General features: G+C 37.4%; 9 protein-coding genes, 4 long non-coding RNA genes and 1 other non-coding gene across 19 annotated transcripts; 6 read left to right on the plus strand and 8 right to left on the minus strand.

The window, feature by feature from the left end:
* Positions 1–13987: 13987 nt before the first annotated feature.
* LOC137727769 (14-3-3-like protein 16R) lies at positions 13988–16792 on the plus strand. Its single transcript, XM_068466585.1, has 4 exons — positions 13988–14556; positions 15334–15456; positions 16202–16318; positions 16438–16792. The coding sequence occupies exons 1-4, from the start codon at positions 14071–14073 to the stop codon at positions 16495–16497; spliced, it is 786 nt and encodes a 261-aa protein (XP_068322686.1). The 5' UTR covers positions 13988–14070; the 3' UTR covers positions 16498–16792.
* A 1318-nt stretch (positions 16793–18110) lies between these two features.
* On the minus strand, positions 18111–18832 carry LOC137727770 (uncharacterized). Its single transcript, XR_011067850.1, has 3 exons — positions 18804–18832; positions 18398–18484; positions 18111–18314 (listed from the first exon to the last, which is right to left on the minus strand). It is a non-coding gene; the product is annotated as an uncharacterized lncRNA (long non-coding RNA).
* A 2849-nt stretch (positions 18833–21681) lies between these two features.
* LOC137727257 (uncharacterized) lies at positions 21682–22852 on the minus strand. Its single transcript, XR_011067774.1, has 3 exons — positions 22489–22852; positions 22118–22355; positions 21682–21810 (listed from the first exon to the last, which is right to left on the minus strand). It is a non-coding gene; the product is annotated as an uncharacterized lncRNA (long non-coding RNA).
* Positions 22853–40739: 17887 nt separating this feature from the next.
* Positions 40740–41739, minus strand: LOC137727316 (uncharacterized). The gene has a single exon (XM_068466182.1). The coding sequence runs from the start codon at positions 41708–41710 to the stop codon at positions 40979–40981; it is 732 nt and encodes a 243-aa protein (XP_068322283.1). The 5' UTR covers positions 41711–41739; the 3' UTR covers positions 40740–40978.
* An 8452-nt stretch (positions 41740–50191) lies between these two features.
* Positions 50192–56209, plus strand: LOC137729292 (pentatricopeptide repeat-containing protein At2g15980). Of its 6 annotated transcripts, none has more exons than XM_068468180.1 (7): positions 50192–50381; positions 50507–50617; positions 50715–50804; positions 51081–51470; positions 51999–52070; positions 52857–52946; positions 53852–56209. In XM_068468180.1, the coding sequence occupies exon 7, from the start codon at positions 53990–53992 to the stop codon at positions 55454–55456; it is 1467 nt and encodes a 488-aa protein (XP_068324281.1). In that variant the 5' UTR covers positions 50192–50381; positions 50507–50617; positions 50715–50804; positions 51081–51470; positions 51999–52070; positions 52857–52946; positions 53852–53989; the 3' UTR covers positions 55457–56209. The 6 variants fall into 6 exon arrangements, with proteins under 6 accessions (XP_068324281.1, XP_068324279.1, XP_068324284.1 ...); XM_068468178.1 differs by having other exon boundaries at positions 51297–51470; XM_068468183.1 differs by having other exon boundaries at positions 50507–50540.
* A 28-nt stretch (positions 56210–56237) lies between these two features.
* On the minus strand, positions 56238–58355 carry LOC137729293 (CASP-like protein 5C1). The gene is made up of 3 exons (XM_068468185.1): positions 57764–58355; positions 56633–56765; positions 56238–56561 (listed from the first exon to the last, which is right to left on the minus strand). Exons 1-3 carry the CDS (start codon positions 57910–57912, stop codon positions 56367–56369), a joined length of 477 nt encoding a protein of 158 aa, XP_068324286.1. The 5' UTR covers positions 57913–58355; the 3' UTR covers positions 56238–56366.
* An 11389-nt stretch (positions 58356–69744) lies between these two features.
* On the minus strand, positions 69745–72215 carry LOC137728914 (mitochondrial import receptor subunit TOM6 homolog). The gene is made up of 2 exons (XM_068467715.1): positions 71967–72215; positions 69745–70002 (listed from the first exon to the last, which is right to left on the minus strand). Exon 1 carries the CDS (start codon positions 72146–72148, stop codon positions 71987–71989), a length of 162 nt encoding a protein of 53 aa, XP_068323816.1. The 5' UTR covers positions 72149–72215; the 3' UTR covers positions 69745–70002; positions 71967–71986.
* A 2285-nt stretch (positions 72216–74500) lies between these two features.
* On the plus strand, positions 74501–77055 carry LOC137729647 (RING-H2 finger protein ATL65). The gene has a single exon (XM_068468640.1). The coding sequence runs from the start codon at positions 74879–74881 to the stop codon at positions 76067–76069; it is 1191 nt and encodes a 396-aa protein (XP_068324741.1). The 5' UTR covers positions 74501–74878; the 3' UTR covers positions 76070–77055.
* Positions 77056–85128: 8073 nt separating this feature from the next.
* On the plus strand, positions 85129–91202 carry LOC137728751 (probable CoA ligase CCL6). Its single transcript, XM_068467508.1, has 19 exons — positions 85129–85496; positions 85948–86011; positions 86150–86239; positions 86523–86579; positions 86755–86803; positions 86981–87057; positions 87328–87367; positions 87455–87549; positions 87655–87819; positions 88355–88465; positions 88562–88649; positions 88738–88804; positions 88883–88958; positions 89034–89151; positions 89482–89727; positions 89877–90016; positions 90190–90372; positions 90466–90585; positions 90751–91202. The coding sequence occupies exons 1-19, from the start codon at positions 85354–85356 to the stop codon at positions 90796–90798; spliced, it is 1977 nt and encodes a 658-aa protein (XP_068323609.1). The 5' UTR covers positions 85129–85353; the 3' UTR covers positions 90799–91202.
* On the minus strand, positions 85761–85834 carry TRNAI-AAU (transfer RNA isoleucine (anticodon AAU)). Its single transcript has one exon. It is a non-coding gene; the product is annotated as a tRNA-Ile (tRNA).
* A 2145-nt stretch (positions 91203–93347) lies between the features above and the next one.
* LOC137728015 (uncharacterized) lies at positions 93348–94403 on the plus strand. Its single transcript, XR_011067908.1, has 2 exons — positions 93348–93530; positions 93707–94403. It is a non-coding gene; the product is annotated as an uncharacterized lncRNA (long non-coding RNA).
* Positions 94404–104752: 10349 nt separating this feature from the next.
* On the plus strand, positions 104753–105446 carry LOC137728018 (uncharacterized). Its single transcript, XR_011067909.1, has 2 exons — positions 104753–104939; positions 105053–105446. It is a non-coding gene; the product is annotated as an uncharacterized lncRNA (long non-coding RNA).
* Positions 105447–105782: 336 nt separating this feature from the next.
* LOC137728017 (cold-regulated 413 plasma membrane protein 1-like) lies at positions 105783–107426 on the minus strand. The gene is made up of 4 exons (XM_068466895.1): positions 107170–107426; positions 106732–106839; positions 106566–106636; positions 105783–106283 (listed from the first exon to the last, which is right to left on the minus strand). The coding sequence occupies exons 1-4, from the start codon at positions 107346–107348 to the stop codon at positions 106030–106032; spliced, it is 612 nt and encodes a 203-aa protein (XP_068322996.1). The 5' UTR covers positions 107349–107426; the 3' UTR covers positions 105783–106029.
* Positions 107427–111540: 4114 nt separating this feature from the next.
* Positions 111541–112728, minus strand: LOC137728144 (zinc finger BED domain-containing protein RICESLEEPER 2-like). The gene has a single exon (XM_068467021.1). It carries the CDS (start codon positions 112726–112728, stop codon positions 111541–111543), a length of 1188 nt encoding a protein of 395 aa, XP_068323122.1.
* Between the last annotated feature and the right edge of the window lie 31451 nt (positions 112729–144179).

A 144179-nucleotide genomic window follows, 5' to 3' on the forward strand; every position in this document is an offset into this window, starting at 1 on the left:
GTTGCAACAAGAAGTGTCATCGACTACATAAAAGCATTTAAAACTAAGGAGGTAACTATTTTTAGTATATTATTAAACCCTTACAAATGGCCAAACTTTATTTGTTGTATTTTGTACTTTTGTTTGTCCTTCAATCATAATTACAGTTTTCCAGAGTCTCTAGTCTAATATAAACCTCACTGATTACACCATGCAAAACAAGGAAAATGATCGGTCTCTATTATGATATAAGCACTGATTCAAATACTTGAAGAAGACTCTCGCAATTAGTTTTTGGAATTTTATGTTGAGAGATTATATTCACACATCCCACATTACTTCCCCCACACCCTTTTAATTTTTCAATATTTTACTATCTAGTGTTAGTGGTGTGTAGGATACCTAAAAAATGTTAAAAAAAATAGAAAGATGTGAGAGAAGTAATTTGGGGTGTGTGAATATATTCTCTCTTTTCTTTTACGTTGAATTTCTCACACACAATATCATTTAATTTTTCCTTGAAAAGTTTCTTGATGGGTCCTAGAGAAATGATACAATGGTAGGAAATTCGGAAACCATGACGAACGGAACCCCATACATTCAAGGATTTGGACCGAAGAACGGACACGAGACATGGTCCCTCATCAACTATCCTCGAGACTCAACACGATGGCAGGAGAAGCCCCACTAGCACAGAACACCACAATCGTGGCTACCACACAGTAGCCACCACGTGGCCACCAGGCAGCAGCTTGTCTCACTGCCTTAGCAGCTGCAAGCCACGGGCAGAAGGCCCAACACCAGCAAACAGTAAGTCCATAGCAGGAGGCTTAAGTGTCAGCAGCAGCTGCTTTCAACCAGGCAGCCTGGCAAGCCTAAGGCCGAGCTGCCCACCAGCAAGCCACGCCGCAGTAGCCCAACGGCCAGAAGGGCCAACCTGTTACAGGCCCATGGTGAGCAAGCGCGAGCCCAGCGCGTGGTGCATGACCCAGCGATCAACCGGGCGGGTTAGCCCACCCCGCAACCTAGACCGGTTTCAAGCGACCCGGATTCAGGCTTTCGTAAAGGCATGGTGAACACATTCAATTATACGAGAGAGAAGGCGAATAGGGTGATCAGAAGGCTAGCTGGGAGTCTGGGTTTGGCGTCGGGGAAGATATTGGGGATGGATGCATGGGTTTGGCTTTTCTTCAGTTTTTTTATTTTTATTTTTTAAACATATGTATAATTCACATGACACCATATAATTGGCTTCTTAGGTCACACCATTATTCTTTTTTTCTAATGAAAAACTAAATTTATTTAAATAGGGAAATCTCGAATACAACCGCTTTGGGAGGACATTGCCAAGGTTACGGAGTCGAACAATGATCATATTCACTATATTACTTTTGTTTATGCTTATCCTCAAAGAAACCTGCAAGTTTCTCATCGGGAGGACATTTTAAGTCTTCAACCAGGTAATGCTCCTTGGTTTTTGATCGGAGAATTTAATAATATTATCTCCATAGATGAAAAGATTGGAGGAAATAGAAGTACCACGGTAGAAATGACAAATTTTATTAGCTTTACGAATGAAGGGAATTTGATCTTTCTTCCTGCATCGGCGGTACCTTTTACGTAGACTAATGGACACCGGGTAGTACTGTAATATTTGAAAGACTGGATAGAGCGTTAGTTAATCTTAACTGGCTATAAATACTTTTAAGGATGCAAAACTACATAACTACCCAAATTTTTGGGTCTGATCATAGCCCCAGTTTCCTTTCAAGTAATGGTGTTCTGAAGAACAAAAACATGGTCAGTTCAGGTTTGAAGCAATGTGGCTTCAACACCTTGACTTTAAGAATTTTGTTAAAGATAATTGGAAACGTGATTATGGGGTCTTACGGAGAGATCATTTCAGAATCTGTGCTGGAACGTTTAAATATTTAGTGTATCAATGGAATAAAAATACATTTGGCAATGTGAGTGATAAGAAGAAAGATCTTATGCTTAGGATTAGTGATAATCAAGAAGAGAATATGTGCAATTGTAATGCTGATTTGGAGTTGGAGATGAAGCTCAAAGATGTATTGCAGCAAGTTTTAAAGCAGGAAGAAATCATGTGGGCGCAAAAGGCAAAGGTTAATTGGCTCAAGTTAGGAGATCAAAATATATACAAAGTTCAAACAAGGGCTACCATTAGGAAAAAGAAAAATGAAAATTTCAAAATTAAAGATAATCATGGTCTCTGGTTGTTTGCTGGGGGAGGGCTTGAGCATAGTTTTTGTACACGATTTAAACTGCGCTTTTCTTGTAATAGTGATGAGTCGATATTATATTATATACTTTGCCATATTCTTAGTATTAATTTATTAGTTATTTTGTGAGAATTTTGATAATTTGATTTATATTTCTAATGTAGGATATTCGACTTCCTCTAGAGAAAAAAGTAATCAAACGAATGAATTTTGGAGTCATTCCAATTGAAAGATGTTTGTGAATCTCTCACCTTATCTGTATCAAAGTTTCAAGTTTTTCTACCAAGCGGATAATTTATGGTGAAGAAATAAAGGAGCAGCGTGCAGTGCTGTCAAAGTGACGTTTTGGGCTTATGTGGGCTTTTTTGGCGTCCAAGATGATGTATTTTGGGTTTGAGGCATTTTGTAATTATGTTCGGGATATCTCAAGCTGTAATTTTAGCCATTTTGGGCCTGTTTCGGAACCCTGAATATCCAGAAACGTGGGATTCTTTGTGGCTGGGCAGATTTCCCAAAGTTAGAATATGAATGTAGTTCTCAGTTATCTTATTTTATTACGTTTCCTAGTTTTTAGAAGACCTTTTCTAGGAAGGATTTTATTTTCTAGTATAAATAAGGCTTATTAGCCATTAGGGTTAGTGCAAAAAAGGGGAGAATGCACTACTTTGGAGAATTGAAGTTTATTTGTAAGGTGTTTTCTATCCATGTTTTTAATAATATTTTGTTTTATGATTGTGCGTAACTAATTCCGTTTCTTTTCAATTTGCTTATGATTTTATGCATGCAAGTTTTGAATTATTAATCATCATTTTTTGAAACTATCTAAGTGTTTTAGTGATTGGCCACCATTAGGATATTTAGAAAAGTAATCTGACGTGATTTTGGCAGAGGGCTATCCCTGGAATTGACTAAGACTTCTTGTGGTTAATATGTGTAACTTTATAGGATGGACGACACATCTTAAGGGTTATATGGTTTTTCAAAAGATTTTCACAAAACTTAATAAGTCTTGGATGTTCACATTTAATCTGGACACCACAGATGGGTTGCATGTTAGATATACGTTCTATGTTGGAGGTTCCAAGTAGAACATACTTTAGGAAAATCTAACCCTCAAAATATGCATGTGTAATTCATAAGTAATTGGAAGAGCTACGTAGGATTATTAAGGTGATGGCGGAACCTTAGTGCTTAAATAGATTTTCAAAACTATTTTCTTTACTTTCCCAATTTATTTAATTCTTTTTAATTAATTCGTTTTTTGTTGTAGGCCTAATTTACTGAATCATATAAAGGACAGAGAGGGGGTGCGGCACAATAGAGAGAAAGAGAGAGATGTGTAATTGTGAGGTGTGTATTATCTCATCCCATTGTGCCTTTATTTAGGGTAGTGCTATTCACACACCCCATTTTACCTCTCACACACTCTTGTTAAATTTTTGTCCATTAATCTTCTTCAATGCATTCAATCTGACGGCCAGAAATTGAGAAGGGTGTGTGAGAGGTAAAAATGGGTGTGTAGATAGCACCGTCCTTTATTTATAGTAGTAAGGAAGATTAAATCCTTACCCTAATAGGATAATATTTAGTCTAAAAGATATGATAGAATCCCACAAGGATATCCCAGATATGATAGGACTTACACAATCGCAATTCTAATCTAATAGGACTGCAACAACACCCTCTTGAGTGTGTAAATACTTAAACAAATGACGCATCAGGTCTTCAGCGATGAAGTAAGTACAGTTGATGAAGTCATTGGCACAATGAGCGAATGCGAGTCTCAAATCAATGGAAGAATGCATAAAAGGTCAAACTCACAAAATCTCGTTATGGTAACCCCAAGGTGGGTGAAAAGCCCATAAACTGCAGAGAAAAGTGAGAAATTGCATTAAGTCAAAACTAAACCTCTTTTAGATGCAAGTAGAAGAGCTCACAGGGGTATGATCAACCCAAGATGGGTGCCCCTTCAAAACCTAGTTAGGTAGCAAATACCCAGTGGGAAAAATTCTCCTAAGCATAGGGAAAATGAGTACATTAAGATCAAGTGAGTATACTTCTGGAAACTCCCCCTGAGTTTGACAGAACTTCCAAATGAGAACTACAAGCATTGCATATGAATAATTTGGCATACCAATTCCTCAGACAAGCTTCTGGAATGTTGACTTCAGTAATGATGTTGTGTAGAGGTTGGCAAGGTTGTATGGGATTGGCTTGCATGACTTCAATCTCTTAATGCTTTGCTGATATGATGTAGACACAATATGTCTTGGCTTAACTTCGTTCATGTATCATGTCTTGGTCCGGTTGATACATGCAGCATAGTCTTCATGGATTATCGTTGAGACTCAACGATGGATGAAAACAGCAAGTACTTTGAAAATACTCAACAAGAACTCCTAACCATGCCTCACGTGTGGCATAGTGAAGTAAGGTGAGTCTTGGAAGGATTCGAAGATTTTGCAACTAAGGTCATATTGTGGACCTCTAGGACATTGCGATATCTCTAACGGTATAGACATAATCATTCGGGGATGTGCGTTATGCAGGTTTGATAAGTAACCATTTTTAGCATAATAAACAAAGCAAACATCATTACGAGGATCAAGGGGGTTGGATCCGCTCAGGATATGTTGGGATTTGCCCAAATCCGTAGTACCTTCAGGGTGGTGGACAACATCTTTAATACTAATTCAGTGGTTACGTGAAGGCGCGATGCTGCATCTTTACCAATAGATCAACATCGAAGGAGATGTCCTATTTAATGCAATGACCTAAGTACAACAAAGCGTAAAGTTGAACTCAGATATGGAACTTTGGATTCCATAACCTCTTCAAGGGTCTCATTTGCATATAGCTTTGGAAGATCATAGGTATACTCGAAAGGTAACACCTTCGGGGTGTAGTTTGACTAGTAGACCAAAGTACCGTCAAAACAACACTTGAACTTTAGTTCAAGGTATAAACGAGTTTTTCCAAGATCTTTCATCTTAAATTCCATCTGCAGGTACAAGGCAGTTTTCTCAAACTCTTCTAAAGCCTTAATGAGATTCATATCAATGACATAAACTGTAACTCTAGCAATTTGGAATAACACTTCATAATTTAACATACAAGGGCGTAATTCATATCCCTGACTGATCAAATAATCACTTAGACGGGTATACCACATCCACCGGATTGCTTCAATTCGTAAATGACTGCCTCAAACAAGTTAAGAAGGTGTTCTGTGATTTGAAACTATTTGAACCAGTCCATGTAATTCTTCGGAAACTTACATGTAAATCTCCGTATCTATATCCCCATGGAGAAACACTAACTACATTTCATAATGCTGCAATCAATCACATGGCGTTTAAGAGAAACCTTGCATCGTAAGGCGTGCATCATATCACACTATTTCATTCATCTCATTACGCTTCATTTCTCTCTTGTAACACAACAAGGTTATCTTGGGCAGTGTAGGAACGATAGGTCCAAAACAAGCTTTGGTAAGGAATTTAAACCTAGATTGTGATTTCGGTTGTCCAATCAGTTCTACGTTGTCACTAATCAACGGAACACAGTTCGATATCATCACTTTTCATTTAAGTACCATATAAGTGAAAACATCATCGATGATAATCTCATTCCAATTCAATTATCTCATCTAAACTAGTATACTGGACCAAGAACTTCAAGTCTCAAGAGTAATCGACATTAATCTCATGAGATGGAAATGATTTAAGATAGCAATCGAGTATGGATTCATTGTATGTCGTCTTCTTCCTCTTCTAGGGAAGTGAATCTTATGAACCAGTGATATGTCGTGTGTCAGGCCGAGACAAATTGATTGGTTATCCGATGTACCAGGTCGTCCAACAAAGGCAACCAAACCGTCCTTTACGGGTGGCACACCCTTCAGGGATGTTGACTCAACGTCCATTAAGTATATGATCTCGTCACTTTAGCTAGATTAGAGGAATACGTCTGGAACAACATTCTAAAAGCTAGAATACATAGCAATTGCTTATCACACTTGTACGGTACGGGGATCGAGATGAGACATAGTAGGCAATGGCCACGTAAATTCGCGTCGTTCTACAGGAGCATGGACGTTCTTATCTCCCCCTAATGGCAGGAAGACTATCTCATTAAGCTCGACCCACTGGTTCGAACACCGCGCCTAAAGCGTCTGCAACGAATTCTAGCAGCCACAAAAGACACAAGAATCGTCATGGCCATGGCAATGGGCGGCAATCCCCAGCACGGGCCCCAGGTCAACAGAATCAAGGCCCACCCAAGGGAGGAAATGTGACCTAGAAGTGCCAACCCCTTGCCCCCAAGGCCCCAAACTTCAAGAACAAGGGAAAACTTATCGTTCAATTGATTTCCACTGAAATGGACATATGCTACCCCTGAGTAACAACCATTGGTCAAGCATATGCCGAGCTACCCCTGAGTCTATTGCCAAGTATCATTCCCGTTGTGAGTCTAACTTTGCACATGTGGAACATCCGGAAGATGTTACTACATCCATAGAGATATCAGATTTTCAAGGCATAAGCTCCAATAGACGAATAAATTTTAGACATGTTTTAGGGTGTTTTACCCTTAATGGCCGAACCCACTAGAAGTGGCCGGACCCCCTTATTTTTCTAGGTTTATGGTTTAATTTTGGACAATTTTTCTAAGTCTTTCGAATAATTTGTTTGGTTTTGGTTTGTTTTGAATTATGGATTGTTATTTTATGCATATTATTTCTCGAATTGATTAATTGAATGAATGGAATTATATTTATGCATGTGACCAATGCAATTAATTTATTTCTAGGTATATGTCTAGAAGGGAAGTTAATTGTATGGCTGATAGTGCTACCATGCACACCATATTGCGTGAGTGACACTATTTTACTAACTTTGTACGTAAGAAAGCACCTCTAGCAACTCTTTTAGGCCTATCCAACCTGATTGAAGGATACGAAAAGGCTTGTATCATGTTATCCAATGGTACTGTCTTAATCATTAAAGAGGCCATCTATTTTTCATGTTCCAGAAGAACATTGCTGAGTTTTAAAGATATTCAAGATAATCAATATCTTATTGAAACCACTAAAGATAATGGTTTTGAATTTCTTTGTATCACTTCGTACGAATATGGCCACAAGTGTATTCAATAGAAGTTGGAACGTCTCTCCCGAGTGGATTATTCATAACAACCATTCGTGGCATAGAAGCCCACCATGTGGCTGGCCCTGTGCCTGAGTTCCAGAGCACTTTGCTGTTTTGGCATTACTGTATGGCATATCCTGGACGTGATATGATGCGCCATATCCTCAAATCATCACATGGGCATTATTTACCTCCCTATGTTGGATTCCCGCCATGCAAAGCATGTTCTTTGGAGAAGTTGAATACTCAACCCTTGATTACAAAGATCATTCACAACCATTATAAATTTCTTTAGAGGATTCAAGGGGATATTTATGGACCTATCCAACCAACATACGGACCATTTAGATACTTTGTGGTGTTGGTTGATACATCGACACGATGGTCACATGTTTGCCTATTGTCTACACGCAAGCTGTATTTGCCAAACTCCTAGCATAAATTATTAAGCTAAGGGCTCACCACCTTGATTATCTGATCAAGTTGATCCAACTAGATAACGCTGGAGAGTTTACGTCACAGACTTTTGACATATTATTGCATGTCAATAAAGATTGATGTGGAACATCATGTACCCTATGTTCACACCCAAAACGGCCTGGCAGCAGCTTTCATAAAGCACATTCAATTGATAGCTCGAACTTCGGTTATTCGAACTAAATTGCCGGTATCTGCCTGAGGCTATGCAACATTGCATGCAGCTATGCCGGTCTACCTGAGGCCCACTGCTACCCAACCTCATTCATCGTTACAGTTGGTTACTGGATACAAGCCTGATGTCTTGCATTTACTTATGTTTGGGTGTGCAGTCTATGTGCTAATAGCGCCGCCACTATGTACTAAAAGGGATCCTCAGAAAAAAATGGGAATCTATGTCAATTATGATTCGCAATCAATTGTTCGCTATTTAGAACCTTTGACAAGAGATCTCTTTATCACACATTTTGTAGATTGTCACTTTGATGAGACAGTCTTCCTATTGTTAGGGGGAGATAAGTATGCTAACACTCCTGGAAAACGTCGCAAATTGTCGTGGTATTCTACCACTATGTCTTATTTAGATCCCTGCACTTCCCAGTTTGAAACTAAGGTGTGACGAATTATAGATCTTCAGAGCATTGCTCAGAGTATATCAGATGCTTTTACCAATCTAGCTAAGGTGATAAGATCACATATACCTCCTGCAAACGCACCTGCAAGGATGGATATACCCTATGAACATCACAATCCCGCCTGGGAAGGCTGCACCATCCTTGAAGGTAGGGAGGCCGTACTTTCCACACCGCCTGGTACATTGGCGGCTAGCCAATCATCTGCTCTGACCCTGAAGTGTAGCAGACTCATTGGTTCAAAGGATTCACAACCCCAGAAAAGGAAATCAGCATCAACTAATGACCCTAGTTTGAATCCGACCATCGCTCACTCATTTGTTCCAACGCATTAGGTTATTCTAGATTACGGTGATGTCTTATACGAAACAACCTAACCTCTCGAGAATCGTGAGATTTCGATCCACTACGTAGTATTGGATGAGGTTTGGAATCATAATAAAATGATTGTCGACGATGCATTTACGTACACAGTAGCTACTGACATCATGCTTAGCGGTGACATTGAACCACATTCCGTTCATGAATGCCGATATAGAACGGATTGGTCGAATTGGAAATAAGTAATCCAGGTCGAACTCGATTCGTTTGTGAAACGTAAGATGTTTGGACCTATAGCTCCTACTCCACCACATGTGAAGCTCGTTGGCTACAAGTGGGTTTTCGTGAGGAAGCGTAATGAGAAGAATGAAATAATACAGTTCAAAGCTTGCCTCATATTGTAAGGCCTCTCTTAGCACCCTGGGATTGATTACGAAGAGACGTATTCCCTCGTAATGGATGTTATAACATTCCACTACCTAATTAGTTGGTAGTTTCCGAAAAACTGAATATGCAACTTATGGACGTGGTAACCGCGTATCTTTATGGCGATCTAGATATGGAAATCTACATGAAAGTTCAAAAGGACTTCCATTGACTGGTTCAAATAGTTTTAGACCACGGAACACTCTTTCTATTAGATTGAAGAGATCACTTTAAGGATTGAAACAATCTGGGTGGATGTGGTATAACCGTCTAAGTGAATATTTAACAAGTCAGGGTTATGTGAACAACGAATTATGCCTATTCGTGTTCATAAAGAAGTCACATTTTGGATTTGCAATCATTGCAGTTTATGTCGATGACATGAACCTCATCGGAACTCTCATAAAGCTTGAGGAAATTGCCACTCACTTGAAATCAGAATTTGAGATGAAAGATCTTGAGAAAACTCGATATTGCCTAGGCCTGGAGATCGTGCATTGTTCGGATGGAATCCTAGTACATCAATCGAACTACACCCAAAATGTGTTGTGACGTTTTAATGAGGATAAAGTGAAGCCTTCGAGTACACATATGGTCTTTCGGACTCTAGATGCTAAACAAGATCCCTTCCATCCAAAGAAGGAAGAGGAAGACATTTTGGAACCCGAAGTTCCATACCGAAGTGCAATTAGGGCTTTATTGTACTTGGCTTAATGCACTAGACCTGACATCTCCTTCGCTGTTAATTTTTTGGCCAGATATAGCAATGCACCCACACGCAGACACTGGAATGGTGTTAAAGACATTTTCTGCTACCTCAAGGGTACAACGGATTTGGGCTTGTTCTATACGCGCGAATCTTCGAGTGTTGCCGCCTCCCTCGGTTCTCAGATTGATTCTCGCCTTATTAGTTACGCAGATGTTGGATATCTGTCTGACCCATATATGGCACATTCTCAAACGGACTATGTCTTTACTGTTGGAGACACTACTATATCTTTAAGGTCTACCAAGAAAACGCTAGTTGCCACTTCTTCGAACCATGCTGAAATTCGCCCTGCATGAAGCATCACGTGAATACTTTTGGTTGAGAGTAGTCATGTAACATATTCGAAACATTAGTGGTTTTACTTCCGTCGTTGACCTTCCTACGACGATATTTGAAGACAATGTAGCATGTATCGAGCAGGTAAGGAAATGATACATCAAGGAAGACAACACCAAGCACATAGCGTCGAAGTTCTTTTATTCTCATTAGTGACAACAACATCAAAACATTGAAGTTAAGCAAATCTATTCCCAGGACAACTTGGCCAATCTTTTCACCAAGTCATTGCCCAAGTCTACTTTTCAGAAACTCATTTAAGGAATCGGTATGCATAAATTATCTGAATTGAATCGCTTGTTGTTCTCTTATTTGGAAGTTATGTTTAACTCAAGGGGAGTATCCTTAAGCATACTCACTTGATCTTAATGTACTATTTTTCCTACCATTAGGAGCATTTTTCCCACTGGATTTTTACTACCTAACTAGGTTTTGATGATCATACACCGTTGAGTTCACTTTTCGTTCTGTTTGACATTTGTTTTAGACATTATGCATACTTCTCACTTTTCTCCTTAACCTATGGGTTTTTCTCCCACCTTGGGTTTTACCATAGCGAGGTTTTGTAAGTTTTACTACCAATGCATACTTTCTTAAATTTGAGACTCACATTGGCCTATTGTGTCACCGACTTCATCAATTGTTCTACCTTATCTGCTGAAGTTCTAATGCTAGTGTTGTAGTCATATTTGGAATAGAAATGTGATTGTAGAAATCCTAGTGTATCTAGGGATATCTTTTATATTCCTTTTAGTAGTCTAATTCCTATTAGAGTTGTAATCCTAAAAGGGTAAGGATTTTACCTATCCTACTACTATAAATAAAGGCATAATGGGGGTGATACAACACACACCTCACAATTAAATCTCTCTCTCTTCTCTCTCACTACCGCCGGCCTCCCTCTCTTTATTCCCTAGAATAGCTCAATTAAATTGCCCTATAGTAGTAATGAGATAGTTAAGAAAATTTGCAATATTGTTATCCCTCAAATTAATACAAATTATCGTTAAGTCGGGAGATTTTACAATTAAATCTTCCATGTGGATCCAAAAGAATAATCACTACCCCATTCTAGAAGAAGGGAAATTTTGATAACTAGCCACTTTTTGTACCACAAAATGAATTTTAGCCAACCTTTTACAATTATTACAAATATAATTTCCATGTGAAATTTCAAGAATACCCTTGAATTAAAACACTAATTACCCTCCTTCATCCCTTCCCTTCTCTTTAGCAGAAATGCCCCCAAACCAGAGAGACCCGAGACCACAAAATCAAGTGGAGGTGGACTCTCAATGTTAAAATTTTAACCTTGGGTCCCATACTGAATCATTATCAATGGAATGTGGAGGTTAAATATCCCTCGCAAGGTTAAAATTTTTACTTGGATGTTTATTCATGGAAGACTTCAAACTAAAGTTAGACTTGGTAAGTTTGTCGAGGATATTGATAACATGTGCCTCTTTGCAATAATGGTGATGAAACTCAAGCTCATCTTTTCTTCCAATGCAACTTTGCTAGATTAGCTTGGAATTTGTAAATGATAATTGATAAGTCCGTCCACATCACGAATAGTAACTTTGATTTGTTTCTGGATTGGATGGAAACCTTGTCGCATGTTGATAAAAGAGAGCTTAGTCAACTCAGTAGAGTGTTCATTCTTTAAACTGAACTTCGATGACTCGGTTAACCTTCATAAGGCGGCTGCTGGGTATGTGATTCGAAATCATGGTGGACAGGTCCTAGGTGCTGGCTCCTTCAATACAGACGGAGCTACTATTTCGGAGGTTGAGGCAAAGGCTTTGAAGGAAGGTTTGGCCTTTGCATCGAGGAAGGGTTGTTCTAAGCTTTTGGTGGAAGGGTGGTGCCTTGGAATTTGCTTACTACGGTGGAAGAAATTAGAAGACTTGCTCAAAAGTTTGATAACATTGGTTACACGGGAATCGATTTCTGTAATTCAAAATACCCTTCCTTCGAGATCTCTTTTGAAGATGCAAAATCTATTTGGAGATGCAAACTTTGCGCCGGATGCTTTTACCATAAATGAGTTTGAGATTGTTTCGAATCACATTTGGAATCATGTAACCCCTTCTTTCGCTTTAGGGCTCTTAATTTCGATTGTATTGGTATAGGTTGTTCTTGAGGTTTCTCGTTTTAATGAAGTTCTTTCGTTATCAAAAAAATAAAAAATAATACAACCGCTTTCAGTACAATCAAAGAGGAAAGCATTTCTAGAAATAAAGAGTAAATACATCCCAAATATAAGTATCATAAATGAAGTGCCCAATACAAATAATGATATCAGTTACAGAATTCGCCTATCAAAAGATATGAGACCAAGATAGATATATCTATATATATATATATATATCTATATATATATATATATATATATATATATATATATATATATATATATATATGTATATTTATAAGAACGAGCAACTAATCTTATGTCCGGAAGATAGTCTTCAATCACCACTCTAAACCATCATGATTCTACTTCAACACACTAACAGATTTTTTTAACAAAATTTAACGAAATTGATGACCGTACTAATAGATTTAGATTAAATTGATGGTTCGATTTGAAAATAATAATAATAATAATAATAATAATAATAATAATAATAATAATAATCATCAGTAGTTTGAAACAAAAAGATAGAACTGAAAAGTTGGTAAAACATTAAAAAACATTTGTGATAAAACCACCCTAAAAAAAGTATGAGTAAACTGTTATTTCACCCTTTGAATTATTACCCTAATTGAAATTAACCTCTTGAATTATTTTTTTGGTAAACTAGCCCCCTAAATTATTTGAAATTAGCCAATTAACCTCTTGTTAGTAGATTTCATCCATTATTTCGTCAAATTCAAGGGCAAATTAGGCTTGCTATCATTAATTCTTACTTATCAGCTATAACCACCAATAACTTTATGATATATGGACCCAAAATAATGTGCAATGATAATATGAAGTGGTCCTTGTGTAAATGTTTTGGTTTTTGTTTGTTTTATGATTATGCTATATGGTTTACACATTATTTTGTATTCATGTGTTATAATTTTATTAGTAGTTATTATTGACAAGTAAGAATTAATAAGACTATCTCCAATGGTTGGACTAAAAGCCAAATTTTTTAGCCTGAAAAATTTAGCTTTTAGCCCAGAAACAGCTTTTCTGCTCCAACTGTTCTAGCCTAAAATTTTAGCCCAGAATTATTAAAGAATGAATTTAGGCTATTTTTTTTGTTAAATTAAATTTTAAAAAAATAAATAAATATGTAGACTATCGTAAATTAATTTTATGAACATTTTAATTTAAAAATATTAAATTCCGATAAATATTAGGTAGAGTTCACTCCGATTTCTAGGCTAAATTTTAGGGAGAATTTGGCATTATTATCATTTAGCATTTAGCCCAAAATTTTCCCTTAGGTTGGAGTGGGCTTGGGGGAAAATTTTGAGTGGTAATTTAACTTTTAGCCCACCATTGAAGTTGATCTAATGAATTGATTAATTTGCTCTTAAATTTGATGGAACGGTGGACAGAATCTAACAACAATAGGTTAATCGACGGAACGGTGGACGGATTCTACGGTAATAGGTTAATCGGCTGATTTTATATATATCGATCCTCGTGTGCCTCTCTCTTTCTCTTTCATTTGAAATCCCCAAAATCCCAATTTCAGTCGATCCCCAATTTCCCTGATACCGATTTCCAATCCATCCCAATGGCGGCCTTATCCCCACGCGAAGAAAACGTCTACGTCGCCAAGCTCGCCGAGCAAGCCGAGCGCTACGAGGAGATGGTCGAGTTCATGGAGAAGGTCGTCTCCTCCCTCCCTGAAGGCGAGGAGCCCACCGTCGAAGAGCGCAACCTCCTCTCCGTCGCCTACAAGAACGTCATCGGCGCCCGCCGTGCCTCCTGGCGTATCGTCTCCTCCATCGAGCAGAAGGAGGAGAGCCGCGGCAACACCGACCACGTCGCCACCATCAAGGAGTACAGAGCTCGGATCGAGAGCGAGCTCTCCAACATCTGCGGTGGGATCCTGAAGGTTCTCGAATCGAAGCTCGTTCCGTCTGCGAAAGTCGGAGAGTCCAAGGTGTTTTATCTGAAGATGAAAGGGGATTACCATAGGTATTTGGCTGAGTTCAAAACTGGGGATGAGCGTAAAGAGGCGGCTGAGAACACCCTCAATGCCTATAAGGCAGCGCAGGTTTGGATTTGTTTCGATGGAAAGTTTTTCATTGTGGGGACTTTTTGGATTTGGATATTGTTGTGGATCTGATATGCATTGGAAAATGGTTGTTATTGGATTTCGAGATTTGGTGAATTTTGTTTAGGGATTTATGGATTTAGAAATGATCTGCAATGTTAGTGCTCCTGTATTTGCTTGTAGATGCATGCAACCATTTGTTTGATTTGTACCTGTGAATGCTTGGTTCGAATGTTCATCCTTTTTTTTGTTTGGGTGGACATTAGCAATTGAAAAATGGGTTCTTGAGGCTTGATTTAATTGATGATTTGATTACCGCTTGCGTGCCAGTGCAGGTTTGATTCAATTTCTGTTATGGTTGAGGAAAATCATTTCTGGAATCTTTGGATGTCCATGATTTGTCATTGATTATTTTTGTGTTAAATTGTTCTATATACAAAATTCAGTTCATATTTGGTAATGGTTTTTCGCTGTCAATCTGATCATGGTTCTTTTCATGATTACATGTAATATGCTTGCTGGCATATGTTCTTATATGATTACGTGTATGACATATTGGGAATGTGGAATATTTAGTGATAGTTTGAAATGGTATTAACGATGGCTGACTGTAGAAATCTGTTTCTTCCCGTTAATTTTGAATTACATAATTCTTGTTTGCAATTTGAGATATATGTTTCTGTGATATTCATGCTTTGAGGTTACTACATTTTTAATTGATTCTCTTCATTTGTTGATATGATATTTCCTGTGTTTGTTCTAATACTCTGTTCCCAGGATATTGCAACCTCTGAGTTGGCTCCAACTCATCCCATCCGTTTAGGATTGGCTTTGAACTTCTCTGTGTTTTACTACGAGATTCTAAATTCTCCTGACCGGGCTTGCAGCCTTGCAAAGCAGGTGAGGATATTTACTACGAAATGCCCATAATCCTACTTCTTAGTGATTTGTTTGACCCACTTGGTATATTTATATATCCCCCAATCAATTATGGTTGTATTAGATATTTGTAACAAAATGAAACTTGGCCTTGTTCTTTCAAAAAAGTAAATATCTGGCACAAAGGAGAAGTCACAATCTTTCCTTCCCAGAGCTCAAAAGTTTGCCGCTCTATATTCTTGCACGCACGCAACAAACTCAGAAATCTATATCGTTTGGCCTCACATCTTTTATACTTGCAGACAAACTTGTGATGCTGAGTGAAATACAATATTAGGGTAAACTTTAAAGATTGACAATGTAATTTTGTAATTTAGTAAAAAATCTCTTAAGTTTAAGATCATATTCCGGTAGAAATAGGTTATTAAACTCATACCAGCATGCTTACAATTAGTTGGATTATGTTCTTAATGTTTGTTGTACAGTAAGTACTAAGTAATGTTTGAAATCTCATGCTCATGGATAGATAAAAGGATTTAGGACTGCTTGATTTTTATGCCATTTTTTTTTATTATTCATCTTTATTGCCTGCTAATTAGTGCATCAGAGTTATTATGCTTCTTTATTGACTTTTCATGTTCAACATTTTATCGATTATATATGTTTTTCTTGTGGAACTATTGGTTATATATTCTGTCCTGTATATTTAATTATTTATCATCATGGTCCCTAATTAGTTTCTTGTTTTTGTCTCTGTTTCAACTAGGCTTTTGATGAAGCCATTGCAGAGCTGGATACACTGGGAGAGGATTCATACAAGGATAGCACTCTGATAATGCAACTTCTTCGTGATAATCTCACATTGTGGACTTCGGATATGCAGGTTCGTCCCTATCTATCAATCTGTCCACAACTATAGATGGATGCTTATGTACTTCATTTTTTTTTTTTTTTTTTTTTAATGGTGATTGTTTAGTAGTCATTTGGGTGCATGTGTTATAGGATGACGGAACAGATGAGATTAAAGAAGCATCCAAGCCTCAGGCTGAGCCACAGCAGTGAAGATAATTGTCCTCCGATTCTTCATCTGTTGTCGCTTAATTCTTGGCGGTTTGTTATTCAAAATAAAACGGGGTATCTGAGTCGTTCTGTTTTGCATTTTCTAGCTTGTATAATTGTCGGATGGCAAAATCAACGTATTTTAGCTATAATTATTTACATGTTGAAGTGTAGTACAATTAGTCTTTACTCATGGAGTGTGGGGCCAAAAATTGATCAAGGCACAAGCTTGTGTATTGTTTGAATGTTCTTACAAATTTGAGTAGGCTAATCCATGTGTTTGATATTTTGCTTTTGAGAGGTTGATTCGTTTAATCTTGGGATTCTCTCTTTAGTTCATCCTGTTTAGGTTAGTTGGTGATCTATGTACCTATTTACTCGCGTACCCGTCTTTGTCCCAATTACTTATATATCAAGTGGATGTGAGTTAGGCCAGTTGGACAGGTAAATTGGAGTAGTTTATCAGAAAATTGCCATAATCCCTAGTATGACCATCTAAGTTATGGTGTGATATTAACAAATTCAAGTCAAACAATAATATGGTAAGTATACTGTATATTAATTCAGACTGGAATTCAAAAGTCAGCAACGATTGCTTGAGGCCGGAGTGTATGCATTATGCTTACACTCCGGCCTAAGTTAAAGGGATGGTCGTTGTTCCATCCATCCCGTGGAGCATTAAGTTCTGAGAAGAAAAACGGACTTGGAAATGTAATGGAATTGATTTGCGAGAGTTATCCTGGAACGTGATTTAGTGCCGTAAGTAGACCGAAATTCACATTTTCACTTCCAAATCCAACTGGAGGTTGGTTTTGATGGACCAAATAGAACCACTTGGATTGCTTTAATTTTGGGATCGAGCTGGTTCTTGTGAGGTGGAGAGGATGATAAAAATGGACAAGGACTGTAGTATTTTGATTTGAACTTCCATCTCCTAATCGTTATAAGAAATGAAAATTCAAATAAGAAAAAATACATAAAATTCAAATGAACCCCTCTTTCTCTCGACCTCACCTTACCTAGATCACTCAGCCTCTCTAGGCACCTCCACCCAACTTTGAACCTCGGAACCCCGAAGCTCTCCTACTCCCCTATCTTGGTCGCCCAATTCGTGACTCCAACCATCCACATCACACGACAGTGTCCTCTACACCTATCTCTCTCTCTCTCTCTCTCTCTCTCTCTCTCGGTCACCGACGACCTCTCCTTAGAGCTCATCGTCGTCCTCCCTCTGGTTAGGATTCGCCTTGGTCACGCCTCCACCAACACGCAGATTTTGACCGTAACGTCCCCAGATAGCGGCGATTTTGGCATTAACCTTTCGAACCCGTACCAGCGTAGCATTATCCCACTAGGGTAAATTAGTCTCTATCTGTTTGGGGTGGACAGGTGTCGAGAATATAAGAGATGGAACACGAACAGAACACTATTTTTTAGGACAGTAAATTCGCAACGCACTTATAAGTTCTTCACTGTGGTTGAAATCCCTTCTAGTAAGTGAATGATGGAACGTATTCGGAGATTTGTGCCCCTAATCTGGCGTCGCTTAGTTATGAAGGTGTGGGTCAGTATAAAGGAGACATTGTTTTGAAGCATGTACCCTCTTTAGTTAATTTGTCTATGTCAGTAGTATACGATTATCTAGATCAAGGTTTTGGATTGGTTCGGAGTTATTTTCCACAGCTACTCACTCTCAATCTGCACTTGAATCTGGATGAGGTTAGAAAAGTAGATCAACCAAAGAGTTTGCCCTATACTGTTGCATGAAGCATCTGTCAGCTTTTACTTCAACTGATGCCCCTCTTGCCAATCTTTCAACTCTACATATATATAGTGATGAAAAGTAAGCAACTATACGATCGAGTTTTAAATACTAGGTGTGTAGGGACTGAGAGTTACTTACGAGGATGGATGTTGTTGTGGACAACTTTTTTCCTCCAAAAGTGGAAAATCAACAGCTTGCCCACATCCACTTTTCCACTTCTATCTTCTGCATGTTAAAATCAAATAAACATCAATAAATAAATCTGAAACAGATATGTAGCAGATTAAGCAAGCACAATTTGACTTGCCATGGTTTTGGCTTGATAGATATGTACCAGATTAAGCAAGCACAATTTGACTTGCCATGGTTTTGGCTTGATGATAAGAAAGCAGCTAGATTTTGTCAAGGTTATAGTCATGAATAGATGTAATCGCTGTCCACCTTTATTTTTCTGTTTTATGAACATCTATTGATAATTTTCATAAGAAATAAGAATTCTGACAGATTTAGTCAAGGTTATAATAATGAAGAGATAATGGCTTACCCATGCATAACCGCTCATAACAAATTGATCCATCTCTTAGCATGTCTTCAGTTAATAGCACCGCATACGAGTCAACAACCTGAGTTGCATTAGTTAATAAATCTGAAATCTTGTTATTAGCTCAGTGAATATGATTTTTTGACAAAGTGAAAGAACAGCAAGGAGAAGATGAAATTGAACAAATTTCAATCACAGAGATGGGTAATTCCACCAGCTATGCCTCAAATTTGCCTCCCTGTCATGGTTAGTCAATGGTGACTTTCCCCTGGGACCAAATTGGGAAGGTGATTTTGATGGTTTACTTTTCATTCAGATTGTGGTTAATCTTTCCCTCGTATAAATTCTGCTTTATTTAAAGACTTTCATTATTATCTTCTTGTTGTGTTTGCTTTTTATTCATTGACGAATATTAAGAAGTCATACAAGTCAGGAATTCGAGTTGCTGGAACAGACTAGCCGACTATACAGTGTGTTCTGCTTTCAATTTTATTGACTTTGCTCTCCTTTCTCTCTATGTTTTCTTTAGTTAAATGCAGGATCGGGGAGGGCATTACAGTTTCATTGCTACAAAATTGTATGGCTACCTCTGTCTCATGTTATCTCAATTATGTTTTGTATTAATATAGAGAAAATGGTTTGGATTCTATTACTAACTTATTTGAATAATATTATTCGTCAAGATAGTTTTGTTATGCACAAAGTTGAAACACCTATCAAATAGAAATTTGTGAGAAAGGAAAACAACTAACGCAACACATCTTCTGTGATAGGAGATGAAAAGTGTTGAAACTTACCCTGTTTGAGCTGCATCGGTCCAGTAGCCTTCAATAAGCCTTTGTTCTTCCAAACTCAGCTTTGACAAAACATTTCTATTAATGACAGTATTTCTTGATACTCCTTCTCAATGCATTTTTCAGGGACACACAAAGGGGCATGTTCTGCACGGTTCTCCTTATCAAGGCCTTGTTCAGGGGCACATTGAGAGGCATGTTCAGCATGGTTCTCCTTACCGATTTGCTTTTCAAGGTCACATAAAGAGGCATCTGCGAGGAGATTAAAGTTGTCAATATCCGAGGGCAAAAGCATACAATCTGGACATCTCCAATACCCATTATGCTTCATCGATGAATTCAGACCACAACATGCATTATTATACCAATGCTGACATTCGTCATACTGGATCATAGGCTCACTGTTATCATTGGTTGCTCCACAGCTACATTCAACCACCCATCCTCTCCCACCCTCCGCCATATAGCTATCACTGTTTTCTATTCCACTAATTCTCACCCACCCTCCTCCCTTCAAATCTTCTCAAATTTCAACTCTCCTAAAGGTAGGTGCCACATGATATATTTTGCTGACTTTGTCTCGAGTAAACCCTTTTACAATGGAATCCGGTGGATATAAAATAACAGGTATATCAATCATACCTTTCATATCATGGCCATCAATATCTTTCACTGAGAACTCCATAGCCATACCATCACGAGGAAAATTGTTGAAGGGATAGTCTTTTATAAACACTATGCTGTTTAAGATGTTTCGTTGTGGAAGCCTCCCTCCATCAGTATTTTTGTATATATTGTCCATAAGTGATCGTTGGCTACATGTTTTTTGCTCTGTCTGTCTTGAAGAAGACGACTCATCGAGCATTAGCCTAAGAAGATTTTTCAATTGTTTAACATGAGATCGAGTATCCAAATTCTATTACCATTTCATAATTCCCACTCTCATGTTAAAGAATTGAAAGATCTTCTTAGGATAGGATAATGCTCTGCGAGTCGTCTTCTTCAAGACGGAGCAAAAAACATGTAGCCAACGATCACTTATGGACAATATATACAAAAATACTGATGGAGGGAGGTTTCCAAACACGAAACATCTTAAGCAGCAAAGTGTTTATAAAAGACTATCCCTTCAACAATTTTCCTTGTGATGGTATGGTATGGTTGTGGAGTTCTCAATGAAAGATATTGATGGCCGTGATATGAAGGGTATGATTGATATACCTGTTATTTTATATCCATCGTATTCCATAGTAAAAGGGGAAGAGGGTGGGTGAGAATTAGTGGAATAGAAAATAATGAAAGCTATATGGCGGATGGTGGAAGAGGATGAGTGGTTGAATGTAGTTTTGGAGCAAACAATGATGACGGTGAGCCTATGATCCAATGTGATGAATGTCAGCATTGGTATCATAATGCATGTTGTGGTCTAAATTCATTGACGAAGCATAATGGGTATTGGAGATGTCTAGATTGTATGCTTTTGCCCTCAGATATTGACAACTTTAATCTCCTACTGGCAATGCCTCAGGCGCACATTGGTCACCTAGGCGAGTTTCCACCCACTCCTAGAAAACAGAGGCAAAATTGCTGCCGCCTAGGGGCGCCTCGAGGCGAGTTTTTTAAAACACTGATCAAAATCAAAATGAAAACATCAATACATAACTATAATATGGAAGAGCAAAAAAATTAAAATAAACATCAGTCCAGAAATTCAATAATTTGGTAGCAAAAAAAAAATCAATCCCCAATATAAACATCAATCAATTTACAGGTTGAATTAAAAAGGAACAAAATCAAGGCCGTTGAATACAGCCTACAATTTATGTTTGACAAGAAGCTAGAGAGAGGCTCATTATCTTCTACTGTGTTGGCTATATCTCAACTGGATAAATTAAAGTCATACTTCTACTCTCAAATTTGACGGTGGTTACATATCCGAGTAACGGTTGGTAATGGAAATCCCACCCACCATGAATATCAGATAAAATAACTATACAAGTAAAAGAAAAATGAAAATATAGACAAACTGAAACATACTCCAGCACATCTGCGTTAGTTGGCAATAGCAGTGTGCTGATTACCTGCCCCGGAGTTACGGACAAGCTTAACCATAGCTCCCCTTCTCTTTTATCAACTCTGTTAATGCTTATAGCATAGCTGCGCATCAGGTTGCTAAGTTTCTGGCCCTCCGAACTACAAAGACTACCTTCACCACTCTGTGAGCTCACTTAGTGGCAAGCAAACAGTATCAAATTAGTGATCGACCTCTATCTCAGTCTCCTCTGGGTTTTTATTTCGTTCAGTCATTTTCACAAAACATCACAATGGCGGCACAAGACTATGCAGTCACAATCCTAAACTCTAAACCCTTATTAAGTCTAATTTAAGTATGCATTACTGACAATTTTGAAGTTGCCAGTCTTTTCCATTAGTTGAAATTATACACAAGACTCGAAGAAAACAATATCCACCAATACAACTAGAACAGTAGAGCAATAGAAACAAACTTAAACATTTACACACCTGATGAGCTGCAGTAATTCCAAGAAGGATCAGTTTCGGATTGACCTTCCAAAACTGTGCAGGTCGTCATGTAGAGGGGAACTCGTCTTACACCTAGATTGTTCTTGTGTAAAATTTGCAGGTCGACACACCATCATGTATTTCATTGCAAAGATCTAAGAATCTCTCAGTATTTTCGTAAAACGACCCTTCAAAGGCTAATGGTAAATCTTCGATCAAAGCTCTGAAGCTGCAATTGCTGAAATCGATACAGACAGAACTTTCATGAGGAAGGAAGATTATAAAAATTATCAAAATTCAATAAATTGTAAAGAGAGCTGACTTGTTGGCCATACAAGTTCTTAAAATATTCAAACACGCACAATAATTACGTTGGGCTGAGGCTGAGGATCATCCAAGAATGTCATAAGCCTGTCGCCCACCTCAGGTTGTTCCATGATACTGAAATTTCACAAAAACCGAAAAGATTAAGGGTTCGAACCCATAATGAAATTAAAATTTGAACCCATTGCACAACATTATGTGCACTGATCTATTTGCCAAACAAACCAGAAAGAAAATGCAATTTGTTGTAAAATCGACAGTATGTGTGCAGAATAAATGAAACAAAACACAATATTTACGAGGTTCCTCTACAGTCAGTGTGACTAGAGTACGTCATCGAGACAAGATGTTTTTATTTATAATCTAGAATAATAAGAGTACAAAAATAACTCTCTCTATTCTCTCATCTCTTCTTCCTCTCTTTTTCCTCTATTTTATGTTGTTCTTCTCTTTGGCCATCCTTATATAGGCAAATGAATAGGCAACATATTAAATCAATACCTACCACACTCACTTAATGCCTTTACCTACTACACTCATTAAGTCTTCACCTACTGCACCAACTACATAGTGGACATCCATATTTAACATGCATTTTTACAACACTCTCCTTTGGATGGCCATATGTCAATATTGGTTGCCTCTTTAAAATCTTGATTTGTTTTGGATGCTCCTCCTGATAAGTATTTCCTCCTGATTTCAAAAATTCTTTAGGCTAATGCGTATCGATGCTATATTTGAACTTATGTGGGCTCATCATTGATCATTCTGCTTGAGGCTCTTGCATAGCAGAAGTGGTGTGCAACCTTTGCCTTTGAATGATCCTTCAAAACATCGCTTCTCAACGACTTATCCATACTTGGCAACTTCAATGTAAAGAGTCAACATCATATCAACTATTATGAGGTATTTGCTTAGGAAATCTGAGACAAAACAACAAATGAAGATGACTACTCTAGATTAATGCAAGGTAAGCAATCAGGGAAGGGGTTGCAGGCAATCAGTTCCAGATTGGAAGTTTGATTTCAAGTTCTAACTGATTTCTCTATTTCTTCTTATCTTGCATGTAAGCGCAATGACAAAGGAAAAGACAAGGAATAAGCATGATTTAAGATACTTTTACTTTTGACCCTAACGATATGAAAATAGTATAATGTTTTCATACTGATACAAAACTTCTCGATCAAAAATATTTTCTTGCTGAGGAAATGAGTTGAGCATTTTGAGTGACTTGGTTGAATAGGTATTCTCAGAGAGGAAGAAGACTGAGAATTTCAAGATGCTTCATTGAAAATTCACTCTCGGAGAGGAGGAAAAGTTAGGCATTCTTGCAGGTCTGCCTTGCCATAGATGACGGAGGTCGACATATATAGGGATTTAAGCAAGTAGTCGTGTTTTTCCTTTACTCTTATCGGCAATTATGGTGTAATTGGAACTACAAAATTCACGCATTGCAACATTGTTAGATATCTTTGAAAAAGTTGCCTGTGATATTCGAAAAGTGGAGATTGCGTCTAAAAAGTGCCTACGAACTTTATTCAGGAAAATCTGGTTTTTGAAATTTGGAAAGCGGTGCCTCTTTGATTTTTAAACAAGTGGCCATGTTGCCTCTTCTTTTATAAAGGCATCAATTGTGTTCAAAAGCACGCTCAGAAAGTTGCTGCCTGTAGAAATTTCCCCTTTTTGCACTTCTGAAATTTCAATTTATCTGACCTCCTTTTCCATTATCATTTATGAAAATGGCTAACCTATATGATCGTCGATTTAATTTGAATGTTGTGGGAGATGTAGACATGTCTCCTTAAGACAATATATGGCAACCATCCTTCTTATCCTGTAATTGTCCTCTTATGGTTGGGGCCTCTATGATGAAAAATGACATAAACGCTGCAGTGGTAGCTAGGAATCTTCTCACTCCTAAGGATAACAGGATACTTTCAAGACAGTCCGATGAATTGACTGTTTAAGACTCTCTAGCTTTCAGTGTTCAGTGTGCGAGCTTTGTTTCCAATATGGGCCAACGTCTACTTGCTCGAACTCACCAAGTTGACTCATTAATGATGAGGTGGTAAGTCTTAGACATGAGGTTAGAGGGCTCAAGCACAAGAATAGAGAGTTGCACATGCTTGCAAATAATTACTCAACGAACATGAAAAGAAAGCTTGACCAGCTGCAGGAATCTAAAAGTCGGATTCAAAGTGATCATCAGATGTTTGTGGCTTTATTCCAAAGGCACCAATTGTCTTTGCCATCTGGAGTTTTACTAATTATTGAGACTTCAAACAATCAACCTCCAGTGCCTCTTCTTTCTGGAGTTTCGCTAAGTACTGAGGCGTCACATGATCAACCTGGAGTTTCGCTAAGTACTGAGGTGTCACATGATCAATCTCCAGTGCCTGCCAAGCACTTAAAGCTTCACATGATCTGTCTCCAGTGCCTTCTCCTTCTAGGGTTCTACCAAATAATGTATGTATAAAAATTTCTTTCCTTATGCCTGAAAACTTATATTCCAGCTTGTTAGATATAGAAACCCATGGAAACTTCTGGTTCCATAATCAATAAATAAATAAGGAAACGATGAAATATTCTAGTTACAAGAATATAAATCAATGAACCTATGAAATATTCTAGTTCCAAGAATATAAATCAATGAACCTCTTAACGGATAAGAATAGTGTCATGCTAAATACAATAAAGCATATACTTCACTAAGATGTGGTACTTTTGGACCAAATATCAAATTATGTTTTCCCTCACGAAGATAATTGATCCTTAGTGTCTAAATATTGGTTAATCATTTGAGTATTCAACTCATAATCTTCAATTCATATGGTTCTTTAATATCATAAACATCATGGATAAGATAATCTAATATTATCAACTATTGCAAGAGATTTAGTATGTTGCAACAATATCATAATGATAGTACTCACTAAGGCAATTTATATCATCCACTGATATTGAGTACATAATTTGTGCTTTACCCTTCTAGGGCTTACTTCAAGCAACTTGAATCATTCATGGATTTTCTACACTTCATGACACATTCTCCTTTTAGAACTTATAACTGAGCAATTTGCTCCCATGTATACTTGAGTGATTTACTTATGGAGATATGATGTGGGCATCTCATAACCCTTCGTATATAATTCTTCATTCATATGAACTCATTTACAGGAGTATAATTTCAGGTTTCATTTAGTAACCTTGTGTCATATCATGTGTGGTGTATTTCTCTGTATTACAAATGCTCATATGTAACCTCCTTGGTTCAACATCTTTTGGCTATTTGTATTATATATAAATATATGGGTCCATTTTTCCACATTCTTACAAAATTATAATAAAATTGCCTTTCTCCGTTTTTGGCCAATGATTTTTCCTTTCGTCGACGAAAAAAGAACGAGACTCAATATCAACACAGCTCATTGATGAATTTAGTAGCTACTTGTAAAAACCAAAATTACCATTGGTTATCATCAATCCGTGATCCCATATTCTTATGTGCTTGCGCATGCATAAAAGCTTTTCATTTATTTGGATATTCATTGCTTCTTCAAGGGCATTACATTATCTCTTCCAAGATAATCATAGTTTAGAGAATGTGGCATAACCTTCTCTTGAGCGTTATAAAGCTAGGATTTTAATCTCCACTTTCGGAAATTGAGTCATTGGAACCTATACATTTATTATGCTTGATGCATGAGACATCAAAATTCCTATGTCCGCATATTATCCTTTCTGGGATGTGTATCCATGCAACGACTGTCATGCTTCTAGCATGCAAAAGTTATGCTTCGGGAATGCAATAGTTTAGTAGTGCCATATTCTTCTTCTTTTGAAGGACTGAATCTTTTGAGTCCGAGGGTTTGCCATGCTTCAGGCGTGCAATAGATAAATCATTTGCTGCCATATTATTTTGTCCAACAAGGACATCAATTCTTGTAGGCACATTTGCAGCTAGTATATGTGATTTACCACTTTCGTTGCATCATTAAATAGGCATTTAATTGGCAATACTTTGAAGAAGAACAGTTATTCTCACTTCATTTTCAAATTGATTGCTTTCTAAATCAAAATAAGACAAAATGGGTACATGCCACAACAATTCTCGTCATTCTTCTGGAATGGCCTTTTCTCCCCCTAAGACCAACTCCAATGGTGGGCTAAAAGCCAAATTACCTCCCAAAATTTCCCCCCAAACCCACTCCAACCCAAGGGGAAATTTTAAGTTAAAAGCTAAATGCTAATAAACCAATGCCAAATTCCCCCCGAAATTTAGCCCAGAAATCGGGGTGGACTCTACCCAATATTTATCGGAATTTAAATTTTTTTAGATTAAAATGTTCATAAAATTAATTTACGATAGCTTACATATTTATTTTTAAAAAAAAATTAATTTAACAAAAAAAAAATTAGCCTAAGTTCATTCTTTAATAATATCAGGCTAAAATTTTAGGGTAGAACGGTTGGAGTAGAAAAACTGTTTTTGGGCTAAAAGCTAAATTTTTCGGGCTAAAAAATTTGACTTTTAGCCCAACCATTGGAGACGGTCTAACGGTGGGAAAATTGTCTTATCAAAATGACAGTCCGCAAACCGTGCGGTAAACATATCCCCAGTCAAGAGTTTCAAATATTGAATGATAGATGGTGAATAAATCCAACATAAATTTCCAATCTGCGATGATGCCTCATTTTAGTACGTTGTGGCAGTGCAATAGGTATATAGACAACACAACCAAAAACTTGTAAATGTGTAATCTTTGGCTGGTGCCCAAACACGAGTTGTACTGAGAAGTATTAATGATTGGCAACAGGTCTCAACCGAACTAATAATGCATCATGTAAAATGGCATGTCCCCATGTAGAAAACTGGCAATTTGTTTTCATGAGCAGAGTGCGTGTAATCAATATCATCTACTTAATAAATGCTTTTACTAAACCATTTTGAGTATGGACATGAGGAACATGGTGTTCAACATTAATGTCCAGTGACATGCAATAATCATCAAAAACTTTGAGATGTAAACTCTCCAACAAATATACATGGATTATATCATCATTTACATGAATCAAGGAACTTCCCGTCCTTATTTAATAGTCTGTGAACTGAGACTCTTATGGTCTTTATTACAATTAAGTTATGGCACTACGACACTTCAAACTTACGATACTCATCAAGGAACTTCATGTTTGATCTTGAGGATCAAGGGACTTCATGCCCAATCTTTTTGTATGATGAAGATCAAGGAAATTCAGGTCCAATCTTTTTACATGATGGAACTTCGGGTCCAATCATTTTATATGATAAAGATCGAGAAACTGCAGGTTCTGATCTAATCAAGGAACTTCGGGTCCTGTATATACTCATCATAACAAAAAGAGGTACAATAAGTAAATTAAAGTAATAGGTGGTAATTCCAACCATGGTAAATAAATTGCCTTTAAGTAAATAAAGCTTGTGACAGGTGCTTTAATTCAGCACCATTCACATAAATAAATAAAAACTTAAAGCAAAGACGATAATTCCACCCACTGTAAATAAATTGCTTTTAAATAAATGGAACTTGTGAAAGGGCTTTAAAACAGCACCATTCGCATAAATAAAGCAATAATAAAAAAGGGTGATGATTAAGTTTCCATCTTTTATTTTTTCTTTTCCTTTTCTTTGTATATGTTACTTTCTTTTGTTTCATCCTTTTTATTTTATTTTATTTTTAGAACTCTTAAGTCTTTTTAGTTACCCAAGAAGTGACAGTAACAATAAGTCTCAATTTGTGTTCCTCCTCTGGTCAGTTTCAAAAGAGTCAAAATGGTTCCCATAAGTTTTGGAGTCAAGAGTAGTGCCTGCAACTTATAAGAAGATCAAATCGTTATATTTAACTCAAATTTTAATATGATGGATAAGAGAATACCGAACAACTTTCGTGAAGAAACGGTTTCGATCTGAGCTACTGAAAAATGAGTTTTGGTACTCATAAGATGGCTATCTAGTTTTCTGCGAAATTAGAAACTGGGTAGGTGTTTCAAACATCTGCAACGATTTCACCGTTAGAATTTTCTGAAAATTTGATATGTTATAGGTACTGGACGGACGAACAACTTTCAAGAAGAAAGAAAGTATTTCAATCTAAGGTCAGCATGTTGGAGTTTAGAGGCTATTTACATGGCTGTCAGATTTTCTACGAATTTTGAATCTGTACCATTTTGCTTTTGCAAAGGATGATATACAATCATACAACAAGATATATAGTCGCTTCAAGAAAATCAGTAGTACAGAGATTTGAAGATGAAATGAAAAGATTGTCTTATCTGTGAGATTCCAGCTGACAGATGTGAGAGGTAGGTAGTGCTTCATCGGACTTATGGCGTTGTGCTTTCCACTAACACAAGAGCTTTTCGTGCTGATAATGTGTTGTAAAATTGGCAATATGTGTGCAGTGGAATAAATTAAACAAGACACAATATTTACAAGGTTCCTCTACAATCAGTGTGACTGGTGTACATCATCGGGGCAACAGTGATGCTTTCATTTATAATCTGAAATAATAGGAGTACAAATATAACTATCTCTATCCTCTCATCTTTTCTTCCTCTCTTTTATGTTGTTCTTCTCTTCTTACACTTTGGCCTTCCTTATATAGGCAAATAAATAGGCAAGATTTTAAATAAATACCTACCACCTACTACACCATTAAGGCTTCACCTACTACATCCACTACATAGTGGATATGCATATTTACCATGCATTTTTACAACACAATTAGCCGAATTTAAAGGTACAAATTTTTCATCTAAATGAGACAACCCTATTGATTTCTCGAAAAAGACAATAAACAATCCAATAGAAAAAGAAAAGTATTGAAGTGGAAGAATAAATGTATACCAAAAACTATTTCCCGAGTAATTAATGTTAGGCCTCTAGTTTGGACTATCACTTATATCATAAGGTGTTGATGAAGTTGGAATTAGATTAGTTTTGAATTGGACTATCACTTATAACATAAACTTTTATTATGTCTATATAAAATGGCTATTGTACTAGTTTTGAATTGGGAGCAAAACAATAAATTTCTACACATTCAAGGAGTTAGAGTGATAGAATATTGCAAAGTGTGTGCAAGAGAAAAGAAAAGTGATAAGAGTGTATTCCATGTTCTCATTCTTTCAAGTTCATAGTCAAGTCTTAATCCTAGAGCCTTGGCAAGATTATTGGTTGTAATCATTGTTGATATAGTGAAAGATTGTTGTTGTTGTCTCATGGATGCAGGTACATATAGTCGAACCATGTAAATTCGTGGTGTTATTTACCTTGGTTATTTGTTTTCAATTTCCGAGTTTGTTTTGTTTTTCCTATTCTTGAAGGTGATATTCACACGTGGTATCAGAGCCAAGTTTGGCTGATATCAGTTTAGAATGGAGGGTGCGATTACGATGAAACTCACATTCTCCAACTAAGTTACGTGGAATTCAAGAATGGAGGACATGCGTTACTGAAGGTGTTAAGATCAAGCCAACAAGCATATCTATTACGGATTGGACCAAGATGAATATGAGTGATGTTTTCCAGAAAAAAAAAAAGTCTATAATTGCCATTGCGAATAATGATGGTAATTCTGATGAGGGAGAGCCTGGTCAAGATAAGTCTGATTAAGTAGAGCTTGGTAAAAAAGAAGTTCAATCAGAGGGATTCTGATCATGAGTAGTTCAATTAGGGGGAGCTTAGTTATGAGTAGTTCAATTAGAAGGAGTATGGTCATAAGTAGTTCAATCAGTGAGAGCCTGGTTATGAGAAGTTCAATCAATAAGAGCTTGATCAAGAGAAGCAATCATATTTTCAGTATACCTTCCTCATGGTCTAGAAATGGAGATTGTTGAGTTTTTCCAACCCATTATAAGTTGTCCTAAGTCTATTGGGAATTATTATCTTAGATGATTATATTCTTTTCACAATTGAAGTTGTTTCTCAATTGGAGTTGCTTTCCCAATTGGATTTAGTTTCTCAGTTAGAGAAAGATTCATAACTAGATCCCAATTAGGATTAGTAATCCTTATTGAAGGAACTTTTATTATGTCTATAATAAGGGGCTATTGTACTAGTTTTGAAATTGGAGCAAAATAATAAATTTGTATACACTCAAGGAGTTAAGAGTGAGAATATTGTAAAGTGTGTGCAAGAGAAAAGAAATGAGGTAAGAGTGTATTTCTTGTTCTCATTCTTTCAAGTTTAACGTCAAGTCTTAATTTAGAGGCTTGGCAAGATTATTGGTTGTAATCATTATTGATATAGTAAAAGATTGTTGTTGTCCTGTGGACGTAGGCACATATAACCGAACCACGTAAATTCTTGGTGTTATTTATCTTGGTTATTTGTTCTCGATTTCTGAGTTTGTTTTGTTTTTCCCATTCTTAAAGGCGATATTCACAAGTGGTATCAGAGCCAAGTTTGGCTGATATCCGCTTAGAATGGAAAGTGCGATTACGATGAACTCACCCGCTCTACTTGAGTCACATGGAATTCAAGAATGGAAGATATGCATTACTGAAGATGTTAAGATCAAGCCAGCAAGCATGTCTGATGATGATTGGATCAAGATGAAGATGAGCAATGTTTTCTGGCTAATAAGTCTACAATCACCTTTGCCAATGATGATGGTAGTTTTGATCAAGGGGAGCCTAGTCAAGAAAAGTATAATTAAGAGAAGCTTGGTCAAAAGAGAAGTTCAATTAGAGGGATTCTGGTCATGAGTAGTTCAATTAGGGGGAGATTGGTTATAAGTAGTTCAATTAGACGCCTCAGGCACACCTTGGCCGCCTAGGAGCTATATGCTCACCAGCCATTTTTGCGGATGATTATACTTTCCAAGAAAAGCCGTTTAAAAGCCTTTTTGGTATGTCCCTTAGACACCTCTCTTTGACTTTGTCTATATAAGTGGGGAGCTTGTTAAGCACTTCCTTTCTTGCTGCCCACTACTTGAACACCTCTGTATCTCTGGCTCGAAAGACTACATGAATTTGGAGGTTTCCGGTTCTTCACTGCAGTTGAAATCCCTTCCGGTAAGTGAATGCTGGAACGTATTTGGACTTGAGATTTGTGCTCCTAATCAGGTATTGCTTATTTATGAAGGCGTGGATCAGCATAAATGAGACATTAGTTTGAAGCATGTACCCTATTTAGTTAATTTGTCTATGTCAGAAGTGTATGATTATCTAGATCAAGGTTTTGGGTTGGTTTAGAGTTATTTTCCACAGCTACTCACTCTCAATCTGCACTTGAATCTGGATAAGGTTAGTATACGAAACAAAATATGTACTTAATTTTATACAAATATATGTATGTACATTGCCAAGCTTCATATGTTATATTTTTGCTGAAGGAATTTTCAATTATTTTATTAACATTACCACTACATTTGTTAGAGAATGTTCATGCTCCCCAAGTTTCTAGAATTGACTAGTCTAAATGAGTTACCACTCAATGTGTACGCAAGTAATAACCACAGCCTTCTTGATTTGACTCTCCTTATAGAGCAATCTTCTTCATTGCATAAATTCACATTCAAGGTAACTAAATCCAGCATGTCTTTCAACTTAAACAATGGAAAACTGAAAATTTAGGTTTGTCACACTTTATGCTTTCTCAAAGAGACAAAGTTGTATTACTTGTCTAGGATGAAGACTGATATGCATTTGGTAAATACTAGCTAAATTGGTCACCATCAATTATATGCTGAAGAAAGATATGGAAGCCTCGTGTATGCCGTCATCAATGCCTTAAAGTGGTGAAATTTTCTGGCTTTATGGCGTCTGTTATTGATACTGAGCTTGCCATATACTTCATTAAGAATGCAATCATGCTTTAAAAGTTTATTATTGAATGTTGGTTTTCCTTATTGTCGATTTTCCAAGATTTCTCCATGGAAAGCTTGAGTGACATGCTGGTTTTCCTTACAACTTCTAAGAGTCTCTAGAATTGGCTGATACCATACACTCTGTAGTCAGCAACAATGTTGCTGATACAGATCTTTATAAGGGCTTCATCGTCCTTTTCATTGTAGCAATCAAGGGCGAGATCCCAAAAACACTTGACAAAAGTCACAGGATCTTCCTCATGCTTTTGGGATATGTTGTTGAGCTGAGTTGTGGTGACCATATCCTCATGTTGGGAGTACCTTTTACAACACTTGCATGCTCGCTCTTCCCAGTTCTGGATGTATGCATGGTTCGTTAGACTCTTCGAGAACTCCTTGAGATAGAGGTTGCAGTTGTTGCATGAAGACCCAAAGCATCAATAAAACGGCTTATATGCTCCTTAGGGCTACCTTTCTTCCCGTCAAAGAAGACAAGGTTATGAATCTCGTATCCCTTAGAATATGGCATTTATGATGACAGGGTAGGGTGGCTCAAGAACACACTTTTAGTCCTCCAAACTCATGTATAACTCATTTTTGTAGTGACAAAAGATGACATTTTCTTAAGACTTTTGCCAGCAACAGCAGCCGACTCTGCCTGGTAAGTTTTTTCCCTAAGTGTACAGTCTTTGTCATTGGCTTTCTCACTTGGCTTTAGGATTGATCTTTCCAACTTATTCATAGATGCAACAATTTCATTTTAAGCTTCACCCAAAGCATAGATGGGTGCGATGATGTCTAGCATGACATATTCGTTCAGGTTTTTGTGGCTCTCCTGATGTTGGTCTTCCTGTCGAGACTTGTCGAGTTGGGAAACAACTTCACCTACCTTTGAGGTGTTGCCACTCATAGTGTTTTGTCTAGATCTTGGAGCCAATTGAATTAAGATCACGACCTGGTCCCCAGAAAGTTGCTAATTTATGTTGGGGGACTTTTAGGTCAAAGTGGACTTAGGCTTTAAAAACGTCATCTTGTCTCCCTTTGTTCGGTTTCATATCAAGTCCCAAAATATCTCAAAAGAATTAGCATGTCTTAGGAAATAGCTCGATTGGATTAATGATTCGAAGATAGCATGATTAAGCAAATAATGGCTTGCTCAAGTGATGCATGGTGTAAAAGCTAGAAGTTCGTAAGTTTGGCATGAGAGTGAGAGAGAAATGGTCCCTCAAGCTAGAGTCCATGTCTTTTGACATATTTATTTTACTATAAACAACTTGGGGGTTTGCAATGTGTGGACGAAATTTTGCGAACTTTGCGTGTGAACAGGATGTGACCCATTGGTTGAAAATTGGACGGTTAAAAATGAAACTATTATAATGACTAATAAGCTTAGGGCGAAACCAAGTCATAAATGACCCCCCACATCAACGCTTACCATCTTTAGTTAGTCTTGCCCTCCTCCAAAAACACACCCTTTCGCACATTTGCTCAAACATCCTTGTTGTTGAAAACATCATTCCAGTTCAAAAACTTGTTTCTCGTTCCAAACCTAGTTATAGTTGGTATATGCTTGTGTTTTCCGGCTTCACAGAAATTCCAAAGAGCAGTGAAGAAAATCAGGGGAGTTTGGTTGAAGACTGCATGGTCAGTTCCACAGTAAGAAATTGTTTTTCGCTTCATTCGAGCTGAGTTTCAAGTGCTTCCACGATAGCCGATATCATATTGATTCCCCAAGTGAATTTCAACTATGGTGAGTTTTTGAAAATAGAACCCTAGAATTTAATTTTGATATTTCTGTTTGTTGGGACCCAAAATTGTCATCACCAAGCCCAACCACGTCTTGAGGCCCAATTGTCATGTAACCCCAAGTCAAACCCAAACGCATGCAAAGGTGTTGGATCAAGGAAAAATATATTCAAAATCATGTTGTGCTACAATGATTAAGCCAAATATTTATATAAATCACGCCTGGACTATACCTATATCTCACGTTAAAATAAGCCTAAGTCAAATGCTTAAGCTTGTCAAGTGAATTGTGGTGCAGATGGTTACAGAAGTTTATGTGGAGTCAAGATTCTGGGAGACTTTGGGCTACTTAGGGGCCCAAAGATCCAACTCGATAACCCTTGTAGTCCACTTAAGCAAGCATTGAGAGAGAACAAGCTTAGCTACCCCTTTTCATAGCAAGCTAACTGGTCCAATTAGAAAGGAATCAAATCCTAGCTCTAAGATCACGTGAAAGCCCAGCAAAACAAATATTTAATTAAGAGATAGTATCTTTCCCTTCCTAACCCACGCAACAGTTCAAGGCGCGAAAGTTATGAGGCGCATTATCAATAGTAACGCTTGTGAAAGGCTGAGCTAGAAAGGCAGCGCTTGGGAAGAAGGCATGATGTAGGTTTCACATTGCTTGGGATTCTCTCTTTTCTTCAGCCTGTTTAGGTTAGTTGGTGATCTATGTACTTATCTACTTGTGTTCTCGTCTTTGTCCCAATTACTTATATATCAGGATGATGTGAGTTAGGCCAATTAGTCATGTAAATGAGAGTAGTTTGTTACAATATTGCCATAATGCCTCAGAGTGTCTACATTATGGTTACACTCTGCCCTCAGGTGATGGTTAAGTTAAAAGGATAATCGTTGTTCCATCCATCATGTGGAGGCATAAGTTCGAAGAAGGAAAACGACTTTGAAGTGAAATGGAATGATTTGTGAGAGTTTAGTGTTATAACTGCATCAGAATTCAAATTTGCACTGCCAAATCCAACTGGTGGTTGGTTTTGATGGACCAAATGGAATCGCTTAGGTTGCTTTAATTTTGGGATCGAGCTGGTTCTTATGGGCTAAAAAAGATGATAAAAATGGACAAGGACTATAGTATTTTGATTTGAACTTCCATCTCCTAATCATTTTAAGAAATGAAAATTCAAATAAGAGAAAAATACAAAAACTTTAAACGCCCGTCTCTCTCTCGACCTCATCTTACTTAGATCACTCTGTCTTTCTAGACTTCTCCGCCTAACTTTGAAGCTCGAACCCCTGAGCTATCCTCTTCCCATAACTCGGTTGCCCAATTCGTGACTTCGACCAACCACATGACAGTGACCTCTACACCTATCTTTCTCTCTCTCAAACTCTTCTCTTAGTCTTTTGATCCATTTCTCTCTCTTGACTTTTCGCTTTTCAATATTTTCTTGTTGCCTAACCCAATAACCCGATTTATATATGTGCGTTTCTCTATCTCAACTCTGGCCACATCACACCCACACCACCACACAATGTCTCTATCTCTCAAGATCTCTCTGACTCTCTCTCTCTCTCTCTCTCTCTCTCTCTTTCTCGTCTCGCTCAAGGTAAGAAATTTCCCCTTTAATTCGTCAAATTCTATTTAGGTTTCTTTTTGGGATTCTGAAACGGGGATAAAGTTTTGATTTGGATTTTGAATTTCGATTTGGGGATTAAGGGATTGTTAAGGTCAGTCCTTTTGTGCAATGGTTTAGGGGATCGTTGAGGTTTGTATTGTAAAGTGTTTGGTGCAATGTTGGACTAAGCCTCGGACTAAAATATTTTAGACCCAATATTTTTGTTAATAGGAGAAAAAATGCAACACTAGATTGAGAAGCAAATGCAACACCAAATCCATCATTTCCAATTTCTAGGTTTGCAATCAATACAAAACCAAAAGATCCAAAACTCTAGAACTAAACCTAAAACAAACAAACAAAATTTAGAGAATGTTCATGCTCCCCTAGTTTCCAGAATATATGTATGTACACTGCCAAGCAAACAAACAAATATATGTATGTACATTGCCTAGCTTCATATGTTATATTTTTGCTGAAGGAATTTTTAATTATTTTATTAACATTACAACTATATTTGTTAAACAATGTTCATGCTCCTTTAGTTTCCAGAATTGACTAGTCTGAAGGAGTTATCACTCAGTGTGTATGCAAGAGATAACCGTAGCCTCCTTGATTTGACTCCCCTCATAGAGCGATCTCCTTCGTTGCATAAATTCACATTCAAGGTAACTAAATCCAGCATGTCTTTCACCCTAAACTGTGACATCCCACATCGCCCAGGGGAGTGATCCTTAAATGTATATTCCCATCTCTACATAGCACGAGGCATTTTGGGAGTTCACTGGGGAACTCACGAGGAACCCGAAGCCAGTGAGCTCCCAAAAGGCCTCATGCTAAGTAGAGATGGGAATATACATTTAAGGATCACTCCCCTGGGCGATGTGGGATGTCACATAAACAATGGAAAACTGAAAATTTAGGTTTGTCACACTTTGCAGTCTCTTGGAGAGGCAAAGTTATATTACATGTCTAGGATGAAGACTGATATGTGTTTGGTATGTACTAGCTAAATTGGAGATCATCAACTATACGCCGAAGAAAGATAAGGAAGCCTCGTGTATGCCGTCTTCAATGCCTTAAAGTGGTGAAACTTTCTAGTTTCGTGGCGTCTGTTATGGATACCGAGCTTGCCATGTACTTCATTAGGAATGCAATCATGCTTGAAAAGTTTATCATTGAATGTTCCACAAAACTGGACTTTACCACCCAGAGTCAAGTTTATTGTTATGTGATTCGTTTGTTTGTAGTTTATATTATCATTTTCTTGCAATAGTGTTGATACACATTGTAAACTCAAAATGAAATGTTTCTAAGTCACAAAACTAAAGCCTATATCAACTAGCCTTCTGTAGTTATTTATTTCACTATTTTGCGTGTATTTTTGTTTTACAGTAAAATCATATCGATATGGAATGGAAGAAGAATTAATCTTAAAAAAAAAAATTCTAATAAAGTTGCAGTTTTGAGCCATGGTTATTTATTTTAGTTCAACTTCAATGTAGTAATATTTGTTTTAGCAAAACTTTCAAACAAGTTCGGTGCTTATGATCTCGATGCTGTTTTTTTGTGACTCAATTGCTCTTTCGACCAAAATTTTACATTTCAACACAAAAAAAAAAAAAAAAAAAAAAAGAAAAAAAAAGAACCTTTTAATTCTATACTATTAATTATATTATATATTATGTCCAATTTTTTTCATATGGCCTTGAGGCCCCTCCTAACCTCGATTTCTAGCTCCGCCACTGATGATGATTTGTATGCTTAGCATCTTGGTTTAATTACTTGGGATATTGTGTCTGAAATTTTCATATGGCCTCGAAGCCCCCTCCTAACCTTGATTTCTAGCTCTACCACTAATGCTTTATATGCTTAGCATCTTGGTTTAATTACTTGGGAAAGTAGTTTTTTGTATAGACGTATTCTCCCACTTCAGTTTGATTCATTCTAAATTTCTTAAAAAATATAAATTGGTTTGTATATAAAAATATTTATAATTATACGTTTAATCAAATTCTTAAGATATTAATTTGTAACTAACTTAATATAAACCATTCCTGTTTGAAATAGATCACAGTTGCTAGATACGGAATGCAGTTATGTTAGTCCACAGTGCTTTACAACGACCATACATGAAGGCACGTTGATCAAGACAAGATATTTGTTGGAATAGATATTTGTTAGTTGAGATATTTTTTGAGTGGTTAGGAGGAAGCCACATCACTTTCTCTTAGGGACCACATATTTGAAAGGTTGTTTTTTATATAAAGAAAAAATGGTGCAGAGAAAGGGGGGATTGAGTGGGGAGCAGAAAGCCTACGAGCCTTTTTGTTTCTCCCTGGTTAGAGAGCTTTGAGCCATTTTCTCACGTACAATTTGTAAGTAATCTCAACAAATATATACACGTACCAGAATGGATGTTGGCACGCCTCAACTCTGATATCCCCAAATACCAGGATAGGCATGTGTTGGTCGACACCCGTGGGTAACAAAGCCATTTTAACATACATGCAAGTGGTATCGGTGAACGAAAGTAAATAAAATATGTAAATATACAGAAATACATAAATACGGAAACGTGCTCAAATCATACAACTAATCAAGAATAATGTGAAAGAATTACTATTAAAAGGTACGAACAAAGGAATGGGTCCTATACTGAGAAGACTCGAAGATATGAGAAAGTGCCTTGACGTAAGGATTGTACGCCTTGATTCTAAATCCTTAAGGGGGTGCAAAACAAAGGGTGAGTAGGCCAAAGTTTATAATAATAATACTAATAGGAAAACTGTTTTCTTTCTAAACATACTAACCCACTGTTTTGAAAACATATGTGATACTACGTAATAGGTTTTTCTCAAAACTCTAGCATGCCATGAAAACGTTCGTAAAACATGTACGTATAAACCAGTGTTCAGTAATGGTAATATAGCCGTCCAAAGGCAAATCTATAAAATTTTTGTAAATCATAAGATATTGTACACCCGAAGGCAAATTCAAGAATCTCGGAAATCAAAACAATTATGTACTTAATTAGGAGTATCAAGTCACCCAAAGGCATAACCATCACCCAAACGTGAAGTTGTACGACACTGGGTTACGCTAATGAAGAAATATGGTAGGTCCCATCACCCAAAAGTGAAGCTCTACGACTCTGGGGTACGTCAATGAAGAAATATAACTTAACATTCCACACTACAGTGGCTAAAACCCCAATGTCAAACAATAATGTACAAACATCTGCAATTAAGACTTAAAATCAACAGATATGCATTATTGAATATTTTGAACTTGCCAGTCTTTGACTCTTTCCCATTAATTGAAATTATATCTTACCGAAAACCTGAAGGAACAAAAAAAGACAATCAACCAATCCATCAATAAAACTTAAATAGTAGAGTAATAGAAATAAATCGAACTTGAACAGTTCCAAAAAATGATCAATTTTGGTTGATCTTCCAAAACTTTGACACTGACTATTCTTGTGCAAAAGAGCCAAAAAATTATGAATGTTTTCGTAAAACGACCCCAAAAAAATTGGTAAACCGTCAACGAGTGGCTGAAATTGCAATGACTGAAATTAATACCAAAAAACCTTTCTTATGGAAGGGAAGATGATAGACAATATTAGCTGAATTAATTGTAAAGGAAAAAACAGACTTGTTGACCATACAATTTCTAAGAAATATTTAGACACCCATAATAATTACCTTGGGTTGAGACTCAGGGTCATCCAGAAATGTTATGAGGTTTTTGCCCACCTTAGGAAGAATTCTGTTCTGTTCCGTAATACTGAAATTTGATAGAAACCGAAAATATCAAAAGTTCGAGCAAGAAAAGAACCAGGGAGAAGTTTAAAATGCATTAAGCATAGTTTGAACCTAAAATACAGAAAGATAATGACTACACAGGACCTCAAGCTATATTACACGGATACGCCGACAAGTCAAACCTCGAAAAATAAAGACGCGGCGACTAAAAAATAAAAATTATTACATATATAAAAAAATAATATTTCAAATTTATAATATAACATGGTACTCGTATTCATTAAACTCATTCATCATACATATTAATTAAAACAATACAAGATTCAAGTTGTAGTTATGTCTTCCTCCAAGCCTTCGTCGCTTCAAAAGAGAGAAATATTTGAAGAACACAAGATTCAAAGCTCTTGGTGACAGAAAGAGAAATATTTCTTGACGAGAAAAAAAGAAAGAAAAAAAGAAAGAGAAGACTATGAAGATTGCCATTATATTCATACGTTTTAAGCCTTCGTAATTAAAACGTTACGCCTCAACTACTGAACAAGAAAAATCCCATATTTACAATGAATTTGAAATCGAACCTATTGCACAGTATTATGCGCACAGATACAAGTACAACTCATCCATTTTCCCAACAAACCAGAAAGAAAATGCAATTAGCTAACCATAAGGTGTTTGTTGCACCAGACCATTTCGGACTGGACTAACGTTAGGAACAAAGCTGGACTGGCTTAGCTTCGACTAAGCAAGATAAGAATAGTAAAGTGTTTGGTGGTATCGGACTAAGTCTCAGGCTAAAATATTTTAGACCTAGTATTTTTGTTAATAGAACAACAGGAAACTAAGAAACAAATGCAACGCCAGATTGTCCCACCATCCAGCAAAACCATTTATATATACAACTAAGCAATTAAAATATGTCTTCCCTCACAACAAAGCAATTAGAATATCAAAAATTAGCTAGGGTGATCTCCATGTCGCATAATCTTAATTTGTAGAGATGTTTCCATTACCAGAACCTTATCAACTACAGTAGCTTGTGTTCTACCAAACTCATAGCTAAGATAGCTTTCCTACTACAGAAAAGGAATGCAAAACAGCAGAGCTGCAATTCATCATTTTTCTTTTCAAGTAAGAATTCATTGCCCAACACACGAAAACTTGGGCGTACGAAGCGGCCTGTCGGGTAAAGGGGTCTAGCCAACGAACACAAGTTTCGTCGTGCAAATCTTAAGGTATTACACGCCACTTTATTTCTCTTTACACCAAAAACTTGTCTGACGAATATATCATAGCCCTACGAATATATTTCGTCTCATAAAGCTTTTGAGTAAACCCTAATTGTTGATCAGCTTTACCCCACCAACTAAAATATGAAACGCGGTTCGTCAGGCAAGATTTTGTAGGGGAGACCCTATTTTCTGGTGGTGACTTGGAAAAAGAAAAATCATGAAATTACCAAGAAATAAATACATAAATGATATCTGGTTTTCTATAATATTATTTATTAACAGTACAACAATTTCATCGTCCAAATACCCCATCATGAACCGCGCATCAGGCTCGTGACATGAAATTCCCAATAACCCCAGCAATCAGAGTCGTTGGATCGCCTAACACTGCTGATATCACAAATTGCACAGCCAATCCAGCCATCTTACAACACTTCTTCACCTTACCTTTGCTTCGACGGTGATGATTCTGAAGTGTATTCTTAAGGGTAGGAATTCTGGTCATCTCCAATTTTCTACTACTATTGCTTTTATTCCCATGCGACCCCAAAAACTCATGCCAAGTTTCCACAAGCATTTCCTTCGCACATGCCACATGCAAATTATATTCCTTACATTTTGATCTGTAACTCCAACTCCGTCCTTTACGCCCGCACCTATGGCAAGAGCAACTCACTTTTCGATACAGATAGAGCTTGACCTCCCCATCATCGAGCACCATGGGGAGCTTTGCGCAACACGGGTGAAGGTCGAACCCGCAGGACTTGCAATGGTACACGAACCCGGTTATATCCTTCTCACACGCATTGCAAAAGCGAGGGCTATCACCGGGCGGCCTTGAGAGGAACTGGAATGAGCACTTGGTGTAGAAAGGGTGGAAGATGGAAGGGGTAGGTATGGCACAGTGCATATGGAGATCGAAGTCACAAGTCGCGCACTTGTAGCGCGAGCCTATGCCGACCTCCTTGCAACCATCACAGTTGAATGGGATTTCTGAGTACTCAAACTTGAGCTTGTGTTGGGGATGGCTGAAGTGGGATATCTCATTGTATTTCATGGCTTTGGATTGCTAGCTAAGCTTAGTTTTGTAACTTGTAGTAGTAAAAGAAATAAAACCCTTTGGGGAAATATATAAGTTATTGTGATTAATTATGTGTTAAGTAAGGCTCTTGTTAGCTTGTGGTTGAATCAATTAGGGTTGGAGGGAATTATATGCTTTGCGAATTGCGATGGTGGGCGATGGTGGCAGATATAAAAAACATATAAATAGCTCTTGTCAAATGAGAACATATACGAATTTTCACTTTACATTATATCTTTTTTTCTACTGTAGTTAATTACCTACACCAGAATTAAAAATTGATGTGTCTGAAGCAGAAAAGTGGAAAATGAAAGGAAAAACACTAATTTTTTGTTATAATATCCATGCAGTTGATAATCAAAATTTGGATACTTTGGAATCTTAATTCCTACTTTCTATTAACTCATACATACGAGTTTAAGTTCTCAAATTTATGCAATGTGCATGCATGTAACTCAGGTGGTTTGAATGAGTGTTCATGTTTGATCTCCGTAACATTACCCTAATACTTTATGCAACATTATTAAGTCCAAACTAATAAAATCATCAAACAATTTAGCAATGGATAATCTATAGAATCAACGATGTCACAAACAATACATCATTAAAGATAAATAAGAATTAATGCCACCACTTTAAATAAAATAAAAACATAAAATTGTATTACTACTTAGTAATTAAGTATACTTTTCTCACCCTTTTCTTCCAAGAAAGAATGCGTAACGTGGGGGAACCAATTCCCTCTCTCTTAGGACACTTTAATTTTAATTAACCTCACAAGTCACAATTGCTTGTATTTGAGAATTGCTTGGCATGTATGTTATCCATTTGTATCTTCAACTAGTTTAGTGGCTATGAGACCCCACGATTCTCAATGTGATCAATATCGTAAAGAACTTGTTCCCAATCAATCAATATCCGTACAATTATTGACAAAAATGCATCTCTAAACCAATAACACGATTACACGCAAGTTTTCATGACCTAAGTACCCTATAAGTTTCATGGTGTCAAATCCGATTGGGTCGAGTGTTACTGGATATTTATTAACAAGATGCTGAAGAATCAAATAATTCTTGTTAACCAATAATTTCGAGGTAGTTAGTTACTTTCTTTTTTTCTTGTTTCCTTTGGCAGGAACATCTGGATTATATTCCAAATATAGAAGTGTGTCTGCATTATGTCGTAACTATATACTATATCCACTGGTTTGCAGTGGTACTTAAAAGGGAGCAATGAATATGAATATGAATATGATTCTTTCTTCAGTCTTTTTTTTTTTTTCTTTCTTTTTTCTTTTTTGGTTAAACCGGGAATTCTCATTACCAGAGCACAAGCCAGTTAAGTACAATTGAGAGCCCACGAGGGGCAAGCAAAGAAAACAACAAGGGAAATAAACAAATAGAATTCGGAGGAGGAGGGGATAAAGGATAAGACACCGCAATGATTGCAAGTGTCACCCCACCAACTCCTAAGCTAACATAGTTAGGTGGGAGGACAAGGCAGCCCATCTTTGTTTAGGATGTGCACCAGTGAAGATGAGGTCAATTGACCCACGTGCAAACGCTCATCTCCAGATTCCTGATTGACACCACTTTATCCGCTGCCATATTAGCTAGTCGAGGAACCCATGACCAGCGATAGACTTGGAACAATTCTCCCACCTAAGAGACATTTGAGAAGGTGGGAAAAATCTTCTAACTGCCATTTTTAATGGAGCTATTTAGACAAAAGATGACCTCAAGGGAGTCAGATTCGACAATCACTTGCTCAAAATCAAGCTCCTTTGCCCAATTTCAGCTTAACAGCACCACCATGGCTTCAGTCATCATCGCACAATCAACTGCAATTTCAATCCTTCTAGCAGCAACAAAAGTCCCCGCATGGTCCCGGATTACCAACCCAACCCTACCCAGCCGAGAAGATTTGTTCCATGAGGCATCCACATTGATTTTAACAAACGAGAGAACTCCAGGGGGAGCATCCAAGCACATAGGAGGAAACGCTCGGCGCTACATGCCTGGGTAGCAAGGACCTAAGTGATGCATCCAGATAGACATCAAGGTCTCATAAAGCTAAATTGATGACATGTAGAGGATCAATTCCCTTATTGTTAAAAGTGGCGTCGTGTCTCGCCTTCCATTCAAGTTTTGAGCCCAAGTTTGAGCAGATAAGAGAGTTTAAACATGAGCTAAATTTTAAAATCCAAGCTCCTCAATAGTTTAGACGCCCACTAAACCATTCCGGAGCAACCCAATGAAAAAGAAGCAGTAGATGCTCCTTAGTCTCTTCATGGCATTAGCAGATGGGGTAGAGTGGAGAAGGGGATGAGCGACACTTGAAAATATCGCGTCTGGTTGCTGGAGCGCCTTAAATGCACCACCACAAAAAGTGTTTAATTTTTTGTGGAACAGATAACTTCCAAACTGTTTTCCATACCCCTGTGCTAGTAGTCGAAGAAGACGACGTGCGCCGCTTCGTAACCGCAGCATTTCTAGAGTAAAGCCAATAGTAAGCAGAGCTGACATAAAACGAACCCCTATTCTCCAAAGGCCACATAAGATGATCAGGCATGTGGGGGTCCCCAATATGTGTTTTTTGAATCTTAGTCAATTCATGTAAAGCGATAAAATGAGTGAGGAAATCCAGCTCCTAATTGTTAGATTTAGTATCAATTAACAAGCTGACACAGAAGTCCTTACTAACAGGAACGGAGCTACATGGAATTAGGTATCCAAAAGGCAGAGAAGGGAGCCAATGGTCTATCCATAGCCCAACACTCTCACCATTCATCACTTACTAGTGAGCCCCATGTAATAGTATTTCTCGAGCCTCGAGCAGGATTACCCAAGCCCAAGAGGCACAACTCCCACGCTTGGCATCTAAAAAAGAGGAATTAGGGAAATATCGGGCCTTTAGGACCTTAACCCACATAGACTCAGGCTTCTGGATAATTCTCCAACATTGCTTTGCAATAAGGGCCAAGTTAAACTCCTGAAAATTACATAAACCTAATCCCGTCTCACATTTTGGGAGATCCAAAGCATCCCACTTCACACAGTGAATCTTTTTTTTTTTTCATCATTTTTTTGGCCCCATCAAAATCTCGCCGATAGAGAGTCAAAATCCCCATAACCAGTGGCTGGGAACCGGAAGATATTCATTGGGTAAGTCAAGATCGCCTATGCAATCGCCTTAATCTAGATTTCCTTCCCTACCATAGATATAGCGTTATGTTTCCACCCTTGGATTTCCCCCAGAAGCTTGCCCTTAATATATGACAGGGCCTGTTATTTTTATCTGCTCCAAATAGACGGAAGTCCAAGGTACATGCCAGGATCAGAGACAATCGGAATACGTAATATATCACACAGGAACTACTCATTGTCATGGGAACATTTGCTCCAAGATAGACACTAGACTTTTGAAGATTTATTTGATGGCCCGAAGCCTCACAGTAGGCGTTGAGTATTTTGGTGATGTTCCAGGCATTTTGAGGGGTAGCATGTAGGAAGATGAGGGTGTTATCTGCGAAGAACATGTGTGACATACTAGGGCTCTGGTGATTAAATTGCATGCCTTTAATAGAACCCTCCTCCACCACACATTGTATACTCCTAGGAAAGACATCGCTGATGATGAGAAACATGTATAGTGATAGTGGGTCACCTTGACGAAAGGCTCTAGAGGGGGAGAAACGCCTACCCGACTGACCATTAACAAGAACCACAAAGTCCACCATAGAGACACATGTCATTACAAGAGAGAAGCATTGGTCATTGAAACCTATTTTCCGCATGACAGCCTCCAAAAAATTCCATTCTACCCGGTCATAAGCCTTGCACATATCAAGTTCATTGCCAAGTTCAAACTTTTGTTTCGCCTTCCTCAATTTTCAGGAAGTGGAAAATCTCATGTGCCACCATAATGTTGTCCTGGATTTGGCGTCCAACCACAAATGTATTCTGCATTGGGGAAATAATGCTAGAAAGTAGTGGTTTAAGACAAATTGCAAGGATTTTTTAGAGGATTTTGTATGAATATTTACATAGGCTTATGGGTCGAAATTGGCCCACCAAATCCTTGTTAGGCAATTTTGGCACCAGAACAATGTGTATAGAATTAAGCTTTTTTGGGCTTGCAATCCTCGAGAAGAAATCAGAAGCCAGCCCCAAAACCTCTTTGTACCCCTTGGAACTCATTCGAGCCCTGGGCTTTAAGCCCACCGATTTGGAAAACCGCATCCCAGATTTCAAGCTCAAATATTGGCATAGATAGGTTCATTTCCTCATCCACCGAGCATACAACATCATCCACTACAGAACCCCAATTCCGCGATCCTTCGAAAGTGAATTGTTTGATAAAGTGGTCATCAATAATGGATCAGACCCGTGAGGAATTATCCGTCCAGCACGCATTGGAATATATATATATATATATATATATATATATATATATATATATATATATATTAACCTTATGATTAGGGGGTGAGCAAACGAGGCATGGACCTGTGAGTAGGGGCGGGTTTAAGCAGTTCAGGGCGGGTCTAATTTTTTTAAATCTAAAACGGGCGAGGTGAGTCTTAATTGCTGAGGAAACGGGTCCCTGACCTGGACCATTTCCACCGTTTCCACTGTCTCTAAGACAAAACTCTACATCGCTCTCACTAACTCTCTCTCTCTCTCTCTCTCTCATCTATATCCCTCACCTCTGCAACTTACTCTCTCGCCCTTCTTATCTCTGCAAGTCTAGAGTTTGTCTCTCAGACCTCAATCACACTAAAACTTTCCTACTATGCAATCTCTCATCTCAGAACTCGATATGTCCATCTCTTTCATCTCTAGCCACAATATTTTCCCCCTTGACAATGACAACACCATATGACCACATCACCTCACCATCAGAGAAGACGAACCTGGAAATCCAACTTCGAATTCTCCACCACCTCGTGAGTTTGCCGCTCGCGATCTGCCCAGACGAGGTTGGAGTTCCCCTCAACGCCGAAACAATGTCGTTGTCGTCGTCGATCTCAGGGATGACCCACTATTTCTTGGACCAGACACCAGAGCAATACGGGGAGTGAAGCAAGGCAAAGGAAACCATGGCTAAGAGGAGAAAGAGAGAGGAAGTGTGTGGAAGGGTGGCGTGCGGTTGGATTTAGGATGGGTTTGGAGTGGTAGGTATGAAGATGATGTGAAAAGGAAAAAGAAAAAAAGGCACCGGCAGTGTAGCATGACCAAAAAAAAAAAAAAAGGTAATTGGACCTATGGACTCAAACGGGCCGTGTTAGTTACATTATAAAAAGGGTAGGTTCAAGTTCTTCCAAATTTGGGCCTGGCCCAACATGTGCCCAGCCCTACTTGTGATATAGGAATATGAACCGTGCATGCTATCCAAATATCAAATTTAGGATATGTTTGGGTTGAGAGATATTTAAGTTTCATGGAATTAATGCTAAGTAAGCGAGGAATGTACTATAAAATGTTATATGAGTATTACAAAGGTATGTAAGAGACATTTGTAAATTCTTACTTAGAAATAGTCATTTACAGATATTCTCACGTGCCCTTGTAATGCTTATCAATGGCATTATTGATATCATCTAGCTAAATTTTTGTAGTATATATTTCTTACTAACATGGCTTCAATCACTTGGAATTTGCAAATCACTCACTCCAAACATAGATTTGAAGATAAACCTTATGAGATACATGAATGTCACTTTTACTAATTGCTATGGTGATATTCAGTTTAAGCAACCTTCGTGATTAAAGCAAATTTTGCGACCTTCGTGATTAAAGCAAATTTTGCAGGGAGATGTCAATGTCATGAATGACTTGCAAGTGTAAATTAATGTTTTGGCTAGTGAAAGGTTGACTCTTTTGGCTAGTGAAAGCTATCACTATGGCTTTTCCTTTTAGTCTTCTATTATCTTATTGAAAAAGGAAAAAAAAAACTTTGTGACGTTGAAATATAAACCTCAAGAAAAGAGATCTTCAATTTAAACCCCCACCTCTTATGTCTTATCTAAGTTTACCGAAATTTTTATCTACACCTTAGTGAAAATTTTAAAATCTCTCTTTCGAAAACACTTAATTGCTGAAATTGAGGAGACATTTGAACTTGGTTGTAGAAGATCTTTATCTAAATTCCTAGCACAATGTCAAAAACATGTTGATAACGTGTTGTATGGTTATTTTAGTTGGGGAAGAGGAGACGGTGCATCACAATGAGAAAGAGAAAGAGAAAGTTGGAGAATTTTCATGATGATGCTTCTTATCAGTTATGTCTTTCTTTTTTTAACAAAACATCAATTGTGTCTTTATTTATAATAAACATAACGAGCTTACTTGCCCTACTAGTAATACAAAAACCTATAAGAAAGATTTAGAAGATACTCTTAAGCATAATCTGCTTGAATTTACTTAATCATATTCCTAAATAATTAGAATTATAATTACAATACGGAAAAAAATTTCTAGGGGTGGAAAAAATTCCCAAAAATCCCAATCCCAAACCAAAAATTTTCCAAACTGAAATTTTGGTACGGGATTCGAGATTGGCTTCTTAATATTTCAAGAATCGCATACCAAACCGAAAATATATATTGTTAATTATTATATATATATTATTTTTTTAAGGGACGTTTTGAATTAGACGCCTCATTTTGAAATGTCATAGACTAAACATCTATATCTTTTGCAAAATTGATTAAACATTTTCCCTACAATTTTGATACTTTAATTTTATTTCATTTTATTTCATTAGAAGTCTATTCGCATTATCATTCCCTTTTTTCTCCTATTTTTATGCATATCTTATTATAATGATTTAAGATTTTTTTTATTTTTATTAAAATATTTATTTTAGTAAATTAAATAGAATGTAACAAAACTCTTTGTTAGGTACGTTTGATTATAATGGTACATTTAATTACTTGGTACATTTGAATTTTTGGTCCATTTGGCTTCTTGGTACATTTGAATGTTTGGTACATTTAGTTTTTTGTACATTTGAATTTTTGGTATGTTTGTTTTCAAAACATAAGTTTTATTACTTTTTGTTCTAATAATGAGGCATTACTTTAATTAAATTTTTTTTTTTTATAGAAAGAGTCAATAACTGTAACATCCCACATCGCCCAGCAGAGTGATCCTTATATGCATATTCACATCCTTACCTAGCACGAGGCCTTTTGGGAGCTCACTGGCTTCGGGTTCCGTAGGAACTCCGAAGTTAAGCCAGAAGGAGGCTAGAGCAATCCCATGATGGGTGACCCACTGGGAAGTTGCTTGTGAGTTCCCAAAAACAAAACCGTGAGGGAATGGTAAGCCCAAAGTGGACAATATCGTGCTATGGTGGAGCCGGGCCTGGGAAGTGGTCCGCCACGGGCTGGGATGTGACAATTTGGTATCAGAGTCAATCCCTGGCCGGAAATGTGCCGACGAGGACGTCGGGCCCCTAAGGGGGGTGGATTGTAACATCCCACATCGCCCAGGGGAGTGATCCTTATATGCATATTCCCATCCTTACCTAGCACGAGGCCTTTTGGGAGCTCACTGGCTTCGGGTTCCGTAGGAACTCCGAAGTTAAGCGAGAAGGGGCCTAGAACAATCCCATGATGGGTGACCCACTGGGAAGTTGCTCGTGAGTTCCCAAAAACAAAACCGTGAGGGAATGGTAAGCCCAAAGCGGACAATATCGTGCTATGGTGGAGTCGGGCCTAGGAAGTGGTCCGCCCCGGGCCGGGATGTGACAATAACAATGTAAAAGTTTAAATTACTGTAATTAATTATTTTTTCTTTCTAGAAAGAGTCATTAATCAACGGATAATAACATTTTTGTTAATTCAAAATTATATGATTTATCGTTATTATTTAGCATTATCTACAATAATAAAGATTTATCTCTAATCAACGAGACTATCTAGAGCATTATATATGAATCAAACATATTTTTAAACATTCCAAAAAGATGAATATTCATTTTAATATAGTTTATAATTGGGTACGTTTTAATTCGGGATTGGTACGTTTTTGTTTGACGTTGGTACGTTTTCATTTAATGTTGGTACGTTTCCATTTAATGTTGGTACGTTTCCATTTGGTGTGGGTGTTTATTTAGATTTGAAAAGTTTAAATTTTTAAACTTAAATATAGTTGAAATTATTTAAAATATATAGCAGATATTTAAATGTAAATTAATTTCAATTAATCTGAAGTAGTTCAAATTTGAGTATCTTAATCAAATATTTCAAAAGCTTAATCAAAAACTCAAAAGGCATAAATATTTAGTCTACAAAAGTCTAAAAATGAGAGAGATATCTAATTCTAATTTTCTCTTTTTTTAATTATAGTTAGAGTTAATTTCAACCATTGGATTGTTTCAAATTGATCTGTGCCGTCCATTCATTGTGGGTTCCAACCTTCTCTGAGTTCTCTCCATTCATTTCAACTGAAGCCGTGCACCCACTCTCCCTCAGCCACCGAGCCCTCTCCTTTCTGTCTCGAATTTGAAGCTAAACTCCGGCCAGTCCCAGTCACCGGCCCACCACCGCACCCTCCCTCCCTCAGCTACCGAGCCCTCTCCTCTCTGAGAGTCTTCTTCATACAGTGCACTGTGCACCGATTCTTCCCCAAATCAGGTAAATTTTGGAATTACTTTAGGGTTCGAATTCTAGATTAGGGTTTGTGAAATTTGTTCATGTTTTGGATTGGATGTTCATGATTCCAGCCGTAATTTAATTTCTATTTTTATGTTTACCATTAGGTTAGGCTATCTTTTTGGATGATAAGATGCAGCGGTAAGGAATTAGGATCGGAAGCCTTATGAATTGCACTAGTGTTGCTGCAGTGGTTGTATGCTGTTACACTAGTGAAGGTTATATTAGCTTACTGTCTCTTTAAAAACTTTGCAAGATTGTTTTCTTCCTTATTTTATGATAATGGTTAGTAAATGTTGTATCTGTTTCTTGCAGTTAGGCGTTGATCCCTCAACAAAAGTCCCTACTCTGCAGGAAGCATGGGATAATTTAGTCGCTCGTGTCAGTTTCTTATTTTCTGACGAGGTTGGTAAACAGTTAATACATGTTCTGCAACATATAAGTGTGTACATTTAATTTTGCAAAAAGCATATTATGGTTACCTTTCTTAATTGGACAAGAGTGTAAACTTTTTCTTTGACCTAGCATCCCTGTTATTTCTTTGAATTTGAGAGCTTTGGAAGCCCTTTCTGCTTATTTATATCACAGTCGTGCTCCAACTGTATGCATTAACATATATGTACGTTAAAACTTTGTTCCTAAATCTGTCTGTAGTAACTCATGCTTAAATTCCCATGTCAGAAGTGTAATCTTAAACTGATACACCAGAGAGAGAGAGAGAGAGGGAGAGAGAGAGAGAGAGGAAGAGGAGGAAGAAGAAGAAGCAGAGCTCTTGAGTAATATGGAAAACATTACATGTAGCTGGAATTCTACAGTATCCAACTGTGTTATAAATTCATACAATGTCTTGTTTTCTTCTCCTGCCACTTATCTCTCTCAATCTTGCTTTTTTAATAGGATTTAGAGAAAGCTATTGCAGATTCATATCCCAACTTTATAAAGAACATTGAGCCTATTATTAAGAAGCTAAGTGACGAAAATCCTTGATGCTATTATCAAGCTCCAGGGAGATGCGTTTTGAAATCAGGTGGAGTTAGAAAGCTCAAAGAAACCTTTGTCTGAAAGTGGAAGGTAATCTACTTTTTTCCCGAAGGCTTAGTCTGCATGATCAAGTCAATTAGTGGCAAACTTGTTTTCCTGTTATTCTTTGTCTTTTAACCTGTACCGATATTGGTCCTCAAGAAATAGATGACTTGACACAATAATAAACCAAAATACATGACTTCACAAGTCTAAATTACCACAATTCTAGATTCCAGCCCTAGTTGCAGAGCTTAACCATTACGTGTAGCTGCACAAGCCTAAATGAAGGGGTTTAGCTCCATCAGATGTATATTTGTTGGATGGTGCAATGCACCGTACATGGTGGATTCATATACATTACTTATGAGTATCATATTACGTACCACATGTGTTACAAGCTGTTTTTTTTCCTATTAATAACATTCCTAGAGTCTACTGTATGCATATTTTCTTACGTCATGAGCTATAATTTCTTCAATATCCATTTTTCTTGTGTACTGCTTCGGACTCTTTGGGATCGTTTACTCACTCTCTCTCTCTCTCTCTCTCTCTCTCTCTCTCTCTCTCTCTCTCCAGATTGGCCTGTTAAATTTGGTGAACGAGGAATTTATTAGGAAATTAGTTGAGAACACTCAAACTAATTTTGAGGTGAGTGATCCTATGGTTGAGATGAGCTTTGTATATGTTTGCCTATCATAATTCTGTCTCCGATGAGTAAAAAATTTACCAAATATGGGCTGCTGCATTATAATTTATAATAAAAGAAGAAAGCCAGTTTTTTTTTTTTTTTTTTTAAAAAAAAAGCAAATTGGAGCATGTCCCAAGAGGCTAATAGTTTCTAATTGATGCTCTGCAACCTGGAATGCCCTACACCTTGCATAGTTTTCATGTTCTGTTTGATATTCATTTGGATTTTATTATTGCTGCTGCCATGGCTGATGATTTCAGAAGGCTTGATGGTAGAATATATTTGAAGAACAATTCATAATTTCATATTTCAATTTGGGATTCCCAATTTGTCCCAAAATCCCGAAAATATTTCGGGATTCCCAAAAATTTGGTTTGGGATTGGTCTTCAAATTCCCGTCCCGAAAATTTTCGGTTTGGGATTCGGGATACTAGTTTTGGCTCGGTATGACATACCGAACCAGCCCTAAAATTATCCTCCCACATAATCTCTAAAACATTGTTCATAATCACAGTGTGCTTCTTGTTTTACCCCTGCTAAGTTTGCATTATTACATTTTTGACACGGATAAAAATGCCTCACAGTCATCTCTTTTCCTCCTGATTTCTTCCTGCCTGGTCGTCGTCTTGTTTTCCAATTGAAAATCTTGTGCGACTTGTCCTCACCGAGCAGCTACTTTGCTCCAGATCTTTCAAATTGAAATTCCTAAACCTTCACCCTTTTCATGTTGAATTTCACATCGACAGCATCTCCCTATGACCAACCACCTAGGAGCTTGGTTCGGATTCAAGCTTTCCGACGGTAATTGGACGATTCCTCCGATGCCCGTCATCAAGGTTAGTCTGAAACGATTCCTACCTTATTCACCTATTGCATGTCAAAATCTGCTTCAAATTTGTGACGTAATATAATTGGGCTTTAGAAAAAATTTCATGATTTTGTCTATCCAATTTAACGATTGGAAATTTCTCATTTACTAAGACGTGCTCCTGGGGACTGCAATTTCATCTGCTCCAAACAAATAGAATCTTTTTAATCTGAATTTAGAAAATTATTGTCATTCGAATTTGTTTTACATCTGATTCAGTTGGATTTAGGAGCTGTGCGTTAGTGTTTCCTGGCCTGAGTAGTATATAAAGAAAAAAGAGTGATTTTTTGTGTCCTAAAGTGTTCATCATGGTCAGTAAGATGCTGAGTCCTCTTGCATTCATATAATTACATTTGTGAACTTCTTTTCTGGGTTTTTGTTGATTTGTTTGCTTATCTGATATATACAAGAAGAGATGATGACACGGCCATCAACATTATCAATTTATGCATGAAAACATAACACTTGGGCCAATCTAACCATTTATTTTTAGCACATCACATCTGCAAAATAGTAAAATATATGACAGTGGGGGTTTTTCAAATCAATTTTTGTTGGCATGTTGTTGTTCATATAAGTGTTGATTTGATAAATTCGAATCCGGATCCTCGCCGGATCCTCTTTGTGAGCATCCCGGGGATCCGTGAATCGTGTCCGTTCATCGTACATCGTGCAGTCAGAAATCATTTTAAATATTTTTATTTAAAATTAAACAGACCGCATGATTTACGGTGAACGGACACAATTCACAGATCCCTAGGATCCTCACCAAAAGGATCCGGAAAGGATCCTGTTGGGATAAATGCAAGTGCTTTCGGCATTTTGTGCAAGTGTTGATTTGATAAATGCAAGTGCTTGGTTCTCATTCTCCAGGTGAAATTCGATCAGGTCCGTCAGAAAATCACCCCGTTCGCAACGGAGTGGTTGCAAGTTTCTTGAATGCGCCTTTGATTGAGGCCCACTGTCCTCATCCTCCTCTCATCTTCTGCTCTGTTCTGTATCCTAGTTTGTATGGCTTTTCAAATCTTCAAACGCACTCTTTCTTCAGCAAGAAATCCCAAACCCCTCTTCGTCCCCCGCTTCTCCTCCTCTTCTCCACCATCCGATCAAGCTCCATCACAAACCAGCCTCCTAATCTCCGACGTCGTTTCCATCCTAACCTACCAGCGCTCCAAATCCCGATGGAGCTACCTTCACTCTCTCTACCCCAACGGCTTCAACCCAGACGACTTTTCCAAGATTGCCCTCCACATCAAAAACAATACCCGTCTTGTCCTCGCCTTCTTCCACTGGACCCAACGCAAGTCCCTCTGCAACCACAACCTCCTCTCTCACTCCACCATAATCCACATCCTTGCCCGAGCCCGGCTCAGGTCCCAAGCTTACGACCTTATTCGAGCCACCATTCGGGTATCCGACGAAGCTGAGCCGTTGAAAGTGTTTGAGAGTCTTGTCAAGACCTATAGGCAATGTGGGTCGGCGCCCTTTGTGTTTGATTTGCTGGTCAAAGCTTGCTTGGAGTCGAAGAAAATCGACCCATCAATCCAGATTGTGAGAATGTTGCTGTCTCGTGGGATCAGCCCCGGATTGAGCATCTGCAATGCTCTGATTCGGCTTCTTTCGCAGCGTCGAGGTGCGTATGCTGGTTATGAGATTTATAGGGAGATTTTTGGATTGGATTGTGATGTTTTAGAGGAAAAAGTGAAAAGGGTTGCTAGAATCAGCCCGAGTGTGCAAACTTTCAATGCATTGATGTTGGGTTTTTATCAGGATGGTGTGGTGGAGAAGGTGAAGGAGATTTGGGATCAAATGGTCGGTTTGAATTGCTGTCCAAATGGTTTTAGTTATAGTATTTTGATGGCTGCTTATTGTGAGGAAGATAGAATGAGTGAAGCAGAGGAGTTGTGGGAAGAAATGAGAGCTAAGAGTGTGGTGCCTGATGTTGTTGCTTATAACACTATGATTGGCGGGTTTTGCAAAATCGGAGAAATTGAAATGGCTGAAGATTTTTTCAAAGAAATGGGATTGAGTGGAATAGAGAGTACTTGTGCTACGTATGATCATCTTATTACTGGGTACTGTAAAACAGGAAACATTGATTCTGCTACGCTCTTATACAAGGACATGCTTAGGAAAGATTTCAGGCCCGAGTGTTCAACAATGGATGCATTGATTCAGGGGCTTTGTGACGAGAGTAGGGTTTTAGAAGCATTGAATGTTATGAAAGGTGCAACGGTAGATTTTGGTTTTCGTTCGACCAAGAAGAGTTATGAGAATCTGATAAGAGGGTTGTGTGAGGATGAGAAGTTGGAAGAAGCGCTTAAGCTTCAGGCCGAGATGGTGGGAAAAGGGTTTAAACCGAATTCTGAGGTCTATAATGCGTTCATTAGTGGGTATATGAAACAAGGGAACAGGGAAGTAGCAGAAAGGTTGAAAATAGAAATGTTGGATGCTCAGATGTGTGGGAATGGGGATTAGATGATTTATCAATTTTAAAAGTGCAAAACATTTTTTGGTACACAGTTGAAAACACATGAAAACATACTGTTGAAGGCGTACTCTCTCTTGAAGAGCTTGCACTGGAAGGCTCTGCCTATTGTCAAGAACCCCAAGGATGGCTGCATTTATTCCAAAAATGTGCTTATTCTAAGATGGCTGTGTAGCCGGATAGAGGGATATTGGGAAGCACTGAAAACGAGACCAAGATCTTGGTGAATCCTCACAAAAATCTTACAAAGAAAGAGTTCCTGAAGTTATGTCTAGATAGCACGAAGGGTTTCCATAGATACTGGAGTGCTTAAAGTAATGGGGAAAGCCAAGGCAGGTCTTGCTGCTTGCAAAGGTGATGAACTGAACATGATAATCGCTGTGTGCAGCCAGCATACCAGGTTCTTATATTCTGCTCATGAGCTGAGGCAGATGGGTCGTGCCAGGTTCATATTTTCTGCTCATGAGCTGAGGCAGATGGGTTAAATTTTTGGAGTGTGGAGAAAACCTGAAATCCTTTACCTGTATCTGTAATTTATTATCCAAAGCAATACAAGCCGTCTCCCTGGCATACCGGATGAAGAAAAGCACCGTTGAGTTGTAAAGTTTTCAATTTGTATGGCATGTATCCAGCTTTTGTCAAGTAGGAAATACCAGTAAATGTATGCTTATTTCGTTTCTTAGTTGCCAGAAATGGTTGTTGCTTTACTCTTGCTGTAAAACGATTGGTCATCAAGCTGATGAGCTCTTAAACATTGAATGAAACTTTTATTCATGATTTACAATTGCTTGTGTATGATTTGAACGCTATCAAATACAAACCTATGGTTTCAAATAGTTTTGAATACGATGTTCACAAATGTCTGCAGAAGTCGAAGACAAGCTATATTCATGTGAGAAGTCACAAGGACGGAAGTAACCAAAGATTGAAAAGAGACGAAGCCAAAGTCAGAAACCATGACATGAAGGCCATCGCAGCCGATATTTTATATCTGCTGCAAAACTTTGGATGGCAGTATGGACCGTTAGCATGGAGCATGATATCCACAACGCTAGTCGTTGAGCAAGCTGCAGCTAGAGTGAGAATGGATAATACCTGTTGAGAAAAATGTTGAATCAGTTACAAAAACATCTATCGGAATGATGCTTGCTGCTTAGTCTGCTTACCCAATCTCCGACAACGATGATCAGCAGTATTCCGGGCTGACGAAGAGGGCAATTCACGAGCACAGAGTAACCATCCACCAATGCCAAAGTGAAACTCCAAGGTATGACCAGACCCATGACTGTTACCAGATAGCTGCAATGTAAAAACATGGGAGCAAGATTAAATGTTGAGCACTGCTTTATTCGAGTTTGACAGAAAACACTGGATTAAAAGAGGGAATTCATAGTATTCGTTTAATTGGTATTTTTTTTTTTTTTTCCAGGCTTGTAGAACTTATCACATTAATAAAATAAAATTGTTATTTAGCATTTCATTGGTTCATTGACCAATTTGATAACTAGTGACAGATGTACATTGGGATTAAGGACGTCCCAAGACCACGCAGGGTTTGGGAAATATACATGTAATTGTCTTCCAAGGACCTTTTGAATATTTGGTACTGGTTTCTTTTGTGTCTACCAAGTTTTTGATGTTATGGATGCTAGGCATATATCTCGACAGGTTGCGTCGACAGCAAGCGATAAATTCTCTCGATATCACTTATTTGATTGCTTTGGCATATTTCGATATCTGTTGACATGTGCTCGACATGGTTTGGCTGACGTCAATAAGCCCATGCACCATGTTTCTATCTAAAACACTAGTATTTGAACACTGCGACCCCCTAAAATTCGAACTTTTGGTTCCGCCACTATTGACAGCCAAAACAAACTTATTTTTACATGAATACAAAGTTGCTAGGAAATTGCTGACTTGAACACTTGCAGAGTCAGGGGTCTAAAGCCTTCCATGGTAAACCCAAAGCAAAAAATGGATGCATTTCCCTGGTTGGCTAAAATGTTCTGGCACAAGAAAAAATGATCAAATAAAGAAATAGGACCCCATTAAAATTGGCAAAAGGGTAAATCACAAATCAATCTATTTTCCAGTTTCCAGGTTGATTCGTAAAATTGGGTTTCACTGTACTTTAAGCAACTTCCATTTACATTCATACTTCATGAGTCATGCATGAGACAAAATCAATCATCCAAATAATGAAATTATTTTTGGTTCCACCATTTTCCAACCAAATTCTAAAACAATGAGGCAAATAAGATATGAAATAATTAAAAAAAAAAATTATGAGTTACCAGAAAGCCGTGTAGCTGTAGAACTCCACACCCAAAGACATGAAGAGAAGAGAAGCAGAGGAAAAGATGGCCTGACCCAATCTCAATGAGAAGCTGGCACTCGTCCCCACTGATCCAGGTACCTCATCCATGGTCAGCCCTTTTTGCATATCTAGGGTTCATCTTAATCATTTACAACATCCACCATTTCTAACATCCCTCCCTCTCATATCCTCTAAGGGAAAACCGAAGACCGAAAACCGAAAAAACTAAAACTAAAAGCTGAAATGGTTATCAAACGGCTCTGCGGCTTCGGAAATGTTATCCCTTCCTTACTCTTGTTCATGGAATCTGGATTGCTTCTCTTCTCTCCATTTTGCACTGTAACAGTATATTGGCAAATTCTCAGGTGGGTGTTTGGACTCGTGGAAAGTTTTGTAATTAAATGGTGATTGAAGAACAAGTGTGTTGGATTTGGACAGCTGACCTGACCTTTTCTTGGGTGGCATCGTCTCAATGGACGAAACTGATTGGAGAAATGGTGTCTGAGTATGCTGTGCTGTAACTGTGAGATGCTTTTTGTACTCCTTGTTTACGCACTCCTGTAGTAAAGTGTATTCCATGAGGAAGAATAAGAATAATATTCGTATAGGGTTTGGGATTTTTCTCGAATTCCATTGTTTTATTGCAATTATTGGCGTTAGATCGACCGGATTCACTCTTCCTTATAAACGGTGTCAAGAAAATGACCAACATCAACCTGTATGATACATTATATAGATTCGAACATAAAACCTCTTACTTCCAAGTGAAGAAGAATATCATCAGATCGTAGTACTGAGAAGCCACTGCTCAAACTCTTTACATACAAGTTTTGATTTTCTAAAAAAAATGCAGTTGGTCATATCCAGCCTATTTTTGAAATAAACGGTTCACACACACTCTCTTTCCAAAACAAAAAATAAATCAACACACCAAGCCCTACACTTATATTTATTAGATTTGTTGCTAAAATATCAGTATTAAATCTGAAACTCCCGCAGTCGGCCAATAACCCAAGAAAATGAAGGAATTAGTTACATTTTTCATATGATAACCTCTTTTTTATAGATAAACTAATTATTTTATTTATATTATTACGTATTGTACGACATATATATAAAGCTAGATTTTAATTATTAAATAAGATAAAATTTAAATAATATTTGATAAAATATTAAGACAAACTCTATTTAAAGTCTTTTTTTTTATTTCCTTTTTTCTTCTTCACCCCTTCGACAAAAGTGGCGGCAACGTGGTGGGGCTGTTGGGTCGGTTTCTAAGTAGCAAATTATTTACAGATTAATACTTTAATTAAATTATTTTGTTCAAAAAAATAAATACTTTGGTTAAATTATTAGTCAAGAAAAAGGTTACAAGAAGGTGAGGTTGCCATTGCTTTAGAAAGAGGGGTTATGAATTTGCCACTTGTCATACTCTCAGTGAGTCCCTAGTTAGGGTAATTTCAGGCGATGAAACATGTAAATTTCCTGAGAGATTCGTATCATAATTTTCCATGGTATTGGTTTTGCAGGTTAATTTTTGGATTGTGATCTGTGAGGATCATGTTCGAGATGCAAAAAAAATCATTTATTCTCTACTTTTGATGCTAGTCTTGTACTGTTATATCATATTCTGAACTGACGAAGAAGGAATCTTACAAAGAGCAGAACATAGGAAGAAGATTACATATTGATGATTGCATTATTATAGATTGTGAGAAAACACATGATTATTAATTTGTAAGATGGATGGAAACTATACAATTCGTTCACTTGGTTTTTCTGGATTAAACAAATCTTTCCAAATATAAAAACACGTCATTCATGAGAGTTGAACTTGAGATATTTTTTTTATAAGTGAAGAAGATTATCATTAGACCGTAGCTGATGACACACTTTTAGGGTATGTTAGAAGTGAGCGACTTTCAGATTCTGAGGCATTTAGGAAAAATGGAGAAAAAATAGATGACAAAAGGTTCGACAGCAAAACTTAGAAAAGGTTAGATAGCAAAACTTAGAAAAGGCACCACGTGAGCTTTACAATTGTATGCATGCAAGAAAAATGTGTAAATGACTCATTCTAAGTAGTTATTTGCAAATCTCGCTCGCATGCATATTGTAAAGGAAGTAATTTTCAACACTCTATTTAGCCTCTTACACACTCATATTGAATTCTGTCTCTTGATTTCGTTTGATTTATTCAATTCGACGATCATAAATAAAGAAAAGTGTGTAAGAAGTTATAAAATGTGTGAAAATCACTTTCCCTATTAAATGACTTCCCTTATTGTAAGTCCTTGTAGTTTATTATCAGCAATAAATTTAATAACAATTGAGCCATTGGTTAGCAGAATGCACATCGATTCGGTCTCCAATCCACATAACCCTTTTTAAAGTTGTTAGGGTTTCTAGCCGTTACGGTTAGGTCTCCTAATTTTTACGGTTTGTTTTGGGTAATGGCTTAATAATCCCTATTCTTGAGGGTTTGTTGCACTTTCTGTTTTAAACTTAGTCGAATACCACGATTTTAGGGCTGTCAATCCTAGGTTTTTATTTCCTCCATTCAGTTTCATTGTAAGGCTATTTAAAAGCTATTGTTACTTTCTAATCTAATAAGAAAGGTTCTCCCAAGCATTTGGGTGCATTATTCAAACTTTACGAGGTTTATTTGTTGTTCTTTCTAGTTCTAACATTTGGTATCATAGCCCAATCATGGGGCCTGATCAAAAGTCTGAAATGTTGTCACTAGTTCAGTGTGAAGCAGCAACGACATGGCTGTTCAAAGCAGTTTCTTGCAACCTACAGTCCCAAAGTTTGATGAACACTACAATCACTAAAGCATGCTCATGGAGAATTTCTTACACTCCAAGAAATATTGGAGCCTGGTGGAAGCTAGGATCTCTGCAGCAGCACAAGGGATGGATCTCGCTGATGCACAAAAGAAGACAGTTGACGATCAAAAGTTGAAAGACCTGAAGGCTAAGATCTACCTGTTCCAAGCCATTGATCGATCAATTTTGGAGACGGTTTTGAAGGACACTGCAAAGGATATTTGGAACTCTCTGAAGCAGAAGTATCAAAGCACGGCACTGGTCAACCATGCCCAATTGCAAGCTCTTCGCAAAAAGTTTGAAGTGCTCCATATGAAGGATGTCGAATCAGTGAATGATTATTTTGGAAGGACTCAAACCTTATTAGCTATTGTAAGAGTCCTTCCAAAATAATCATTCACTGATTCGACATCCTTCATATGGAGCACTTCAAACTCTTTGCGAAGAGCTTGCAATTGGGCATGGTTGACCAGTGTCGTGCTTTGATACTTCTGCTTCAAAGAGTCCCAAATATCCTTTGCAGTGTCCTTCAAAACCGTCTCCAAAATTGATTGATCAATGGCTTGGAACATGTAGTTTTTAGCCTTCAGGTCTTTCAACTTTTGATCGTCAACTGTCTTCTTTTGTGCATCAGCAAGATCTATCCCTTGTACTACTACAGGGATCCCAGTTTCCAACAAGCTCCAATATTCCTTGGATCATAAGAAATTCTCCATGAGCATGCTCCACTGATCATAATGTCCATCAAACTTTACAGTTGTTTGCTGCACGAAACTACGTTCAGGGACCATGTCATTGTTGCTTCACACTGAACTAATAATTGTACTTCAGACTTTTGATCAGGCCCTATGATGAGGCTTTAATACCAAGAACCAGAAAGAACGACAAATAAACCTCCTAATGCACTCAAATACTTGGGGGAACCTTTCTTATTGAATTAGAAAGTAACAATGGCTTTTAAATAACCTTACAATGAAACTGAACGAAGGAAATAACACCCCACGATTAACAACCCTAGATAGTGGTATTTGACTAAATTTAAAATAGAAAGTGCAACAAACTTGTCATTCAAGAATATGGATTATTAACCATTACTTAAAACATACCCTAAAAACTAGGAGACCTAACCCCAAAGGCTAGGAAACCCTAACAACTTTAACACATTAAGCTACCTACATATGTTGCTTATACGCGTTATGTTGTGTTTATCGGGATCTCTCATTTTTTTAAAGTTAAGAAATCTTCATATGGAATCTATTTAATGGAAGTTTAATCAGCGCTGATGACAGTGCATTTGTGGGTATTTATAATTTCCATTATTCTATAATAAATTTGAATTTCAATGTTCGAAAAGTAAACACAATTGTAATTCTATTTAAACAATCCAAAAATCGTTTTTTTTTTTTTTTTTTTTTTTTAACAAACGATATTATCTATACTAAGGAAGAGGGGGTGAGCTTAGCCTCACAATAGGCTAGCAATAATATAGTTCAAATTCGTCTTTAGCGAGAATTGACTCTAAGACCTCTTACAAGTGAAGAGGAATATCATTAGACAATAGTACAAAGTGGCTAAAGGTCAAGACCTTCGAAACAAAAATTCGATCTTGAGGTCAATTTAAAACATTCCTAACCTAGTTCAAAATTTTGAATGTGGTAAGTTAATCAGTGGTAAACTATTTACATATGGCCTAATTGCATTATTAGGCTCCGTAGTGATAGGGTAATTAGAAGATAGCCTCTGTGGTAAAAATAAATAAATAAAGATTTAAGCCCATGTGATAAAGTATGTTAGGATTTAGGCCTAAAATTCAAAATTCTGTCAACTCTCCGTTAATTATTAGTACGTGAGCCACATATATTAGGCTAAAATGGAACTCTACGTTAATTGTTAGTACGTGGGGCTTACATGAGAGGCTAATTTTATCTTTTTAGTCTCACATGTGAGCCTCGTGTGCTAGCAATTAACAAAGAGTTGATGAAATTTTCAATTTTGGACCTAAATTCTACAAACTTCACCACAAGGGCTCAAATACTAGTTTTTCTAATCCAAATAAGTCTTTACATAGTGTTTGGGCCCAAAATAATATTATAAGGTCGAGCTTAGGTTTATGTTTGGTCCAAAGCTCTTCCAAAAATACTAAGGGCCGTCTAGTGCTCATAAGCCGCCCAGTCAGGTCGGTCGAGTCCTATTACAAGAAGGATTAATTTGGGTAGAAGCGAATGAGTCGAATCCTAGTAGTATAAGAAGTCTCAGTGGAATGAGGATGCTGAAGTTTAAGAAGTGAATGTGGCCGGATAAAGAGGTTGGTTCAAAGTCCTAATGGAGGAAGGATTGGCCGAGATCTGGTTAGATTAGGATAAGGAATCCTAATCCAAGTATAATTCTGGTTCGGCCATGACGAGATTGGCTACTATAAATAAGATGGGGGTGCATCATTCTAAGCCTCCAATTCAACACACAAACTGCCCTGCGTAAACCCTTGCTCCACGCGAAACCTCTCATACACCTTAAGATTTTTATTTTCTTTTTTGCCCACACATCTTCAGTTTGGATAAACAGCACCGTGAAGGCAACCGGTGACACTTTTAGTTTGGATAAACAGCATTGTTGCCGTAGAATCAACCGACCACGGAGCACCTTTAGTTTAGATAAACAACATTGCGTCGAGGCCGACTGGTTACCTATCCAAGTCTCAGTCGAGAAGGATTTTCGAATCCTTATTGGTAAAGGTCATCTCATTAGCCTTCTCGGCGAAGTGAGGTGTTACAGATTACTGGGCTCGGCACATTGAACGCCGAGTTGTTTTATGATTGGATACTCACAAGTAAGTTTTAAAGTTCAACATTCTAACAGTCGAACTACATTCACTATCAAGACATACATCTCTTTTGAGTATTTGTGTTTGTATAGCTTGGTACCAGTTTGGCGTGCTTATACTCTTACGAATATAATCACCGTGATCGAACTCGGTGCCAACAATTCGTGAACTTCGCAAAACCAGCAGCCTTGTCTTCAGGCTCCAGATTCCGAAGGTCGAGACGTGTTCCTTCCTCGACCGCAGTTGCAAGACCAATAAACCAGTAGCGTGTTCAACGCAATATCAACATATTTTACTCCTCGGTCGAGCTCGGCCAACGAGTTGGCACGCCCCACAGGCACGCCGCGCATCAACCGAATGACGTAGTTATCTTGTTAATTACTTGGCATGCGCGCCACGTAGGCTTGGTAGTTTTTAGGGTCAACACATAGACGTTAAACAATTAATTAAAGGGATTACAACAAGGTGGGGTTGAGCCATTTGCTTTGGAAGGAGGCGCTTCTCATATTCGACATAATATCGAGATAACTTCTTACATGAGTATTCTCTGAGTAATCGATAGTGATGGAAAGTAACATGGCTTATTGTTTGTCTTAGAGTATCTCGAGAGTAGATGTCAAAAATGCTAGTTGGACAAAAAACGAATAATTTTAAGAGCATAAGTGACTCTAACGGATGAGCTAACTGCTGACTTGGATTGAAGGAAGCGCTTCATGTGGAATGAGGATCCTCTCGAGATCCTCTTTTTGAGGATTCTAGAGATTATTTAATCGTGTTCGTTTATTGTATATCGTGTAGTGAGTTTTCGTCAGGTACTATTTGTGTTCAATTATAAATAAAAAAATTTAAAATAATTTATGACGTTTGATGTACGATGAACTAATACGATTAAAAGATCATGAGATTCTCACAAAGAAAATTTGAAGAAGACCCTTATTCCTCCATGTGTAAAAAATGACAGCAAAAAAGGTTGATGCCAAATTATTTTAATTTGATTAATGGCAGGACCCACAAAATACAACCTTTTTTTTTTCTTTTGAAATTGTTAGTTTCCACATTCTCTAGTAAATAACTAGGGATGGCAATTCTAACCGTTAAACCCGATAACCATGAATAACCGCCCGAATGGATTGGATTTGGATATGAAAATTCGGGTATGGTTTGGACATGGGGAAAAGCCGTGAAATTTATTCGGTTATGGTTTTGGATATGGTTATTGGGGGTACCCAATCCATATCCATACCCGAATCTGATCCGAATATTTTATACATATATATATATATATTTGATATCTATTATATTTTATTCAAATATGCCTTTCGAAGTCTTGGAATCATGCCCACAACGTATTCAATTATTCCTATCCCTATAGTACTAATTCATTATGCATGCATCAAACCCTATACTATCTTTATTATGCACCAAACATCATACATGGGGCATGTCACATCCCGGCCCGGGGCGGATCACTTCCCGGGCCCGCTCCACCACCGTAGCACGATATTGTCCGCTTTGGGCTTACCATTCCCTCACGGTTTTGTTTTTGGGAACTCACGAGCAACTTCCCAGTGGATCACCCATCATGGGATTGCTCTCGCGCACTACTCGCTTAACTTCGAAGTTCCCATAGAACCCGAAGCCAGTGAGCTCCCAAAAGGCCTCGTGTTAGGTAGGGATGAAAATATACATATAAGGATCACTCCCCTAGGTGGTGTGGGATGTCACAATCCACCCCCCTTAGGGGCCCGACGTCCTCGTCGGCACATTTCCGACCAGGGATTGGCTCTGATACCAATTGTCATATCCCGGCCCGGGGCGGATCACTTCCCGGGCCCGCTCCACCACCGTAGCACGATATTGTCCGCTTTGGGCTTACCATTCCCTCACGGTTTTGTTTTTGGGAACTCACGAGCAACTTCCCAGTGGGTCACCCATCATGGGATTGCTCTCACGCACTACTCGCTTAACTTCGGAGTTCCCATGGAACCCGAAGCCAGTGAGCTCCCAAAAGGCCTCGTGCTAGGTAGATATGAGAATATACATATAAGGATCACTCCCCTAGGCGATGTGGGATGTCACAGGGCATACCAACAACCTTATCAATTCAATACTTTTATTGTTATACTCAACCAAATTAATTCATTGAATCATTTTATATATCAATTATCAAATGTTCCAAGTTTATCAGATTCATCTCTCTTCAAGAGTTTCACTGTCAAGAAATTGGTGCATGGTGTCAGCTCAATAGGTAATATTTCATTCTTTTTCATGTTATTCGATTCATGCAAATTATCAATTAGTGTCAGTTTGTCAGTTTATTAAATATGTTATGAGCCCATAGAATTATGCAAAATTAAATCAATAATCGTCTTCTTGTTTGTTGTTACATATTTAGTTTACATGTTAATTGATTCAGTTTCAATATTATACCATGTCTTTGTTTACATATTAATGGATTTGGTTGTGTTCGCAGCAATCAAAATGTCTAAAAGAAAATTTAAGTCTCAAGAAGAAACAATATCTACCCAAACTGATTGTAATCTAGCACCTACATTGAATCCAAGTGTTGTGCAACAAGAATACCAAATCAAATTGCTCAGCCCCAAGATATACCAACTCCAAATGAGGTCGCTAGTGAGACTGAGGAATCTGGGGGTGATGATGGTGAAGGTAATAATTCGAGACTTCGCAGTTTGGTGTGGCAACATTACACAAGAATAGTACTTGATGGGGTGATGAAAGCAATATGTAATTATTGTAACAAGAAGCTTGGTGGGAACACTAGAAATGGAACTAGCCATTTGAGGCATCATGTGACGATATGTCCACATCGGAGACAAAAAAAATTAAAGCAAACACTAATCCAAAAAGTAGGAGATGGGAAAGTAGAGTTGTATACATTTGATCAAGAAAGTGCAAGGAGAGCTCTCACCCAAATGATAATATTGCATGAGTACCCTCTTTCCATGGTTGAGCATGTTGGATTTAGAAACATGAGAGTGTTGTCCAACCGTTGTTTAAGGTTGTTTCAAGAAACACAATCAAGAGTGATATCCTAAAAATATATGATTATGAGCGTTCGAAAACAATGCAATTGTTGGATGAAAATAAAAGTAGAATTGCCAAAACTACTGATATGTGGACTGCAAGTAATCAAAACAGAGGATTTATGGTAATAACATCACATTTTATTGATGACTCTTGGACATTGCAGAGTCAAATAATAAGATGATATTTTTAATACTTTAATTTCTATTTAATTATTGTATAGCTTTAGATTTATATTTCAGATTCTTTATTGTAACCATCTTCTTAGTAATTTTTTTCAAATCTATTTATGTGCCTTGTCCGCATATCGCCGAGACACTTTCAGATGTTTTGATGGAGTGCTTGCTAGATTAGAACCTCGATCATAAGCTTTCTACCTTAAGCGTAGATAATTGCACTACAAATGATAAAATGATTGATCTTATTCTTGAAAAACTTTCTAGTAGTTCACTTTTGTTGAGTGGAGGGTTCTTTCACATGCGTTGTTGTGCTCATATATTAAACTTAATTGTGAAGGATGGTCTGGAAGTGAATGGTGGCGGTGTTGAGAAAATTCGTGATAGTGTTGTTTATTAGACGGCAACACAAAAACCGAGGAAAATTTTGAGGAAGCAGCACGTCAGTTGAAGCTTCCAAGCACTAAGAAGATGGTGCTTGATTGTAAAACTCGGTGGAATTCCACTTTTTTAATGATTCAATCTACTTTGATTTACAAGGATGTTTTCCCTCGTTTGAAACAACGAAAGTCGCAATATAAGTGTTTGCCTGATGATAGAGATTGGGAGATGGCAAAAGAGATTTGTGAGAAGTTAAAGTTGTTTTATAATGTCTCCGAATTGTTTTCTGAAACTAAGTACCCTACTGTGACATCCCACATCGCCCAGGAGAGTGATCCTTAAATGTATATTCCCATCCCTACCTAGCGCGAGGCCTTTTGGGAGCTCACTGGCTTCGGGTTCCGTAGGAACTCCGAAGTTAAGCAAGAAGGAGGCTAGAGCAATCCCATGATGGGTGACCCACTGGGAAGTTGCTCGTGAGTTCCCAAAAACAAAACCGTGAGGGAATGGTAAGCCCAAAGTGGACAATATCGTGCTACGGTGGTGGAGCGGGGCCGGGAAGTGATCCGCCCTGGGCCGGGATGTGACACCTACAACCAATCTTTATTTTCCAAAGATTTATGAGATCAGGTTGTCGCTAACCCGATGGCTTACCTCTAGATGTGATGAAATAAAAAATATGGCAAGAAGTATGATTGAGAAATTTGATAAATATTGGAGTGTGATTCATGGAATAATGGCTGTAGCTACTATATTGGATCCAAGATTCAAGATGAGGCTCATTGAGTATTTCTTTCCTCTTATGTATGGGCAATATGCTTCGAATGAAATTGATAAGATTCGCAAATATTGTTATGATTTGGTAAAAGAGTGTGGATCTAATCATATTTCTAACATGGGTCATCAACCATCATTCACTTCATCTCATTTGAATCAATCTGACTTTGAAGAGATGAATCCTTTAATGGATAACCTTGCCTGTTTGTTTCTAGTACTGTAAGTACTGATAATGTAAAGTCAGAATTAGATTACTATTTGGAAGAAGTTGTTTTGCCTAGAACATCTGATTTTAATATTTTGTGTTGGTGGAAATCAAATGGGACTAAATATCCTATCTTAAGTGCTTTGGCAAGGGATATATTAGCTATTCATGTATCTGCAGTTGCTTCCGAATTAGCTTTCAATACTAGTGGGAGATTTGTAAGTCCACACCATAGTAGACTTCATCCAAAGACATTGGAGCCTTAATGTGCGCCCAAAATTGGTTGTGGAAAGAAATTCAAGCTACCCCAAAGTATTAATTTATTTTCATCTTATATTTGTGCATGTTCTTTAATCTTAATTTCGAACTTATTTTTCAAACTTAATTAATTAGTATGCATTCAGTTTTTAGAATTAATTTAAGTCTTTATGTTTCACAACTAGCTTCTTGTTCTAATGCACACGTCGATTGCTGCACTTATTTTGAAGATATGGATATGAATGAGGTAAGTATTGGCAATTATATTATATGTATATAACTATCTTCTTTGTAGATTATATGTGTACAACGATTCATATTAATTATTTGTCATTTGCTATTATTTGTCATTTGCTTAATAATGGAGGAATCATGCTCCATTGATGGTTGCGAAGGAGGAGCACCATGAAATATGACGCTAGCTTGGTGGAACTAGAAGCAAGGTGCAAATATCTCATTCTTTTGTCGTCATAAGTTTTGAAATTATTAGACAATTTATTTTGTCTTCCTTTCGTATTTGTTTTTGTCCTCTTTTTCTTTTTTATTGGACCAAGTTATCATATTGGCTTATCATGATCAACTTCAAATATATATTTTTATGCTTTTTGTAATTGGATGTGGCTATTTAATGATAGAATTAGTATTTACTAAAATTTATAGTGCGTCAATTGGATGAATATAATTTTTCTTTTTTTTACAAAGATGGATATAACCGATAACCGATTGAAAATCCGTTACCCGGTGGATATGGTTATGAATAATCCCCGATGGTTATTTTGCGGTTATGGGTATGGTTAATTTTCATAGTTATGGAGATGGATATAGCATTTCCATCCCCAAACCGAACCGTTGCCATCCCTGTAAATAACTCATTTTGTTCAAAATAAATAACTCATAAATATTACAAAATAAAATGAAATGAAACGAAACATTATGACATATCAGGTGGAGTAAGAAGTTTCCATGATGCCAAATTATTACATAAGTTATCAAATTTATATCAACCAATAGAGAAAGATGACTAAAATTTAAGGATTAGGATTGTCCATCGTGTCTGAATGATCAACCAATCATGTTCATTCATTGTACATCGTGCTACTAGAATTTATTTTGAATTTTTTATTTAAAATTAAACACAAACAAATACCTAACCAAAACTAACTGCACAAAGAACAGACACAATTAGTTAAACTTTCAGACCCCACAAAGAAGATCTAGAGAGGAGCCTCGTCCAAAATTCAAGACATCTTTTAATTTTGAGACGAATTTCGGGAATTTATCACAGTTGCATACGTGGATCTTTTATGCTTTGCAGTTGTCCTGATGGCTTATTTGGGCTCTGCCTGCTTTTATGCTTTGCACTTGGAATCATTGGGCCTTTTCAGCTGCATCTTTGTAACTATTCATATACAGAAAATAGTCCGGTACGGTACTTAACACTTCATCGATGACAAAATCAACAACTGTAACGTCGAAGTACCAGCAAGTACATTGATTCAATAATATTGACGACTTAGGACGTCTTCAAATACCAAGCAAAAAGTGCAGTCAATAAAACAGAAATTGTCTAACAAAAATGAAAAGCTACCGGAACATAATCTACTGCAGGTTCATACTGATCAACTCCAAGATAAACATTATGAATCAAAATAAACTCAGACAGTCGATAGCAGCACTCAATAACTCGTCTTCATATAAAGTCTAACTCCTCGACTGCTAGACCTGCACCATCAAAGAAGAAAACATGAGAATCAATGAAGAATATCATCATTAGTTTGAGCGCTTGAAGATTCGAATGCTATCATTATTAGTTAATGAAGAATATAAGATGATGTTACTAGGATACTACACAGCCACAATCACCATAAAATGCTCAAACATCAAGAAAAATTAGCCAGACAATCAGAGTGGACAGAGACATTGCCTAATTAATTACAATCAAATAACTAAATAATCACATATTGTCCCAACAAAACGAAATCTCAAAATCCTCGGGTTTCCTGCGTAGTTACAATTCAATCTTTTCCACTGGGATCTATAATCCTTTTTGTGCCAATGCAAGCTACCCTACTCTTCTTATTGAAGCATGGACTTGATTAATAATAATGGATTGTTGTCTCTGACCGGGACAAAAATTTAATGCACAAACAAAAACCATAAGAGTACGTTTGTTTTACCAGATTAGCCTTCCATGTTACCCTATTTAGCCCTTATCCGCTATATAAACATGGGACTATACATAAATCGGATTAACCCAGACTCGCACCACCTTAAATTTCTTTATTTAACCCCTTGCAGAAACATGGTCCAATACAAGCCCTATGCCACAGCCACACGCTGATGCAAAGAATTTGCAAATGGGCAGCTCCCATGTTCAGCTGTGCTAGTAGACCATTCAAAATACAAGACTAAGTACTAGCCAAGCCAATCCTAACCAATCCCTACAATTAGTCCAAGACAAGCCAATCCTATGTAGCAAGCCCTATGCCACAGCCACACGTTGATGCAAAGAATTTGCAAATGGGCAGCTCCCATGTTCAGCTGTGCTAGTAGACCATTCAAAATACAAGACTAAGTACTAGCCAAGCCAATCCTAACCAATCCCTACAATTAGTCCAAGAAAAGCCAATCCTATGTAGCAAGCATGCCTAAAGGTCTTCAACCTATTACAGCAAAAAGGATGAGTGTGATTTCTTTGTTTTCAAAACAGTTCGCACACACAAGAAAACCATTCAACTGAGAAAAAAAAATTGAAAAAACAGAGAGATAGAGATAGAGAAATAATAAAAGGTACTATCTTGTGAAAGAGTGATGCAAGACTACAATACCCATCCACAATGTGACTAGCACCAAAGTTTCCATAAGTCAAATTCAAAATCCACAACAGACATGCTATCATGCATCATTTTCCAACAAGGAAAAAGCTAATGACTTATCGACCAAAATTCTCAATAGTCATACCGTTTCAACCTATCTGTAAATAAAATTGGGAATGCATTCAATGGGAAAAAAATTACTCTTACTTCAAATATGCTATAAATCATACACAGTTCTTGTGTTAATTTGCCTATGGGGCATTACATCAAATATTATTGCCTATTCCGCAATAATATTGATTCAACTTGTTCATATGGCCTGCTTTCACCTAAGGCACATTGTTGACTCCATCATCACTAACTTGACGAGAAGTTTTGTATAACTAGATAATCACAAATTCACATGCTACTTATAGCATTGTAGAGTAGTGATCCGTGGCGTCAAAATTAAAACAACCAAAAAGAGCAGATTATACGAGAAAAAATTCATCTTCGTCAGGTTCAATCATCATCTCAAAGAAACAAATATACTATCATAAAATAACTCAGGTAAAATATTTTAGAAGCAATCAGTCATCACTCCCGATTTTCTTCGTACTCTGTTTCAAATATAATCAAATTGTCAATGTATGCAATAACTCCTACCCTATTACATACAACACCTAATGAGCAACTATCAAATTTATCCCAACACAACAACAATACAATCTGTCAAACAAGTATTCAGTTCATAAATTTCTCAATATTAACAACAAACAGAAATACCCTCTTCCTAGTATATCCTAAAAATATAATACATCGAAAACCCACCAACAAAAAAAAAATTAAGAAATCGGAAAATAATAAGAACGATATGATCCCGAAAACTACCTCATAGAACGAGATGGCCATTAAAATTCAAGCTTGAGCTCGTCTTTTTCCCCAGAGAGGAGGTGAAGAACATATGGGGCGGCTCGGATCGCGACGACCCAAGCCCCGAACATGGCGACATGGCTCCGCAGCTGCTTCAGAGCCTCAGCCTTGTCTGGCTTCTGCATAAACATGGGAAACATTTTTCTTTATCTGATCCGACTTCTCTTTCCCGCAAAGTGATATGACAAACGCAGCCTGACGCCTAAAACCCTAGTTGGTGCTCTGCGATTTTGTACTTTGGGGGTTTTTGACGGCTTCAAAAGGATGATATCAGCCTTGCGGCTGTCGTGCGGCTGAGGGCTTTTTCGACTTTGCACGGGCGCAATATTTTCGGTTAGAATGATTTGCAAAATAAGGGCAATGTTGTAAATAAAATAAATTATGTGGCTGTCTACTTGGATCATTGTTTAAATATTAATATCTTCTCGTTTAATTTCTTATTAAAAATGATGTATACGGATTGTTACGGGATTAAAAATTTATTTTTTATTAAATTAATGAATTATTGGTCATTAAATTAATTCAATCCGCTGGAACCATATAAAAGGGTCGGTTGTGAAAGCAAGAAAATATAGACGTTCGGGTGATATTGGTTTTGGATGACTGCGGCCACACAAGTGCGAAATAGCCAAAATTGTGCTTAGCCGTGGGCACCCTATCAGGGCTGGGTGCGGGCTGGAAGCAAGTAACAAGCCAAAATTTGGCTTTGGGCCAAGAAAGGCTATAACCCAGCAACATCAGGCTGCAGGCTTGCAGGGAAAAGAAGCCGTGCATGGGGCTTGGGCTGAGAATAGAAGGCTCATATGGAGTAGCTGCAAGCTACAACAAGAAGAGCCCAGCAAACTAGGTTGGGCCGAGCAAAATAAAAGACCCAAAATTGATTGGACTTCACGGCTCTAGTCCAACACCTGTATTTGGTGGTTAGTCACCGAACCATATTAGGAAACTTCAGTCGTCGTCAGCCGAATTAAAGAGCTCTAGTTCTCGCCGGAAACAAAGATACTCGCCACCGCAGGTGGCGTCATTTCTCGAGGACCGAGCTCAAGGCTCAAGGACATGACCACCATTCTCGATTGCCTTTAAGGAGGTGGTTCCATACGAGGGGAAAATCCTAGTTCTCGCATCTGTCAAGAACCGTCTGGAATCTCTCAAATCGGTCGTCCGAGATGGCTTCGCCATTACGGGACGATTGCGAGTTGACGGGGGATGCTGGAGCTCGGTTGCAGGCAGGCTGGTGTGTGGCAGCCAAGCCTGAAGGTAGGGACGACGCAATTATTTGCTAATGTTGGACAATGGCTCGGCTTGGCGCGGCTTCAGGCCGTGGCTCAGCTGCACTTTTTTCTTCTTTTTTTTTTCTCGGTTAGGGTTTTCAAAGCCCTAGTTCTTGCTTCTATTATCATAGTGTAGCATAATATAACTGTTTGCATAATCATAATATGGAAATATTAATTGCATGTGCACAACATGCTTATATATATTGAACAATGTGTGAAATATACAATATATATATATAAGAGTAAGATAAAGGGTTCATGCATCATAATGAATATTTTTATACTAACAAGGGCTTATAAAATATCAATTATGTGTTTTAGAAGAACTTGATTTGCTGGAAAGCCTTTGAATGCTAGTTGTAGAAGATCCTTCTCCATTGTCAGATTTCCATCTTCAAAACGCGTTCTATCACGTTCAATATAAAAAGAAGAAATAGAATCAATATCAAGAATATTAATTCAAGAAATAAAAAGTTAGTCGTAAAAGAATAAATGCAACGTAATCATTCCCTGATTGAAGATGGACAAATTCTCTTTAGTGCGGCGTTAAGAGCATGCTCATAACGTATTGGAGGCCTATTTTACCGATGAAATACAGAGAGGGAGAGAGGCAGCAAGCAAAGATGAAAGAGAGAATTGGGTGAATTTTGTGTTGTGATTTCTCACCCCATTGTGCCTTATTTTTAGTGGTAAGGAAGGAAGAATCATTGCCTTTCAAGTAATACATTACAACTAGGAAAACTATCTAAAAGAGACTATAGAATTCTATAAAAATTTACTAGGATTGACACAATCACAATTTTAGTGAAATTAGGGCCGCAACACTACATTTTAAAAAAAAATTCAAAAGAATAAATATTAGAGTGCTAATAAACTCAGCCAAATCGAAAATTCCAATTCAATTCCACCATATCTTACTAGTTTTAATGTGAATTCTTTCAAAAAAAAAAATTCAGATTTGAAACTATAGTTTTAATGCGGAACATCATGGAAACATTAACTGTCAAACAATTAAATTGCTGAATTGGTTAGGATATTTGTGAGTATGCAATCAACGAGTTAAGATTTTTCAACAGAGTGGGTTTTATTTGAAGAAATTTTTGCGAATTGTTAAATTGGTTAGGATATTTCAATCGAATTGAGTTTTATTTAGAGATATTTTTGCGTACCTAAAATATTTGTCACGTAATATCTTATTTTCCATATTACAATATGGGTGTACAACACGATTAAAATCAGTGTTACCAGCAAAATATCCCGTTTACTTGGTCTTGTTCAGAAATTAAAATGAGGAGGATTATAAACTATGAAACAAACATAGTCCACATGGAAAATAAAGTGGCATTCCCGCAGATGAAAACAACAGCTGGACGCGGTCTTAAATTCAGCGACGCTGATGTGTCGTAGGCAGCGACCACACTGAAACGAATCGCGTAAGACCAAACCGACTACACCAGTCAACCAAAAGCATTAACCCCCCTTCCCTCCACTTTCCCCCACTCTCTCTCTCTCTCTCTCTTTCCACTCTTCAAAACACCCACCACCGCCTCCGCCGCCAATGATTCCTCCTCCGCCACTGTACTAATACTCATAAAAATGGTCGTTGCATCCCCATCTCCTGCACCCGCCCCCACTCTCTCCACCCTCTTCATCACCACCTCGCTCCATGCATCATCCCCGCCGTCCAAGTACCCCATCGACTTCTCCCCGCCCTTAATCGCCATGGTCGTGGTCGTCGCCACCGCCTTCCTTATTGTCACTTACTCGCGCCTCATCTCCCGCCACGTCATCCCGCCAATCCTCCGCCTCCAACGACGCTGGCACCACCGCCGTCGCCGCTCCTACCTCCCATCATCCATCGGTGACATCGACTCCCCGCCTTACGACTCGTCGCTCGACCCCGCCGACATCGGCTTCCACGTGTTCTCCCCCTACGGCCTCGACGAGTCGGTGATCAAAACAATCCCCCTCTCTCTATACACATCAAAACAATCCCTCCTCAGCCGTGACTGCGCCGTTTGCCTGATCGACTTCCAAAACGACGACTACGTTCGAACGCTGCCGGTCTGCTCGCACGTGTTTCACGTTGACTGCATCGACATGTGGCTGCGATCTCACGCCAACTGTCCTCTCTGCCGGGCCGGAATATTCCGTCCGGAATCTCCGTTCGTTCCGTTGATGGCCGCAAGGATCAGGCCCAGCCTCGACGACGCTGTTTTCCGGAGCATCGCGCTCGAGCCTCTTGCCGAAGCTACGGCGCCGTGTGATTCCGATTCGTTAGTCACCGAGATCGAGCGGTGCGCGGAGGAGCGATCGCCGAGGAGGAGCTCCAACTACTGGGAGGATTACCGGATCAACGGCGGAGATTTTATTTTAAAGAGGTCGCACTCGTTCGGGTTCGAGCGAAGCTCGGCGTCGGCGGAGAGAATGATGGTGACGGAGCCTGCGACGGTGTCACCGTGGCGGTACCGGAGAGGAAGCTTCTGGAGCAAGCGGCCGTCGCCGTTCGGGTCGTTGACGAAGCCTCGAGTCTTCTCCTTCAGATCATCCTACAGAGGCGGCGTCAGCATGAAGTCTCCTTTCTTCCGCCGAAAAGGCTTCTTCCCGCTGTCAGAGTCGAGCGCGAGATTCTCCGGCGCCGGAACCGGCGGATATTCGCGGCGTAGCAAGTCGATGACAAGTCCGATGTTCGGAAGATCTTCGGGGTTATCGGCTTTCTCATCGAGCCGGCTAAGGTGCGGAGATCCGGAAGCGCTGTTGTCGCCGGAGAGGTTTAACAGGAGATAGGAACGAAGGAAGTGAGGTTAAATTCCGGATCGACACGTGGAGGGTGGTGATGGAGCGAGGGTGGGGTGGATCGGACGGTGGGAGATGGGTGGAGGGAAAAGTGGGGAGGACAGTTAATGAGGGCCGGTGCGGTCATTAACTGTGGGGGGGGGCTGCCGAGACGGCATTTAATGCCCAGAATTGACGAGAGAGAGGAAGAGAAAGAAAAAACACACAAATCAAAACTGGGGTTTTATGGGGGAGAGAGGAGAGAGAGGATCATAAATGTGGAGAAATTTAATGGGTTTTGGCGCCATTTATTTATTTAGAGGTAAAGATTGGGTTAGCTTTTAAATATAGGGCTGCTTATTTGGAGCGAACCGACCGACAACCATACAATTTAGACCATGTGGGAAGGAGTTGACAACTCATTTGTGCATGTGAACCATACAACAGGGGTAGGCGGAGCTAGGGTTATCCAGTTACGGCTTAGGGTCTAGAGTTTAAGGAGTTTAAGGTTTAGGGATACGATGGTTAGGGAGAAAATTGTCCATCTTGGTTTTACCATCACAATTTTGAAGAGATGAAAAGTGCGGATAGGGGGAAGATGTGAAGTGCAATGCGGGTGGAGTTGAGGCTTTGAGTGCTTGTCCTTGTCATTCTTTTTATCTTCCTTGACTTTGGAAGACATGGATGTGCGGTCGGTGTTGCATTGCAGTATTGCACATCGGGCAAAGTCAAAGCTAAGTGGGTCAAATTGGAATTTGGGTGGTTTCCAATTACTTGGGAGGCATGCTTAGGGTTTTGAGAAGGGAAAAGAATGTTACATGTCATTTTTGGTGTTTTACTTACATGTCTTATGTAATATTATTGTAGCATTTGTCAGATGAATTTATGTTACCTTTGTTTTTCTCTTCTTGAAACACAAGTAATTCCATTTTGATGTGTGGATTCAATTATATTGCGTATTGTAACATATTTACTTGGAATGACATAAGTTATTAATCGGAGAAATCAACTAAATCAGTCCAATTCTGAGCTTTAAGTATTATAGGATTATGGATTATAATGTGTATCTCGTATGTTTTTCGTTTTAGTATGTATATCATACTCTCATATGTTAATAGGTGCACGAGAAGTTATGAATCAGAATAATTTCTGAATATTAGGGCTCCATTACTAGTTCTTAAGGTTGAATTATTGTTTGGTTGTGCCTGCTTCCTTATGATTTCTGCTGAATATCAGTTTCCTGTTGTAAAGATTATGAGAATGATTGAATGCCCACATGGGAATAGCAGTGAATAGCAGTGAATAGTTTGTTGTGTTATGCTTTTTCAAAAGTGGTTTATCACGGATGATTGCTTGATTTGTCGCGGGTGATTTTCATTCTCTGTAAACATACGAATGTGGCTTTATAAATAAAGCACTCCGCGAGTGATCAAGGCACAACAACTAAAAGAAAGAAAAGAACTGAAAGCAATAATATCAGTATCCCTTCCTTTCTATTTTTATCTTCAATCCTTTTATGTTATAATTACGAAATAAAACAGTATGTTATTTTGCATCTGCTTCGCTCATGTCTTTAGGAAAGATTATCTCTCTAACTTTTGCTTATTTATAACATTTCCATATTTGTCTTATTTTTCATTTCCTTTTGTGTAACCTGGCTGCCTTTTGGTGTTTGGTAGTTTTGTTGGTTAACTAGTTCTCTAGTTGCCCTTGCAGCCTTGTCCTAAATTGGCCTACTTTTTGCTTACAACTACAAGTATCTTTTTTTAATCAGTTAACATTTATTTGCTGTGATACATGGGATATTTGGAAGAGCCAAAAAAGAACCCTTATGCAAGTAACAAGATCAATTTTCTGTGTGGAATTGTATAAAAGGAATTCTTTGAAATTGATTTGTATGACACGACTACACAAGTACACTATTACAATAATTTTATGTGTCAATAATATAAGTAAATGTGTTTGTTTTTGCATTATTGACATGGAATTAATGATGTACTCATGTCATACAAGTGACTCTCGGATTTCTTCAACTTTGTCATGATTAGCAAAATGCATAATACAGACTAAGGGAATAAATGCGGAAAGCCCGATTTAACTTAGGCCATCTCCAACTGAGGACTAGACCAGAGGGCTCGTGGAATCTAAGAGGGTTCCACGGAATTTGAAAGGGCTGAAGGGTTGGCTGCTAGGCAGGGGCTGACCAGAAAACTGATTAATCATGTAGGTTATAACCGACAAGAATTCTTAAAAAGAATTTTGAATCCAGCGGCTAGCTGGCGCTAGTTACTGTTGGATTCATTTTTTTTTTTTTTTTTTTTTTTTATGTTTTTGGGTTTTTTGAGCCTTTTTTTTTTTTTTTTTTTATTCTATTTTTTTTCCTATAAATACCTAAACCATTCCTCACAAAATTTTCACCATTCCTACACCATTTCAATTCTCATATTTTCCTTCCTCTTTCAAAAATCTATCCTTCAATTTTTTTAATAATTTTGAAATGGCCTCGTCTGCAATGAAAGGTAGGGCTTGGATCCGAAAAGAAGATGAAGCTCTTTGCAAGGCTTATAGATGGGTGTCGGAAGATAGTGTGAGGGGGAATTGTCAAACAAATGACAGTGTTTGGACTCGTGTGTCCAAAAAATACTTAGAGTTCTATGAAGGCACCACTCAAGTGAATATTTGAAGCCACGAGAGTTGTTCTTCAAGATGGAAGAAACATTTTTAGCCAAGTTTGAACAAATGGCATCAAGCATTGTTAGCAGCCGCAAGTAGACATGACAGTAGTGCTAATTACTACGACGAAGTAAGTGTTTTCACAATTTATTTTAAATATTTAATTATATTACATTTAATTTCATAAATTAATTTCCTTTAATTTTTTTCTAGGTACGCCAAGCGGAGGAATTGTATATGGACAGCACCTCGAAACCCTTTTAGTTTCACAGTTGTTGGGAAATTTGTAAAGGGTGGGTGTTATTTGAAGATCCACCACAGAGAGCTCCCACGTCGGTGTTCGGAATTGCATCCTCAACTGCATATATGGATGAAGATGGATCTCCAACCATTCAACAAACAAGGGTAGAAAATCCGTCTTTGGGTGAAGGTTCCATACCTAGGGCTATGGGACGAAACAAGGCGCGAAGGTTGAAGGAAAAGGGCAAGGTAAATGATGATTACGCCACTAAACATGAAGTGGCTGCCTCATTGCGATTATTGGCGGAGCAAAATGCCCTTGAGGCGGAAGAAAGGAAGTTTAGGCATGAAGAACGGGCCAAACAAATACAAGAAAAAATGGATGATAAGAATATGGAAAGGAACACTTCGAATTACACTCCAATGAGTAAGGCCTATTTTGATAGGAAAAAAAAAAGAAATTATGAGCCGATTGTTTACCTCTGACTATACTCGTACAATGGCGGATGATGAAGATGATGTTGATTATGGATATTAAATTTAAATTGTAGTTTTAAAATTTAAGTTAATGTTGTTTTCGAATTTAATTTGTAGTTTTAAAATTTAATTTGTCGTTTTTAAAATTTAGTTGTAGTTTTTAAATTTAAGTTGTTGTAGTTTTTAAATTTAAATAATAAATTATATTTGGCCCTATGGCCCTCGGTTGGAGACCGTTTTTTGTGACAGGGTTAAAACGAGCCCTCTGCCCTTTGGCCCTCGGTTGGAGACGGAGGCAAATATGACCCTATACTGTTCATTAAAATATTAATATCTTGGAGGGTCAGAAGGCTAAAATGAGCCTTCTAACCAGCTATCGGTTGGAGATGGCCTTAAGCAACCAAAATGGGCTGCTGACAAAGGGTATAAACAATGCCCAACCAGGCCATTTTGGGCTTGGATGAAATTATAGTGGTGGGCCAAGTCCAAGTTAAAAACTCATTGGTGTGGGGGTTTTTTTTGGGCTTAATATAATTCAGTGATGAAGATTCAAAATAAAGTACAGAGAAAAAAGTTATTTAGTTATTTAGTACTACAGTTTAATGGTATTTCTCTTTATTTTTAAGTGAGAGGTCTTAGGTTCGATTCTCACCAAAGGCGAATTTGAACCACATTATTGTTAGCTTATTGTGAGGCTGGACCTACCTTCTCTGTTTAGTGTAAATAATATCGTTTGTTCATAAACATATTGAGAAAGAATGCATAACTCTGTAATTTAAGCTTAATCTACTATGACTTAAGTCAAGATTATTTAAAAAGAAAACTAATGAAAATGCCTTGAAAACTTTGAGTTTTAACAAAAATGATAAAATAAAGGGTAAAATGAATAGTATCAAGATTGACTTTTTAGTGTAGAAATGTGATTTTTTGTTAAAGTAAATAGTACCGGAAGCTTTTTGTTAAAGTTTTTTATTTCAATGGGATATTGTGTACTGGTTGTCTTAGACATTTTGGAGACCGTATACGAACTTTATAAAAGGACCTTCCTTAAGATGAGGAAACATTTTAAACCATTTTTTCTTCTAATATCCTTAACTTTTTTAAACTCTTTTTTCCAAACTCTTAAGCTGAACTTTTGTTGCAATTACAGGCAAATTCAGGTTGTACCTCTCCTTGTTTAATTAAAAAACAAAGGGAAATGGATGCTTTCAATTTGTCAACACGTTGGATATGAGAAGTTGATCAACAAACAAACGTCCGACGAGGTCACAAATATTGTTGGGATTTCAGCATCCAATACAAGTAGATAGCTTGTTCCAACCACTGTTTAGGCTTATGCTACCAAAAATCCACCTTTACTTTTTGAGGTCATACCCAACCTCACCTGCACTGCATCTGCATGTCTGGGTTGTTAGAAAATGCAGTCACCAAATTATTCATTTTTCAAAGAAACAAGAGAGAAAATCTGCAGGGAAGAGTTTGTCTCGCGTGATAAATGGAGAAAAGGATAAGACATAGTAAGGTCGAATTAAGTAATAGGTCTGGCTACAATAGTATGTAAGATTTAAACGTTGTAAAGATCCATTATATCCTTATATATCAGTTTTAACATGAATTTTCTAAATCACTAGTGATTCGTACTATGACTGCGTCACCTGTAATTTGAAGAAAGTTGAGATTTCATCATAAAACTAATTGACAATATGAAAAGTAGCTCAACTTCTTATAAGCTCATGCAAGGTTTCTCCTCCCATCGGTATTCATTCTCAACATAATGAGAATTCCTTTCCCCTTTTCATTTTGGGAATTATTTCTAACAAGTTTAAAGAAATGAACACATTATTCTAATCAACTAATTTAATATTCATTAAGCTGCATTTTTCTTCTGTCTTTCTTTTCGAGCAAGAAAATGCAGTCATGAAACTATTGACTTCCAAGAAATAAAATCTGCAAGAGTTCCTCTCTCATGAGTCACCACGAATGAGATAAGGATAAGATAAGGTAAAGAGGCAAACCTAGACTTCTAGTTAGATTAGTAATAATAACAGAAAGGAATGCTAATAAGATCTGATGACTGGCATGTTCTCTAATTAAAAATTATTTTGTCTAATTAAATTTCATTAAAACTTCGATTGAGAGAGGGATTGCTGAGTCCCAATTGATCGTGTAAAACTAGCAAGGGATGGATTACAAAATGTTTAATAGGAGGAATTAGAAATGTACTATATGCACATCTTTTAATTATTGAAATATCTCACATCCAACGTATTTTTGAAAAAAGAAATGTTTAAATATCTTAACCTCGCTTCAACTAATACCGAATTTTTTTGTGATAAAACTTTATACCTAATGGATTGAGCATGTGGTAATTATAAAGCTAGGGATAATATCGATGTTGTTGGAAGTGGGCCTTTGGTTCGTCTATCTGATAATTCAACATGGTATTAGAGCCAGAGAGCGGGTCTGTATTGTACTGCCATGTGATGGGTGTGTCCTCTTGGCCCCGCGTGTAAGATGAGTCCCCTTGGCTCCACGTGGTTGTCGATGTGTAGATCTCCCATGTGTGACCCAGTAATTGGGTCCCATGTGAGGGGCATGTTGAAATATCACACATTAATCGTATCTCTGGGAAATAAGATTTTAAATATCTTAACCCCGCTCCAACTAGTTTCAAGGCTTTTTGTGATAAAACTTCACACCTAACACCTGATGTGATAAAACCCCACACCTGACACCTAACGGATTGTGCACGTGATAATTACAAAGTTAGGGATAATATCACTAAGTTGGTGATAATATCAGTGTTGTGAGAAGTGGACCTTTGACCCTTCTTTTTGATAATTCAACATTAACTAAGTAGCTATATAAGTTAATCGGTCTCACATACCTTTCTAATGCTCATGTGATTTATTTATAATATCTTTTATCTAATATTTTGTCACCGCTTAACTCTAAGACTTGAAAATTCCTAACATAGCCTTAAGAGAGTCTCTTACAATAAATGGAGGATCTATCCCATCTGAAGTGTAAGAGGGTGAACACATTACTAACTAGCTGATTTAATCTTAAAAAAACTCTAAAACACTAGGAAAAAAATTTATTCTTTAAGTGAAAAGTAATTTACTTCGGCAAGGTTGATTAGATTAAAATTCTTTAGGGTGTCCTAACTTATTTTTCACTTATGTGACTGAACCATAAACAATTCTGTTTAGATTATAATAGCCTTCAGTGTGAATGCGTTAATTACTTCAATAATTTTTTTATGACAAAAAAAAAAAATCAAATATTTGAAGTAAATAAATAATATTCGAACATGATAGAAGAAATCCTTTATAAACCAATCAAAGCAGCCGAATTCATATAATAAAATCGGTCTTTCAATTTCCATTTACATTCTATTGAATTTACATTACGAATAGAGAAAATAATATTTAATAAACAACTTATTGAATTACATTATTGTTAACCCAATGTGTGAGGCTAAGCCCACCTCTTCTCCTTTAGTGTAGAAAACATCGTTTGTTAAAAAAAAAAAAAAAACTTTCATTTGACAACTAATTGAATCATATTAATATGCACGTGCGAAAGACTTTTTTTATAATTGGCACTACGTGCCTCTTAAGTGTTTAAAAATAGAGAAAACAATACAACTTATTGAATCACATTATTGTGCATGTGTGAAAGACCTTTTTTATCACTGACGGTATGCGACTCTATAGATGTTTTGAATGTGTTTAAAAATAGAGAAAATAATATTTAATAAACAATTGATTGAATCACATTATTGTTAACCCAATGTGAGGTTAAGCCCACCCCCTCCTCTTTAGTGTAGATAATATCGTTTGTTAAAAAAAAAAAGAATCATTTGACAACTAATCAAATTACATTATTATGCGCGTGCGAAAGACTTTTTTTTATAACTTGCACTACGAGCCTCTTTAGATGTTTTGAATGTATTTAAAAATAGAGAAAATAATATTTAATAAACAACTGATTGAATCACATTATTGCTAACCCAATGTGAGACTAAGCCCACCTCCTCCTTCTTAGAGTAGATAATATCATTTGTTCGAAAAAAAAAATCATTTGACAACTAATTGAATCACATTATTATGCGCGTGTGAAAAACAATTTTTATAACCGGCACTACGAATCTTTAAAATGTTTTGAACGTGTTTAAAAATAGAAAAAATGATATTTAATAAACAACTGATTGAATCACAATATTACTAGCCCATTATGAGGCTAAGCCAACACCTCATCCCTTAGTGTAGATAATATCGTTTGTTCGAAAGAAAAAAAAAATCATTTGACAACTAATTGAATCACATTATTATGCGCACGCGAAAACATTTTTTTTATAATTGGCACTACGCGCCTCTTAAGATGTTTTGAACGTGTTTAAAAATAGAGAAAATAATATTTAATAAACAACTGATCGAATCACATTATTACTAATTTATTGTGAGATACTAATTTAAAAAACTGTATAAAAAAATGTACAAAAAGAATTAATTATTAAAAAACGTTGTTTATATGATAAAAATACACATGCATTATTTTGAATTACTTTTGAACTTTTTTGTTTGGGAGACACTTCTGTTCACTTATTTTAGTGAAGGCTGTGACTCTAAAAAACACTGTTCAAAACAGTATTGACTTTTTATATAGGGATTAGGATTCTCTCCCCTTCTCTTTACATCCCCTTCATCCCCTCCTCTCACATTTTCTTATTTTGTTTTTCTCTTATTATAAAAATTTAATATAAGATATTGACATGACTTAACTGTAACCATTTAAATAAGAAGGTAGGGAAGGAGAGGAAAAAAAAAGAAAGAAAAGAATCCTACTCCTTTATATCGAGATTTGACTTATGTGAGATTGTTTAATTAATTGTTTCAAAAAATTGGAGAATCCTATTTTGTCCATGTGGAAAGAAATCCATATGGTCAACAAACTTGTTCTCTACTTAATCGAAGGACGTCATCAGTGAATGTTTTGGCAACCAACAAAAGATATCAATCTCATCAAAATGTACTTGGAAAGGGATCCTCTCCGAATCCGTTTCACTTGATTCTTCTCATTAAACAATCTGGATTTTTAAAATTTAATTCAACGGCTAAAAATACGGACCCATTTTAAAAGTTATAATAGCTTTAGCCGTTTGATCAAATTTCAAGGATTCGGATTGTTTGATGATGATGATTAGGTGGAAGGGATCCGGAGATATCCCTTTCCAATGTACTTGACAACATTTTTGATATAACAATATATTTACACTAAAGAGCAGATGAATAATTGGATGAAACACGTCATTACAAAATTTAAAGTTGAAAATTTTCACTTACAAGTAAAGAAAATTATTATTACACCATAAGACTAATTGGCAAAGAAATGACTCCTAAAACATGAGAAATGATAAAGACACACCCCTTTAAGCTTCTCAAATACCCTTATAAACATTTTAGGTCGAACATGATCAACCACCAAGAATACCATTATTGCCCTCAACTTAACCCCTTATTACTAGGTGGGGATTTTATCACACCATGCCTCGTTGATATTAAAAGTTACGAAACACTCCACAGAGCAAGTACTTCACCAAACTCCGTCTACCATTATAAATGCAATGCCAGTTATTCCTCACCAATCTACAAGACATGCATCCATACAGCTACCTTGAAGACCCCCTCTCATAAACACCGCTATAAATTGGTTAAAATTTATTGCATTCAGCTGACTTAATCTCCCCCACCGCCACCTCTCCACCTCCATTTCTACTTCTGGTTATTAGTTACCGGTCACATTCACCAGAAGCTAGCGCTTCCACCTTCCTTTATATTTGTTTCAGAATCTCAGTTCTTTACTTGTAACCAGCTTGAAATCTCAGTTGGGTAAAAGGGTCCATGGATTTCATAGTGAAGGTTGAGGAATCGAGGCCGGCCGCCAACGGTAGGCCGGCGGCGGGGCCGGCGTATCGGAGCATTTACGCTAAGGATGGTCTCATGGAGCTGCCTGAGGGGTTGGAGTCTCCTTGGCAGTTTTTGAGGTACATTATCATCCCATTTTGGTACTCGCTTTTTTTTTTCGTATCTTGTTAAAATTTGATGTGCGTTATGGATCAGAATAATGTACTTTAAATTGAGTGTCACATTTTTCTGTTGAGGGCAGTTGAATTGAGCTTGTTGTTTGTTTGGATCCTCAGAAAATGGACAGACAAATTTCTCAGGAAAATGTAAATATATTTATTCCTCGTAGCACTCACTCATCCGATCGAAATCAAATTAATAGCAGAAAGGAGAAAACAAAAAAATGGCCCATGCAGGTCTCGAACCTGCGACCTTCGCGTTATTAGCACGACGCTCTAACCAGCTGAGCTAATAGGCCAGTTGATGATTACGCTAGTATAATTATTAATAATTCTATGTTTTAATCACCATATAAAATCTGATTCGAATTTCTGCGTGAATTCATGGCTGAAACTCTGGTGTTACTTGCAGTGACTCTGCTAAGAAATATCCGAGCAACCCAATGCTTGGGCGGCGGCAGGTCACTGACACAAAGGTAAAGCTTCCATTTGAGCAAAAATAGCACCAACCCATTGAAACCCATGAGCTAATTTATTTATTTAATTTATTTGTTTTTCCCAATTAAGATTATCAAAACCCAATTTTTAATAAATTTGTTTATTGGAAATGATAGGTGGGTCCGTATGTGTGGCTTACGTATCAAGAGGTTTATGATGCTGCGATTCGAATGGGTTCAGCCATCAGAAGCCGCGGTGTCAATCCTGTAAGTCACATGCCAATTAAGTATGCATGCGGTAGCGCTCAAACACTAACTAGTTAGTAAGTTAATACGGCGCTAAGTTGACCCTGAATACATTAATGTGCTCCTGTCTCATGGTTTTGATAAGTTATCCATAGTTTTGATGTGATATATAGTTTGCTATGTCGAACTAGTACTATTGTAGTTGAGAGTTGATGTAATAATGGTACTGAAAATAGTTCTAAAAAAAAAGAAAGCAAACTGAGATTAGTCTCATGATGTTTTTGTATCTTTTACACGTTTACAGGGAGATCGTTGCGGTATATACGGATCAAACTGCCCCCAGTGGCTTACTGCAATGGAGGTAATGCTTTGTTTCGCGTTTTCATGATTGGATGTCCGTGTTTATGCATTCCATTCCGCGAAATGCATGCTAATATCGACATTAAATTCTGTGACTACGGTTGAATGACTGTGATGTTGGGGACTGAAGGCGACTTTCTGGCGTAATGCTTGTATGTTTTGTTGATGTTTTACAGGCCTGTAATAGCCAAGCCATAACATACGTTCCACTCTATGACACCCTTGGTATGTTTTTCCTTCTCTTTTGTCAATAGAACTTGGTGTGTATACCACCATGACTTTCAGAATACCTTTATATTTTCTTCGTTAAGATCATTTCCACGGGCAATTAGACTTTTGATGATGGTGGTTGAGTTTGATTAAATATAGCTGATTAACTTGTCACGGTTGTTCGTGTTACAGGTGCTAATGCAGTTGAGTTCATCATCAATCATGCTGAAGTTTCAATAGCTTTTGTTCAAGAAAACAAGCTCCCTGCTGTAAGTGTGCTTTCTATCCATTTCCTTAAGTACAAATGCACAAGACTATTGATGTCATATAGTTTGGTACTAAAAGCATCCTATCCAACTCCTTGGTTCCAAAACCTCAGATAAATACAAAGACCATCTTACCTTTGGATATTTCTACCCTAAATAGTTTGACGACCGTCTTACTTAATTTCCCAATACATATGTGGTATTTTAGTTTTGAATTTCAGTTTTTTTCTTATATGTTCTGATGTCCTGCTCATATGGTAATGCTTTGCGCAGGTTCTGTCATGCCTTCCAAATTGTTCTACCAATTTAAAAAGTCAGTCATCTTCAATTCCCTGAAGATTTGGAATTTGAGGTGCAATTGCTGCAGATTGTAACTCAGTTATGCATTTTCTTTTTACAGCAATTGTCAGCTTTGCAAGTGTTTCTAGCGCTCAAAAGGAGGAAGCTGAAGGACTGGGGGTATCTTGTTTTTCTTGGGAGGAATTCTCTCAGTTGGTAAGTTGTTTATACTTCTCTCTCATATAAATTCCCTTCGTTGGTAAAGGATTTGCCAACTTATTTGTCAATAATGTAAAATGACCTCTCCACACCTTTTCTCAGGGAAATGCAGATTGTGAACTACCTCCGAAACGGAGGACTGACATTTGCACAATAATGTATACAAGTGGAACAACTGGAGAACCAAAAGGTGTACGTATTAGTAATGGAGCAATTATGGCAGAAGTATTGTCTGTGGAGCAACTACTTTTTCTAACAGATAGAGTGGTAAACAACTGAACACACTATTTCCTAGCCTTTTTATGATATATATTGCTGGAGTTTCCAAATTAGTGTTTTTTCTGCCTCTCAAAGTTAAATTAGAAAAAAGGGAGGATAGCTCCTGGCACTTGGCATGCTTAGTTTGGGTGTGATTTGGTGACGAGCATTTTGAGTAGTTATATTGTAGTCCTTAATTAAGATAAATTAGTACCTTCATGTACTTTAAATGGACATCAGAACAAGACTCTACTGAAAAGTCGATGTTGTTGTGGTTGGTCTTTCCAAACAACTATTTAAACTATAAGTAGTAATACCTTGCTAAGCAAGTCATATCTTATTTGAGCCTAGACCGCTTCCCCGCCCATCCCAATGCTACTTGAGCTAGAGCTCATAAAAAAGTCATCTGCTCATTCAAGGGTGCTCATTTGCAGAAATTTTTCTTTCCGAAGTTCTGTTACTGCAATATGAGAAATTATTTCCTTTTGCTAATCATAGTGCATTAAAACTACAATACTGATCTCATGAATCAATTCTATTACAGTGTACGGAAGAAGATTCATATTTTTCCTTTCTTCCATTGGCCCATATATATGATCAAATAATGGAGAGCTATTGCATCTACAAAGGATCCTCTGTAGGCTTCTGGCGAGGAGTAAGTATATAAGACTCGTATATCTTTCAAAGTTATCTGTTTTCTTAAATTTCTGTAACTTGTTTCTGATGTGATTTCTTTCTTGAACTTGGGCAGGATGTCAGATTTCTACTCGAGGACCTTCAGGAACTAAGGCCTACTATGTTTTGTGGGGTACCTAGAGTGTATGATCGCATATACTCTGGTAAAATATACATCTTACCGATCCTGATAAATTACTGTCTTTGAATTTTTTTAATTCTAAATATCTGGCTTAAACTTTGTGCTCGCAGGTATTGTCAACAAAGTTTCATCCGGGGGTGTATTGAAGAAGACATTATTCCAATATGCTTATAACTAGTATGAATCCCGAAAAGCTCCCCTTTTTGTTTGCATTTGCATTCCTGCAATAAAACTAATGAAAGATTTAATTGACAGCAAGTTGGCGAATCTGGAAAAGGGTCTCCCACAAGAAAAAGCAGCACCTCTCTTGGACAAACTTGTCTTTGATAAGGTTTGTTGTTGCATCCTTCGCCATTCAATTCTTGAATAGCTGTTTTACATTCTAACAAAATGGTACTTGTGCTAGATAAAACAAGCATTGGGGGGACGAGTTCGTATATTGTTGTCTGGTGCTGCCCCTTTGCCTAGGCATGTGGAGGAATTTTTGAGGGTCACCAGCTGCAGCACTTTATCACAAGGATATGGTATGGTTGAAGCATCTCTGCTTTATGTCATCTAGGAATGATATAGAGATTGTAGGAATGATGCTGCTAGAATTTACCTAATTGACTAATCGACGTAGGTTTTGCAGTGACCTTATTTTTTAGTGCAATGGAAACAACAAAACATTGATCTAAAATGAATTCAATGTCTTCTTTGAAGAAGCTGGTGTAAATTATTTATTGGTTGAAATATTAAGTGTGTTTTGAAAGTTCAGTGACGCAAGCTTCTACTCATCTGCAGTAGTTTTATAAAAGTTCCCTTCATAATGAAAAAGAACCTTCCATCAACTTGCTAAACTCTTTTACGTGTAGGCCTTACTGAAAGCTGTGGTGGTAGCTTCACGTCCATTGGCAATGTTTTTCCTATGATTGGAACTGTCGGTGTCCCTATCACAACTATTGAAGCAAGGCTTGAGTCAGTGCCGGAAATGGGATACGATGCACTTTCCAGTGTGCCCCGTGGAGAGATTTGCCTGAGAGGAACAACCTTGTTTTCTGGTTACCATAAGCGAGAAGATCTAACAGAGGAAGTCCTTGTTGATGGGTGGTTTCATACAGGTAAACTTTAAACAGTCAGCCATAAAGTTGTCATTTGATGCCCAATGTTTTGTCTTCTTGTGAAGATGTCACCACTGGACATCTTAGAAATTTTTGTTGATGCTTAATTGTTGCATTGAAATGTGATGGTGACTTTGATTTTATTGCAGGTGACATTGGAGAATGGCAGGCAGATGGAGCAATGAAAATCATAGATAGGAAAAAGAATATATTTAAACTATCGCAAGGTGAATATGTTGCGGTAGAAAACATTGAAAGCAAATACTTGCAATGCCCTCTTATCACATCGGTATGTTGCTACTTGCTAGACCGGGCACAAGTTAATCATTCCTATAAGTTAGAACCCACCTCTATTTGCCTCCATATATGAGTTTTTATTTGTTGGTCTTTGTAATTTGTGGAAGTTCCCTCTGGTTTGTTTTTTGATTTTTCTAAAGTTGTGGATTTTCCTCTGGTTTGCAGATTTGGGTATATGGAAACAGCTTTGAGTCGTTTCTTGTTGCTGTGGTGGTCCCTGATCCTAAGGCGTTGGAGGATTGGGCAGCAGAGCGTCACTTGACCGATGATTTCAAATCATTATGTCAAAACCCGAAGGCAAGCAAGTACATTTTGGATGAGCTCAATAGTACTGGTCAGAAACAGCAAGTATGTTGATAATATTTCACCCAATTCCCTGTTTCAATTTCCATGGCATGTATGTCAATGTCTACTCAGCTAACTTGGAACACATTCCTGCAGCTCCGAGGTTTTGAGCTGTTAAAAGCGGTTCACCTGGAACCGAAGCCCTTTGACATGGAGAGGGATCTCATTACTCCAACATTCAAACTGAAGAGACCACAGCTGCTTAAATATTACAAGGTATGCCTCCTGGTGTCGTTTTCTATCTACTGCCTTGTCCAACAAGTCATGACTGGTGGCACCTATAAGTACTTTTTAAGGGCCAACCAATTTTCCAAACACAAGCCCTGATATTTCTCTGTCGAGCTAATGTTAATTTATATTTTGTCGGAATATCATCTGCAGGACCGTATTGATACACTGTACAGCGAAGGAAAAGGAGCAAGGGTATGACAGCGATGTTGAAAGCTGTAAGCTATCGGATCAAACGTTTTTACCACAATTTCCCAAAGATATTATTTCTGATATTTGAGGAACTATGTAAGAAAATAGCGGGTATCTGCTACTCACAAAGACACTGGATGGGCGCGATCCCGTCAAGTTAGTTTGTGTGGAAATAAAGATAATGTAAAAGCTCTTATTCCCGATAATTTCACATATCTGCTACCCAGAGTGTATGTTTGTTTTATTTCCTTCCAAGTAAGAATGCATGATTTAGAGAAAGTAATTATCCTTCTTAGCTGAGGCTACTAGCACAGGTTTGTAACCAAGCAAAACATTAAAGTGATTGATTGATCGCTTAAAGTCCAACGTGGTTAGGTGAGGTTGAATAAAGCAATTCCTCTCTGATTTCTGAAGCCTCAAATGCTTGCGTTTACATTGCTTAGCATACAAGTAAGCGATGTTATGCATTAATTTGTGTTCCCAACCCAACCCAATGTTCTCTGTTCTTTTGGTTCAATTCACATTGGAGGTGTGGTTCTAATGCTTATGTACTGTATCCCACACCAAAACAGACTCGGAAAAAAGAATGACCCGGGAACTAATTCGTTGCGAAAGGCGGTCCATACCGAGCTGCCAGAGCTTCAATACGTTGTGGTTACCCCGGTAAACAGGCGAGATCCATGTTCATCTTGAGACACAAAGTGTAGTGATAGAACCTTGTTCCAACCCTACAAAGACAGAGATTTCAGTAGAGTAGAACACCAATAATGTTCTTTTTTTCGGTCCTGAACAATGATAATATCATTTGTACACACAAAACTGACATGTATTAAAGAATAAGAGCAAATGTATTAGTTTTGTGTGAACAAATAACATTGCCACAAGAACAAATATTCAAACTATAACTATTTTGCAACTACTAAATTAAGAAATGGCTCGTTTGTAGGAACTACAACAAGTACGGTTTTGTTTTTGTTATAGCAATAGCTGCGTTTTCTGTTGGTCGATGAGCCATAGCTTTTCATCAATAAATCCAAGCCAAAATTAAAACCAAAACCAAAAACCAAAAAGAAAAAGTAAAGAACCACCACGGGGTGGTCTAGTCATTGGGGTGGATTTCAAGTCCGTATTTTGCATGACACGTCATGAGTTCGATTCCCAGCATTAGTGAATCACACGATAGTGGCCAAGGGGAGGATAAAATGCTTATGTGAGTCTTCCCGGCTCCTGAAAGGGTGGACTGCCGTGAAGAAGCCACCAGCCGGTCCTTTTTTTTTTTTTTTTTTTTTTTTTAAGTTAAAAAAGAAAAAGGTTAAAAAAAAAAAAGAAATGGTAAAGTAGGCGTAGAATTTACAACTACTTTGGCTAAAGCTAGTAGGTAGGACTGTCTGATGATCCTTGCCCTGCAAAAGTTATGTTTACTACCTCCTGGTTTGGGAGCTTCATTTGTTTTCCTTGTGAGAATACAAGCTTCCACCAATGTATATAGTGTGCAGTTGCAGAAAGATGAGTGTGCGGATTCCAAGCCCGTATTTTGCATGACACGTCATGAGTTCGATTTCCAGCGTTAGTGAATCACACGATAGTGGCCAAGGGGAGGATAAAATGCTTCTGTGAGTCTCCCTGGCCCTGGAAGGGTGGACTGCCGAGGAGAAGCCACCAACCGGTCCTTTTTTTTTTTTTTTTTTGTAAGTCAAAAAAGAAAAAGGTCAAAAAAAAAAAAAAAAAAAAATAGAAATGGTAAAGTAGGCGTAGATTTTACAACTACTTTGGCTAAAGCTAGTAGGTAGGACTGTCTGATGATCCTTGCCCTGCAAAAGTTAGGTCTACTACCTCCTGGTTTGGGAGCTTCATTTGTTTTCCTTGTGAGAATACAAGCTTCCACCAATGTATATAGCGTGCATTGCAGAAAGATGAGTGTGCGGGTGCAAAGCCAAGAGCTTATGCCTACCAACGTAGCACCAAAGAGTGTAAACATGTAGAGAGAAGCTCTCCTATCCGATCAAGCCATGACCAACACAAAGAGAGACTTGTCGAAATAAGTTAGGATCTTTCGAAGAGGAAGCCACACCAAGTTTGTGAGCGTAGGACAATAATAGGTCTCTTCTCAAAGCAATTGAGGAGTCAAGGACTCCTATCATTGCATTTTCTGAAATTTTGCATCCTCAACTTGGTGTTTGGACGGACTTTTCAAGATCCTTCAATCTACAGAGTTTTCAAAGAAATGAAAATTTCGGCAATTTTTTATAAGGTGAATCACTCGGAAGTACAAAATCAGAGGGAAATTTTGATACTTCTCATACTTTTGAGGGATTCACCTTGTAAAAAATTGGCCAAAATTTTTGTCACTTTTGAATGTTCTCTACGTTGTAGGATCTTAATAAGTTCATCCAAACACCATATTATAGATGCATAGTTTTCAGAAAATACAATGATACAAATTTTGATTCCTTGATTGCTTTGAGAAGCTTTGACATATTAGCAAAGGTTTGGCAAGCTGTGCTGCCCACGTAGTACTGCTGGAGGATGAACACACTGGGAAGAGATATCGGAGATTATGAACATGGGGAAGAGATATCGGAGATTATGAACATGGGGAAGATTTTGAATTTTGTTTTGTGTTTTTTTTTTTTTTTTCCAGGTGTGAAGTTTGAAGCTTGCTGTTTGGTTCTACTTTTGTGTTTCTGTGGTTGGCTAGCGCTTTTATGTTGCCTCATGTTGGAGAAAAGGAAAGAGGAAAGGTAACAATTTACACTCATGAATTGAAAGTTGTAATTAAGTTGCATGTCGTTTCTTCTTTTGGTGAAAAAAATGAGTTCCTTTGCTATAAAAAAAGTGTATATATGATGCAAAGTACAATTGCCCAAACAGGGTAGACGAATAGTGATTATGCCAACAGTGTTTGATATTCCACCAGGTTTGGTGAAAGCGTCTCTGAACCCACCGGCTGCCCGGATGTGTTCTTGCAGCAAATAACCGGCGATGAGAAGACAGTACAACATCAATCCAGTCGCCCCGCACAGTGTCCACAGATAAATTAGGAGCAACCACTATAAGAAGAATCAACGCTCCGGGCAGTTCCAGCCAGTGTGGAGGTTATATATCATCATAGTTAGTGACCACAACCGTAAACAGAATGGGATTAGTAAGCAACAATTTTTGTCTAGATTGTCTGCTAATCAACCCCATCGGCTTTGTCAGTGGCTGCCAATATTCTCTGTTCTTTTGGTTCAATTCACATTGAAGGTGTGGTTCTAATGCTTATGTACCCACAGCAAAACGGACTCGGACAAAAGGATGACCCGGGAACTAACTCGTCGCAAAAGACGATCCATCCCGAGCTACTAGAGCTTCAATATGTTGTTGTAACCCCATTAAACAGGCGACAGCCATGTTCAACTTGAGACACCAAGTGTAGTGATAGAACCCCGTTCAAACCCTATCTCAGAGTTTCAAGTAGAGTAGAACACCAATAATGTTCTTTTTTCGGTCATGAACAATGATATATAATTTGTATACACAATACCGAGACATTTACTAGAGAATATAAGCAACTGTGTTAGTTTTGTGTGCACAAATAACATTGCCCCAAGAACAAATATTTGAACAAAAACTATTTTACAACTACTAAATTAAGAAATGGCTCGTTTGTGGAATTACAAAAATTATGGTTTTGTTTTTGTTATAGCAATTAGGGCTGGGCAAACGGGGCTTGGACCCGCGGGTAGGGGCGGGTCCAAGCGATTCGGGGCGGGTACGGGGCGGGTCTTGTTTTTAAAATTCTGAAACGGGGCGGGGCGGGTCGGGTCCATGTCATTTGCGGGGCGGGACGGGTCTAATTGCTGAGAAAACGGGTCCTCGACCCGAACCGTTTCCACCTTCCAAAAATCCGTTGATTGAATCTGATCCGTTGATTTAATCTAATCACTCTGTCTCTGCCTGCCAGACTCCCACACCACACCCACACTTTGTCTCGACTCGACGACACCCCACTCCCCAAATCTCCTCTCTTCTCTCGTCTCAGACCTCGCTCGATCGTCTCCGAGTCAGACCTCACTCCCCAAATCTCCTCTCCTCTCTCGTCTCAGACCCCTACTGAGTACTGACTCGACTCCCTGAGACTCATAGTGAGTCAGTGACTGTCGACATCACCATCGCAGGATTGTCTCCTGAGTCCTGACTCTCCTTCAATCCTCCCAATCGTGAGTTCCGACCACCACCACACGGTCGACACCAACCTCGCCGTCGAGAACACTACCATCATCCTGCAAATTCCTAGGTAATTTATGAATTAGGGTTTCTGATTTGGGAATTTAGGGTTTTTGGGGCTATGATTGCATAAGCTTTTCGATTGATTATATGGACTGCTGCGATTTGATTACTAGCAGAAACTTGTTTATTGGTTTTGAATTTTATGGATCTGCTTATAGATTGTAGATTTTAAGTTGTTTGGTTAAATTTGCAGAAATTTAAGTTGTTTGGTGGTTAAATACTTTGGTATTTAAATTTGCAGAAAATTTTCGAATTGTTACAATTTTTGAACTAAAATTGGTAATTGATTTGAAGCTGCAATCTTAATGCATGCAAGCTACAATCTTAATGCATGTAAGCTAAAATTGTTAATAGCTTCTTCTGGGTTTAAACTTTAAAGAGGTTGTTTTAGACATTTAATTTATGGGTTTTGTTGCTTTGTTTGCCAGATCCTCATGGATGAAGCCACTAGTTACAGCATGATTATAGTTTTCTATTGAGTAGAATCATCATTTCTAGGTGTAGCGCCTCTTTTGAGCTTTGATTGTGAAAAGGAAAATTTCCCCTGTAACTTGTTAGAAATATTGTATCTAACACTTGTGGCTTTTACTTGTTCGTTCATGCCTCATTTTGTTATTTCGTTGTGTTGGATTGTCGGTCCATATTTTACTGGTACCATGCATGAAGAGGCTTCCTTATTGGTAATGTAGGTAGGAAATGGTATGCTATGTTGAGGTTGGGGTTCTTGTCTTGTTTCGTTATGTATCTAAAATTCGTGAGTGAGTGTGAGATGAGTGAGTGGGTGTGAAATGGTTGGCCATTCATGTCTGATCTTGGTTTTCAACACCCCTAGGCGTTTGAACTCAGATTTCTGTCTTTAAGTATATCCATTCTTCAGATGCTTACTTAAAGCCAAGTTAGTAAAAAGGATTCAATGTTAACGGTTGATCTCATTTTCTTTTAAACAGTTTGATTCGGATTTGATTTAAAAATGAAACAACGCTTTTGAGCATTTCATCTCTTGACTTCCTAAGGTTAATCTTGTTACCCGACATACTAGAAAGGTCGACTTATAAAAGATAAATACAATAAAGGTCACAAGAGCATCAACTGTTTACTTCTTTTGATATAGTTGCCTTGTATCATGCTTACTTCTTTTGTCTAAGCTTAATTATGATGCAGTGGAAGAGTTAAGTTTTCTAGGCATGTGCTTTCACCTTCTATGTATGTAACAGGGACTTTTGTTGGTTTAAATGGAAAGGAGACTCATTAGCATTCCTGAATTCTAATATTTATTGTATTTATTGTCAAGTAGGCGTTGAAGTTTCAAACATTGGATGTAAATTGGAAGATTTTGAATCATATCCTGCTTGCTTACTGGTGAGTTCTTGGTTTGGATGCATGTGGTGCAATGCATGGTTGTCATCTAGTATTTAAAAATGTATCATATTTTCTGATTTAATGGGATTAGAAGTTAGGACCTGTATGCAATGCAAGAATGAGAACCGAGGCCTTCTGCCTGCATATATATATATATATATAATATAATACATATACATATACATCTCACACACACACACACACACAATAAGTACTTGGCCAATATTGCAGAAAACAGTTTCTTTAGCCTGTGGTGCAATGCATGGTTGTCATCTAGTATTTAAAGATGTATCATATTTTCTGATTTAATGGGATTAGAAGTTAGGACCTGTATGCAATGCAAGAATGAGAACCGAGGCCTTCTGCCTGCATATATATATATATATATTATATATATATATATATATATAATATAATACATATACATATACATCTCTCACACACACACACACCTATTCCAAACCCCTCATCCTCTAGAAAAAGAAAAACACCACCTATTCCAAAGACAAAGCAACCAACTATAATAGCTTCACTAGAGAGATCTTCTTCTGAGAGATCTTGGGTTTGGGATCATGTCACTAAGTGTACCGTCTCGGAAATACAAGAAGTAGAAAAGGATGGAAAGAAAGAGAAGGTGGAGGTACAAGTATTGAAGGCTAAGTGTAATCATTGTAACGCCCTTTTTGCATGTGATACTAGTGGGGGTGGAACTAGTACTTACATTAAACATATCAATAAACATTGCAAGTCATATAAACCAACTGATGAGTTGCAAAAGGTTCTAGGTAGTTCTAGACCTTCTAGGGATGTCAAAAACATGCTTGTTGCTAAAGGGTGGAGCCAAGAAGAAAGTGTGGAAGGTATTATTGAGTTTATTGTGATGGAGGAGGTACCTTTTAGTATTGTGGAGAGTGAAGGGTTTAGGCGGATGATGTGCAAAGTCCAGCCTAGATTGCATGTTCCATCTCGGAGAACTATCGTAAGGGAGTTATTTAGTATGTATGATAGCATAAAAGATCAGTTAAAAAAGGAGATACATAATCATAGAGTGAGCTTGACTACCGATACATGGACAAGTGTGCAAAATTTGAACTACATGGTGCTAACTGCTCATTTTGTGGATGATGATTGGAATATGCACAAAAGGATTCTAAACTTTTGTTTGATTTCAAGTCATGAAGGCAAAGAAATAGGGAAGATGATTGAGCAATGTTTGGTTGAGTGGGGGATTGAAAAGGTAATGTGCATTTCAGTTGACAATGCATCGGCTAATAAGGTGGCAATTGAGTATGTTGTTCTTAAAATGCAGAAATGGCCTAATAGTAAAGTGATTATGAATGGCAAGTTTATGCATGTGAGGTGCTTAGCTCATATTATCAACTTGGTAGTGAAACATGGGTTGAAAAGATTAGAGACAAGTGTGGATGCTCTTAGAAATGCCGTGCGGTTTGTGAGATCAAGTCCCCGAAGGTTAAGTTATTTCAAGAAATGTGTGGAGAATGAGAAGTTGGATAGTAGGGGTCTAGTTGTTATAGATGTGCCTACTAGGTGGAATAGCACATACATGATGCTAGAATCTTGCTTGAAGTTTAAAAAAGCATTTGAAAGGATGATCGAAGATGATGAAGCCAATATATACACCACCTATTTCAGTGAAAAGGTGTTTAGTGATGAAGGAGAAGAAGTGGCGGGTAAAGGGAGGATTGGACCACCTAAGGAGGAAGATTGGGATAGTGCAGAAGTGTTTGTGAAATTTTTAAAGGTCTTTTATCTTGTAACTTTGAAAGTTAGTGCAACTAAGTATCCCACATCTAACACAGCTATTCATGATGTCATTGCTGTGGAAAACGAGATAGAAAAACTTTTTTTGCCTGAATATATGCAAACTGGAAGACCTGCAGAGTTGGTGCTACGTGATATGGCATTCAACATGAGAGCCAAATATCGAAAGTATTTTGGTTCAATTGAGTCCCTTAATCAAATATTTGTAATTGCCCTTGTCTTAGACCCAAGGTTCAAATTGAGGCACTACATGCACTTGTGTAGAAAGCAATTACAACTTCTTGAAGAAGAGATTGAACAAAAAAGTAATCAAGTGAAGACATTGTTGAAGACAATGTGTGATGAATATGCTAGTCAAGCTTTCGATTCACAAACACAACAAAAGGGTAGAGAAGATTTAGTTCTTGACACTTCTTCTTCAAGGGTAAAACAATCATCTTCTAATGTGCCAACAGAAAATCCAATGATATTTAGTCAAATCATGGATGATTGGGAAAAGTAACTAGAAGACACCGAGGATATTGCGCTTGCACATGAGGTGGATAGGTATCTCCTTGACACTGTAGAGAAAGTACCACATGGTTCACAATTTGATGTTTTGAAATGGTGGAAGTTGAAAGGGAGGAGCACATATCCCACACTTGCTTTGATAGCGAAAGATGTCTTGCCAATTCAAGTGTCAACAGTTGCCAGTGAGAGTGCATTTAGTGGAGGAAAGAGAGTAATTGACCCTTGTAGATCATGTCTCCTTCCTCAAACAGTGGAGTCATTGATGTGCCTTCAAAATTGGATAAGAAGTGAACCAATTGGCAGCATTGAGTATGAAGCAAGTCCCGCGGAGCTTGAATTTTATCAAGAGTGTGAAGAAGGTAATTATCTTGTTTTTTATAGTTTGGTTTATAACTTTATATTAATTGGTTTACAATTAACAGTTGTTCTTTGTTGTAGAATATAAAAGAAAAAGAGCAAATACTATATCTACAAGTTCAACAATCTCATCAAGTGTTCCTGAAATTGAAACAACTCAAACGAATAAAGGAAAAGGAATTGCGGTAATATTTTAAACTCAAATGAATAAACTTTAAATTTCAATAATTCAATTTGAATGAGGATAGATAATATGATGTTGGACGTTAAAAATGTCATGTTTATATTCTATTTTTGTTTACAGATTCAATGAAGATTGTTGTTGGAGCTTGGGCGTTGGAACTTGGATTTTCGGATATTTTGTATGTTGATTTAATTTTTAGATGTTGGAAGATGTAATATTATTATTTTGAATGTATTGTTAATCTATGAACTTGGATGTTGGACTTTGTATTTAGTTCTGTACAATTTTTTTTTTCTTTCAAACAACCAAAAAAAAAAAAAAAAAAAAAAAAAGGACCCGTGGACCCGGCCCGAACCGGCCCGTTTCAACCGGGCCGGGTAATGTCCGGTTCTTATATTAAAAAATGTAATCCCCAGCCCCGCCCGGCCCGTTCCCTTTGAACTTAGGTCCGGTCCGGTCCTTTCAAAATTGGGCCCGGCCCGGCCCGTGCCCAGCCCTAATAGCAATAGTTGCGCTTTCTGTTGGTCGGTCAGCCAAAGATTCTCATCCATAAATCCAAGCCAAAACCAAAAAGAAAAAAGAAAAAGTAAAGTAGGCGTAGATTTTACAACTTCTTTGGCTAAAGCTAACAGGTAGGACTGTCAGACGATTCTTGCCTTGCCTTGCCAAAGTTAGGTTTGCCATCTTCTGGCTTGGGAGTTTGATTTGTTTTCCTGGTGAGAATAGACGTGATAGGATTTTTAGTACTTACGTAACTAAGGTTGAAATTACATAAAATACTTGTAAGAGTACAATTTTGTTGTAGTAAATATGCTTATACAAGATCGTTCTCCACAAGAATTATTTAAATCATTTATGTAAAATCAATTCTTAATTAATTAATTAAAACAAAATTTTGGAAAATTTGATTTTGGAATTTTAGATACTAAAAACGAATTTTAAAGAAACTAATTGAAGAAATCAGCAAAGACCAATTTTAAAGAAATCAATTAAAAAGGAAATGGTTTTTTAAAAATCAAATTTGAAAAGCACTAGGGTTCCGCCGTTACCTTAACAATCTTATGTAACTTTACCAATTGTTTATGAATTACATATGCAACTTTGAAGGTTAGGTTTTCCTAATACACATTCTCCTTGTGATATTCAAACAATAACGTATATTTAACATACAATCTGTCTATGATATTTTGATTAAATGTAAATATGCAAGACTAATTAAGTTCTGTGAAACCCTTCGAAAAACTATGCAACACCTAAGAGTGTGATATTCGTTTTAAGTGAAATTACAATTATTGACCACAATGAGCAAATACCCAATCCTCCGTTGATATTCCAACTGAATTGCATCCAATTACTTACCTAAATATCCTAATGATGATCAAGCATTAACACATAGAGACAGTTAAGTCTACATATTCTTGCTAAGACTCATGGCCTCGCTCTAGCAAAAACGGATTAGTTACGCATATTCATAAGTAAAATCAAAGAAAATATTATTATGAAGAAAAAGATTAAAAACACCTTAGAGTAAAAGTCTGAAATTCTCCAAGAATCCTACCCAATTTCCTCTCTCCAAAGTTGCGTAAAAGAGAAGAAGAAAAAGACTCGCCTTGCCAAAGACCTCTATCGCTCTACATAAGCTATCCAACAATCCCCTAATAAAAGTCTTAGGACCCAATTAGGACACCAAATAATAATAAAATATATTAGAAAATAAAATGTAAATTAAACTATTAAAATCTACAAGGAAACTGTCCAGCTACATTTTAGCCTTTAAAGATCGAAACAACCTGAACACATCTTCAAAAGGGGCCGAATCCACAATAGGCCATCTTGGGCTCCAAAACTCGTATTCAAGCCTAAAACATCACTTTTCCAGCACTGTGCATTGCTTCTTTATTCTATCGTCAGAAAATAATCGCTTGGTGGAAAAAATCTGATGTTTTGATACGATCCATCTAAGTGACTCACAAACGTCCTTCAATTGGAATTACTCCAAAATTCATCCATTTGATCATGTTTTGCCCCAGAGAAAGTTGAAAGTCCTATATTGGAAATACAAGTCAAAGATCAAAATTGTTCCAAAATAAACTAAGATTAAGGTAAAATATGTAATAGAATATTGACTTATCAAATACCTCCAACCTTAGCTTTTTGCTTGTCCTCAAGCAAAACAAGACTCAGACGATAACAAAAACTTAATTAGATACTTAGCTAAAACTTAACTAAGACAATCCACCTTCAAATCACAACCCATAGAAAATGTTAAAAACTAGAACATCTTTTCAAAAGTTCCAACGAATCCCACCACAAAGTCTAAGCAATTTAAAGCTACTTAGAAAAGAATTCATAAATTTCCTTTGGAGTAAAGTGAACCAACAAAGTTAAGGAGACTCGATTAAAATCCTTACATGTCGTCCTCTTTATTTAATACTTTACACACTTATATATTCAATTTTTTTTTGGATTTTTTTTTCAAATTTTTTCTTCATATATATATATATATTTTTTTTTTTTTCAGTAACAGTAATGGTCGTGCAATGTCAGTTTACTTAACTTTCGATCCGACCCATGCAACGAGTTTTAGGTCAATGACTCCCAAACCATTGGGGGCTTTAGGGCACTAGGTATAGTACACCCCTGATGACTTATTAACTTGAGCTGAAAGGCTATGAAATCAACCAATCATCCTATCCCATGCCAAGACTTTACTGTTTGATGCGAGAATCACTACTAATTAGGCAAGACTGGCCTAGGTGGAACAATTATTACATTATTTGTAACACATACTAAACTTTACTTTATTTCAAACAAAAATTAAAACTAAAAATAGCTGAGACGAAAAATAAGTGCTTCAATCTCACTTCCCATAAACCATGTTGGTGTGATGTACAAATTTCAAAGTATAATTCAAGAATTAGTGTACGAGCAAAAACAAATAGAAAAAAAAGACTCTGGAGTCAAGATGTGGAGAAAAGAATTGGGGCCTACTCGAGCCCAATCCAACAAGAACCTCAGCGGCCCATAGAAGTCAGGACCTGGTAGCTTGCCGAAAGGTTAATATACACGGATCCACTTGCACCATTCCCACGTGTGAAGGAAACCTAGCATCTGCCTATTTAAGAAACTTTTAGCACCTCGCCGTTTCCAGACAACCTCTCTCTCTTGCAATCTCGAGCCCAGCGCCGCGCCAATTCCTACAAACCCTAGCTGCTCAGTGCCTCAATCCTTCGCTTCCATTTCTCTCCCAGCCCTCTCTCTCTCCAACTACTTTGGCTAAAGCTAGTAGATAGGAAGCCGCCACTTAGTTCTTATGTGTTAGCGTAGGAGACTAACAGGTCTCTTCTCAAAGCATTTGAAGAGTCAAGGACTCCTATCACTGCATTTTCCGAAAATAATGCATCTTCAACGTGGTGTTTGGATGGACGTTTTAAGATCCTACAAAATTTTCATTTCTGTGAAAATATTTGTACAAGGTGAATCACTCGGAAGTACAAAATCAGAGGAAATTTTTTGGTACTTCTCATACTTACGAGGGTTCATCTTGGTGTAAGATCCTTGTTGTAAGATCTTAATAAGTTCATCCAAACACCATTTTGAGGATGCATAGTTTTCAGAAAATACAATGATACAAGTCTTTGATTCCTCTCTTGGAAGCTCATTGTCATCTATGAAGGTTATCGTCCCCTTCTGAACCAAATTTGCTATACAAATGGTCTGTAAGTTGTAGCGTGTATTTCATTTTAAGCTCCGACATGTATCGTATCGCCATGAATAGGTAATGGTGCGGTGGTGATAATATACTGCAGGCTAAATCAATTGGGAATGGCATGCGTACTTGGCTTATTGATACGTCGATTTTATATTATATATCTAATCATATTCTTATGATGTTTTGATAATTATTTTAGTGAAATTTTGATACTTTAATTTTTAATTTAGGACTTATGATTTTTTTTTTGTTGTGAGCAACAAATGATCAAACGGATGAATTTTGGAGTGATTCTTATTGACGGATGTTTGTGAGTCCTTCAACTGGTTTGTGTTGAAGTTTCAGATTTTTCTACCTTTAACTTATGGCGAGGAAATAAAGAACTAGCGTGCGGTGCTGACAAAGTGGCGTTTTGAGTTTATTGGGGCTTTTTGGCCTCCAAAAATAGTGTTTTTTGGGTTCAGGTCTTTCTGCAAATATGTTCAGGACATCTAAAGCTTTAAAAAGAGCCATCTGGGGCCTATTTTGAAGCTGATTTAGGGCATGGACGTGGTTGTTTGGTTGCTGGCAGATTTTATCAACTAGGGATTTTGTTTCCTAGTTTCTCCTTATGTTTTTTTGTTTCCTAGTTTCTCCTAATTTGTTTTGTTTCCTAGTTTTTAGAATACCTTTTTCTAAGAAGAATATAAATTGTAGTAGTATAAATAAAGGGGCCGGCCTAGGAATTCTCTTCACAACTTAGGATTGCCGAAGCTCTGGCAAATTGAAGACTTAATTGTGTTTCACTCTTTTTCTATTTGAATAAAATTCCGTTGTATTTTGATTATGAATATGCATAACTAACTCTCTTTTGTTAGGGCGAAGCCATGAACCTTAGCATGAATATGTAGTCTTTATTTAATTGCTTATGATATAATTATGCATGCATATTTTGAATTAATAATCATTGTGTTTAAGCTGTCTTTATATCATAATGCTTAGCTACCATTAGAGTGTTTGGATAAGTAATCGGATACAATTTCTGTTGGAATCTCACTGTGAAATTGAGGACTACTTCTTGTCATTGATAATTGTAAGTGCACTTAGGGTGAAAGTCACATCTTAAGGGTTGCATGATTTTTCGAATGGTTTTCACAAAGCGTAATGAGTCATGCATTCACATTTAATCTGAATGTCACAGATGCATTGCATGTTTGATATATGTTCTATCTTGAATGACACAAGTAGAATATACATTAGGAAAACTTAACCTTCAAAGTTGCATGTGTAATTTTAAAGTTATGATTTTGTTTTTGCTAAAGTTAGGTTGACCACCTTCTGGTTTGGGAATTTCATTTGTTTTCCTTGTGAGAATACACGCCTCCACCAATGTCTATATATAGTGTGCAGTTGCAGAAAGATGAGTGTGCGGGTGCAAAGCCAAGAGCTTGTGCCTACCAACATAGCACCAAAGAGTGCAGGACATGCAGAGAGAAGCTCTCCTATCCGATCAAGCCATGACCAACACAACCGTAAGGATATTCTTAAGAGAAGTCACCAATCTTTACATTTTTTTAAAAATTATGCAACCTCAACATGGTGTTTGGATGTACTTGTTAAGATCCTTCAATTTACAAAATTTTCAAAGAAAAAAAATTTTTGGCAAATTTGTTACAGGTTGAATCATTCGGAAGTACAAAAAATCAGAGCGAAATTTTTGGTAGTTCTGGTTTCATACTTCTGAGGGATTCACCTTATAAAAGTCATAGGAAAAAAATTTGTTGCTTTAAATATTCTTTACATTGTAGGATCTTGGCAAATTCAATCCAAACATTATCTTGAGGATGCATAGTTTTCAGAAAATACAATGATACAAGTCTTTGATTCCTCAATTGCTTTTAGAAGCTTTGACGGTGATCTCTCTGCTCTTTTTGGAAGCTCATTATCATCTATAAAGGTTTTAATCCCCTTCTGAACCAAATTGCTATACAAATGGTATGTAAAGTTGTACCGTGTATCTTCACCTTAAAGCTCAAAAATGCATCATATCGCCATGGATAGGTAACATACTCCATATTCTTTGGTGTTGTGGTGATAACATACTGCAGGCTGAAAGAGTTGGGAATGGCATGCGTACTCAACTCATCAACGACTCTCTTCTTGTACGAACATGTTGAGGCTCTTCCTTAACTGGAGTCCTATATTCCTGCTACCTTTGACGGGAATGCAAACTCAAAGGACATGGTGAAAAAACAATTGCTAGTTCAGTGTCAGTTCGAAGGAACGAAAGGTGATTTTGCCTTACCTTGTAATAAAGTTGAAAAGAGTTGGAAGGGTGGATTGGTTGTTCCCTTACTTTTTCTTCTGTGGACTTACCTTCATGCATAAGCTGTATATTCATTGATACGCACATTTATAATTGTAATCTATTTGTCCACATGCTTAGTTCGAGCATCGAAAACAGGATTTGAAAACATGTATGGCTCAGGTATGTTACATTCATGACATTCAAGTTACAGATGAAAATAAGAGGGTTGTCCCTTGTGTGTGCCGTGCTAGTTTTGAGCGTATTAGCAAGATTTTGCATTTAGTTTTGTTTTATTTCTAGGTGTGATGTTTGAAGCTTGCTGTTTGGTTCTGCTTTTGTGTTTCTGTGTTGGTTAGCGCTTTGTGTGTTGCCTCATGTAGAAGAGAAGGAAAGAGTACAATAACAGTCTTACACTCATGAATGGGAAAGTTGTAATTGAGTTGCATTTGTTTGTTCTTTTGGTGGAAAATATGAGTTTCTTTGGTAAAAAACTTTCGGTATTTCATTAGACGAGATTAGCTCCTCAGTAATGGCAAAACGATACGCGGTTACATTATCCGTAAACAAATATATTTTCAACAAGCGAGAAAGATGAACTGCGTCTTCAACAAGGTTTCAGGTCACATTTTCATGATTACAAACAATACGACATGCACGCAAAATACAACGAAAGCACGAATTACATGAATTAACGACGCAAAAAGGAACTCGAGAAAATGTAGAAACTCAAAAACACTCCAAATGAATCATGATGGTAAAGCATGGCAGTGAAAGTTTCTACAAGATATAAAGAACAATCGCCCAAACAGGGTAGACGAACAGAATGACTATGCCAACAGTGTTCGATATTCCACCAGCTTTGGTGAAAGCGTCTCTGAACCCACCAGCTGCCCGGATGTGTTCTTGCAGCAAATAACCGGCGATGAGAAGACATATTACCACACCAATCCAGTCGCCTCTCACGGTGTCCGCCAATAAACTAGGAGCAACCACTATAAGAAGAATCAACGCTGCGGGCAACTCCAGCCAGTCTGGAGGTTATAATCATAGTTAGTGACCACAAGCAGTAAACAGAACGTGATTAGGTTAAAGCAAACAACAAATTGTAGGTCATAGACCAATCTTATTTAGTGACCACAAGCATTACCACCATATCAACTGCCGTTGGATGAGTTTAATTTTGTAGACTTGTGTAGAAGACTGATTAATTCAAAGTCATCCGACAGCGATTAATGCTCGCTGCCATTTGCATGGCATAAACTTGGAAGCATAGACATGTTCGATCAGCAGTGGGAATAAATACTATAGTTTACCTGGGAAACGTTTAGGGAAGAAAAGCCGTAAGACAACAGCAACGAGAGCAATCCATTTTCCAATCTCTCCCCTGGAAAAATGAAGATTTTTAGGGAATACAACGAACCAAAAACACCGACAACACGAAATATATAACTTGTACGGTACGTATGTGTAGAAAATAACCTGAAGATGTTGAACAATATTGAAGGAAGGGTAAAGAAAATGTAGGGGATCAATAGCCCTGTAAGAATGTTCGATTTCCAGTTTGTTCGATCCAAGATCAACAGATAGCTACAGTAAACACAGAAACAAATAGCTGAGGTTCGTATATTTTCCCAAATCAGTACAAGTGAAATTAATACGTCACACAAAGCACAACTAAGAACATAAAAACTAATATAATTTACATTAAAAACTTGAAAATTTGAATCATAAAATAACAAAAAACAGTGATCTAAACCATTGAAAACCAACGAAAAAGGTCCAATACAGGATCTGAAAAACTGCATCTCCAAAAAATAACAATAACCCAGAAAAATATCAGTTACCATGGATTTAATACCTCAAAGATCATCCAAAAATCCTAACATCCAATCCAAAACAAGGAGAGAGAAGACATACATTGCAGCAAACGAAGCAACCCATTTGAGAAAAGCAGTTCCGAATCCCAAGCTGCCGAGGCGGACGGCGTGGCCGGCGAGCTTCTTAGCAGCAGCGCCGAGCTCTTTGAAATCGCTGCTGATCAAATCGGCAGCATCCGATTCAGTCATCATCTTCAAGTAGCTCTGTTTTTTTGCCATCTGGAGGAACAGAGACAAGGGAAGACAGGAACGGAGTTTACTAGAAAGTGCAGAGACAGTGGGAGGGATAATTGGATTTGACCTTCAATTGCTGTATTTGTAAGGATCTACATAAAAGATATAAAATTATTGCCGCCGCGTGGCAGAGCAGCTGCACCACTAATTTAAAGCAAGTGGTGAATTTGTATTTAATTTGGGAAAATATCCTCATCGGATTTTTTTCTATGGATTTTAGAAATCTTGTGATCATAATTGTTCATTGTGTATCGTACGGTCAGAAATCGTTAGATATTATTTATATTTAATTTTAAATTTTGAAATAATTTCTGATCGTATGATATATGATGAACGGTCACGATCATTGAAAAAAGAATCTGATGATGATCCTTTTCCCTTAATTTGTATTTGCACCAGGTCGGTCGATATGACACCATGTGGTTTGTCGCATAGTTGGGACCTACATACTCCTTATCTCCTTCTGATTTATTTAAATTACCTATTAATAATTTTTTTTGTCAATAAAAAAATTAAATTAATCCTGACAACAAAATTAAAATAAAATAGCTAAAATAAAAGTTATGGATAATAAAGTAAACAAAGTACAAAAAAATTTTACTTTTTTCCCAAAGCATAAATCATATCATTTGCCTTTATTTTTATTTTTGTATTTTTTTCTCAAATAAAGTAAATTTTTAGTGATAAAATAATTATTTAAAAAAGTCCTTAAAGAACTATCTCTTCAACGAAGAAAAATTGTTTGGAAGGTCGTCGCTAAATTTTTTAAAGAGTATTTTATATTCTCTCTTTATAAATTTTATGTTTAACTTTTTAATATATACACGCATTATATGTATACATTTCTGGTTACATTTGATTGTTTTGTGCTTTCTGTAAGTTATTGAGGCTTGACTAAACATATTTATACGGTGTCCATTGAGAAGAGGGCTTTTCTCTCCTTCCGTGAGAGAGCTTCTCTCCCTGCATGAGAGTTCTTCCCTTGTGATCTACTTTGAATTTAATTATATATTTGGAAAAATTGTATACGTTGACACCTTTATCATGAATGGTATCTGAAAATGACCGTTTCAATTTAATTTTTATTTGTAAGTGAGAAATCTTAAGTTAATGAGTTTGAGACTAATTATAATTAAGAGTTAAATTCGGATAACTGCTTAACCTTTAGGGGCGATTCCAAATTAGTTCTAACCTTTCAAAATATTCCAAATAACTACTTTAAGGTCTTAAAGTTTCAAAAATGAACATTTATTAGGTTCATTCAGTGATGACATGGATAAACATTAAGTGTGTTTAAACTCTCAAGTTATTTATTAAGAGAATATCCAAATTGGCCTCATTTAGCCAAGCAAATGTATGGTTTAACTTAGTTAAAATGAGTCAAATTGGGAGATTAGAATCTCAAAGACGTCGATTAGTGAAAACCAACTTTAGTGTTTATCCACCTCATTATTTAATGCTAGCAAAGTCATCACTTCATGCCGCTAAAATATATGGTGACCTACCAAATGCCTAATTTTTATTTTATTTTAAATTTAGGTAGTTATTTAGAATGTTTTAAAAAGTTGACACTAATTTAGGAGGGTGTATTCAATTAGGAATCTGAGAGAGTTTAATGTATTTATTAACTCCCATGAATTTCATGAATTTTAATTGATTCACATAGAATACGGCGAATTATAAAAGGATTTGATATGAAATTTGTTATGAAGTTCAATAGAGTTTTATGATGTCTAATAGATTCAGTGGGCAATTTTTTTTTGGTAAGAGTAAATCTTTATTTAACTCATTAGAATGCAAGCCACAAATTCAATTCTTGCACATATTATATGGTTAGCTAAACTTTTGCCTCTCAAGTTATTCACTTTTTTTGCCACTTAGTACTACGATCTAGTGATATTTCTCCTTACTTGTAAGTGAGAAGTCTTAGGTTCGATTTTCATCAAAGACGAATTTAAATCATATTATTGCTAACCAATCATTTGTTCAAAAAAAAAAAAAAAAAAAAAAAAAATCTTTTTGAGCTTTATCCAATCCAGGCAAAAAAAAAAGCACAATATACCTTGAGACTTTATCATCTGGGTTTGCTAAAAACCAATAACTATAAGCAATACACAAGAAGTCTAGGTTTGCCAGGAAACTCATCGGAACGACACTCTTTACAAGAAAGTTGTGTAATCATGCACAAGCTAACATTACTTGCTTGTGTCTTGTATGGAAACGAAGGTGTAGACTTAAAAATTGTGAATCGTGATTTGAATATATATACAAAATATTTTCTTGACCACATTTCTTGAAGAAGCATGGCGAAGATTGAACAATTCTAGTGAATTTTCGGGGCCATGACCTTGACCGGAAAAATCTTGGAGGTGATAGTGAACACTTCAAAATTGAGCTAAAAACTGACGACGATTTGCAAATCCACAATCGACCAAGAAAAGTTTACCTAGATGAACACGGAACCTATCAATAAAATCTAATAGTATAACAATAGAGGCTTAAGAAATAAAAATATGTACCTTGTGGCACTTTAAGTCCGTTCCTCCTTGATAAAGCATCAAACGACACTTTTGAATCATGTGTCGAACCTTCCCATCTACTAAAAATGTATATGCATTCCAAATCAAGGTTACACGCAGCCAATACATTTTGTGATATTATCTATGACGATCACGATGGCTACTAACTTTAAATCCTTTTACCATTGTTGGTATATGTATGCCATCAATTGCTCCAATACAACTCCACATTAAATATATGAGTTTATATGGTGTATCTTTTTACAATGATAACAACAAAATTAACAAGAACAATATATATATATATATATATATATATGGGATAGGATCAAGGGACAAATATTTTTACATTTCTTTATATCCTTTAGATTTTATAACATCCAAGGATTCTTATTAATTCATTTAATACTATGAATGCTTTCGTGGATTTTAACTAATATTAAAGTTAAAAAGAAAAGAAAAAGAAATCTTAGCTGTAATCATGAAAATGAGGAATGTGGTCTGCAACCTCCCTCTCCCCCAGGTCTACAACTTCCATACTAGAAATATTCATTAGGCAAGTAAAACAAAATACTAATTCTATATTTTTGTTCATATAAGTAGGGTGATCAAATTAGGTTTTGGAATTTTTTTTTAGTTTTGTCAATTCATGTATTTGACGAGTTCTTTTCAAATCTAACAAACAAAAATCTCAATACGCTATCCATGTGTTTCGATTGAAAAATTGTTGAAACATGGAAACGAAGCGAGGCAAGAAAATCAATATCTAACTAATCTAGAACCAAAAGTATATATACTCATAGGTACCGACATCAAAATCCCTACAGAAACGTTACATAAGCCACCCTTTCGAGTTTAATTGAGATTCGAAACATATGACAGCGTATTGAGATAGTTGTTTGTTTGATTTGAAAAACTAAAAGGGTAGAAAAATCTTCAAATACATGAACATAGGGCTGGGTTCGTTTCTCAGCGGTTCGATTTTTTCCCAAAACCGAAACCGAACCGAAATTTCGTTTCGGTTTGGTTTGGTTCAATTTTTTTCGGGTTTTTCTCGGTTCGGTTTTTTTTCGGTTCGGTTTTTCCGGTTTGGTTTTGGTTTGGTTTCAATTTTTTTTTCTTCCTCCAAAAAAAAAAAAAAAAAATGGAAATATGAAAGTTCACATTCAAAGTCACTTCAGAGTCATCCACATGAAAACCTATAAGTATGAAATCAATTTTACACATCTACATTTGACATAAAAGGAAATATATGCCATTTGAGAAGTGATACTACTATCATAACCTTAGACCATATTCAACAACAAAACCATGATGAGAATCCAAAGTTTAAGTCTTCCAAGTTCCAACTAGAATCATCAATCAAGTCTTCCAATTTCAAAAGTCCAAACTTAAATAAACATCAAAGTTTAAGTCTTCAAAAATCCAAATTTAAAATAAACATCACACAAGTCAAATAAACCTTCAAGGTTTCATCATTTCATGTCTTGCACAAATAAAATCTTCCAAGTCCTCAAGCTCAAGCTCAATGCTTAGGCGGCCTAGGAGGCAACATAGCACCTTTGTTTGGGTTTCCACTTGCCATTTCTACATACAAATAAAAAATGAAACAATATGATGTAAAGCAAGCATGCAACTTAGCATGTAATTAAAATAGTCTAACAAAACCAAATGCAATAAGTAAAATTACATTTCTCAACTTCTTCACAAAATTCAATCTCCCTAATGGTTGGCTCATGATGTAATGCTACATGAATTGACCTAAGCCAATTTTGTGTACATATCAAAGCTTCCACCATTTTTGGACTCAAAGAACTACGATATGGATCAATTATTTGTCCACTTGTACTAAAGGAGGATTCCGAAGCAATGGTTGATACAGGAATAGCTAAAATCTCTTTTGCAACTCGTGCCAAAATAGGATACTTAGAAAGTCCATTCACCCTCCACCAATTCAAGATATCAAAGTTTGCCTCTTCTTCCCCTTCATTAGGATCCGAAAGATACCTATCCAAATCATTGTGCACAATAAGGGCTCTCTTTGCTTTTCTTATTTCACTTTTCTCTTTCAACTTTCTTTCAATCTCTATCATGCTTGATAAAGGATCTCCACTTGTAGTTGCTAATTGAGAACTACCACCACTACTTGTGCTTTGTTGTGTATCAAAAGACAACTCTTCATGAATCTTGTAAAGATCAAACAACAAATCTTTCACCGCATTGGTTGCAATTTCAACTTTTTCCTCGTCCTCGCCATATAGTATCTCATAATAATCAACCACTTTCTCCAATTTATGGCGAGGATCAAGCACAAGTGCAAGAAAAACATATTGATTCATATCATCATTTGAACCCCAATATTTGTCATATTTTTCTTGCATCAGCATGAAGATCATAGACAAGAATTCATTACCTTTGTTTTCTAGGAGGAGACTTTTGATCTTAAACAAATCACCAAAAGTAGTATGAATTGTTGGAGTATTAGAACAACACACTTTTAAAGTGACTTCAAAGAAAGGTCTCAAAAAGGATGCAAATATTCCCGCCTCACTCCAATCATGAGTCGAAGGTGGCCCTTCCCTTATATTATCATGATTTTCTTTAGTAAAGTAAGGAAGGTAATGACTATCATCTACTTTCAACCTATCAAAAGCCATCTTGAACTTCAAAGCCGATTCCAACATTAAAAATGTGGAATTCCACCTAGTAGGGACATCTAAAATCACAAACCCTTTGCTTTCTATTCTCACTTTCTCAACACACCTTTTAAAGCTCTCCAACCTTTGAGGGGAAGATCTTACATACCTAACCGCATTACGAATGCTTTGTATGGCGGTATTCAACATCTTTATCCTATCATTCACCACCAAATTGAGGATATGAGCAACACACCTCATGTGCAAATATTTTCCATCATGCAAAAGTGCATTAGGAATCCCCGACCCACTTGTTCGGTGTACAAAATCCCTTAAGCTGGAATCATTTGCTAAAGCATTGTCAATCGTAATAGTTAACACCTTCTTTATGCCCCACTCCACCAAACACTCCTCCAAAAGTTGAGGAATGGATTCTCCTTTATGATTTGGAATGACACAAAAGTTCAAATCTTTTTATGTAACATCCAATCATCATCAATAAAATGAGCGGTGAGAACCATGTAATTTATTTGTTGAATAGAAGTCCATGTATCCGTTGTTAGACACACCCTAAATGTCTTCAACTGACTTTTCAATTTCTCATTTTCGGAGTAAAACAAGCCAAGTACATCTTTAGCTATTGTCTTACGACTAGGTACTCTCCACAAATGACATGCATGCATGCAAAAATGACGAAAACCATTTCCCTCGATGAAAGAAAAAGGTAACTTGTCTATAATTATCAACTCAACACAAGCCTTAGTAACTTTTACTTGAGAAAAACCAATAGCTTCCAACTTATCTTTTGTGCCAGCAAAGGTTAATATCTTTTGCCTATTTGTGGCAAATATTTCCTTATTAGGACCATAGCTTCTACATCTAGCTAAGTGATTTCTTATGCTAGTTGTACCATTTTTATCCGTGTCGGCCCTATACGATTTGTTGCAATACTTGCACACCCCTTTAACTCTACCTCCCTCAATTATCTTATCAAAATGCTCCCAAATTGTAGATCTTGAATGACTTTTTAGTGAATCCAAGAGAGTGTCTTCTTTATTTACTTGATCACTTGAGCCACCTTGTTTTGGAGTTGGATCGGATAAATTTGTAGATCCACCATGAGTAAGAGGAGTTTGTTGAGTTGCCACTATGGAGGGTTGAGGTGGAGTTGATTCACCAACAATGTCCTTAAAAAATAAGAGTAAGAATCATTACAATTAATTATTAAATAAATTGAGACATAAGAACCATAGGGAAAGTATAGAGATGACAACTTGCGATGGAGCAGAAGTAGATGAGTTTATTTTTTTCACAGGAGCTATTTGATGATCTCATTGAGTTTGAGCTTGAGCTCGAGGCCTTTGATGCACTTGACTTCATCTAATTAAGATACAAAACATATAATAAGCAAAGGTACGATGCACATGCAAAAGCTACGAATGCACATAATAAACCGAACCCAAAAAACAGCTTTACAATATTGAGTATATATGAACTTTGGTAAAGATATCAGCATCAAAATATAAGGATTACAGATAGCATATAACAGATAAAAGACTATGGATACAAAAGATATATATATATTGTCATGAAACTATTAACTACCAACCATAAGGACTCCATATGGTCCTCACAATATTATAAGAACATATTTATAATTAAGTTTTCTGATGCCATTAACATGAATTATAAAACAATTTGTGTCCATGATGCCATCAACAACAGACGACTGACTAAGGCACAAAGACATCAGATCATCAGGCATCAACAAACCGAGGCACAAAGACATTGCAATGCAAAACCAATATCAGATCATCAGGCATATTAACAGAAATATCAGATACTGGCACCTGGCGGGATTTTTCTTTCTTATTAACAAAAATATCAGATCATCAGGCATCAACAAATCGAGGCACAAAAACATTGCAGTGCAGAACCAATGAATACCCGAAATAAATTGCAGTGCAAAACCAAAATTGTAGTGCAGAACCAATGAATACCTCAACAAATAGTCTAATAGTGTTGTTTAGAAATGAAATTACCCAATGTTTATAGCATACCCAATAGAAATGTCTAAAAAATGTCTACAGATCAGAACCAATGTTTATAACCAAAATTAGAAATGTCTGAATAAGGTTACACAATGTCTATTGTAGTGCATGAATACCCAATGTTTATAAACTAAAATTAAAACAATGGTTATAGCAATATAGCATACCCAATAGAAATGTCTACAGATTAGAACCAATGAAATCGAAAAAAAAAAAAATCTGCACAACGCATCACAGTTCACAACAGGGTGATTGGGTGAGAGACTAACCTTGCAAAGGAGGGAATTTGTGGGTTGAGACTGGAGACTCGAAATGGCGAGAGGAAGTCGTGGGTCGCACGTGGGTCATGGGGGTGAGAGACTGAGAGTAAAACGGTGTCGCGTCGACGAGATGTGTGAGACAGGTTGCAGGTCACAGGTCGCTGGGAAGGAAGAAGACGAAGCGGAAGAGCGGCGGAGCTGGAAAAGAGATGGTCCAGAGTGAGGGTGCAGAGGAGAGAGATAAGGGAAAGGGAAGGCCGGAAGGGAATGAATCGATCGATCTGTTTAGTGTTTAGGGTTTCAGACTGAAGACTGAAGACGAGAGTGACTAGAGGACGCCATTCAAGATAAAAAAAATTATTAATTTATAATTAAATATAAAACGACGTCGTTTTGCCTTACTTCGGTTCGGTTTGGTTCGGTCCGGTTTCTGAACCCCAAAAACTGAATCGAACTGAACTAGATTCGGTTCAGTTCAATTTTACACTTTCAGTTTATTTTTCAGTACAATTTTTTTCGGTTTTCGGTTTTTCGAGCCCACCCCTACATGCACATACAACTAAATTTTTTTTCCAAATCCGAATTTGATCATCATACATATACGAATATCGAATTTAGGTTTTTGTTTTGCTTACCTAATGAGATTCAAGCATGGAAGTTGCAGACCTGGGGGAGATAGGAGGTTACAGACCGGGGGATGGAGGTTGTAGAGGTCCTCCTTTAGGGTTTCTTCCTTTTTATTTTATTTTTAATTTTCTTTCCAAATTTTTTTTTTTAAGTTTTATTTTTATCTTTAATATTAGTTAAAATCTACATAAGTATTCATGACATTTAATGAATAAATAAGAACCCTTTGGATGTTATAAAATCTAATGGCTACAAAAAAGTGTAAAAATGTTTGTAAAAATATTTGTGCTTTGATCCTATCCCTATATCCAGTAGCGGAGCCAAGGTGGGTGCAATGAGATTCATTCACCCCAATAAGTTTGTTGGGCCACTCTTTTTCTTTCGGTGCAAAGAAGAGAAAAAATGGGAAGAGGCATTGCTTTGGTTTTTTGAAGAATAAAGAAAAAGAAAGGTTGATGACTTTGGTTTTATAATAGGAGAGAAGACAGAGCCTTTTGTTTTGGCAGTAACTAATATATATTAAGGCATTTGTTATGCATTTTGGTTTTGAGCAGTAGCAGAAAAGAGAAGGAATGTCTGTCGACAACTCCAATTTGTGACCAGAGGAGAGAGATGAAAGCCACACTAGGGAGAGCATTCGGCTCTCCCATTTGAAAAAGAGTGTAGTTGGGTCTACCATTTTGAGAGAGAAGCAGATGCAGAGAGTGAGAAAAACATGGGGCAATATTTAGAGAAGGTAGTAGTTGCTGCTTTAGTGTTCTCGTTGGATTGCTTCATTTTTTGCTCTCATTTGAGTAATCACTCATATTAATGCTAGAGAAATTTGTTATGTATTTTCCTTTTCTCTACTTGTTCTTTGTTTGAGTGAGAGATATAGGTGTATGTGGGATTTGAGATTTGAGTTTGAAATATATTTTTAAATGAAAGTACGATCGATTTTTAAAGCTATTTTTTGACCCCATTGCTGTAAATTCTTGGCTCCGTCACTGCCTATACCTATATGTAGGGATATGATTAATGACAAAGATTTTGACAAATATTTTTACATTCCTTTTAAGCCGTTGGATTACATATATAACATCAAAGGGTCTTTAATGAATCATTCAATAATTTGGATGCTTACATGGATTATAATTAACATTGAAAATGAATAAAAAGTTGATAAAGAATAAAAACTAGAAAAATAATTAAAAATTGAAAAGAGGAAGAAAATTTTGCGCACAAAGGCCTCCATTGATTTGTGCAAAATACCTTCAAGTCTTTTGAGTCTTCGTTCTCATTTTTCGGTAAGAACCCCAAAAACCTCTTTGATTCTACTTCAAATCCACACTCAGATTTAATTGTATTAAAATTTTTTTTGAGGGAGGTAGTGAGAGTTGTTGATTTAGAGTTTAGTTTTGTCAAATTATTGAAAGAGTGAGGAACGAATACTTGAAGCAAATTGATACTTGATATGCTTTTATATCGTAATTTTGTATCGATCAATTGAAGGAATGATACTAAGTTTGGCAGTGTGAGTGATAGGAATTCGAGGTGTTGGAGTTGGATGAAGCAATTCGGATCATGCTTTTACATTTTCATCCAAGACGGCCATTTTTGCTTTTTCCTTATGTTTGCAGGATTATTCCCTTAGCTTTTATTCTTTTCTTAGTTTTAACTTATATTAATTTCTTAATTATAAATTTATACCTCATTTAATGTTTTAAATCCTCTGCATAACTCTTAATCAAGACTGTTGAATGTTACAAGATCTAAAGGTTGTACAGGACTGTAAAAATGTTTGTCAAAATCTTTATCCCTTGACCATATCTCATATATATACCACTTACCTTAAAGTAAGGATAAAACCTTGTACTTTATCTTGTTTTGGCTGGCATTGTAGGTGCTGCTTTGACCATCATATCAAGTGTTATTGTGTTCCAAGGCTTTTCAAACCTTGTGAAAATTTTTGCTTGTTACAAAATGTGATATCACAAATGTCTCGCGAGTTAGAGGATATCGAGCATTTTGACCGACGATGATTAAGAACTTTGCAAGCATTTCTTCAACACAAATGAATCTAGTATCTTGCAATTGCGTCTTCACTCTTATAATACTACATAGCTTTAGAAAAAATATTTGGATATATTCTATATAACATTCGAAATTCCTCATGATCCTTATTTAGTACCTTATGTATGTAATTGTATTCGCTTTTATAAATTGGTGGAAATTCCTTAGGATCCTTATTTAGTACCTTATGTATGCAATTGTATCTGCTTCTATTAATTGGTTGTTGAGTTACTGGGCGTTCAACATTTTACCATTTATGAGAAATGAGAACCGATAATGTATTTAGCACTTGAAGTACAGCTTGGATTGCCATAAACATTAACTTAATGGTCTCGTAGTATTCTTGAACTATTTCATCACCCTCCATTTCACTTTCTTGTTCATCTTCCTCAATTTCTTTATCCCCTATTTTTCATCAATGTCTTCCTCCTCCAACATGTCTTCCTAAACTATGTCATTACCCTAGCTCATTCATATTTTGGGACACTGTATGTAGAGAATCACCTAAGAAAAGTACATGAATAGAATTCTAGTTGGTAACAATCAACATGTCTTCAAATTAAAGCCATGCATTGATTCAAAATTACAATACTCATAAAATGTTCAAGCCTAACATTCTAAAAAATATTGAACGTATTAACAAATAAGCCTAAATCATGTTGTACTGTATCCACTCAAGGTGCTCTTCTGGTGACATTTTTAAGAATGAATTTTTTACACCCAACTTACGAATCGAAAGGACCGCTTTGTAAAGAGCAGAACTATCCAAGTTTGAAGTCTCCTTGATTGCATCCCACACATTGTTTTTCTTTTCTGTCTCCCTCTCTCTTTCTCTTTTCTCCATTAGGCTATGCATTCCTCGAGCTCCATTAGCAATTGCCTTAATTGAGTTCATACCAACATAAAACTTTTTCAAGTAGAGTTGCTGGAGTGATGGTCTCACCTGAGGAACTATTTTCTTCATTGTCTATTCTAATTTTCCTTCTTTGAGGGAGTTTTGTGTTAGCATGCTCCAAATTGTGTACAAGAAAAGGGAAGTGTAGTCATCTTTCTCAGCTTGACTCTGCACATCTGTGTCATTATTGTCATCACTAACTTAGTCTTCTATTTTGGCACTTGTATTTTCTCCCCCTCGATATGTTCTAGCATCAGTGTCTTCATCCAATTCAACCGAGTTGTTCTCAACAACAATTCCATTGCCAAATACAATTATCAAATCATAGTAGTTTAGAAATGTATCGGTCCAAAGGTACCTCTGGTTTGTGTGGGACTGGGAAAACATATAGTATGTTAGTAGCACAAAAAGTAGGAAAATGAAACTTTTCCAATATCCATTACTTCATTGCTAGCCGAAAATCTTTTTGAGACAGGATCCCACCCAAATCCAAAACTTTGACGCAAAAATTTAGAAATATGTTGATATCGTTGCTTCATCCATCTCAGCCAACTAGTATATTGACTATAATTTTTGCTGCACCCGAGTTTTTCATTAAGAACAGAAAGTATCCTCATTTCTACTAATTGCTTGCTAAACGAACCATTAGCATGGCGCCATCCTTGCTTGGGAACATCAACTATTAGTTCTAAGAGAAACTCAATTGGGACTAATAGCTCGATGGACCGGCGAGAAAATTGACCCAATAGCCCCAGCTCCTTGCTCTAGCCCATGTGGGCGATTGGGCAGGGGGGCCCAGTGAGAGGCCCGGCTCGAATCGGTGGCTTGAGAGCCTGAGGCATGTGTGATGCATGATTGACATCAGGGTAACGTAAGCCACGTTTAAAAAAAATTACGTCAGGCGCGTGTCGTTCACTTGCTCGTGGGGGCGCATCATTGACAACTTTTCAGTAGGTGGGGCCCGCGGTGCAGACGGATGAAATGTTACCGTTGGTGGGCCACATGGTACGACGTCATCCGTTGGATTTCAATGGTTAATTTTTCTGGACCGTTGGATTTTCAACAGTAAAAAAAAAATTCAAACCTTCCCCAATATTAGCCGTTGGATTTGAGATTAACGGTTCACATTATTTGCCTTTATAAATTAAAAAAAAAAAGAATTCACATTAAAAAATTCTGAATGTTATCGTTGTGCCACGTGGCACAATCTGGAGGGTTGGATTTCAAAATTTTTTTTAATTCAACGGCAAAAATTAATTAAGTTAATAAAAAAATGTTAAAAATTAATAAAAAATCCGAATTTTTTTTTAAATTAAAAAAAAAAAGATTTTACTGTTCTGTAAATACCTTCTCATTATCTTCTACCTTACACCACAATTTCATATTTTCTCAAATACTTTCAACCACATTCCAATCTTTCTCTGAAAGTTTCAATCCAATTGGTTTCCAACAAAATGACTAATTATGCAGGTACGAATTGGACGCGAAGATGTTACGTTGTGTTCTTCCTGGGTTGAAATTACTCATGATCTGATTGCGGGTAATGAGATGCAGTTCCGATAAATGTGGAGTCTTATTCACCATTTTCTTGAGAAAATTGGTGGGAAAAGAACCAAAGAATCGATGTCCAGTCATTAGAGAATATTCAGCCAATTGTTTAGTCTTCGGAGAGACGCCTTGGCACAAGTTTGTAGTAATCTTCAAAGTGGGGAAAATTTAGCAGATCAAGTAACAATATATTATTTATTTGTTTGTACTATACCCAAATGTACATTAGCTACTTTGATTATAATTATTTCTTCTCGCGCATTGTGAAGACACTTCAAGCACAAGCTTGGTATAATGCCAAAACCAAAAACAAAAACAAATCATTCACCTGGTGGGATTGTTGGAATATTGTCAAAGATTGTCCTAAATTCAAAGTTGTGCCTGTTGGTCCAGAGGTTGTGATGAACAACACCCCTCTACACTTTACGCCTGATCATGCCTCGCATGTTCATGAAACCAACACATAAGAAGTGCCGGAAATGCCCCCTGAACAAGCGTCGGGGTCGACTTGTTATCCAATTCGGCCTTAAGGCAAGAAGGTTTCAAAGAGAAAAGGGAGTGCTTCCAAGAATGATTATGCAAAATATATGGAAGAACTTGATCGCTAGGATGAATTGACTTTGGCATGGGAAATGTCTAAATTTGAGGCTGATAAGGCTAGAGATGAGGCAAAAGTTGCAGCTGTTGAAAGATTATTTCAAGCTAATGAGAGACAAAGAGAGCTACTTAGGCAAGAAAGGGAAGAACTTAAAGAAGAAAGAAGGGCTCAACAAGATCGTGACATTATGAAGGAGTTTGTAGAGGTGATGTCTCCGAATTCTAAATATTTTTGGAATTCGGAGAAATCAGACGTGGTGCGAATGAGGTGTGTAAAAGAAGCGAGAGCAAGAGGAGATGGTCCTAGCACCACAAGAGGAGATGATCCTAGTACCACAAATTGGTTAGGTGATGATTTTCCATTCACGAGGGACTAGGGAATTTGTTTTTAATCCGAGCCCATAATATTCCAATCACCTTGGGTTGTAATTTCTTATTTATTGAATAGAGTACTTTATGCTGTTTCCAATTTATTGAATTTAGTACTTTATTTAAACTAAGAGTATATTTATTTAATTTGGTAATTTATTTAAACTAAGAGAATCTTTATTCAAAGGACATAAACACACCAAATAAAATTACAAAAACATACCAAATAAAATTACAAACACACCAAATAAAAAAAAAAACTCACTAAATGAACTTAAAAAACACACCAAATTAAATTAAATAAACACACCAAATAAAAACAAACACACTAAATGAACTTAAGTTTCTTGAGTTTGTTTCAATTCCCACTGGTGCTATATCAAGTCAATTTGTCGGGCATTGTGCATATATGGGACCTAAAGTAAAGTATATCGTTGAATGAGCCTTTCATTGTAACGTTCATCCCTTTGTAATGGCTCGTGTTGCATGGGTTCTTTGGTGGTGTCATGAGCACAATAGATTTGTGTTATGGAATTGTTCATCGTGTCTAGCTCATATTCATCAACGACATCATAATCGTACTCATCTTCCACAATCATGTTGTGAAGAATGATGCACATCATCATGATGGATTGAAGAAACTCTAAATCAAACATTCTGGCAGCACCCCTTACAATTTCCTAATGAGCTTGGAGGATACCAAAACAACGCTCCACATCCTTCCTATACCCCTCTTGACAGCTTGCAAAGTGTTTTGACAAATGATGACCACCTTGGGTAAATGCCATCTGCTAGGTAGTATGGCCTGTGGTACTTATGTCTGTTGACCCAATATGTGACTCTTAGTACTTTTCCTTGCAGGACATCGTTGAACACTGGGGATTGGGTAAGGACATTGAGGTCATTTTGTGCTCATAGAAAAATGAAAAAGTGTGCCAAATTCATGTATCAAATGATGCCACTGTCTCCAAAATGATACTTTTTGCTCATTTTCTGTGCCATAAGCTCTTTGCCATGCATTTGGACATTTTTTCCAAGTCCATTGCATACAATTGATGTTTCCAATCATCCTAGGAAAACCTCGCATCTCGCCCTTCTTCAGAAGCCTTTGCAAGTCCATCTCAGTAGGTACTCTGTGGTGTAGATAGATTTGATTACAGAGCAAAACCTCATCAGGGACTCAAAAATGGTTGATTTCCCCATCTTTGCTATCTCACCCATTTGGTTTGCAGATGCTCCATATGCAAGCATTCGTAAGGCAACAATAATTTTTTTGCTTAGGAAGGAGACCCATAACACCAAAAACATCATTCTTTTGTACAAAGTAAGAATCATGGTTGCACATAGAAATCATGATTTTGTTGAACAAATGTTGTTCCATTCTAAAATGATGTCTAAAGTACGTATCAATGTTTACGGAATGGCTATGCCTGGAGATCTGAGCCACAGCTTGGATGACTCGATGGGAATGTGAGGCTCTTTGGCTTCTTGCTTCGTCATCTCTCATTCTATGCTCCTCATCCTCATCCTCATCCATCTCATTTTCGCCCACCTAGAGATTGAACATTCATTCCCCTTACTTAAACAATTCTTTCTCTTACTCATTGATTTCCCACAACATCCTTGAAGAAGACATTGTAAGAAGGAAGCATAAACTATGAATAATGATAGAGATTTTGATTTTGGTGTGTGATTTCGTAGGATGGATGGTGGGTTATATGAAGGAAAAAGAAAGGATTAGGTTGTAGATAATGCCACATGGCATGCCATCATTCGTTAAAAATCTGATTGAATTCTATCCTCAAAGATTGTAAACAGATTGTGACACATGGCGTGACGTGATTGGTTAAAAATCTTATAGGAAATCTATCCTTAAAGATTCTGAAAACGTAACGACACATGGCACGACGGCATTGGATAAAAATTTTATCGAAATCTGTCACCAAAAATTATCTTTTCGGATAATGACAAGTGGCACAACGACAACGATTAAAAATCTTATCCGAAATTACAAATAAAATTATTTTGTATTATTTTATAAAATAAAAAATACTAATATTTTATTACTTATTGCCATGGCTCTTCAGTTAGAGGTGGAGATGTAAAAGATAGTTACTGTTCATTAAAGGCAGTTACTGTTCACTAGGGGAGATTCAATAGTAAGTTGCCCTATGGGGCCTTCCTCACGTTGGAATTGCTCTAAGGAAGTATTGCTTTCTATGGAGGATCATTGGTTATACTGTTTACCTATTCTTTGAGGTAAATCTCCCCTTTCGAAATTAGAGGAAGCTAGCACTAACTTTAATTTTTTTAGCAAACACATATTATTCCAAAAGGGTTATGAATCATTTTTAACATATAACAAACTAGATGAAAAATCACGTAAAACCTGTATTCCGAGACATGGTTGATAAAATCGATGAGTCCTTGTCTTGCAAACTATAAAATCGCAGAATAAAAAGAAAAATTATGTAATCAAACTTTTCATTCATAATGAATCATTGAGAAAAACACATAGCATATAGAAAGGTTTTTGAAGAAGTTGTTCGCATTCTGCAATCGGCTTTGAATGAGGAATCTGGTTGACACATGGAGGAGGGGTGCCTGATTTGTGAGGGCATTCGATATTTATACTTCACACTCTAGAAGACATCAAAATCAATAAATTTATTGAATCTAACTAATTCCCTGACTTTTTCTTTTTTATATTTTTTATATTTTTTTTTAATTTTTTTTTTAAATTTTAAATAAGGTACGATATTCATTAAGACGAATAAAACATACAAGTTGAGGATAAAGTGCATATATGGGTCTCGATAAAAACCTTATCGGGGATTTCAACTCGATCTAAGGAGAAAAGAGTGTCCCGCACAAATAACTATCCTTCAGATGTAAGGGAAACATTACAATTGATTATCTTCTAATGAAACAACTAAAATCAAATCTGGAGGGTCTCCTTCCCAGGGTGCTTTGACGGAAACACAGTCCCATACGAGCCAATCTATGGGCAACGTTGTTTGCTTCCCGATGCACAAACTGCAGCATAACACCATTTATACCATGCAGAGCTCATCTGATGTCATTGCTTATGGGTCCCAATAATGAATCATCTTCCTCTTGCCGACTCACGGCTACAATGGCCACACTCGAGTCCCCTTCCAATACCACATTCGAGGTAAAGTTTTGACGTTCAAGTAAAAAAGTCCACAGCTCTTCTAGCCCCATCCAACTCAGCATGAAGAGGAGATGATACTTGGCACATATGCCCTGACTTTTTGAATACACTCAGATTTGGAAAGCCATTTTAAAAATATGGATTGAATACCACCAAACTTTGAATGACTCTTTATAACTCTAAATTGAATACAACCTGTTTTAGAAACTGAAAGCTTTACTTTTCTGTAGAAATATTCCTCTTCATTGATTAAATAATTATTACACTAAGTTTGATACATAGAGCAAAGGCTATGTACAAAACAGATCATAACAAACTAGCTAATTACATACTCATTTCACAACATGATTGGTTGACTATATTAGAAGACTAACTAATTGTCATGACTTGGCATCTTCATCTTTACACCCCTTAAGATGAGCTTGGAAGAACTAAGAGTTCCAAGAGAGAGATTGAGTTGCTAAATAAAAACCTATTTTTGGACAATGACTTGGTGTCATGCCCTGGACTTGGGATCGGTAAAAAATAACCTCGCATCCGAAACATGAGGTAAAAACTAAATAAATAAAAGAAAACTGAAACGGGATGGAAAATTAAATTCCACTTATAAAAATAAACTCAAGAATTCTTAACAAGGCCAAAATAAATAAATAGATATTCTAGCCTCACATCTAATCTGATCTTATCTCATCTACCTTCTTGACGGTCTAGTTTGTAAACCTACGTAACAATAGAGGGGTGAGCTTTAACAGCTCAGCAGGGACATAACCTTACCACAGTAAATTGACAATATTAAATTAAGTATCATGACATCGTATAATGAAGTATCAAATCATTACTAATAACAATGCATAGTGCAATGCTTCTTCATCTATACCAGTTAATCCGTATTCTATACTTATACCACTTGATCCCTGTGAATGCGAATTTCTTCCTCCTTGATATTGGAGAAAATTGCACCTACAAAACAAATAACACCTTAGGTCAAGGCCAAGAGCCTCACGAGCCCATATTGAATGGTTGGGGGTCCTGGGGGGGGGGGGGGGGGGGAGGGCTTTGGCCGAAGAATCTCCGATGCCAAAGTTAGAATTTTGAGGGAAAAATGTTTGTAGAATTTAGATAATTTAGCAAGAGAATTGGAATTGGGTTTTGGAGAGAATGAGAGGGCTTTTATAGGGGTGTGGTCGACCTCCTTGGGTGAGAGAGAACCGGCCACTTGACTCTCTTTCTGGGCTAGGTTCTTGATTTGTGTTTAATTGGGTATAATTGAATAATTAACTAATTAATTAGCCAATTAATAGAATAATTTCCTAATTGATTAGCTAATTAATATAATAAAAAGGGAAAGATTTGGGAGTTACCTTGTGGAGAGGATTTGATGAGGATGATGAAATAAGTTTTGAATTGTTACCTATTTTGGGCACTTTTGACTTGGTTGCGGGATGATTGCCCATTGCTCGTGCGTAGAAATCCCGATATGCCTCAAGGGTATTTTTGTCATTTTTATCCAAAAATTCATGTGTCGCCTCTTGATTATTTTTGCCTCCACAAATGCCCCTACACCTATTGGGCTGCTCGTAGGAGGGCAGTAGGTGTAGAGATCTTCTTGCTTTAGGAAACGTAGGATTGCTTCCTATTTTGATGTTAATTCCCTCTTTAATTCGAAATTAGATCCTTCTAGGAAAGGGAAATAAATTTCTCTGAAAGCTTATTTAAGTCCACCTTAAGTGGATTATTAAATCAACTTTGGAAAGCGATTTATTATACCTTACAAGAGAGAGAAAACTAGAGGATATTTGTTCCCCCTAGCAATCTTCTACACTTGCCTGTGCAAATGACCGTCTTTAGTTGCTTTTTTTGTCTTCTTCGCGCAACACTGAGGTAAGAAAAAAAAAAAAAAATTTCCTTATTTTGTTCTTGGATAGTGCTGATGTGGGGCAGCTGTCGGGGTGGTGCGACACATCGGCTGGCAGGGGCTAGAAGTCGGCTTGGCATAGGTTGAGGAAATGTTGTGGCAGGGACCACTGCTTGGGCTGCTTGGTTTGGCTAAAGCTAAGGGCAGTTGTGCGGTTGGGGCCACATATTGAGGTGTTGGGGCGAGGTGCTAGGCGAGCTACATGACTCATGTCTTTTGGGCTCTTGGACCTGATTCGGGTCAAGTCGGTGATTGAGAGAAACAAGGAGGTCATGGGCTTCATGGGTTGTTGAAATGCTGGGCATGCAGGCTTCATGCCTACTGGTTTGAGAGAAAAATAAAGGAAAAATTGATATGGATTGAGCTCTCTTACTGAGTACTGTGAATGGCGTTGGTTGCTTAATCCTTTTCGCCGGGAAAAATAGGGACTGCTCCTAAGAGATGAGGTAAAAAGGATCAAGGCGGATGCATTAGCTCGTCTGAACGTTATTGTGGAGCCTACTATGAATGAAGGTAGAAATAAGAGATCTTCCCCGTCTACTTAAGAAATGCTGGTTAAGAAAAAATGAAGATTTCCTCCGCTGCTTGTGAGGGTCCGCCTGCTATCGAAAGGCCTGTGATTGACATGACTTCTTCCAATGGGAAGAAAAATGAGGCTGCTAGATTTGAGCATGTGGCGCATGCTATGTCGAGAATGGCTAGTATAATTGCTGATAGGATTGCTCAGCGTAAAGGTCCTGTCATGCGTCCAATGTTGAAATTTGTACCAAGATGTCTGTTGGGAGTTAAGTCTGGTTCACCTTTGGAGAGGCTTGCTATTATGAAGAACAATAAGGTGGACATTACTGCTAAAGTGGCACCAAGGCCTACTCTCTCTGTTGTTGAGATTGATTCGCCTGTTAGGAAGGAGGAAACTGTTCGCGTGGGCAACTTTGAGAAATCCACTAAGCCTGCTTCTGGGGAGGCTGTTGAGATTTGTGTGCTTTTGAAACTAGATCTCCTTGAAGACATGGACGCTTGTACCAAGTTTGTTGATGGCGTTAGAAAGGTTGTTTTCCCAAGTTCCTTTGCAAATCATACAACCTAATATAGATAGCCTGCTCTGCTTGATATGATGTAGATATAGCAAAGTTGCCAAGAAGGTGGCGAAGACTATGGTAGTTGAAGCTTGTTCCTAGGCTGAGGAGATCAAAAGGTTGGATTATGAGCTCGTTGCTTTGAAGGGGTCTAATATTTCTGCCTCCATTTCTCTACGGCTCAAGACTACTCGCCAATAGATCGTTGACTTGAAGACCAGGCTTGACGCGATCCAAGTTAAGTATGAAAGTGCAGAAAAGGAGATTCGATGGTACATACCTGAAATTCAAGGATGAAGAATTGATTGCTGCTTATAATCAAGTGATCCACTTCAAGAGAATCGTCGATAGGCTTGAACCCTAAGTGTTGGAACTTCAAGGTGTACTAAAGATCAACGAAAGTCTGAAGAAGGGAGTGGATGAGCTGCAGTGCGTCCATGTTGGTCTGCTCAAGGAGAATGAGCAGTTGAAGGGTGAGAAGGATAAGCTCAAGGTTTTGAGACCTTCTCTATTTTTCCAGAAGACATGCTTGCTTTTACTTTTGAGGCTTTCATTGGTGAAATAGTTGGAAAGGTTGGTGCCTTGGCTGGGGCAGCAGGGGGTGAAGCGCTGGATGATGCTGCTACTGAAGGTGTGGCGACCGAGTAGTCGTGGGATGTCTAAGTTGCTGAAGTGTAGTCTTATAGGTAGCCTTTAAGATTTTCTTTGTTTTTTCTTGTAGCTCTTGTTTTGCTTGAACTCATTCGGCCTTTGCTAGTTGTTTATAAACATGCTTCCTTTAGCTTTCTTCATCTTTGCTTTTTTTGTTCATGACCTAACCTTTAGACTTATATACCAATGATAGGTGTGCTACTTTTCTATAAGTAGATAGGCTCGCATAGCCAATGCAGTCGTAGGTGTCGGTGTAGAACTTTGCAAAGTTGTTAGCCATAGGGTTGGCAGCTGGATGCCTTACTTACAGAAGCAGACAAGTCCATGTAACCACTAGGCTGTTAACCTTGGCTTTCTCCAATTCTGGGTTACATAGCAAGTATCACAACACTTTAGGACTTGGTGTAGGTTGTTTTGCGCTTGGCATAGGTGAAGCTTATCGACAACGTAGCATGTCGACAGTGGATAAAGCTTCGCATATCCACACTAGCTTGTTTAACCTTTCATAAGAATGTGTGGTTGTATAAGTCTAGCACGGCTTTACTGCTCGAAGGGCAAGCCGTAGGTAGTCTTCCAAAAACCATAGGTTACCTTAGTGTACTTGGTAGTAGCTTTAGGTTTCCAGGGCAGCCATTCATAAAACGTATTACGTAATGTGCCCCTTATGTCTCTAGGGCTCGGTTCCCCATGAATTAGGCTAAGAGACCCAAAATCCATTAGTTAGCTAAGCCTTGAAAAAGACCATTGTGGCTACTTCTAGGAATCTCGGCGCAAGCTATCATGCATCTAGTTATACTAGGGTAGCTCGGCTTATCCACGTCTGGATATTCGGAGTGTAGAGTTTATCCTCCCACTTTGGAGAGTAGACCCATGTGGGTGTCGGGGAATTAGTTTACCTTCTCGCACTGAAGAGCATGGTTGGTCCCTTGGGGGGTACAATTCCTATGATGAGTCCCTAGGAAGGGCGCGATCTTCTTTTGAAGTGCATGAGAGATAAGTTGTTGTAGACATGTAGTCGAACCAAGTTGTAAATCACTTATGAATTCCTCATTGAAAAACGAGTGAAACGAATGAATAACTTAACTGTAAAGACAGCATAATAACTAGATAGTCCTCGGCTAGCGAGGTGGTGCCTGTTGAGCTGCTTGAGTCTTCGGGTCTTGATATAGTGGGAGGTCACACATGGTACTTCCTCATGTTGTAGGTGTTTCATTGCTTCTCGATCTCTTTGTCATTTATGGTGGCGAGGGTTTAATTACCCTTGCCGCCTACTATGTTGATCTTGTACGGACTTTCCTAAATGGGATCCATCTTTTTGGAGTCTTCTCTACGGGCAATGATGAATGCCTTTCTTAAGATTAGATCTCCCGGTTGGAACTACCGGATCTTGGCCCTTTTATTGTAGCTTGAGATGAGCTGTTGCTGGTAGGCTGCGATGTAGGTGATGGTTTGCTCGCACTTTTCTTTTGCCAAATCTAAGCTTGTGGTCATCTCCTTACTGTTCTGCTTAATGCATGGCAGTAGAGTACTGATACTTACCATAATGATGTTGGGCGAAATGATTGCTTTCAAACCAAATGCCAAAGAGAAGGGAGTCTTACCAGTTGCTTGTCTTTTGGCGGTAAAAATATACCCATAGACATCCAGGGAGTTTGTCTGGCCATTTTCCCTTCTTATCGGTGAAGGATTTCTTGAGGCAGTCAAGGATCGTCTTGTTGGATGCTTCAGCTAGCCCAATGCCTTGAGGATATCTCGACGTGGACATGTGCTGCTTGATGCCATACTTTTGGAAGAACTTCACCAAATCTTTACCCAAAAATTGTGGGCCGTTGTCAGTGACGATGGACTGTGGGATGCCAAATCGGAAAATGATGTTCTTCCATATGAAGCACTCTATGTTCTTTTGAGTCGTGGTCATCATTAGCTCTGTTTCTACCCATTTGGTGAAGTAGTCGGTTGCCATGATCATCATGCATCTGCCCCTAATAGCAGGCGGCATAGGTTCTACTAAGTTGATTGCCCATTGCATGAACGGCCAAGGATTCGTTTGCAGGTGTAGCTCGATGGTAGGCAGTACTGATACTCGTTTGTTGCGTTGGCGACGTTCGTACTTTTTGTACTAACTCCTTAGCATCTTGGTGCATGATAGGCTAATAGTAGCCTGCGTTAAGAGCCTTATGTGCTAATGATCAACCTCCGGAGTGATTTCCACAAACGTCTTCGTGTATTGAGCTTAGAACCTTTAGGTTATCGAGAGGCGCTAGGCAGCGAAGATGTATTCCGATGTAGAATCTTTGGATGAGAATGTCGTTCCCCATGTAGTAACGTGCTGCCTTGATTTGGAGCTTCCTAGACTCCAATCTTTCCTGGGGGAGTGTGTCATTGACCAGGTAGTCTATAATAGAACTTTGCTAGTTGGGAGTTATACTAACTTGTGACACTTCGACTGCCGGCTTCGGCTTTATGCTTGGATTGTCTAGTTATTCCACCGGAGTAGAGCATCTGCGTAGGCGTTGTCTTCCCATGGAACTTCAATGAGAGTATAAGTCTAAAATGCCTCAAGCTGCTTATGTACCTTCTCTAGGTATTGCACCATCCTTGGATGTTTTACCATGTATTCCCCAGTAGTTTGGCTGGTGATTAGCTGGGAATCAGAATTAATTGCAAGCTTCTTCACCCCCAAGTCTTTTGGCATTCAAAGGTATGCCAGTAGGACCTCGTACTCTGCTTCATTGTTGGATGCTTTGAAGCCTACAGCGATTGTCTGCTCGAGCAATGAGCCATCTAGGGTAACAAGGACCATGCCTGCTCCTGAGCCTTTGTAGTTGGATGAGCTATCAACATGCAAATGCCAGAAATCTTCGTTAGAGGGAATATGCGCGGCTAAGGTGTGCTCGGCTGCTTTTGGGGCGTTGATGGGCTGCTATATTGTGTCGCCTAGGCTAGGCATGAATTCTGCTATTAAGTTCGCTAAGGCTTGGGCCTTTATCGTCGTGCAGAGTCAGAAAACTAAACCGTATTGGCCAAGTTCCAACACCCACTTCATCACTCGTTGAGAAGCGTCCAGACTATGTAAGATTGATCGTAGAGGATACTGAGTCATGACGATGACTGTATGAGTTTAAAAGTATGGTTTGATCTTCTAAGCCTCAACAACTAATGCTAAAATTAAGTTTTTGATTTTCGGATATCTTGTTTCCACATTGAGAGCTTTAGAAGTGTAGAATACCAGTAATTGGGCCCCCAACTCTTATCGTATGAGGGCATATCTCACTACTGCTTCAGAGACTGCTAAGTAGATGTATAAATCCTCTGCTGCTTCCGGCTTGGATAGTAAGGGAGGTGATGTGAGATACTTTTTCATCCCATTTGTCTCATTATGCCCTTTTGATAGCCTTGAAAAAAGGCTTGCATCGATCCGTGGACTGCGAAAGAAAGCGGTTGAGGGCAGCTGTTCGTCCAGTCAAGCTTTGGATCTCCTTCAAGGTAGTTGGAGACTTCATCTCTCGGATCGCTCGGATTTGCTTGGGATGTGCTTCAATTCCTCGTTGGGTTACTAAGTACCCTACGAATTAGCCTGAAGATACTCCAAATGTGTATTTGGTGGGGTTAAGCTTCATCTTGTACTTTTTGAGGATGTTGAAAGTTTCCTCCAAGTTGCGGATGTGGTCTGGCCTCTGCTTACCCTTTACCATGATATCGTCGACATAGACCTCTATGGTTACGCCAATTTGCTTTTTGAACATTATGTTTACTAACATTTGGTAAGTGCCTCCCACGTTCTTAAGGCCAAAGGGCATGACCTTGTAGCAGTATGTGCCTTGCTCGATCACAAACGCAATTTTCTTCTTGTTGGGCTCATACATGGTTATTTGGTTGTAGCCGGAGTATGCGTCTAAAAAGCTGAGCAGCTAGTTTCCAGAAGTTAAATATACCAATAGATCGATTCGAGGGACATGTTAAGGATCTTTTGGGCATGCTTTGTTGAGGTTGGTGTAGTCTACGCAAACCCTCAATTTGCCCTTCTCTTTATTCATGACTAGCATGATGTTGGCAAACCATGCTGAGTGTGCTACCTCTTCTATGAATCTGGCTTCCAATAACTTGTCATTTTTCGCCTTGATAATTGCTACTTGCTTAGGTGCGAAATGTCTTCTCTTTTGGATCACCGGTTTGGCAGCGAGGTCAACGTGTAGCTTGTGGCAGGCTACCTTGGGGTTGATGTCGGGCATGTCGGACGGTGACCATGCAAAAACGTCTTGGTTTTCCCTAAGGAAAGCCATAAGTAATTTCTTCGCGGCTGGGCTTAGATGTGAGCCGATTATAGCCGTCTTTTCTGGCTGCTGGGGATCAAGAACTATGTCTTCGGCGTCCTCTTCGGGTTTCCATCCTATCTCGTCTGCTCGGGAGCCATTTTCTTGATCCGCTTACTGTAATTGCTATTTGGTAGCCTTTTCGTCCCTTTGAACTTCGGTAGCCTCCACAAGAGTAAATATCTTCTTCTTTGACTCTTTCAACACTTGCATAGTGCATCGTTGGGATGCGGCCTGGTCAAACTTGATATCTCCGACTCCTCATTCAGGGATGCGAAATCAGATTAAGCACCATGAAAACTATAAGTGTTGACGAGGCATTCGTTACTATGATGAGCATGAAACTAGTGCCAAGAATTCATTTAACGCGATCGTTTATAAGCGACCTCGACTACTTGTGAATATAAGTTTGTAACTATTAGGTGAAACTCACTTATATTCTAGCATCATATTCATGCATGAAAACTAAGCGTGCACTCTCAATAAACATACACAAATAAGTTATCAATCAAGCAGTTAAACAAATTGAATCCACAACTCATGAAATTCCAACCGAAGGTAATCAATTTATATTGCAAGCATAAACATGGTTTTGAATCACCCCCTAGCTAACTAGGGATTTAGCCTCTCATGTTCACAGAAAGAGAAACAAAATTGAAATTAAACATAGAGAACAAAAGATTGATTACACCTAAAACGCCCAATGATTCCACTTGAATTTCTGCACGTTTAAGCTCATCTCTCTTCTTCTCCTTGCTGTGGCAGAGATGTTTTTGGGGTGATTTGGATGTGATTTTGGTTTTTAGATGGATTTATGGAGGTGAAGGGTTGCGGCAAGGGGTGTGAGTGGTGTAGGGAGGTTGGGAATGATGGCTGCAATGGTGGGAAGGCTGCGGCAGAGAGTGGGAAGTGGCTGGAATGGATGGGAGTTGCGGCCAAAAAGGGTTTTAGGGTTGATGGTGGCTGCGGCTGAAAAGGGGAATGATGAATGAATGAATGAAGAATGCCCTAAGGTGTCTAAAGGGTGCGGCTGAGATGGGAGGTGGCTCGAATGAATGGAGAAGGCTGCGGCAAAGAGGTTTTTGGGTGATGGTAGCTGCGGCTGATAGGTCTTAGGGTGAATGAATAATAGAATGATTAAAAGAGAGAGATCCCTAGGGTGCGGCTAGGCTTAGAATATATAGGGTTTCAGAAATTAAAACCCTAGCTTATTTTTATTAACTAAAATTAAGTCAAAGGCTGCTAGAATTAGGAAATTAAATCAGAAATCAAAAAGGGAATTGGCTGCAAGGTGCGGCTAGGGTTTTATTTAGGAAGGAGCATGTGTTTAAATGCATAACCTAGGACAAAATTGCCCCCCCTTGCACGGCAAGGGAAGGAAAGAAAGGGAAAGGCCACGACAAAGGGGTTTAAGGGGGCTAGGGCCTTTGTTTTGTGTCCTAAAGTGCCTACAAGGCCTTCAAAGTGGCTGGAAAATACGGACGTTTAAGATTAGGAAAGGTTACCAAAATGGGAAACCTAGGGTTAACTTTCCTACTTCAAGTAGGAATCCTTGTAGGAGTAGGAATCCTCATGTGAGTAGGACTCCATCTTCGATTAGGAATTCATATTTCTTCAAGTCTTTAACTCATTCATTCCTCTTTTGCTCCAAAAGACTCCAATTTGCATCTTCTTGCACACTTTGGCTTTATATCCTGAAAACACACAAAAGTGACTTTAAACACTAAAATAACTAAGGAAACACAACATAAATGCACGAGAACAAGCCAATTAAGTCGCATGAATATGCTCCTATCAAAATCCTGATTTTTGTTTTTGGAGGGATTTTCTTTGTGGTCTCTATTTTGAAGGGCATTGTGCATCTCTGTAAACCTAGGGTTGTGAGTGTTTGGGTGGAAACTCATAAAATTGGTTTCTAGGGTTCCTTAATCTACAATCGGTGGGCTAAGATTTCACAATATTTGTCTTCCTTTCCATCTGGGATTCTAGAGTTGTCGCCTATTTTTTATGAATTTTTAGCCCACTCTGGGCGCGGCATGTGTTCAGATATCAGGTATATTTTATAACAACTGTATTAGAGTGTAACAATCAATCACTTACATATCATGTTGTTCATACAGTGGTTCAAAGAATTCCAAGAGCCTTATTCATATAGTGGTTCAAAGAATTCCAACAGCCTCATTCGCCCAATTTATACTCTTTGGATTTTATAGTGTAACAATTTTTTATAGCTTTGAAACATATTTTTTTATACAATTTCTAATCCCTCAGCTGTAACTTCCCACATCACCCAAGGGAGTGGATCCTGTAAGCCTTATATGTATATTCCCATCTCTACCTAGCACGAGGCCTTTTGGGAGCTCACTGGCTTCGGATTCCATAGGAACTTCGAAGTTAAGCGAGTAGCGCGCGAGAGCACTCCTATAAAGGGTGATCCACTAGGAAGTTCTCATGTGAGTTCCCAGAAACAAAACCGTGAGGACGTGGTAGGGGCCTAAAGCGGACAATATCGTACTACGGTGAAGTCGAGCCCGGGATGTGGTGGGGGCCCGGGCCGAGATGTGACAATTTGGTATCAGAGCCAATCCCTAGCCAGAAGTGTGCCAATGAGGACGTCGGGCCCCTAAGGGGGGGGGTGGATTGTAACATCTCACATCGCCCAAGGGAGTGGATCCTGTAAGCCTTACATGTATATTCTCATCTCTACCTAGCATGAGGCCTTTTGAAAGCTCACTAGCTTCAGATTCCATGGGAACTTCGAAGTTAAGCGAGTAGTGCGCGAGAGCACTCCCATGATGGGTGACCCACTGGGAAGTTCTCGTGTGAGTTCTTAGAAACAAAACCGTGAGGGCGTGGTAGGGGCCCAAAACGGACAATATCGTGCTACGGTAGAGTCAAGCTCGGGATGTGGTGAGGGCCCAGGTCGGGATGTGACATCAACAACCTGCGAGTACTATATCTAGTTAGGTCTAAAACTGAATCCAATTTCATATCATTTTTTATAAAAATTTCAAATATAGTAGAAAACGCAAGTGAATAGACCTTAAATCCTACAAAATTCAAAATCCATTTGCACAGAAAAGCTAAACGCTTGAATTGATCTCCTCGACATCTTTGGATTCTGATTTCTCATTAGCTTCTTAATTTCATATGACTTCATGAAATCAATTGCAATCAATCTGATGTATGAATATCAAGGGCAAATTCTTTTGTGTGATATCAGTTTAGAGAAAGGGCGAAAGCTAAGATCGAATGATTGCTTTCATGCAAAATTCATGTTTTCTGTAATAAAAGAGTTGGCAATGCCGAGCCTCGGAGATTTACACAAAATAAACCCAAAGTAGTTATATGTGTAAGCATACATATAAAAACTTGCTTAACAAGTGTCAAAGGTAAAAAAAATCTACTAGTCTTTATCTTGGCGTTGCTGGGATGTCCCTACATCTTTGGTGCACAATGTGCGGCTCACATGTTTGGTGCATGTAAGACAACCCACAGCCTGTTCCTTGCAAAATATTCAGTCGAACTGGCCAATTTATTGGGAAGGACCACCTGCCTTCTCACGTAACCGGTAATTCAGACTTGTATTCTCCATATGCGAATACACAATGATGTTTGCTTGATTGAACTTGATTTCATTGGTATTGACTGGGAGCACTCTGACATCACAAAATGTGGTGGCCTCTCATTTTTTCTAAATTCCGACATTTTTTCTAAATTCCGATCTAATAGGGTTTTGTTGTTTGTTTTTAATTTTCAGGGTATTTAGGTCTATATAAGTAGTTTTTTTGTTATATTTGAAAGATTTTATTAAAAAAAAATGATATTTATGAAATTGTGTGTTAAATTTTGGCTATTATTGATAAATATTCTTAAAATAATGCATCATATGTATTTTTTTTATGAGAATTATTATCGGTACTCTAAAACTTTAATTGGGCATTCCAAATTTTTATATTTAGAAGAAAAAAAATACACTTGTTAGGAGTACACAATTAATGAAATTTGTGGTGAACATATATGGGTTGATTATTGCAATTAATTTTCTCTCTACGGTAACATAGTCAGTAAATCACCTCAAGTATTTATTAACAAATTGATGTTCTCCCTATTTGTTGGTTACCGGTAATTATTTCCTTGATCGTTAAAACTTTCATGGACAATAAGGAACAAAAAATGTACAAAACTGAAAAATAAAAGAAAAATAAAACTGGGTACCCATGGACCCAGTGGGAAGGACGTTACTATCAAATAGTTGGGTCGTGTGGGTAGACCTAGTAATCTGGTAGATGGGTTTCGGTCATTGTCTATCCACTTGCTAATGGGCATGGGTTGGTCCAAACTCACATTTTTAGCCCAATGCCCATCGCTACGCCAGGTATTGGTGAAGTAGACAACTAAAATCCATTGAAATTCCTCTCAATTCTATTAATTGTCTTCTCTTTGATTGGCGAGACACACCTCCAAAAATGTAAAAAAAATAGAAGTTTACGTTTTTATTTACATATTCCGGCGGGGAAGAGTATTTTACATTTCGCAATTGGAGTGCTTTCTAGCTCTTAATCTGTGGATTAAAAAATAATCACAAAAATCTAGAATGCCATATGTGGATTTTTCTCCAAAGAAAGGCAAAATTGCCTTCATTAAATGGGCAGGGCTATCAAATAGTATTCTCCAGCTTGACATGGAAAAGTTAAGGGCATTAAAAGATATGATGAATTACTAAATTTTATCTTTAATATAATCCCAATTGATCCAACCATATCAAGTAAGGAATTTTTAGCACGATCAATTACGGATATACTCATCATTATCTCAAAATATTATCTTCCATTACAATCAATTATGGATGATATGTTTTGGACAATAGGATGGCGCCTTGTGGGAGAATTTATCATATATGGTCAAAATTTAGTCTCTAATTTCACAAATGTTGGTTTAAAAAAAAAAAAAAAAACTATCAATTATAGCCAAAAACACATTTTGATAGACTTAAATGCCCTAAAAATTAACTCCGGATTACAATATGCCTGAATTCTTTATACATTAGAGTCCATTTTCAATCTAACTCATATAATACACATATACAAGGACTAGCTACTTGGACTATCGAAAGGTGGACTTCACCAGGAAAGTCTCAACACCATGAAAATATTTTATAACACTAAACAACATCAGTCAGCGTCTAAAATACTTCATTCATGGAGGATGAAAAAATTAGGTTAGTAATCCCCCAACCTGGAATGGGCACGTACTTTAACCAAATTAGGGTATACATTCGGTCATAGGAATTGAATGGAGCTCTTTGGCTTACTTTCACAAGTGATTTCTTTTCATGTAGAAATTGTAAATGGATTTTCTTAATTTTCTTTTCCACCCCTGAATCAACTTCATGAAATTTAATTTCTGACAATCACTAGAATTCAGTTGTTCTGTATGTGGTATTGACAAGTTAGATCAAACGGAGCTTTACTTTTTCGCTAAGATCACATAAAAGATTTTTCTGATTTGAAGTGCCCTTTTATTAATGGCAGAAATAAATTAATAGGTTGATATAGTCGCATACAACAAATGATTGGCAGTGAATCTAGAATTATTTACAAGCTTATGAAATTTCCATTCTTTTATTACCTAGTAGGGGTTTTTTTTTTTTTTTATTTGAGGAAACATTATCTAGTAGGGTTTAGATTTTAGGTTTATGTTTTTTTTTTTAATTTTGAGGGTATTTGAGTCTATTCACTTGTGTTTTCGGCTATGTTTGATTTTTTTTTTTTAATAAACAATGACATTTATGAAATTGAGCTTAAATTTTGGTCATATATGATAAAAACTTGCCTCGTGGCCAGCCACCTCCTATAAATACCTCCATCACCTTTGGTAAGCTTTTGATGCCCGTTTGGGGTTTGTATTACAAACCCCAAACACATTACTGACTTAGGCATCAGAGATCCATTGGCCAACCCCTCTCCTCATGGGTGTGTGAAGCTTTGATCTTTGATCATTTGTTGATTGTTTTATAATTACATTTTCGTTAAGACTGAAGATGACAGAAATTTGATGCTACACAATCAAATCTATGAAATGTTATCAGGGCCTCCAGCACATTAAGACTCAATCGACCAAAAAAGAAGAGAAAAGTATGAAATCAAAACAACAATTGAACACTTATTATTATATGATTATTTGTTGAGTATAAATAGCGAAACACGTACGTATATGATATGTGTTCAGTTATCCTTATTCCACTGAATGCATTCAGAAAATGACTCCCCGTCCCATGTCGTCCTGCATGCGCCTTCAGGAAGTATACTCCACTCAACCTTACTGTCAAGATTTTTGTCTCTTTTATCTCTATACACGTCGAACCACTTCAATTGACCCCGCCAAGAAAAACTGCAGTAGTATAGTGTCGTGCCCCAGATGTTAGGTTTAAAACTGAATTCAAAGGAGCCATGAGGGGCGAGCACTTTCACACCAAAATCATGATTTTTGGATTTGCAGTGAACGGTAAGCGACAAATCTCCGTTGGCTTGCAACTCATTTTTAACTCTAATGTATCTTCTTTTCCGTGCATCGCACAGGGTTAGTGTGAACAAAAGGAGCACCGTTAATAGCACTGCCTTTCTGATGAACAAAGCCATGCTATTGCTTGTTTTTGGTTGAAGAAAATTTGTTTCGGTGGAAGTTGAAGCACTAAGAATGCATCATATATATACTCGGCGGGTTCCATATGCTATCACATTTGGTGGTGCCTGATTTGCAGGATTATGTAAAGGGATACCTCATAGTTAATAGCGTGTACAACTGTCTTATACAGTTGTATTTTTTGTTATAACAGCTTTGTAACTAATCTCTGTGTTAAGAGATTAAATTAAGTATAATTAGTTACTGAGCCTAATTAGACAAATGTATATATACTCTGAGTTGTATTCCTTTCTCATTAAGAAAGAAATAATAATAGAACTTCTTTCTTTACATTATGGAATTTTTCACAAATATGTGGAAAGTTATTTACTTTAAAGATTTTATTAAATTTGTGTAAATTATAGTAGATTGTATTTAGGACTCTTGCGTATTCTAGAAGATCATAGGCTTTCATACTTATAAGGCAAGTAAGCATGTTATGTTTACTATAAATAAAAGCTAGAGAAAAAAGTGCACACAGAATTTCCCTACACCTCTCTTTTCTTTTTCTCTATTTCACCCTCTCTCTTTTTTAGTTAAATTCAGTGTTTAAAATATCGGTATCAGTGCAAATATCAATTGGCAAACTTGTGGAGATATCAATGGATATATCGAATAGCGATATCGATATCCATTGCCTTCAATGGAAATGATGGAAATTTGCTCAAAAACATGAAAACTTAAAATTATTTTTTAGGGAATGTCATATAAAGCTACAACACACGTATGAATAAAAAATTAATAATTAGATACTGTGTAAACAATAAGTATGTGATATGTGATAAGAAAAACATCTTTCTAATGACAAGTAATAAAGTAAAGCATTTCACTAGAATGAATAAATTATACATAACTGAAATTTTCGTCACGAAAGCAGCACAAGTTTTATTGAAGTAAACTAATACCATAACGAAAGAAATTAAATAATAAAGAATGCATAGGCTATGGATATTTCCTGCAAATTTTCTGCAAATACTAGATATTTCCTGAAAATATCGAGGAAATTGACTAATTTCCAGAAATATCGTGGATATGGGGTGAGGTCTAAACTTCACCTTCCATTTCCATATCGTTCCCTGAATTTTTGGATATTTCCATAGAAATATCGAGCATATCCAAGATACTTCAAACACTGATTAAATTTAGACCACGATAGTGGAAAGTTTTAATTATTCAATACTTACATTTTAATTTCTAAAAATGTGACATCCCACATCACCCAGGGGAGTGATCCTTAAATGTATATTCTCATCCCTACCTAGCACGAGGCCTTTTGGGAGCTCACTGGCTTCGGGTTCCGTAGGAACTCCGAAGTTAAGCGAGAATGAGGCTAGAGCAATCCCATGATGGGTGACCCACTGGGAAGTTGCTCGTGAGTTCCCAAAAACAAAACCGTGAGGGAATGGTAAGCCCAAAGCGGACAATATCGTGCTACGGTGGTGGAGCGGGCCTGGGAAGTGATCCGCCCCGAGCCGGGATATGACAATTTGGTATCACAGCCTAACCCTGGCCGTGTGTGTGCCGACGAGGACGTCGGGCCCCTAAGGGGGGTGGATTGTGACATCCCACATCGCCTAGGGGAGTGATCCTTAAATGTATATTCTCATCCCTACCTAGCACGAGGCCTTTTGGGAGCTCACTGGCTTCGGGTTCCGTAGGAACTCCGAAGTTAAGCGAGAATGGGGCTAGAGCAATCCCATGATGGGTGACCCACTGGGAAGTTGCTCGTGAGTTCCAAAAAACAAAACCGTGAGGGAATGGTAAGCCCAAAGCGGACAATATCGTGCTACGGTGGTGGAGCGGGCCCGGGAAGTGATCCGTCCCGAGCCGGGATATGACAAAAAATATATAATAACATGTAAAAATAAAATAAAAATTGAAAAATGCTGAGGTGACTATTCATCAAATCCCCTTAATCAAATCTTGACAATGGCACAAATGTTTTATTGTTTTTATTGTTATTATTGTGATTTAAGTTAAATTAATCATTATTCTTTTGTTTATTATTTTATTTATTTGGGGGTTTTACTATGATTTACCTTTTGTTTTAAATATTTGAGCGTTCAAAGATGAATGAGGTTAATGATGGTTAAGGTAAGTTATGCCTATATAAAAGAGAGATGAGGCCCACTGAGGTATAAATTGGAAGGGATGGAACTATGGAGGTACATGCATTCTCCGAAACATTCACCCTACTAATATCTCTTAACCATTATATTAAGATTGGGAGACAAATTGTTTAACACATTTTGTATGGTATATTTTATGATATATTTCAATCATCTAACTGTCTATCTTTTAATACTCTACTAACCTGTCAACCCATATTCAGTGTGGTTAAACATCATTGGGTTAACAAATCGACATAAAATAAGGTTGGCTATACATCACTGGAGTCATAGAATTAGCTTAGTCTATGAGTTTCTCCAGTTTGGTTAAACACTTACTTATCTTTAGACTGGTTATCTTTTCCAAGTCTTAGCTAGTGAAGAGTCTTTGATTCTTTCCCTGAACGAGGTCACTTCATCAGCTGTCTCAACGAAGTGGAGTAGTTTATGATTGGTTACTCACAAGTATCATTTAGAGTTCGGCATTTAGATGGCCTAACAACATTCACCATAAAGACGCTCAGTTCCCCTTTTAGCATCGTTGTCTCTATAGTTGAAGCCGTCGAACGTATTGCAGAAGATTGAACTTCATAGTATAAAGTATAACCTCGTCTTCAGGTTTTAGAAGCCATGGCCAAGATTGTTCATTTCACCGCCGAAGTCGCTTAGTGTAGAAGATAGCAGCATGTTTCATCATCACACCACCCATCCGTCTTATTCGCTTATTGAGCTCGATAGAGAATTAGCACGTCCGCTGATGTATATTTTAACTAACCTACATAATAGATTAATTTAAACCAAATTAAACTCGCAAGCACACGAATCAATTGTAGTAATATATGCAAATACGAGGTCGATCCCACATGGATTGCTTTAACACCAATTTAACTGATTAATCACGCTAGACTTAATTAAACAAACAAAGGATATATTGAATTGAATAATTGATTAAAACTATAATTAACAAGAAAAAGAAAAGACAATTAACTAAATCAAACACACGACACAAGAAAACCAAAGGTTATGAATCCACCAATAACAATCCTATTTACTGTTCCTTGAGCCAATTACTATCCAATTACCATGCCAATGTTAAAGGTTGTTCTTTCTCTTTCTAAGGTATGAATTAACTCGTGGCCAGACATCAACTCTTGTATCTCTACATGTTAACTATATCCTATTGGTTAGGCATACAATTAAACACATAAAAACCCATTAAGCGTAGAAGAATCATGTCAACCAAGTAGGACTAGCTTCATATTGGTCATAGTCACTAATTTGTCTACTCTTCTTAATCTTAGTTCCAATAAACCTAATTGATTGGTCATCCTCATAGATTTATCTAAATATCTAGATGCAAAATTCCTAAGGGTGATCAGTCATTAGAAACTTGAACCTAGAATAAAATACCCACAAAGATTAAGAATATAACATGGCATATAATCGGATAATAATTAACAAAGTACTTCGCAAATATTCATGTCATGGCTTCATCATAAACCTTGGAAAATAACTTAGTTACACATAGAAATAAAAATAAAAGAAAGATAGAACCCGGAATCCATGGCAAAGCACGTCCCTAAGCTCTTCTTCACAAATTGTGGAGATGGTGAATGGTAGTATGGTGCGGTGGTGGATGGATGGATGATGGATCTTTTAGAGAGATCTTAGGGACCTTATTTATACTAGAAAAACCTAAAAATTCTGGGAGAAAGTCTCCTAAAATAAAACAAACTCCTAAACAATTAATGACACAAACTAGCAAAGAATCCTTCTTGGCTTGAGAAGCACATCATCTGTCTTGCACGCCAGTTTTGGGGTTTATTTATCTGCTGGAAAATTCTGTAAAAATATGAGAAACGTAGCTTTATCTCTTATATTTCCAGGCATATATCGCACGTCACTAGGAAAAATTGGGAAAGCCTCCAAATCTTCATTCTCCCACAGCCGCGCGATTCTGACGGGAAAACAATTTCTGCGGGATTCATTTGTGAAATTGGAATGAATGGGTCCATGACTGAAACTGAGAAAAAGAAAGTAATAAGGCTCTTTTAAGATCAATTCCTTAACACAACTTAGGGATAATTAATATGAAAATATGATAAATAATGCACCTATCACCCGCTTCAGCAATCATCCACAGAAGTGCTAATTAGAGCTTATCTTTGGGGCTTAATTTTCTGATATCATTCTTCTCACCAAGGAGGAAATATATAATGTACAAGAGTCATTTACAAGGAAAGAAATAAACATCAAATAACCTAATTATAATCTGATTATAAGGACTCAAAAAAAGGTAACTAAACTAATTACAAAAAGTCAACTCTCCAACACTCCCCCTCAAGTTGATGCATAAATGTTGTTCATGCCCAACTTAACAAGAGAGTTGTAGAACGGTTGACTTGCAATAGCTTTAGTTAAGATATCCGCTAATTGATCCTCTGACTTTACGAACGGGAATTGAATAATATTCCCATCCAACTTCTCCTTAATGAAGTGTCTGTCAACTTCCACGTGTTTTGTGTGATCATGTTGAATTGGGTTGTGTGAGATATCGATAGCTGCTTTATTATCACAAAATAAATCTGAGGCTGAATTCGAAGGATACCCAAGTTCACCAAGTAACCTCTGAAGACATAATAGTTTACATACTCCTTTTGCCATACCCCTGTATTCCGCCTCTGCACTTGATAAAGCAACCACTTTCTGTTTCTTACTTTGCCAAGTCACTAAGTTTCCTCCCACAAATGTAAAGTAACCAGATGTGGACCGACGATTAGTAACATTGCCTGCCCAATCTACAACGGTGTAACCCTCTATTCGGTAATGGTCATTCTTGGAAAACATGATACCTCTACCTGGTGAGGACTTCAGGTATCGTAGGATGCGTTCAACTGCACCCATATGTGCCTCACTCGGAGAATGCATAAATTGACTAACAACACTTACTGCGTACGCAATATCAGGCTTGGTGTGAGATAAATAAATTAACCTCCCAACTAACCTTTGATAACGATCTCTGTTAGTGGGAACTTGATCAGGGTGCACGGCAAGATGGTGATTTTGGACTATAGGGGTGTTAGCCAGTTTACAATCAAGCATTCCAGTTTCAGCTAACAAGTAAAGAACATATTTTCTTTGAGATAGAAATATACCCTGTTTAGATCGAGCTACTTCTATACCCAAGAAATATTTCAATCCACCAAGATCTTTCATCTCGAACTCAGTTGCTAAGTAATCTTTCAGCCTTGAGATTTTCTCTTTATCATCACTGATTAGTATATTTTATATTATATATTTTACCCTATTCTTAATATATTTTGGTTAATAATTTGGAAGA

The sequence above is a fragment of the Pyrus communis genome, chromosome 3 (assembly GCF_963583255.1).
Source record: "Pyrus communis chromosome 3, drPyrComm1.1, whole genome shotgun sequence".
Classification (NCBI taxonomy): domain Eukaryota; kingdom Viridiplantae; phylum Streptophyta; class Magnoliopsida; order Rosales; family Rosaceae; genus Pyrus; species Pyrus communis.

Bases quoted from the DNA above. Each gene is read 5' to 3' on its own strand.
- LOC137728914 (XM_068467715.1), bottom strand. From the start codon at position 72,148: ATGTTTCCCATGTTTATGCAGAAGCCAGACAAGGCTGAGGCTCTGAAG.
- LOC137728751 (XM_068467508.1), top strand. From the start codon at position 85,354: ATGGATTTCATAGTGAAGGTTGAGGAATCGAGGCCGGCCGCCAACGGT. The intron at 87,820-88,354 runs GTAAACAACTGA...ATTCTATTACAG, and splicing joins TTTTTCTAACAGATAGAGTG to TGTACGGAAGAAGATTCATA. The intron at 90,373-90,465 runs GTATGTTGATAA...ACATTCCTGCAG, and splicing joins GTACTGGTCAGAAACAGCAA to CTCCGAGGTTTTGAGCTGTT.
- LOC137729293 (XM_068468185.1), bottom strand. From the start codon at position 57,912: ATGCAAAAAGGGCTGACCATGGATGAGGTACCTGGATCAGTGGGGACG. The intron at 56,766-57,763 runs GTAACTCATAAT...TTTACATTGCAG, and splicing joins TACAGCTACACGGCTTTCTG to CTATCTGGTAACAGTCATGG. The intron at 56,562-56,632 runs GTAAGCAGACTA...TTTTCTCAACAG, and splicing joins TCATCGTTGTCGGAGATTGG to GTATTATCCATTCTCACTCT.
- LOC137728017 (XM_068466895.1), bottom strand. From the start codon at position 107,348: ATGGCAAAAAAACAGAGCTACTTGAAGATGATGACTGAATCGGATGCT. The intron at 106,840-107,169 runs GTATGTCTTCTC...TGTTTACTGTAG, and splicing joins GTTGCTTCGTTTGCTGCAAT to CTATCTGTTGATCTTGGATC. The intron at 106,284-106,565 runs GTAAACTATAGT...TATAACCTCCAG, and splicing joins CTTCCCTAAACGTTTCCCAG to ACTGGCTGGAGTTGCCCGCA.
- LOC137729647 (XM_068468640.1), top strand. From the start codon at position 74,879: ATGGTCGTTGCATCCCCATCTCCTGCACCCGCCCCCACTCTCTCCACC.
- LOC137729292 (XM_068468180.1), top strand. From the start codon at position 53,990: ATGGCTTTTCAAATCTTCAAACGCACTCTTTCTTCAGCAAGAAATCCC.
- LOC137728144 (XM_068467021.1), bottom strand. From the start codon at position 112,728: ATGTTGAATACCGCCATACAAAGCATTCGTAATGCGGTTAGGTATGTA.
- LOC137727316 (XM_068466182.1), bottom strand. From the start codon at position 41,710: ATGAAATACAATGAGATATCCCACTTCAGCCATCCCCAACACAAGCTC.
- LOC137727769 (XM_068466585.1), top strand. From the start codon at position 14,071: ATGGCGGCCTTATCCCCACGCGAAGAAAACGTCTACGTCGCCAAGCTC. The intron at 15,457-16,201 runs GTGAGGATATTT...TGTTTCAACTAG, and splicing joins CTTGCAGCCTTGCAAAGCAG to GCTTTTGATGAAGCCATTGC. The intron at 16,319-16,437 runs GTTCGTCCCTAT...CATGTGTTATAG, and splicing joins TGTGGACTTCGGATATGCAG to GATGACGGAACAGATGAGAT.